Below are 139,867 nucleotides of genomic sequence, written 5' to 3' on the forward strand. Positions count from 1 at the left end.
AGTCGCAATTCGGACAGCTTGTGCGGCAGCCCACGTTCGCACTTAGAAAATATTCCAAAATTCTAACCGACCTCCGTGGTGGAGAGGCCGAATTTTCGACATTCGGGGCTGACCGGGGAACTGTCGGCATTCGGACAGAACGTGCCGCAGCCCACGCTGGCACTTGGAAAATATTCTGACATTATCACCGACTTCCGTAGTGGAGAGGCCAAATTTTCGCGATTCGGATCCGACAGGGGAACTGTCGCAATTCGGACAGCTTGTGCGGCAGCACACGCTGGCAGTTAGAAAATATTCCGAAATTCTCACCGACTTTCGTGGTGGAGAGGCCGAATTTTCGCCATTCGGATCCGACCGGGGAACCGACGCCACTCGGACAGCTTGTGCGGCAGCCCACGCTGGCACTTAGAAAATAATCCGAAATTCACACCGACTTCCGTGGTGGAGAGGCCGAATTTTCGCCATTCGGATCCGACCGGGGAACCGACGCCACTCGGACAGCTTGTGCGGCAGCCCACGCTGGCACTTAGAAAATAATCCGAAATTCACACCGACTTCCGTGGTGGAGAGGCCGAATTTTCGCCATTCGGATCCGACCGGGGAACCGTCGCCACTCGGACAGCTTGTGCGGCAGCCCACGCTCGCACTTAGAAAATATTCTGAAATTATCACCGACTTCTGTGGTGGAGAGGCCGAATTTTCGCCATTCGGATCCGACCGGGGAACCGTCGCCCCTCGGACAGCTTGTGCAGCAGCCCACGTTGGCACTTAGAAAATATTCCGAAATTCTCACCGACCTCCGTGGTGGAGAGGCCGAATTTTCGCCATTCGGATCTGACCGTGGAACCGTCGCCACTCGGACAGCTTGTGCGGCAGCCCACGCTCGCACTTAGAAAATATTCTGAAATTCTCACCGACCTCCGTGGTGGAGAGGCCGAATTTTCGCCATTCGGATCCGACTGGGGAACCGTCGCCACTCGGACAGCTTGTGCGACAGCCCACGCTGGCACTTAGAAAATATTCCGAAATTCTCACCAACTTCCGTGGTGGAGAGGCCGAATTTTCGCCATTCGGATCCGACCGGGGAACCGTCGCCACTCGGACAGCTTGTGCGGCAGCCCACGCTCGCACTTAGAAAATATTCTGAAATTCTCACCGACCTCCGTGGTGGAGAGGCCGGATTTTCGCCATTCGGATCCGACCGGGGAACCGGCGCGCCTCGGACAGATTGCGTGTCAGCCCTCGGTGACACTTAGAAAATATTCGCAAAATTTGATCGGACCTCCAGGACCGCTTTTTCACCGTCGCTGTCCGACCGGGGAACCGTCGTAGTTCGGACAGTTCGTGTGCCAGCATCCGCGGGGGTAAAGTGGATGAGTACAGTAACTAGGGGGACCAACTCATCGTACTCTGGCGCACCAACAGACCAAAGCTGGTACTGCACCTACCCCTGGTACCTAAACGCGTTCCCCTGGCACCTCAGAGCTTCCCCCTGGTACCTCAGCGCTTCCCCCTGGTACCTCAGCACTCTCCCCTGGTACCTCAGCGCTCTCCTCTGGTACCTCAGCGCTTACTCCTGGTACCTAAGCGCGTACCCCTGGTACCTCAGAGCTACCCCGGCTGCCGCGAGCGATGCCCGGCGAGGCTTCCAGAGCCTCGGCTAAGCATTTTCGACGGCCCGCTGGTCTTCCAGCGGAGCTCCGGCCGGTCCTCGGGGGGGGGGGGGGGGGGCGCTTCGCCTCACTTTTTACGCCAGATTAGGCTTCCAGGGCCGCGGCTAAGCATTTTTAACCGATTATGGAGCTTTTTGCGGACCTCCAGCTGGAGCTCCAGGGCCGTTCCGCCTAACTTTTTACGCCCGATTAGGCTTCCAGGGCCACGGCTAAGCATTTTTAACCGATTATGGAGCTTTTTGCGGACCTCCAGCTGGAGCTCCAGGGCCGTTCCGCCTAACTTTTTACGCCCGATTAGGCTTCCAGGGCCACGGCTAAGCATTTTTAACCGATTATGGAGCTTTTTGCGGACCTCCAGCTGGAGCTCCAGGGTCGTTCCGCCAAACTTTTTACGCCCGATTAGGCTTCCAGGGCCGCGGCTAAGCATTTTTAACCGATTATGGAGCTTTTTGCGGACCTCCAGCTGGAGCTCCAGGGCCGATCCGCCTAACATTTTACGCCCGATTAGGCTTCCAGGGACCCGGCTAAGCATTTTTAACAGATTATGGCGTTTTTTGCGGACCTCCAGCTGGAGCTCCAGGGCCGCTCCGCCTCACTTTTTACGCCCGATTAGGCTTCCAGGGACCCGGCTAAGCATTTTTAACAGGTCATGGAGCTTTTTGCGGACCTCCAGCTGGAGCTCCAGGGCTGCTCCGCCTTACTTTTTACGCCCGAGGAGGCTTCCAGCGCCCCGGCTAAGCATTTTTAACAGATTATGGAGTTTTTTGCGGACCTCCAGTTGGAGCTCCAGGGCCGATCCGCCTAACGTTTACGGGGTTGTTGGATGATCTATGACCCCCCAGCCAGCCTCCCCAACTCTACACGGTGTATATGTTGTCAGTTGTTAATGAAAACCAGATGTGTCTGGTGCCAATGAGTCTACGTTCGTGGACCAAGCCCCAAACAATCCCGCACGAACCTGACCCGAACATGACCTGGTCACACTTAGGCTTACTAGTGAGATATACCGTTTTTTTCCATGTGTAATACGCAAAATCTAACTAATTTATTGTCCTAAAATCTGGGGTGCGCATTATGCATGGGTACAACAATTTTTGAAGAAAATCTCCCTCGAAATAATCACCTTTCTTCTTGTTTGTTGTCAATCGCGCATCGCATTCAGCCATCCTGCGCAACACACTTAGTCAGTAAATTTCATAATTGACGACACATCGTTTGATGCGATGGTGCAATCCTTGATGGTGTGTTATTCTCAAATATTGTTTGTTTTTTAATCTCCATCGCAAACTGGACATCATATGGAGGCCGCCATGACGATATGCGCAGAACGGATGGGCAAGACACGTCAGCTACTATATAAAGAGCGAGACTTCAGTTCTCTACCTAAATGCGTATTACAGGTAATATTTTATTTCACAGCATTTTGCCTTGTTCCTTTTGTCTCTGCTGTTCACTTCAAACACACTCCATACGAACACAATTCTCTCGTATCAGACGCTTGCTCGATCACCTGCTCATTTGCTGTCACAATGTACCCTACACAAATGTGAAACATTTGTTGCGGCTCCGAGTCACGACGAGGGGCAAGTTTTGGTTTCCAAGAGTATTCTTATTCCTCTTCAACTTCTTTCCCATACAGAGCCGCCTTTTTCACATGTCCGCACGTCACTTTCCTCTATTTTCATTTTAACCTAACTGATCGCGGTGGTGCCTTTCTGGGCAGTCGGAGAAATCAACGCCAACAAAAAATATACATCCAGCCTAGTTAAGAAATCACCAGAAAGATCACCATGACAATTGTGAATAATAAATAAATAAATATTATATATATTATTATTATAATAATAAATAATTGTGATAAAGAACTGGAACATCACTCAAATATTGGTGATCCCGTTGAGAGTCTCACATATTTCTTCGCTATCGAGTTTGCTACTGCATGCGCAGTGATATTGACCGGCAGAATATCATCCGGTTGTTCCCAAAGATCTTTTTTCCTAGATAATTTTACATTTACGGACTTAAGTAAGAGTCGAAATTTGGGGGCGTATTATACATGGGTACAGGCTTTTTTCCAGCATCGACATGCCATTTTTAGGGTGCGTATTATACATGGGGGCGTATTATACATGGAAAAAAACGGTACATTGCATGATACCAGAATAAAAATTTACCACACCAATAATTCAGTAAAGCAATCAAAACTGAACCACATCTTCCCCCTTGTGTTCTGACCGACACCCGGGGGTGAGAAGAGCATAACCATCCGAGCAAGGCTGCGTGCTCAGTCCGCTGCTCTTCACCCTCCTGACGCATGACTGCACTGCAACCTACAGCGACAACCGTATCGTGAAGTTTGCTGACGACACGTCTCTGGTGGAGCACTCGATTCCGATTCCGCAAAATTCCCAAAATTCCGACAAATTTTCCCCATCCATTCTTAATGGAACATTCGACATTTCACAAAATTTCATTTTTCACCTCTAATTTCTACATTTTTCAACCGATTAAACCCATTCCAACTTTCAACTATTCATCTTTTGCCTACCTATTCCACAACTTCCCAGTTACCAAAAATTCAAAATTTTCAAATTTGAAATTCAACCAAAATTCTCTCAAATTCCCTTTTTCTACTCTAATTTCTACATTTTTCAACCGATTCAACCCATTCCACATTTATTCCCTTTATTCACATTATGCTTACCACATTCACTCCCATTCACCCCCACTTCCACTATGCTTACCACATTCACTCCCATTCACCCCCACTTCCACTATGCTTACACAGTTCAACCCTTGACCCCCAATTCCAGTGTGGCGGCCATCTTGGATGACCCTGAAGTGCCACCAATGAACCCAGAATGAACCGGAAGTGCCCCAAATCAAACCGAAAGTGACCCCAAATAGACCGGAAGTGACCTCAGGTAAACCGGAAGTGACCCCAAATCAAACCGGAAGTGACCCCAAATGTACCAGAAGTGACCTTTTTAGACCGGAAATGACCGCTAATAAACCGGAAGTGACCTCAGACGAACCGGAAGTGACCTAAATAAACCGGAAGTGACCCAAATCAAACCGGAAGTGACCTCAGGTAAACCGGAAGTGACCCCAAATAAACCGGAAGTGACCTTTTTTAACCGGAGATGACCCCGAATAAACCGTAAGTGACCTCAGCTAAACCGGAAGTGACCTATTTTAAACCGGAAGTGACCCAAATAAACCGGAAGTGACCCAAATTAGACCGGAAATGATTCGAATCAAACCGGAAGTGACCTTATTTCAACACTGAGTGGCCCAAATAGCTACATTTGCGCTAACTTTTTCGTTTTTTGTCTGATTTAACCCGTTTCAACATTTTTACCCCAAAAGTGAACCTCCTGAGGCCGTTTTTGTGTTTTGTTCCAAATTTAGAAAGATCTTGGCGCAATTGTTTTTTTTTATTTTCCCATTCATTCTCTATGGGGATTCAACATTTGCTCTAACATTTTTTAACTGATTCAACCCGTTCCAACTTTCAACTGTACATCTTTTGCCTACCTATTCCACAACTTCCCACTTACCAAAAATTCCAAATTTGAAATTCAACCAAATTCTCCAAAATTTCGTTTTTCTACTCTAATTTCTACATTTTTCAACTGATTCAACCCATTCCAACTTTCAACTGTTCATCTTTTGCCTACCTATTCCACAACTTCCCACTTACCAAATATTCCAAACTTTCATTTTGAAATTCACCACAAATTCTCCAAATATTCTACATTTCTCAAGTAATTCAACACGTTTCAACATCGTTCGGCAGCATTCCCCGAAAAAGTTATTCATACATTTCGCCTTCACACGCAATTTCTCCAGAAATTGCAAAATTCTAGTTTATTATGTTATTTGTTTATTTATTATTTATTCATCACTCTTATTTATTCATTGTTTGTGCCTTCTTGTTTTTATTTTTTTGTGTTGTTTACTTGTATGTATATTGTATACTATGTCTTGTCACCGTGGGATAGTGGGAACGTAATTTTGATTTCTTTGTGTGTCTTGGCATGTGAAGAAATTGACAATAAAGTAGACTTTGACTTTTGACTTTGAATAGCATAATGACCCTTAAGGAACAATTTAATGCATGCCTGATTTCTAAATCACGGACACTGCCAAAGTTGTCTAAAAAGTTCAGTACTTGATTATATCTTATGTTTTGATTAATGCTTGATGTGACGTCGTATTTTGCCTAATGCTAGACGCCAGTCTGAAGGTTCTGGACACACGGAAAATGTTTTGACTAATAATGAAAAAACATGGTGGGAAGCGTGATTAAATTTCTTCAAGATTAAATAATGAATATTTTTTATATTCTACTATTTGTCGACGATGACGCTAAAGCGGGGGTGCCCAAACTACAACTGCGGCCCGCGGTCCAGTTTGTATTGGCCCGCGTGTACAGACGGAACACTCATTCACTTCACCAAAACGCAACAATATAATTACGTGAGCTCTTTGCATAAAACTCGATGTAAAGAAACTCCTCTTTTTTGGGTACAGGCTACAAGGAGTATATATTACAAAGGAGACTTTATACTTAATTGTGTAATGTCGTCCTGACATGAAACAGGCCACGCCGTGTGCTGAACAGAAAACTGGTGGTTCTTTATTCTTCAACTCCCGAGTACCGACTCCAGAATCACACTTAAGCTCTCGCGATAGAGTATGGGCCTTTCAAAGACCAGCTAGTGTGGGAAATTACAATATTCGTTCATTCATTACAAATTGTGATCATCATTCATCCATCCATCCATTTTATTTTATTACTCAGGTATTTTCAAACCAAATTAATATTGTTGCATTTATTAATTTGCTTTAACATGACAGAGCAATATAATTAAAAGCTGACACTATAGCAATGTCAAACGTGTTCATTTAAGAAAAAGCCACACACGTTTTGTGATCAAATCTTTCATAACGAGAATGATTTGAGTGAATTGATTTTACAATTTTTATCCCCCCTCCTCACCATCTGTCACTTTGCTTGGGACGAAAGGAGCCTTCAGAACTGAAATTTCTTCTCAATTATTCATTCAAATCAATTCACTCAAATCATTCTCGTTATGAAAGATTTGATCACAAAACGTTTCCGTCTGTACGACTGGTCTTTGAATGCACCCCGCTTCAATGGCAGAACGCGGATGAATTTAAAGACATCAAATGAGAATAATCCTTTATAAAAATTCTAATTGACTGACGCAAACGTGAGTTCATGTTTTTATTGAAAACAACATAGTGCTGACGCCGTACGACATCGGTTTTTCGCTTTCCAAATAAGGCGTGTGCGCTCCCGCGGCAGGGTAGAACCGCAGCTGGTTCTTCCAGTTTGGCTGCGCGCGGGGCATTGTGGGTCTTGTACGTGCACGCACGCAGGCTGGCAGGCGCGGACGCAACAACTAAATTTATCTTCATAACAAGCAAGCAAGGCGGCTCGGTGGCGCACTTGGGTAGCACGTCCGCCTCACAGTTAGGAGGGTGCGGGTTCGATTCCACCTCCGGCCCTCCCTGTGTGGAGTTTGCATGTTCTCCCCGGGCCCGCGTGGGTTTTCTCCGGGCACTCCGGTTTCCTCCCACATCCCAAAAACATGCTTGGTAGGCCGATTGAAGACTCCAAATTGTCCCTAGGTGTGAGTGCGAGTGCAAATGGTTGTTTGTCTCTGTGTGCCCTGCGATTGGCTGGCAACCGGTTCAGGGTGTCCCCCGCCTACTGCCCGATGACGGCTGGGATAGGCTCCAGCACGCCCGCGACCCCAGTGGGGACTAAGCGGTACGGAAAATGGATGGATGGATGAACAAGCAAGCAGGGCTGTGGACAGTATTCCTACGCGCATTCTCAGCAGCATGATGAAAATAAAATGGTGTAGTGGGTTGACATAATTCACCCGGAACCTAAGTTCACGTTGCCGAGTTCCGGTGGGATGGTTTACACGTGTGGGAGTTTCCTGTTTGGTTTAGTTGGTGTTAGGATCTTGAGGGGAAAAGAGTCGGCCCGTGGTTGAATGAAGATAATTATAAAGGTCATTAAAACAACTGCCGTTGGCACCGTCATTTGTCACTCCGCCTCCGACTCCAGTCCTTGCACACCACACTGGTGACCCCGACGTCAGTCCCGCTGAGGATTCCGGGACTGAACAGAATACCGAGCGAGACGGCATGGCGCATTCCGCCGTCCTCAGACTGCCTGAGTTTTGGGAGACTTCTGCGGCAACGTGGTTCGCACAGGCGGAGGCTCAGTTCGCCCTCCGGGGAATTACGGATGACGCCACACGCTACTACCACGTTGTCTCAGCACTCGGAAGCTCCACCGCAGCCAGAGCCGTAGGTTTCATCACTTCCCCTCCGGCCCAGGATAAATATGCATGGCTCAAGGCTTATCTCCTCAGGATTTTTGAACTGTCACGATCCGAACGAGCCCGGCGCCTGCTTGCTATTCAAGGCATAGGGGACAGCAAACCCTCTTTTCATTGAACTGTTTCTGCGTCATATGGCGCCGCACGTCCAAACGGCCCTCGCAAATACGACTATTACGGAGTCACGTGCTCTGGCGGAGGAAGCGGACCGTTTCTACTTGGCCACCCAGCGTTTCGCCCCTGGTGTGCTGGCCCCAACACGCAGCTACACGTCCCCAAGCGCTGGCGTTTCCCCTGGCAGAGGACACGCTGCAACTGACAGCCGCACCAGCACAGGTTTGTGGTACTTCCATGCACGTTTTGGCGCCAAGGCTAAAAGGTGCCGCTCCCCTTGCAACTTCAACACGACGGGAAACGCCAAAGCCTGCGCTCAGTAGTGGCCGTGACCGCAGGCAAAAAGAACCGGCTGCTGTTCATTGAGGACTCCCTCTCTGGTCGCAGATTCCTCTGTGACACCGGTGCCCAGAGGAGCGTCCTGCCGGCTACTGTGGACGACGCCGCTGGAGGGTTGCACGGCCCGCCCTTAACATCCGCCAACGACACCCCCATCAGGACGTATGGCACAAAGACTGTGGACATATGTTTCGGGGGTCAGCGTTTCACATAGGACTTTGTCACTGCCGACATTTCCTTCCCCCTGCTCGGCACAGATTTTTTGTGCGCCCACGGACTGCTCGTGGATGTTAAGAACGGCCGCCTGGTGGACGCGTTAACCTTCTCCTCCTTCGCATGTGTCCGCGATGAGGGGAATTATGTGAGTCTCTCCAGTTCGCTCTCCGAGGGCGACATGTACCAGAAACTCCTCGGAGAGTTCCCCAGCCTTACACAGCCCACTTTTGCCGCCACCACAGCTAAACATGGGGTCGAGCACCACATCGAGACCAAAGGCCCCCCCATCTACGCTAGGGCCCGACGGCTCAACCCGGAGAGACTGACAATTGCTCGGGCCGAGTTCGCCAACATGGAACGCCTTGGCATTATTCGCCGCTCTGACAGCCCGTGGGCCTCCCCACTCCACATGGTGCCTAAGCCAGACGGTGGTTGGCGCCCGTGTGGCGACTACCGCCGCCTCAATGATGCCACCACGCCCGACCGCTACCCGGTCCCCCATGTTCAGGACTTTTCGGTACATCTACCAGGGAAGCACCTGTTCTCCAAAGTGGACCTGGTGCGGGGTTATCACCAAGTCCCAGTGCACCCTGCTGACATCCCTAAAACGGCAGTGGTGACTCCTTTCGGGCTTTTCGAGTTTCTTAGGATGCCCTTCGGCCTGAAAAACGCGGCCCAGTCCTTCCAGCGGTTGATGGACTCTGCGCTTAGGGACATGCCTTTCATCTTCGTCTACTTGGACGATGTCCTCGTCGCCAGCTCCTCGGAGGAGGAGAATGCGGCACACCTGCGGGCCCTTTTCACAAGGCTCGACCAGCATGGCCTGATCATTAACCCGGCAAAGTGCGTCTTCGGAGTGCCGTCGATCCAGTTTCTTGGGGATCTCATCGGCGGTAATGGGGCCACCCTCCTCCCGACAAAGGTGGAAGCAGTCTCCGCTTTTCCCCGCCCACATTTGGCCCGGGGGCTCCGGGAGTTCCTTGGGATGGTTACATTCTACCACCGATTCATACGCCGGGCCACATCATGCACCCACTGTATGAGGCCCTTAAGGGGTAAAACCCCCAACCAGGACATCGACTGGACCCCCGAGAGGATCAAGGCTTTCGAGGATACTAAGGCTGCGCTGTGCCAGGCCACCATGTTGGTCCACCCGTCGCCTGGAGCCCCGGTCGCCCTCACAACCGACGCATCTGACTACGCAGTTGGTGCTGTATTTGAGCAGTGGGTTGGTGGCGCCTGGCAACCGCTCGCCTTTTTCAGCCGCCAGCTGGTCCCTAGGGAGCGCAAATACAGCACATTCGACAGGGAGCTACTCTGCGTCTGGTTGGCGATCCGCCATTTCCGCTGCATCCTGGAAGGCCGTGAGTTTACGGTTTTCGTCGACCACAAACCCCTCACGTTCTCTATGTCCAAGGTGGCTGAGCCGTGGTCTGCCCGCCAGCAGCGTCAGCTGTCTTTTATCTCCGAGTACACCACAGATATCCGACACATCGCCGGCAAGTCCAACGTGGTCGCCGATTGCCTCTCTAGAGCGGTCATCCACACGGTTCAGCTGGGGCTCGACTACTCAAGTATGAGTGCTGACCAAGCCCCAGATCCTGGGATCCAGTCGCTCAAAGACTCGGACACTGGGCTGCGTCTGGAGGAGGTCGTGGTTGGCGACTCAGGAGTCAGGCTGTGGTGCGACTTCTCCACCGTCCAACCTAGACCACTTGTCCCTGCCGGCTGGCAGCGGGCTGTCTTTGAGGCGATACACGGCCTGTCCCATCCTGGCAGAAAAGCGTCCGTGAGGCTGGTGGCTCAGAAGTTCGTCTGGAAAGGGCTGAAGAGAGACGTGCGGGCCTGGGTCGACTCATGTGTGGCTTGTCAGCGTGTGAAGGTGCACCGCCATACCAAGGCCCCGTTGGAGCCGTTTACTGTCCCCGAGAGGAGGTTAGACCACGTCAACATCGACCTTGTGGGCCCGCTCCCCCCTTCCCATGGTTTCACCTACCTCCTCACCATGGTGGACAGGACGACCCGTTGGCCTGAGGCCGTCCCCCTCTCCTCAACCTCAGCTGCTGACGTGGCCCGGGCGTTTATCGGCACATGGGTCGCACGCTTTGGAACACCTTCAGACCTCTCCTCGGACCGGGGTGCACAGTTTACTTCCGAGATCTGGAATGTGGTTGCTAGAGACTTAGGGGTCAAGCTGCACCGCACCACCGCATATCACCCCCAGGCTAACGGGCTGTGCGAGCGGTTCCACCGCTCCATGAAGGTCCGCTCCACCAGTCTGGTGGATGGCAACTGGGTGGATAGACTTCCCTGGGTCATGCTGGGCCTCAGGACGGCCCCTAAGGAGGACCTGCAGTCCTCGTCTGCTGAGCTCGTCTACGGCCAGGTACTACGAGTTCCTGGGGACTTCATTCCGGACACCACAACGCCTTGGTCGGCGGCCGGGCAGCGGTCCTCCCTGCTGGAAGTTGCCAGGACGTTCGCACCTGTCCCCACGTCACAGCACTGCACCCCTGTTTCCCGGGTGCCCACCAACCTACGCTCGGCGGGTTTAGTGTTCATCCGCCACGACGCCCACCGCGGACCGTTGCGTCCGCCTTACGACGGGCCTTTTAAGGTCTTGCAGCACGGGGGTAAGAGCATGGTCGTGGACATCGGCGGTAGGCCTGAGACTATCTCGGTTGATAGGATTAAGCCTGCCCACGTGGATGTTTCCCGGACATTAGAATTGACGCAGGCCCCACGCCGCGGACGCCCCCCAGCGCCTCGCCCCTTCAACCTGACCGAGCTCCTGCCTGCCCGACCGACAACGCGACCGTCCAGCCCAGCGGTCTTTCCGGCGGCGCCCCTTACCCTTGACCCCCTGCCAGCCCCTGCCACCTACACCCGCTGTGGTCGGGCTGTCGTTCCTTTCCGGCGTGGAGATTTTGACTATGGGTGAATTCTGGGGGGGCTTGTGTAGTGGGTTGACATAATTCACCCGGAACCTAAGTTCACGTTGCCGAGTTCCGGTGGGATGGTTTACACGTGTGGGAGTTTCCTGTTTGGTTTAGTTGGTGTTAGGATCTCGAGGGGAAAAGAGTCGGCCCGTGGTTGAATGAAGATAATTATAAAGGTCATTAAAACAACTGCCGTTGGCACCGTCATTTGTCACTCCGCCTCCGACTCCAGTCCTTGCACACCAAAATGGAACGTATTTTTTTTATTGTCCACTCGGTGGACTCAAAATCAGCACCGAGTCCGAGTCCGGCAAAAATGACCGAGTCCGAGTCCACAGCCCTGCTTCTAAGTAACCTCAGACTACAGCTGCCACCTCCATAACAGCCGGTGTAGCAGCCCCTTCCATTCCTACGGCTGCTGCTACCACTCCCAATATAGTAGCAGCTACCTCTGCTCCCACTGTGGTAGTAGCCACCCCTGCCATCATGACTGCAGCAGCCAATTACAAATAGCGGTTTAAGTGACATTGTAAACCTTTTTATGCAGCAACAGCAGTTATCTTTGCTTCCCACTAGGGATATACCTGTTTTTGATGGGGAACCTTTGAACTTTAGGCCTTTTATGCAAGCATTCGTGCATGGAATTGAAAATACGGCTATAAGTAATCAAGACCGCTTGTATTGTACCTGGAGCAATACACTTCTGGCCAATCAAAAGAACTGGTGAGAAGCTGTTTGCATATAAGTGCAGGTGATGGGTATGCAGAGGCTAAACGATTGCTGGAGTACCATTATGGTGACAAGATAAAGCTTACTAATGCATACATGGAGAAAGCCATGAACTGGAGCACCATTAAGGCAGAAGACGGAAAGGCATTGTACAGTTATGCACTCTTCCTTCGAGCATGCTGCAACCTGTCTCGAAGTCTGCAGGATATGGAGGAGCTTAGTCTACCCTCTAACCCAGGGGTCCCCAAACTTTTTCCTGTGAGGGCCACATAACCTTTCCCTTCTCTGATGGGGGGCCGGTGTCAGTTTGTAACAGAAAAAGTGTGACGATCGTAGGGGAGCTTAAAAAATTTATTGTTTTCCAGAAAGCCACACATAACCAAATAACGGTTATTTAATAACCCTTTCCAGGTTCTTTACACAAAAAAAGGCAGGAAACAAATAATAACACTATAAATGAAATAAATAATAACTAAATAACCCTCTCTGAGTTCTTCACAGGAAAAACAGGAAATAAATAATAACTAAATAACTCTCTCTGGGTTCTTCATAGAAAAAAAAACATGGAACATTAATTTTCTGTTGTGCCATGCACAATCTTAACAGATAAAAGTTCAGCTCAGGTGTCAGAGCAGAATCTCTCTGACGTATATGAGCAGTCTCTTAAAGTTCTTGTGTTCCTTCCTTATAATCCTTTTGTAAATTCCAGTAGGCTTGTAGACACCGCTGTCTTTTTTGTTAAAGTTTGCTAGTGCGTCATAGTCTTGAGTAAAATTTGTTGTGGCAATTCTTAGGCGAGATCCGAGGTGTTGGTCCGTTTACCTCGATCTGTGACGGGTTGATGTTGACGTTCATGTGGCTGAACGTCACGTCGCGTACGTCGAGCCAAATTGGCCACTCTCTTTTAAACGCTCGCCACTGTGTCCACCTTGCTTTTCCTTGGGCGACTCATTTTAATGGAAGGATTCCAGGGGAAGGTTTGTGGGTGGCTTTAGCGCAAAACTGCATCTGAAAGCTCAGCGCGCGAATTACAAGAATGCTGTCGTCACAGCCCACGCTCTAAATTCGGGACTGATACAAATAGAGCGCGAGTGCGCCATGTCCATACACGCACTTGTGAGTGTGCACCGAGCTTTCTAACACGGCTTCCGGTAGTAAATGCGCAGGCGAGCGCTTCCCCATCTACTGGGGAAACGCAGTCATTGCAGGCAAAATGACCCAAAAAAAAGTTTAATAATACAATTTGTTCAGGGTTGGCGGGCCGGATTAAACGGTCCCGTGGGCCGTATCCGGCCCGCGGGCCGTAGTTTGGTGACCCCTGCTCTAACCTGAGGCTTCTTGTCTCAAAGCTTCCTATTAAGTTGAGGGAAAGATGGCGGTCAAGAGCATTTGACATCATGGAGCAGAGACAAACCAAGGCTACCTTTTCTGACCTGGTTATCTTTATTGAAAGACACGCCAGGATCATGCAAGATTCAAGAGTTTTTATTCGCCATGTTTGAGCGTGCCAAACAAGGAATTTGACTTCGGTAAATCACACCCTCTGTTCAACATTTAGGTGACTAACAACACTCAGGACATTTGAAAAAATGGCAAACATTCTCAAACATCCCCTGATCTTAAACTCCCAAAAGGGCAAGGAAAAACTCAAATCTCCAGCGAGGGGAAATGAGAAACCTTGAGAAGAGACCACAGATGGGAAGGTCCCTCTTCTAGGATGACCAGGCTGCAATGGATGCAGAGAGGAGACATAGTACAAACAGCCCACGGGACCGTTTAATCCGGCCCGCCAACCCTGAACAAATTGTATTATTAAACTTTTTTTTGTGGTCATTTTGCCTGCAATGACTGCGTTTCCCCAGTAGATGGGGAAGCGCTCGCCTGCGCATTTACTACCGGAAGCCGTGTCAGAAAGCTCGGTGCACACTCACAAGTGCGTGTACGTACTCAGTAGTACGGACATGGCGCACTCGCGCTCTATTTGTATCAGTCCCGAATTTAGAGCGTGGGCTGTGACGACAGCATTCTTGTAATTCGCGCGCTGAGCTTTCAGATGCAGTTTTGCGCTAAAGCCACCCACAAACCTTCCCCTGAAATCCTTCCATTAAAATGAGTCGCCCAAGGAAAAGCAAGGTGGACACAGTGCCGAGCGTTTAAAAGACAGTAGCCAATTTGGCTCGACGTACGCGACGTGACGTTCAGCCACATGAACGTCAACATCAACCCGTCACAGATCGAAGTAAACGGACCAACACCTCGGATCTCGCCTAAGAATTGCCACAACTTTTACTCCAGACTATGATGCACTAGCAAACTTTAACAAAAAAGACAACGGTGTCTACAAGCCTACTGGAACCTACAAAAGGATTATAAGGAAGGAACACAAGAACTTCAAGAGACTGCTCATATGTGTCAGAGAGATTCTGCTCTGACAACTGAGCTGAACTTTTATCTGTTAAGATTGTGCATGGCACAACAGAAAGTTAATGTTCCATGGCTTTTTTTTTCTATGAAGAACCCAGAGAGAGTTATTTAGTTATTTATTTCCTGTTTTTTCTGTGAAGAACTCAGAGAGGGTTATTTAGTTATTATTTATTTCATTAATAGTGTTATTATTTGTTTCCTGACTTTTTTTCTGTAAAGAACCTGGAAAGGGTTATTAAATAACCGTTATTTGGTTATGTGTGGCTTTCTGGAAAACAATAAAAATCTTAAGCTCCCCTACGATCGTCACACTTTTTCTGTTACAAACTGACACCGGCCCCCCATCAGAGAAGGGAAAAGTTATGTGGCCCTCACAGGAAAAGGTTTGGGGACCCCTGGTGTAGACAAATTCAAAAAAGGTGTGGAGAGCAGGATGTTATTGCACAGTAATAACTCTGAGACTCTAAGTGGTGTGAGTTCATCAGAGCAACAGCCTGGGGGAAGAAGCTGTCTCTGTGTCTGCTGGTTTTGGCGTACCGAGCTCTGTAACGCCGTCCGGAGGGGAGTAGTTCAAACAGACTGCAACCTGGGTGAGAAGGGTCTGTAGAGATGTTCCTTGCACGTTTCCTGGTCCTGGATAGGTACAAGTCTTGGATAGATGGGAGGTTGATTCCAATGATCTTTTCTGCAGTCCTGATTGTCCGTTGCAGTCTGTGCTTGTCTTGTTTGGAGGCCGATCCAAACCAGACAGTGATGGAGGTGCAGAGGACAGACTGGATGATGGCAGTGTAGAAGGTCTTCAGAAGCTCTCGCGGCAGGTTGAACTTCTTGAGCTGTCTCAGGAAGTACAGCCTCTGCTGGGCCTTCTTCCGGACAGAGTCTATGTGGCCGGTCCATTTCAGGTCCCGAGAGATTGTGGTTCCCAGGAACTTGAAGGTGTCCGTGGAGAGAATAGTATTACTGCGGATAGTGAGGGGTAAAAGTGGTGAAGGGTCTCGCCTGAAATCCACTGTCATCTCCACGGTCAGTGAGTTCATGCAAGTCTGAAGTTGCAGCTTCGAAAACTCCCCAATCGGTGCAGTCAAAGCAGGCTTGGAGGTCCTGCCTTGACTCCACTGTCCACTTCCTCACAGTCCTCACCACAGGCTTAGAAGTTTTTAGTTTCTGCCTGTAGGCCGGGATCAGATGAACTAGACAGTGGTTCGAGAGTCCTAAAGCTGCACGAGCCGCAGAGTGGTATGCATCCTTGATCACGGTGTAGCAGTGGTCCAGAGTCTGTGCCCCTCTGGTGGGACACGTTACGTGCTGTCTGTATCTGGGGAGTTCGTGTGCGAGGTTCGCCCTGTTGAGATCTGCTACGTTTCTGTCATGGGAATGTAGCCATACTGGCAGATGTAGAGAAGATGTATTATCAGGTAAAGATACCACCAGAGCATGTTGACTTTTTGCGCTTCTTGTGGTGGGAGGATGGCAACACGTCTCAGCCTCTCATGGAATACAGGAAGACAGTGCATATCTTCGGCGCAACATCATCAGCCAGTTGTGCCAGTTATGCCTTAAAGAGGACAGCTGAGGATAACAAAGGCAGCTTTTCCGCTGAAGCAGTGAACACAGTCCTCAACAACTTTTATGTTGATGATTTGCTGAAGTCCGTGGATACAGAGACCGATGCCATTCAACTGTGCAAGGAGTTGAAAGCTCTGTGTGCGGCAGGAGGTTTCAATCTCACCAAGTGGTCCAGTAACAGCCGAAACGTCCTGGTCCAGATTCCTGAATGCGAAAGGGCTAAGGGAGTGAAGGACTTGGACCTAGACCTGGACGACCTGCCACTAGAAAGGGCTCTTGGTGTGCACTGGAGTGTAGAAGATGACGTCTTCAAAATCCACGTGGCTCTCAAAGAGCAACCATGCACCAGGCGAGGCATCCTGTCCACGGTTAGTTCAATCTATGACCCGCTAGGATTTCTTGCCCCAGTGACTTTTCCAGCAAAACATCTGCTGCAGGAACTTTGCAGGCTGAACCTTACCTAGGTCGAAGACATACCGAACACCCATGCACAATCCTGGAAACGTTGGCTGCATAGCCTTCGGACTCCCACAGCCTTCAACATCACCCGCGGTTTCAAACCAAAGAACTTTGGAAAAGTTGAACATGCACAATTGCACCACTTTTGCGATGCAAGTGGAGTAGGATATGGCATGGTGACGTATCTGAGGTTGGTCAGCAGTAAGGAGCAGGTACATGTGAAGTTTGTGATGGGGAAATCAAGAGTGGCACCGTTGAAATTTATGACAATCCCACGTCTGGAGCTGACTGCTGCAGTGCTGGCAGTTCGTGTAGAAGGGATGCTCGTAGATGAATTAAAAATGGACTTGGAAACATCCGTGTTTTGGACAGACAGTACGACAGTGTTGAAATACATAAAGAATGACAATAGACGATTTCACACATTTGTTGCGAATCGTGTAAATGCAATCAGAAGCAGGTCTGATGTATTACAGTGGAAACACATTCCTGGAAAATTGAACCCAGCAGACTATGCATCCCGCGGATTAAACACTGCAGACTTTCTGAAAAGCAACAACTGGATCAATGGTCCCAAATTCCTGAAAGACTTAACCCAGCACTGGCCCAACGTACTTGTCGACCTTGTTATTCCTCTAGATGACTCAGAGTTTCGGTTTCTTTGTGTGTCTTGACATGTGAAGAGATTGACAATAAAGCTGACTTTGACTTTGAGTTGAGAAGAGAAGTTCAAGTACATGCCAGGTTAGCCAGTACCCATGATCCAACTAGTGTCTTGCTGAATTACTAATTAATTACTAATTACTGAATAAACTCAGAAGAGCCGTTGCCTGGTTCCTGAAGCTGAAGAGTTTGCTCACACAATGTGTTCTCAAAAGAAAGGGGGACTTAAAGGCAGACATGGGTGGCCCTAAGACACTCTTTGTTCAAGACCTGGAAAAGGCAGAAGAAGCCATTGTGAAGTTCTGCCAAAATCAAGGATTTCCGCAGGAGATGGCATGCTTGCACAACGGAAGGAATGTTAACCGGAAAAGCTCCATCTTCAGACTGGACCCAGTCCTTGACCATGGCTTATTGAGGGTTGGTGGTCGCCTGAGCAAGATGGCTATGCCAGAGGTACCGAAACATCCAGCTATCTTGCCTAAAAGGCATCACGTTTCAGAGCTTCTGCTTCAACACATTCATCAGTAAGTTGGCCATTGTGGCAGAAATCACACCTTGTCAAGTTTAAGGCAAAAATATTGGATTCCTTGTGCAAATTCTCTTGCAAGGGAAATTGTGAACAATTGTGTCTCCTGCAGGCGGAACTTTGCACGTGCAGGTGAACAAAAGATGGCCGATCTGCCAATTGATTGTTTGACTCCTGACCTCCCTCCATTCTCACATGATGGAGTGGATTACTTTGGACCAATAGAGGTGAGGATGGGGTGTGGCGTGGCAAAACGTTATGGCGTGCTTTTTACTTGCCTGACTACTAGAGCAGTCGATTTGGAAGTAGCACACTCAATGGATACAGACTCTTGCGTGAATGCGTTTAGGCGCTTCATAGCCAGAAGAAGCCAAGTGAAAGAATTAAGGTCGGACAATGGAACTAATTTGATCTCTGCTGAAAAGGAGCTACGGGAAGCACTGAAACGATGGAACATGGATCAAATTGAGCGTAGTCTTATCCAGAAAGGTGTCAAGTGGACGTTCAATCGTCCAGCCGGTGCACACCATGGAGGCATCTGGGAGCGCATAATAAGAATGGTGAAAAGGATATTATCCTCCATCACAAACCAGCAGTCCTTGGATGATGAAGGTTTAGTAACAGTGATGTGCGAGGTTGAATCCATCCTGAACAGCCGTCCTTTGACAACCGTTTCCAGTGACCCTAATGACTTGGAACCACTGACGCCTAATCACCTACTGCAGCTAAAGGTCCAGCCCGTGCTTCCACCAGGAACATTCAAACAGGAAGACTTGTATGCCCGAAGGCGATGGCGGCAAACAGTATATCGCCGATCGTTTTTGGACACGGTGGATACGGGAATATGTTCCACTCATGCAAGAACGATCCAAATGGTCCCGCATCAGGCCCAACTTTGGTGTGGGAGACATTGTTGTGATAGTTGATCCTACAGCACCGCGAGGCTCATGGGTGATCGAAAGAGTAATCGAAGCCATAGCAGATTCCAAGGGCCTTGTTCGTTCTGTGAGATTGCAAACTAGAACCAACCAGCTCTTACTGCCCATCAGCAAGATCTACCTGTTGGTAAAAGCCAACATTGCCAACATTGAACAAAGACTGCGCATGTGCTTACATTTGCATTACATTCATACACTGATACTTGCACACATTTGTAGTATAATTGGAAGTAAAACTCAAAATTAGAATTAAGAAATTAACATCGTTTATTTTTTGAAAATTGCCCCCATTGTGAATTTTTTGTTATAGCCACACGTGGTAGCTATGATGGGCCGGATATGTTGGAGCCAATTTAGTTTCCTTAGCTTAAATTCTTATTTTTGTTTAAGATTCGCTGGCCTTGGGCCATGGACTTTTATTTGACAAAGCCTTTGGTCACCTGATCAGTCACTTGATTAGGGAAATAAATAGGCTGCTCCCACTTAGTAGTCAGCCCCAGTTAAACAAGGAAGGAAGATAGTAGTGACATCGTTTTTTACCGCTAAAAAGCCTGCTTCAAGCTACTTCAAATCTGCTCCAAGCTTGTAGTTTTTGGAACTTGAAACTTGGAATTTAAAAAAACAAACTTTAGTTTACTCCTTTGAACTGTGGTGAATGGTCTTTGTTGTTTCGCTGGTCTCCAAAAAAAACACTCGGTGGATGATGGCTGGCCCGGTAAGGAAGCACTTTGGTGATACACGGCTGATTGGGAAAAGATTTTATTCAACCGATGTCAAAGTGATGTCTCTCCAAAGGTTAGAGTGGCCCCAAGAGCAAAGATGTTTCAGCTCTCGACAGCCAAGATGTTCGCCCCAAAAAAAGCCCTCGCGCTTCTTGGTCTTGTCCCTTGCCCCTCTCTCTATCTGTTCTCCCCCATCATTTGTACCCCGTAAGACAACAGCTGCGGTTCGAGTCTCACTCTACTGGTTACTTACGATGCCCTTAAAAGGGCATGGACATAGGTCTTCCATATTCTAAGTACCTACACATTACTGAAACTAGAGCTTCTCTGTACCGCAAAAATAGCTTAGGGTCTTCTCACTGCTGCAAGGTCGCCATTTAAGGTGACATACAGAATCCAAAATTTACCTCAGAACCCTTTATGTTGAAACCTTAGTTGAATTACAAACAGTTCGGATTTGTACCTGTGTGCCACCTGTTTGCCTGCCTGCCATTCCCTCTCCTCCCTATCCTTGCTTGGCCTACCACCTTTGCATGCCTGCCATTGCCTCTCTCCCTCGGCCTGCATGCCTGCCTGCCTGCCATTGCCTCTCTACCTCGGCCTGCATGCCTGCTTGCCTCCATTTTGGACATTCTACCTCCACCTTCAAAAGGGTATGAGCAACAGCTGTACACAGTGTTTTAAGATAAGCGTGTGACAAGAACTATACAACATCTAACCTTTGAAATTTAAACTGAACTGAAACTGACACTCACACGAACATTTGAAGCAATACTACATTGTCCTAAAGGTTAGACTCATGTGATCATTCATTTCTCTTGTTAGGAGACACACTTGCATCGCCAATGACTTCTGTACCACTGTAACCGACATATGTACAAGAACGTAAAAAAGGAAGTGGTATCGCCTGAAAACGGCCTTCAAAATAAACCACCCTACCTCAAATCAAAGCATGGCTGAATAACATAAATAACATGGAGAATTCTTAACACAAACTGTATATATGTTTTTAGAACAACTTTTATTATTATACATTTTTTTATAACAAGATAGAAGTGTACATACTGTAAATGTTCTTAGAACTCTTATTATAACAATTTTCTATAACAAGGTACAACACTGTAAATATGTTTTAGAACTCTTATTATAATAACCTTTTTTAAACCGTGATGTAGCGAGGGATTACTGTACATCACTGAAAATCAAGGCAATTGTGTTTGTCTAATTTGTAAAGAGACGGTTGCCTTGTTTAAGGATTTCAACTTAAAGAGACACTATCTGACTAAACATGCGAACACAAACAACCAGCTAACAGGGAGTGACCGTGCTGATAAAGTGAAGCAGCTCCAAGCTGAACTGGCATCACAACAGCGATTCTTCACACGGGACTGTGAGTCAAAAATAAATACCGTTTTTTTTCATGTATAATGCGCCCCCATGTATAATAAAAATGGCATGTCGATGCTGGAAAAAAGCCTGTACCCATGTGTAATACGCACCCAAATTATTATTTTTTATTTTTTTTTAAGTCCCAATGATCGTCACACACGCATCTGGGTGTGGTGAAATTTGTCCTCTGCATTTGACCCATCCCCGTGTGAGTTTGATCCATCCCCTGGGGGAGAGGGGAGCAGTGAGCAGCAGCGGCGCCGCGCTCGGGAATCATTTGGTGATCTAACCCCCCAATTCCAACCCTTAATGCTGAGTGCCAAGCAGGGAGGAAAGTGACGTGCGGACATGTGAAAAAGGCGGCTCTGTATGGGAGAGAAGTTGAAGAGGAATAAAAACACCCTTGGAAACCAAAACTTGCCCCTCGTCGTGACTCGGAGCCGCAACAAATGTTTCAGATTTGTGTAGGGTACATTGTGACAGCAAACGAGCAGGTGATCGAGCAACCGTCTGATACAAGAGCATTGCGTTCGTATGGAGCGTGTTTGAAGTGAACAGCAGAGACAAAAGGAACAAGGCAAAGTGTTGCGAAATAAAATATTACCTGTAATACGCATTTTGTTATTTGCTGATTGTATTAAACTATCACATTCATTGTCAGTCAAGAAGAGAAGAGGACTATTCGCATCAGATCCATAGTGCGCATGCGCAGTGATACTGCCTCCGTATGACGTCCGGTCCGCGATGGAGATTAAAAAACAAACAATATTTGACAATAACAGGTTTCTGTTTCTGTCTTTGTTAATGTCACCCTGTCTTTTTGTTCCACGTCTTTGTCGGTCAGTCCCGTTGTTGGTTTTGTTAAAGAGTTATGTTAGTTTACCAAGTCTGTGTTTTGAGTTCCTCCAATGAACTCTGGTCCAACCTGCATTTGGTCGCCCTGCTCCTTTCCACACTCCATCCGTGACAAGATTTTCTTAAAAAATTGTTGTACCATGATTTTCTTACAAAAAAAAACAAACATTTTTTTAAAATAATTGTACCCATTTATAATGCGCACCCCAGATTTTAGGACAATAAATTAGTTAAATTTTGTGCATTATAGATGGAAAAGAAAAACGGTATTACTAAAGCAAGCTATGAAGTGGCCATGTTAAGACTGTTGATGTTATAGACCTGTAGACCTGACACAAACTATTATTTTCTGAAAGATAATGTAAATGACAAGTGCAAAATTCACTAGTTTTAATAAAAGACAACTTTGCATTACTTATAACTCCCGTTTAAAATGTTCACGAGGCAAAAGTAATTTTAAACTCATGTAAATTTAAGGTATTTCATACAGTTTGTTCAATGTTATCTGACTCTTTAGATATGAATGAAAGGCAGAATTTGTCTTTTTAGAGTTGTTCACATCTGCCTGAGTGACTCATATTTGGTTATTTTGTCATTTGAAAAATAAAGACAATTGCGACAATGAAATTTGTTTTATAACAGTGTGTATTTGCATGACATTTTTGTAGTTGAAATGTCCGAAAAAACTATTAGCCCCTGGGCCCCTTTGCTTTATCAAATCTGGCCCTCCTTGCAAAAAGTTTGGACACCCCTGCACTAGAGGGAGCCCGAGACTCACACACTTGGAGCAGCACAAGCGACTTTTGACATTTTGGCTTTTGTTTTTTAATACACATGGAGGAGCTGGCAACTTGCGCTTCAGAATTCCATGTCCCTCTGCGCCTCCATGGCCCTCTGCATCTTCTCCACCATCCAGAGAGGAACAGAGAAGGGCTTCATCTCCTCCAACTTCACATCCGGGCAGTCCCTGCGCGCCCGCACACGTGCTCAACATGGCTAGTTGCTGAGGCAAAAGAGCACGGCAGTGGCCCACTTACTTGTAATCGTCACCGCGCGCCAGATCCTGGATGTCCTCTTCGATAAGCAGGTAGGCCTGAGAGATCAAGCAGACGCACGCATTCCGTTAATCAGTGTTGGTGGGGCCCGCGGTAGGAGCAGCCGCCAACGCAGCCGCCGGCGCCCGGCCTCACCATCTTGCCGCCCGTCGCCCTCATGTGATGACGCTCGGCCAGCCACTGCTTATCCCTGGTGTCCGCCGCGTACTGACGAGCGCACACGCAACACGTTCCGTGACTTGTCGCACGCCAAGTGGGTGTTGTGTGTGTGTGCGCACCTTGAAAAGGTCAGCATGTTTGATGTAGATTCGTCCTCTGGTCCCGCCCATTCCCAATGCCCTGTGCCAGAAAAGTAAGCCTTTTTTAAAATACGTATGGCCATTTGGCTTTGAAAACTTATTTTTGTCAATCAATCTGTCAATCAATTTTCCATTAATTGTTGAGTTAAAAATTCTACCCAAATTCTCATCCCTTTATTATACAGTATAAGAAGAGGATGTTATTGAAAATTGACAGTGCGGGAAATGCAGCAGCAACATCTATGATGGTCCAGTTTCTAGTTTGGTCTGTGACATATGTTAGCAAAGTCCTCTTGCTGGATTCCGTCAATTGCTGCAGCAACTGCCGGAAGAATCGCCGCCCCTCTAACTGGGTAGCGGGACAAATACATCCCACAAAGGCGAAAAAAGTAAGATAAACTCATTTTAGAAAATTTACTTTCTATAAGCAAGAAATGCTTATAACTTGAAAACAACAACTAAAACAAGTGCCGACTTACTTGTTAGCTCTGGACCCCAAAACAAAAGTGCTGCTTTCATTCAGTCTGGACGGCTCCCACTAAAGAAAACAAATAAAAGACATTGTCTTGAGTTACAGTTTGACGCTAATCCCAAAACTGCAGTCAGTTTTGTTTTCCCTCCAGATAAGCCAAATTGCAATTCCGCTGAGCTAGGGTAACCTCACGACTTCGCTGCCTCTGGTCTCCTCTTCAGCTACGTGGCGACCCTTTTTGCCATTTGTCAAAGTCAAAGTCAAAAAAGTCAGTCAAAGTCAGCTTTATTGTCAATCTCTCCACATGTCACAACACACAAAGAGACCGAAATTACGTTTTTCTCTATCCCACGGTGACGAGACACATAACACGATAGACATACATGTACGCGACACAATATAAAAACAAGAAGGCAAAAATTCAAACATTCAATAGTAAGAGTGACGAATAAATAATAAATAAACAGATAACACAATAAATAACGGAGCCAGATTGAGAGAGTCGGCCACCAAGAGTTGTGCCCAAGAGCTGCCGGAGGAGCAACTCATCACGTTTGGTTCCTCTTAGCTTGCTTTTGCACCTCCCAAAGCTTGTACCTGTTCAACCGTTTTGGTTCGATACATACACATTTGATATTCTTGAAGAAAACGGAAGTAGCTCAAAAGCCAAACAGAGACCGGCATTGCATTCCGCTGCCAAAGATTAATTCAAGTCAGCTGCCAGACAACCTAAGCGCAAAAAAACACTCCCCTCTGCAGGTGAAAAAGTGTGTTGTGTTGTCACCTTTGGTCCTTCTTTCTTGATGGCTTCACACTTTGCCTTCACGCTGAAAAATAAACACACGCACACACACATACACACACGTTTTAATCGCCCCATTTGGAGGTCACCCGCCGCATGTGTCGTTATACTCACTGAGCGGAGATGTTCAATGATCGGTCAGACGCTACGGCGCCGCTTGCGCGGTTCTTCCTCTAAGGCCGGCGACAATGTGCACACACAAAAAGCCAACATCAGTTTTGGCATGACTTACGCCGGCGGCCGAAAAACTCCACTGACCTGACCGGATGAGAACATGATGGCCGGGTTGCAAAAAACAAAACAAGAAGACAAACGCATCTGAAAGATTGCCCAAACTTGTGGGAGACACCCACAAGTCAACTTGGGAATGGATTCGGACAAGAAAATCAAAGTATGGTAGCGCCAGAGTCAAAAAGCATGGGGACACGAATGTGATTAGGACGCTGGGCTGGAGCAGCGCAAGAAGCAAAACAGGGCTCGGAAAGGACGGACGGTGAAGGACAGGGACGCACCTTTTTGTGAACCGGACTGCTCTTCTGGCTGCTGCTTTCTTCGCAACCTCGAGGACGCTGCCAACACACACAAGCAAAATTCTGACTCTGAAACCACTCGCCCAAGGAAGGCAGTCGCTGCTGCTTCATCCGTCCTACCTTGACGCTGACCTCGCAACTCGGCTTCTTTGACTCACTTTCGGCAAACAAAACTTTGGCCTGTGGTGATAACCGTGGCCACGTGCACAGGAAAAAAGTAATTGTTGTCATTGCCGCACACAAGAAACTCAGTCACAAATGCAAAGAAACACACCGACTGAGTCTCTTTCACACCAAATCACAAACACAGTCAAACTGCAACATCGTCAGACACGCGCAAACATGGACAGGCTTACATGTTCCAGAACATTCCTGCATGCTTCCTTGATGAGCTGATCTGCGTGCATCTCATCACCAATATTCTCCTTCACGTTATGCGCCGCCTTCTCAAAGAACTGCAATAACAACAACACAAGCCCGTCTCACATACGTGCGCACAGACGCGCACACACACGTGCGGCATACCTTGTGGTATTTTCGGAACACGGCCATGATGTCATCGTTGAAGCTGGGTTGAAGGACCGCTCTCAGGAGGTCCATGGACACCTGTGGGTCTGTATAACTATACATACCCATACATACCCACAAATCCATAATTCTGTTAGTTGTCTGCGATAACCATTAAAGAAAATGTCAATAGAAATACTTGCTTTTTGAGTGTCGAAATAAATATAAGAAATAACAGTTACCGTTTTTTTCCGTGTATAGTGCGCCCCCATGTATAGTACGCACCCCTAAAAATGGCATGCTGATGCTGGAAAAAAGCTTGTACCCATGTATAATACGCACCCAATTTTTATGAATTTTTTTTTTAAAAAATTTTAATTTTTTTTTTTTTTTTTAAGTCCCAATGATCGTCACACACGCAGGGAGGCAATGGGTCCCATTTTTATAGTCTTTGGTATGGTCTTAACTAGGCTGGATGTAATTTTTTTTGTTGGCGTTGATTTCTCCGACTGCCCGTAAACGCACCACCGCGCTCCGTGCGCATGGAGCGTGTTTGAAGTGAACAGCAGAGAAGAAAGGAACAAGGCAAAGTGTTGTGAAATAAAATATTACCTGTAATACGGATTTAGGTAGAGAACTGAACTCTCGCTCTTTATATAGCTGACGTGTCTTGCTCATCCGTTCTGCGCATCTGTAATGGCGGCCTCCGTATGATATCCGGTTTGCGTGTGTGCGAGAGCGAGAGAGAGCGAGAGAGAAAGCGTGTGAGAGAACGCTCAACCGTAGCGCGCCGCCGACCGCCCAACTGCACCGGGCTGGTCGATTAGTGTGACAGAGCCGTCGCTGAAATTTAGAAGATATTTTTAAAGTCCTGATGTACTTTCTAAAATTTAAGAGGACCTCAGTGCGCACTGCGCAGGGAGCTTAATTTGGTGCGGTCGCGCAACCGCAGCGCGCCGGGCGCTCACTGTCGCATTGCTTAAAGAGCGCCTTTGTGTTCTAGGATGAACAGCAGAGACCAAAGGAACAAGGCAAAGTGTTGTGAAATAAAATATTACCTGTAATACGCATTTTGTTATTTGCTGATTGAAACTGCTAATTAAACTGTGAATTGAAACTAATAGGAAGAAAACAACTCTCGCTCTTTATATAGCTGACGTGTCTTGCGCATCCGTTCTGTGCATTTTATTTCACAACACTTTGCCTTTCTTCTCTGCTGTTCACTTCAAACACGCTCCATGCGACCGCAATGCTCTCGTATCAGACGCTTGCTCGATCACCTGCTCGTTTGCTGTCCCGTGCGCGCACGAAGCGCGGTGGTGCGTTTACGGGCAGTCGGAGAAATCAACGCCAACAAAAAAAATTACATCCAGCCTAGTTAAGACCATACCAAAGACTATAAAAATGGGACCCATTGCCTCCCTGCGTGTGTGACGATCATTGGGACTTAAAAAAAAAAAAAAAAAAAAAAATTAAAAAAAAAATTTTTTTTTTTTTTTGTACCCATGTATAATGCGCACCCCAGATTTTAGGACAATAAATTAGTAAAATTTTGCGCACTATACACGGAAAAAAACGCTACTCCACATTTTGTCTGTAACAATTTGTCGGGGAGCATGTTCCTGTTTTGGGAGTATTATTTTTTTTCAATTCTTTCCATGGCCTAGCATGGAAGTGCAGCTTGGCACATCATTGGCGAGATGCAATGCTTTTTACAGCCATTGCTTTTCGCGCCACTTGATCACACTCAAATTTCAAAGTTGAATACATTTTATTTGGCATTTGGTAACACCTCTGATCAGACCTCCATGGCAGAAATATGTCAAGGGGCCCCCCCTAACTAAAGTACCGTTTTTTTCCGTGTATAGTGCGCCCCCATGTATAGTACGCACCCCTAACAATGGCATGCTGATGCTGGAAAAAAGCTTGTACCCATGTATAATACGCACCCAATTTTTATGAATTTTTTAAAAAAAAAATTTAATTTTTTTTTTTTTTTTTTAAGTCCCAAAGATCGTCACACACGCAGGGAGGCAATGGGTCCCATTTTTAAAGTCTTTGGTATGGTCTTAACTAGGCTGGATGTCATTTTTTTTGTTGGCGTTGATTTCTCCGACTGCCCCTAAACGCACCACCGCGCTCCGTGCGCGCATGGGCTGCGGACGTGAAAAAGGCGGCTCTGTATGGGAGAGACGTTGAAGAGGAATAAAAACAACCGTGGAAACCAAAACTTGCCCCTCGTCGTGACTCGGAGCCGCAACAAATGTTTCGGATTTGTGTAGGGTACATTGTGAGACAGCAAACGAGCAGGTGATCGAGCAAGCCTTGTCTGATACGAGAGCATTGCGGTCGCATGGAGCGTGTTTGAAGTGAACAGCAGAGAAGAAAGGAACAAGGCAAAGTGTTGTGAAATAAAATATTACCTGTAATACGCATTTTGTTATTTGCTGATTGAAACTGCTAATTAAACTGTGAATTGAAACTAATAGGTGGAGAACTGAACTCTCGCTCTTTATATAGCTGACGTGTCTTGCGCAACCGTTCTGCGCATCTGTAATGGCGGCCTCCGTATGACGTCCGGTCCGCGATGGAGATTAAAAAACAAACAATATTTGACAATAACACACCATCGAGGATTGCACCATCGCATCAAACGATGTGTCGTCAATTATGAATTTTACTAAGTGTGTTGGGCAGGATGGCTGAATGCGATGCGCGATTGACAACAAACAAGAAGAAAGGTGAGTTTTATTTCGGGGGAGATTTGTCATGTCTCGTCCCCAGTTTTGCTATGTGTCTAGGTTGCCATAGTTTCTGTTCATGTCACCCCGCTCTTCCTGTGTCACCTCAATCGATGTAACGTGTTTTGTATTTAAGTCCTGTCTGCCCCTCGCTCACCGTTGGATCATTGCATGTGTTACTGTCATTCTGTTCCTGTCTTTGGTAATGTCACCCTGTCTTTTTGTTCCACGACTTTGTCGGTCAGTCCTGTTGTTGGTTTTGTTGTACCATGACTTTATTTAAAAAAAAAAAAAAAAAAATTAAAAAAAAAAAATTAAATTTTTTTTTCTTTGTACCCATGTATAATACGCACCCCAGATTTTAGGACAATAAATTAGTAAAATATTGCGCACTATACACGGAAAAAAACGGTAGTCCTGAACACTCCCCCCCCCCCCGAGAAAAAGTTTGACTTACCGTATAAGGCGCACCTAAAAACCTAAATTTTTATCAAAAGTCGACAGTGCGCCTTATAGTCCTTATATATGGATCAATTGATGAATTTGTTGATCCATACTGGTTGTACACAGTGCTCTGCCAAAATGTTTTAGTACGTTTTAGTACGACTAGTAAATTACAAGGTCGCATCGCTTCCCAACATTACGGTAACTGTAGTCAGGGGGCGTCACCGAATAGCTGTTGTACCCGCGAGGTTATTTCATTTCAAAATAGGCTGCTCCGTTAATGTTTCGAGTAAATCTACGGATTGATATGGAAGGGAAACATAGGTAAGTAGTACCAATGCGTTAGATTGAACTTTAGTCAGTTCTGATCATTTTATAGGAGATCGTTTGAGAAACGCGATTGTTTACACTTTGCTGAGGCTCATGGGAGATTCCGAGCTGAGGTTCATGGGAAATTGCGGATGGCTAATGCTATAACGATAGCTGCTATACGCGCGAGGCTATTTCATGTCAAAATAGGCTGCTCTGTTAATGTTTCGAGTAAATCTACGGATCGATATGGAAGGGAAACATAGGTAAGTAGTACCGATGCGTTAGATCGAACTTTAGTCAGTTCCAATCATTTTATAGGAGTTCGTTTGAGAAACGAGATTGTTTACAGAGGGCTCGTTGGTTATTGGCTAGTGGGTGCATACCGCAACCCTAGTCAACCTCAGTTTGTTGCAGTAAAGCTTCTATTTTATGCGCCTTATAGTCCGGTGCGCCTTATATATGGACAAAGTTTTAAAATGGGCCGTTCATTGAAGGTGCGCCTTATAACCCGGTGCGCCTAATAGGGCGCAAAATACGGTAAATTAAGTTTACAGTGATCCCTCGCTACTTCGCATTTCGTTTATCGCGGTTTCACTACATCGCGGATTTTTAAAAAACATTTAAAAGTCAAAATAAAACTTCTTCTCTGCTGTTCACTTCAAACACGCTCCATGCGACCGCAATGCTCTTGTATCAGACGCTTGCTCGATCACCTGCTCGTTTGCTGTCCCGTGCGCGCACGGAGCGCGGTGGTGCGTTTACGGGCAGTCGGAGAAATCAACGCCAACAAAAAAAATTACATCCAGCCTAGTTAAGACCATACCAAAGACTATAAAAATGGGACCCATTGCCTCCCTGCGTGTGTGACGATCATTGGGACTTAAAAAAAAAAAAAATTAAATAAATAAAAAATAAAAAATAAAAAATTTTTTTGTACCCATGTATAATGCGCACCCCAGATTTTAGGACAATAAATTAGTTAAATTTTGCGCACTATACACGGAAAAAAACGGTAGTCATTCTTATCAAAGTGTCTTGAATAGGAATCAATTCAAAAACGTATTTTTATTATCTTTTATATTTCAAATAAAAAGTGCACTTAAAGTGCAATATTTGGGAAATATTTCACTGCTACAGTATGAAAAGTTGCATAACTATATTGTAGCGTTAACAAAGTACCAGGGAAGACGTGGGTTTGGTAAACGGCTCTTTAACAAACCAAGAGTTCAACTAGCCAACAACTACTGAACTGTAACGATAAAAACATATACAAGTTGCTACATGAAAAAATATATACCGTTTTTTTCCGTGTATAGTGCGCAATATTTTACTAATTTATTGTCCTAAAATCTGGGGTGCGTATTATACATGGGTACAAAGAAAAAAAAAAAAATTTTTTTTTTTTTAATTTTTTTTTTTTTTTTTTTTTTTTTTTTAAATAAAGTCATGGTACAACAAAACCAACAACAGGACTGACCGACAAAGTCGTGGAACAAAAAGACAGGGTGACATTACCAAAGACAGGAACAGAATGACAGTAACACATGCAATGATCCAACGGTGAGCGAGGGGCAGACAGGACTTAAATACAAAACACGTTACATCGATTGAGGTGACACAGGAAGAGCGGGGTGACACGAACAGAAACTATGGCAACCTAGACACATAGCAAAACTGGGGACGAGACATGACAAATCTCCCCCGAAATAAAACTCACCTTTCTTCTTGTTTGTTGTCAATCGCGCATCGCATTCAGCCATCCTGCCCAACACACTTAGTAAAATTCATAATTGACGACACATCGTTTGATGCGATGGTGCGTGCAATCCTCGATGGTGTGTTATTGTCAAATATTGTTTGTTTTTTAATCTCCATCGCGGACCGGACGTCATACGGAGGCCGCCATTACAGATGCGCAGAACGGTTGCGCAAGACACGTCAGCTATATAAAGAGCGAGAGTTCAGTTCTCCACCTATTAGTTCCAATTCACAGTTTAATTAGCAGTTTCAATCAGCAAATAACAAAATGCGTATTACAGGTAATATTTTATTTCACAACACTTTGCCTTGTTCCTTTCGTCTCTGCTGTTCATTTCAAACACGCTCCATACGACCGCAATGCTCTTGTATCAGACGCTCGCTCGATCACCTGCTAGTTTGCCGTCTGTCACAATGTACCCTACACAAATCCGAAACATTTGTTGTGGCTCCGAGTCACGACGAGGGGCAAGTTTTGGTTTCCAAGGGTGTTTTTATTCCTCTTCAACGTCTCTCCCATACAGAGCCGCCGTGTGCGCACGGAGCGCGGTGGTGCGTTTAGGGGCAGTCGGAGAAATCAACGCCAACAAAAAAAATGACATCCAGCCTAGTTAAGACCATACCAAAGACTTTAAAAATGGGACCCATTGCCTCCCTGCGTGTGTGACGATCTTTGGGACTTAAAAAAAAAAAAAAAAAAAAAAAAAATTTAAAAATCTTTTTTAAAAAAATCATAAAAATTGGGTGCGTATTATACATGGGTACAAGCTTTTTTCCAGCATCAGCATGCCATTGTTAGGGGTGCGTACTATACATGGGGGCGCACTATACACGGAAAAAAACGGTAACAAAAAACTAGAAAATACAATTTCTGGAGAAATTGCATGTGAAGGCGAAGACCATGAAGGGGAATTGCGCCATATTATTTTAAATTTGTAGCAAAACGAAAACTACAGGTTCATGAGGTTCAATTTGGAGTTCAAAAGTTGAAACAGGTAAAATGAGACAAAAATTGTAAAAGTTAGAGTAAACGTTATATTTAGGTCACTTCAGGTTCCATTTAAGGCACTTATTGTTGAAATAAGGTCAATTCCGGTTTATTTTGGGCACTTCCGGTTTAATTTAAGTCACTTCCGGTTTATCAGAGGTCACTTCCGGTTTATTTGGAGTCACTTTTGGTTTTAAAAGGTCACTTTCGGTTTATTTGTGTCACTTCCGGTTTGATTCGGGGCACTTCCAGTTTACATGAGGTCACTTCCGGTTTTATTTGGGGTCACTTCCGGTTTACCTGAGGTCACTTCCGGTCTATTTGGGGTCACTTCCAGTTTTATTTGGGGCACTTGGGTTCATCATTTCACATCCGGTTGAATTGGTTGGAAAATGTAGAAATTAGAGTGGAAAAACGAAATTTTGGAGGATTTGGTTGAATTTCAAATTTGAAAATTTGGAATTTTTTTGTAAGTGGGAAGTCGTGGAATAGGTAGGCAAAAGATGAACAGTTGAAAGTTGGAATGAGTTGAATCGGTTGAAAAATGTAGAAATTAGAGTAGAAAAATGAAATTTTGGAGAATTTGGTTGAATTTCAAATTTAGAATTTTTGGTAAGTGGGAAGTTGTGGAATAGGTAGGCAAAAGATGAACAGTTGAAAGTTGGAATGAGTTGAATTGGTTGAAAAATGTAGAAATTAGAGTAGAAAAACGAAATTTTGGAGAATTTGGTTGAATTTCGAATTTGGAATTTTTGGTAAGTGGGAAGTTGTGGAATAGGTAAGCAAAAGATGAACAGTTGAAAGTTGGAATGGGTTGAATTGGTTGAAAAATGTAGAAATTAGAGTAGAAACAACATTTTGGAGAATTTGGTTGAATTTCAAATTTGGAATTTTCTGTAAGTGGGAAGCTGTGGAATAGGTAGGCAAAAGATGAACAGTTGAAAGTTGGAATGGGTTGAATTGGTTGGAAAATGTAGGAATTAGAGTAGAAAAACGAAATTTTGGGGAATTTGGTTGAATTTCAAATTTGAAAATTTGGAATTTTTTGTAAGTGGGAAGTCGTGGAATAGGTAGAAAAAAGATGAACAGTTGAAAGTTGGAATGGGTTGAATGGGTTGAAAAACAGAAGTTAGAGTAGAAAAACGAAATTTGGGAGAATTTGGTTGAATTTCAAATTTGAAAATTTGACATTTTTGGTAGGTGAGAAGTTGTGGAATAGGTAGGCAAAAGATGAACAGTTCAAAGTTGGAATGGGTTGAATCGGTTGAAAAATGTAGAAATTAGAGATGAAAAACGAAACTTTGTGAAATTTTGTCGAAATTTTAAACGTGAAAACGTGAATTTTCTTAATTTGGCAATTTTGGGAATGTCGAGAATCTTTCCGAACGTGATTCAAATGTGCTGAATGATGTGAATTTCCAATTGGAACGACGTAAATGTGAAATGTCGAATGTGCCATTAAGAATGAATGGGGAAAATTTTGTCGGAATTTTGCTAAAACGGAAAATTTTCGGAACGAGAAAAATACAAGCGCTCATCTTGTGAATATTTGGAATACATCAAAAGTGGAATCGGATGAATTATGTGGAAGAAGAAGCGGGACAAATAAGTGACGGGAATAAAATATAAAGTGAATGGAGTAGAATAACATGTGTGAAGGCCATCGCCTTCACACAACTATAACATAAATAGTTCACCGCCACACGGCCCCAAGCACCGGCGTGGTCTTCCAGGCGTGTGGCGGTGTGGACGTCCATCCCCGGAGGTGGCACTTCCAGCCACGGAGGTGGCTGGGACCTACGTAGAGTAGGACCGGGCGTGCGTAGGAGCAGTGTCCGAGCCACCCGGCCGAGCGCCGGCCCCCGACTTTCATCCACGGAGGTGAAAGAGAGCTCTGTAGAGTAGGACTGGGCGTGCGTAAAAGCCATAATAGTTTTTCAAACATTCTGTCGCACTCCAAATCATTAAATCCTTCAAACTCTTCATCCTCCGTGCCACTTACAAAGCCGCTAATGATGCCCGTAGTAGGTGCGGCTCTTCGTCATCCCGTGATCAAATCTTTGTCCTTTATGTAAACAACCGCCGCGCCACTGATGTCACTTGAAGTTCAAATTACAGTAATCCCTTGCTACATCGCGGTTTCATTTGTTTTCTTTAGAATTTTGAAAATTTGTGAAAAAATTCACGTATAAGTCACTTCTCAGTATAAGTCGCCCCGCCACCCAAACTTTGGAAAAAAAACACGACTTATAGTCCAAAAAATACAGTATGCCAGCCTTGCACACCACTTATCACTTGCAAGCAGCTTTGCGTAATCGGACCCCTCGTTTCAGAAACACTGAGTTCCTCCCGCAGCTCGTACACACGGGCCAGCACCTTGCCGCGCAACAACCATCGGGCGTTCCGTATGAAACAGAAAGATCTTATGCTCCGCTCCCATTTCCTCACACAAAGATGCAAAGATGCGGCTTTTCACAGTTCGTGTTTTCACAAAGTTTACTATGTGCACAACATCATTCAACACAGAGGCTAGGTCTGCTGGTAAAGTCTTGGCCACGAGTGCCTCACGGTGTAAGAAACAGTGCGTAACAATCACATCTGAGTTTCTTTCCTTCACTCTGCTTACAAAGCCTTTGTTGCGCCCGACCATGGCTGCAGCTCCATCAGTGCAAACACTCGTGCAGTTTTCCCACTTAAGAACCTCCTTGTTCAAGATATTGTTGGGGAGCCTGAAGACTGTATAGGGGGTTGGCTCGGATGGTTATGCTCTTTTCGCCCCCGGGTGTCGGTCAGAACACAGGAGGGAAGACGTGATTCAGTTTTGATTGCTTTACTGAATTATTGGCTAAAAAGTATCAGGCACTGTGGCTCATTGGGGCATACAGGCAAATTGGCAAAAGGGTATAGGCACACGTTTGGTTGTAAGGATGCGAGAGCAGGTGTGTGTAGTGTACATGGGTGAGTCTTTGGTTGTGTGAATGTGATTCTTGTGTGTGTGATTATTGTATGAAACGTGTGAAGGGTGTTTGGGGGGGGGGTGCATGTGTGTGTGTGTGTGGTTCTGCAACAGACAGAAATACACCACGTAAGTCAACGCTCAACGTCTGACGTCACACAACACTAGTAGACGGCACACATTACATAACTAACTGCACATAACGGTTCCGCCAGAGATGGGGACTCGAGTCACTGTGACTTGGACTCGAGTCGACTCGAGTCGCTGTTTTGATGACTTGTGACTTGACAAAAAATGAAAAAACTTGAGACTTGACTTGGACTTGGAACTTAGACTCGGGACTTGACTTGAGACACGATGACTTGAATGACTTCAGTGTTATATAGTTTATGTTTTCAGTTTGAATATAAAATTAATAATACATTTATTATTAACGCGCGCGCGCGTGTACTAAAACCACAGACCAAAGACCACATTTTCGACAATGAACATTGTGTGCATTGTCTCACACAGACAAACTCTCAGTTCAACAAATTCCACAACCAAAAACATAAGTTTTTTCCGTTACTATGTGTGGCGGGACAGACCATTCGTTTTAGTTTGTCGTTTTCAGGAGACAAGATTTCAATAACGTCACTGAGGCATATTTTAACGAATTTCACTTCATTGTATGGCTTTTTAGCCCGTGCAATGTTCCAAGCCAGTTGAAACAATGCAAGTGTGACAGTCTGAGTGCTTCGTAATTTTTTTGAAAAACTGTACCTATTTTTCTGCCTGACTTTTCAAAGTGTCCAAACTTGTGCTTGCGAAATTCAGTCCCTTTTGCAAAGTCCTTATCGATATTGGCATGAAGTGAGCTGAAGTGGCGCTGAAGATTTGAAGCTTTTAAATGCGCTAATGACGTCCGACATATCAGGCAGATACGTTCAACAAAAAACAACTTTAACTCTGTTAAAAACGTCCAGTGGTCATCGTCATATATTCGTTTAGCTGTGCATTTTTTCCTTGCCATTTTGGCCGGGTTGGCCACCCCTGGTCCATAGCGTCTTGTCAGCTTTTCTGGACCTAATGGGTCCCCGTAGTCACAGTCGCCATTCATTAAAAAGCCAGCAAAACCAATCGCTCTGCCCTTTCTTCATCGTCATATATTCGTTTAGCTGTGCATTTTTTTCTTGCCATTTTGAGAGCGAAATTGACACTCCTCAAATGGGTTTGTCGCTCCTCCTTTGCGGGATTTCACTTCACGCGCATGCGCGTTTGACCAAAATACCATATTGAACTGACGCGAAGCAAATACACACGAAAAATAAACACAAATGTTGATATGAACGTAAAAGAGAATAGAATAGAATAGATCTTTGTCATTGTCTCATGTACAACGAAATTTAAAAAGTGCCAACCGATCCGCGCATGAGATAGAAAATAAATAGAATAAAAAGATTAAAAAACAAATACAAGCTAAAACCCACAGAAGAACATACACAGACATAATCATTTATGTTTAGCTGCATTCAATGCGACTACCGCTGTAGGGTAAAAAGTGTTGGCAAATATGCTAGTCCTTGACCTAGTTGCTCTGTAGCGTCTGCCTGATGGCAACAGTTCAAAAAGGGAGTGGCCAGGGTGGGAAGTGTCCTTCAGAATGTTCTGTGTTTTTTTGAGACAGCGGGTTCTGTGTAGGTCTTCCAGTGTGGGGAGAGTGCAGCCAATGATCTTCTGTGCTGTGTTGATGACCCCTTGGAGTTTTTTCCTCTGAGCAGCAGTGCAGCTGGAGTACCAAACACATATACAGTACGTTAAAGTGCTTTCTATGGAGCAGCGATATAAGGACACCAGCAGTCTTTGTGTAATGCTGTGCCTCCTCAGCACCCTTAAGAAGTAGAGTCTCTGCTGGGCCTTTTTAGGCAGCTCAGAGGTGTTCACGCCACAGGTGAAGTCCTCCTCGATGTGGACACCCAGGTAGCGGAAGGAGGACACCCTCTCCACACTGACCCCGTTGATGATAAGTGGTGGAATGTCCGTTTTATTTTTCCTCCTAAAATCAATGACCAGTTCTTGGGTTTTAGCAGTGTTTAGGAGCAGATTGTTCTCTCCGCACCACTCCGATAGCAGGACCACTTCGTGCAGACTCATCTCCCTTTGAGATGAGCCCCACCACGGTTGTATCATCCGCAAATTTCACGATGGTGTTGCTGCGGTGGGCGGGGGTGCATGCATGTGTGTAGAGCGTGTAAAGCAGTGGGCTCAGTACGCAGCCCTGTGGGGAGCCGGTACCAAGACTGAGAGGTGTGGATGTATGACGGCCCACTCTCACCCTCTGACTGAGACCCGTCAGGAAGCTCTTAATCCACCTGCAAGTATTATGTGGAAGTCCCAGGCCCTCCAGTATGTCCACCAGTCTGTGGGGGAGGATGGTGTAGCGTGGAGGGCTGTAGCTACTGCGTCCTCTGTGGATCTATTTGCCCTGTAGGCAAACTAGTGGGGGTCAAAACCTCTGAACAGGAGTGCTGTGAAGTGACCCCGTACCAGCTTTTCAAAGCACTTCATGACCACCGGGGTGAGTGCGACTGGCCGGTAGTCATTAAGGCTGGTGATGTGGCGTTTCTTGGGCAGGGGGACTATAGTGGAGGATTTTAAACAGGATGGGACGGTGGATTCAGTAAGGGACTGGTTGAAAATCTTTGTGAAGACTCCAGCCAGCTGATCTGCGCAGTCTTTCAGAACACGCCCAGTGACGCCGTCAGGACCCGCAGCCTTTCTCGAGTTGATAGTCCGCAGCGTGCGCCTCACCTCGTGCTCCTTCACTGCGAAGGTGAAGCTGCTGCGGTCTGTGGGATGTGATGTGGCCGCTTCAGGTGGCTCGGACTCGAACCGGGCAAAGAAGGTATTGAGGACCTCTGCCAGTGAGGCGTCCCCTTCAGCAGCTCCGATGGTGGTTCTGTAGTTGGTGAGATGCTGGACTCCCTGCCACACCTGCTTGCTGTTGTTGCTGTCCAGGTGATCCTCAATCCTCTTTTTGTAGGCAAGCTGGGCCTCTGATGCCTCTCCTCAGGTTGGCTCTGGCTGTGGTGTAGAGAGCCCCGTCCTCAGACCTGAGGGACAGAGCGATGTCCCTCTCCTCCAGCAGCCGAAGGACCTCCCGGGTCATCCAGGGCTTCTGGTTGGGGTATATCCGTATAGGTTTGTCCACTGTGACAGTGTCTATGCAGTGTTTGATATAACACAGAACACTGTCTGTGAACACATTCAAGTCCCGGTGTTCGAAGATGTCCCAGTTAGTCCTGTCGAAGCAGCCCTGCAACTGCTGAGAGGCATCATCAGGCCAGGTTTTAACAGTTTTAGTGATGACAGGAGCTGATCTCCTGATGGTGGTATATGCCGGGATTAATAGCAGTGACATATGGTCAGACTGGCCCAGGTGAGGTAGCTGTTTTGCCCTGTAGCCTAGCTTAATGTTGGAGTAGACCTTGTCCAGAGTGTTAACTCCTCTAGTGGCACATTTTAACATGCTGGTGGAAACTAGGGAGTGCTGCTTTCAAATCTACATGATTAAAGTCCCCTGCCATGATGTGGACTGCGTCAGGATAACTGCTCAGCTGGCTGCTTATACTGCCATGTAATAGTCCAATAGCTAGCTTAGCATTAGCATCCGGAGGTATGTAAACAACAGTCGTCATGACTACGGTAAATTCACGAGGGAGGTAAAAGGGCCTGCATTTTATAGTCACATACTCCAGGTCAGCAGGGACTGTCTACAGTCACCATATCAGTACACCAGTTGTTATTGACGTACATACAGAGACCCCCCCCCCCCCCTTGCTCTTGCCGGAGTTCTCAGTCCTGTCATGACGCTGTGTGGTGTAGCCTGCTAGCTCGACAGCAGAGTCCGGTATGAGTGGATGAAGCCAGGTTTCGGTGATCAGTACCATGCAGCAGTCCTTCACGGTCTGGTTCGCAGACATCTGTAGCCTTAGTTCATCCATCTTGTTAGCAAGAGACCTGGCGTTGGTAAGAAACCTGGTTAGCGCGCCGGCCCTGCAGCCTCGTTTCTGCCTCCTCTCTCTACGCTGCCTTCGCTTCCTCCCAGCGGGGATGGTGATCCAAGGGGAGCCGGGGCGCCTGATGATATCCTCCGGTATGTTTTGCGAGCGGTGAAACTCCGCTGCGAGACTCAACTCGCAGCAAACACCTATCCTGAGAAGCTCCTGCCGGTTGTAGGTTGTGTATGATCGACATACAGTGGGTACAAACACTAACAAAAAACAAACAATGCGTAGATCGGGAGAGCACTGAGCCGCTGCAACTGCGTGCGCCGCCATCTTGTCCGCAAAGAGCTGCATAAAATCAGCCAAAGAGCCGCATGCGGCTCGCGAGCCGCGGGTTGGCCACCGCTGTACTAGGGCCTTCATCTGGATCTGAATTTTGTCCAGGGCCCAGATCGGAGTTAGCATTTTTTCTTTTCAAAAACTTCTCCATCAGCACACAGTCTTGCTAGCCACAATGCTCTCACTGGTATCTGTCACATTCATGCATCTCTTGTCTTAACGTACAATGCAATTTGTTCCCTGCTGCCATCTATTGATAAGACATCATTACATGATTACGCTGCCAGTCACTTCTACAGCACAGACACTCGACAATGGCATATTATCTGCAGATAATAATTTGTTTTCAAAAAATATTTTTAGACCAATTACCGTAATTTTCTGACTATAAGTCGCTCCGGAGTATAAGTCGCACCAGCCATAAAATGCCCAAAAGAGTGAAAAAAAAACATATACAAGTCGCTCCGGAGTATAAGTCGCATTTTGGGGGGCAATTTATTCGACAAAATCCAACACCAAGAACAGACATGAACGAGCAACATCAGGCTAAACGATACGGTATGCTAATGTGACAAACACAAACGAGGAGCTGAGAACGGGCCTGACGTAACATTCAGTTATTTAAAAAAAACTATTACATAAATAACACGTTTATAAAACCATCTGTGTCACTCCAACTCATTAAATCCATCGATCGTCCTTTGTCAACAATGCCGTGTGCCGTGCCGCAGTTCAGATTATTCCACAGGCCCATACAACGATATATAAACTATATTTTAAATAACTATCACATAAACAACAATATTATCAAACCATTTGTGTCACTCCAAATCATTAAATCCATCGATCAAATTTCTCGTCCTTTATGTCATCCTGATGACAGAGGACATGTCCAGAGGATATGGGGCTTTAAAGTGTTAATTACTTTATTTGATTTTTTCTCTCTATTTTTCATGTTTCTAGTTTTTTCACTTTTTCATGTGAAGTGATCAACTATACTAAAAATAACATGTGAAGTGGTCAACTAACTATACTTGTAAGTAAGTGATGTGTTCATGATCAAGTAAATATTTGTGAAAAAAACCATACACCCAACACCTGCCGCTGACCATCGACGGTGCTGTGGTGGAGCGAGTGAGCAGCGCCAAGTTCCTGGGGGTGCACATCAGTGAGGATCTCTCCTGGTCCACCAACACCGCATCACTGGCAAAGAAAGCCCAGCGCCGCCTGTACTTCCTGCGGAAACTTAGGCGAGCGAGCGCTCCTCCGGCCGTCATGACTGCATTTTACCGCGGCACCATTGAGAGCGTCCTCTCCAGCTGTATTGCTGTTTGGGGTGGCGGCTGCACTGACTACAACTTGAAGGCCCTGCAGCGCATAGTGAACACTGCTGGTAAGATTGCTGGTGCTTCGCTCCCCTCCTTGAAGGACATTTACACCTCCCATCTCACCCGCAAGGCGACCACGATTGTGAGTGATGCGAGTCACCCCGCTCACTCTTTGTTCGAGCTTCTGCCCTCTGGGAAGAGGTACAGAAGCCTGCGCTCCCGCACCTCCAGACTCTCAAACAGCTTCATACTCCAGGCTGTTAGGATCCTGAACTCGCTCCCCCGTTCTGCGTAGCGTCCTGTACTTTTACTGTCTGGACTGTCTGACTGCACACTGGCTCTTATTATTTATTATTTGTTATTACTCTTATTTATTGTTTGTGCCTTTTTGTTTATGATGTTTTTTTACTTTTGCGCTATGCTTGCTGGCTCCGTTATTTATTGTGTTATCTGTTTATTTATTATTTATTCATCACTCTTCCTATTGATTGTTAGAATTTTTGCCTTCTTGTTTTTATATTGTGTCGCGTACATGTATGTCTATCGTGTTATGTGTCTCGTCACCGTGGGATAGAGAAAAACGTAATTTCGGTCTCTTTGTGTGTTGTGACATGTGGAGAGATTGACAATAAAGCTGACTTTGACTTTGACTTTGATACATAAGTCGCCCCCCCCACCCAAACTATGAAAAAAAACGCGACTTATAGTCCGAAAATTACGGTAGGTGAAATTGGATAATTTTCCACGGTACACGCCGCAGCACAGTGGTTGGCAAACACTGGGCTAAACCACAGGTGTCAAACTCAAGGCCCGGGGACCAGATACAGCCCGCCACATCATTTTATGTGGCCCGTAAAGACAAATTGTGCATCAAATTCGTGTGTCATTACTAGGGTGTTTCGTAAAGTACACAGTTTTTAAAAATGCAATAAATCAGCCAAAATTTATGCAAAATTCAAAATTTTTATTTAATTTCATTCAACATACCGTTTTTTTCCATGTATAATGCGCCCCCATGTATAATACGCACCCTAAAAATGGCATGTCGATGCTGGAAAAAAGCCTGTACCCATGTATAATACGTACCCAAATTTATTATTATTATTTTTTAAGTCCCAATGATCGTCACACACGCATCTGGGTGCGGTGAAATTTGTCCTCTGCATTTGACCCATCCCTGTGTGATTTTGATCCATCCCCTGGGGGAGAGGGGAGCAGTGAGCAGCAGCGGTGCCGCGCTCGGGAATCATTTGGTGATCTAACCCCCCAATTCCAACCCTTAATGCTGAGTGCCAAGCAGGGAGGCAATGGGTCCCATTTTTATAGTATTTGGTATGGTCTTAACTAGGCTGGATGTATTTTTTTTGTTGCCGTTGATTTCTCCGACTGCCCGTAAAGGCACCACCGCGATCAGTTAGGTTGAAATGAAAAGAGGAAAGTGACGTGCGGACATGTGAAAAAGGCGGCTCTGTATGGGAGAGAAGTTGAAGAGGAATAAAAACACCCTTGGAAACCAAAACTTGCCCCTCGTCGTGACTCGGAGCCGCAACAAATGTTTCAGATTTGTGTAGGGTACATTGTGACAGCAAACGAGCAGGTGATCGAGCAAGCGTCTGATACGAAAGCATTGCGTTCGTATGGAGCGTGTTTGAAGTGAACAGCAGAGACGAAAGGGACAAGGCAAAGTGTTGTGAAATAAAATATTACCTGTAATACGCATTTTGTTATTTGCTGATTGTATTAAACTATCACATTCATTGTCAGTCAAAAAGAGAAGAGGACTATTCGCATCGGATCCATAGTGCGCATGCGCAGTGATACTGCCTCCGTATGACGGCCAGTCCACGATGGAGATTAAAAAACAAACAATATTTGACAATAACACAGGTTTCTGTTCCTGTCTTTGGTAATGTCACCCTGTCATTTTGTTCCACGTCTTTGTCGGTCAGTCCTGTTGTTGGTTTTGTTAGAGCGTTGTTAGTTTACCAAGTCTGTGTTTTGAGTTCCTCCAATGAACCCTGGTCCAAGCTGCACTTGGTCGCCCCCCTTCACTTTTAATAATATCTGTTTTTTAAATATTTGACTAGTTTTTACTCGTCTGATTTGAAAAAGAGTTATTTGTTAGAATGTTTTGTAGTTTTTACTGTATATAATATGAGGTTTTAATGCATTTATTTGGGTTGACAGTCATAATGGCCCTCTGAAAGAAGCTGTGACTACAATGTGGCCCACGTAAAAAATGAGTTTGACAGCCCTGGGCTAAACGAATGGCTAGTCAGCTGATGGTGAACTACTACAACTTTCGTAACAACAGCAAAACATTGACAACAAAACACCCTGTTCTCTCCCACACTCTCTCCCCTGTTGATTTGATTGCAGACTCAAGTTGCACAGGCTAAACGAAAATGAAATGCTAGTCAGCTGGTGGTGCTCAACTACATACTACCTTTCAAAACAACAGTAAAACATTAATCAATAAACTCTAGTTTACAACGCATTTGCGAACTGACTGTATCGAAGACCTGGCCACGTTTTAACTCGGCATTGTGCAAGATTTTCATTCCATACGAAATTAACCACAGAAGAAGGGCAATGGGTAGCCTAACCATAAAAAGGGAGGGGTTAAGTTGCCTTGCTTACCTGACTGCTGTTGTCTTTACTCATTGTCATAAAGACGCCTCTTTCTTTTTTCATTCCCCGATTTAAAATGGAGCAACATGTTTGCGGCTACATTCCCCGATTTAAAATGGAGCAACATGTTTGCGGCTACATTCCCCGATTTAAAATGGAGCAACATGTTTGCGGCTACAAGTCCAGGACACGCTGCTGCAAGCCATGCAGCGCTCCGAGTCTACAACACACGTGACATAATAATGATGTCACGCACGTTGCGCAAGGCCTGATACCTGCGCTACCCTGATAGGCCTGAAACCTGTCCTGATACCTGCGCGTATTGGGGACGCCGCTACTGCCTTTTCTCCAAGTCATTGTGGTTTTCATGTACGATTTGAAAGCAGAGAGCACATTACATCACTCTATGGCAGTCCTTCACAAATAGTGGGGCGCGCCCCCCGTGTGACACCAGAAAACATGCTTTTCTTTTGGCTGTACCATAATAAAGGACAGGGCCGGACCGGGAGATTTTTTTAGCGCAGGAGTCAGTTATGTAACCAGGCCAGCCTGGCCTTGCCCACACGTGCATATTCACACCCACACTTAAATGCATGGGCACAACCAAAACGCATTTGCGCACAAACACATGCACACAATCATTCTTTGGGTTTTGTTGTGGGTGTTACGGAAAAAACAAATCAAAATCTCTAGAATGAGGGTGAGCAAAATAATCAAAAAGTCTCTCTGAGTCTGACTGTGTCCTGAGTTGGCCTTTCCCTTGCACTGCTACCTGGACTTGTCTTGCCAGTATACTCTGCATCTGCTGGGAGTATCAGAAAAACCAGCATAATAATTATATTATCAACAAGAACACATTTAATCAATATCAGGGGTGTTGCTTTTTTTTTTCAAAATGATCACGCATAGTCATAGCCTATTCAATTCCATGCATTGATAGATGACTGTCTGTTCTTACTTAACCTGTCAGCTGCCCTGATCTAGTACAGGGTCTACTTCTTGAAGCACCAAAATTGGCAATACTTCCACTTTTGCATAGGAAACAGAGACTTATGTTTTTTTCCCATGTATAATGCGCCCCCATGTATAAAACGCACCCTAAAAATGGCATGTCGATGCTGGAAAAAAGCCTGTACCCATGTATAATACGCACCCAAATTTTGATTTATTATTATTATTTTTTTAAGTCCCAATGATCGTCACACACGCATCTGGGTGTGGTGAAATCTGTCCTCTGCATTTGACCCATCCCCTGGGTGAGACGGAAGCAGTGAGCAGCAGCGGCGCCGCGCTCGGGAATCATTTGGTGATCTAACCCCCCAATTCCAACCCTTAATGCTGAGTGCCAAGCAGGGAGGCAATGGGTCCCATTTTTATAATCTTTGGTATGACCCGGCCAGGTTACTTAAGTCCGTAAACGTAAAATTATTTCAGAAAAAAGATCATCTTTGGGAACAACCGGATGTTATTCTGCCGGTCAGTATCACTGCGCATGCAGTAGCAAACTCGATAGTGAAGAAATATGTGAGAGACTCAACGGGATCACCAATATTTGAGTGATGTTCCAGTTTCTTATCACAATTAGTTTACCAAGTCTGTGTTTTGAGTTCCTCCAATAAACCCCGGTCCAAGCTGCACTTGGTCGCCCCGCTCCTTTCCACACTCCATCCGTGACAAGATTTTCTTCAAAAATTGTTGTACCATGATTTTCTTCAAAAAAAAAAGAAGAAATAAAATTTGTACCCATGTATAACGCACACCCCAGATTTTAGGACAATAAATTAGTTAAATTTTGCGTATTATACATGGGAAATAAAACGTATATTTTAATATTAATTTAGCCGGGGCCAGTTACAAAGTTTAGAGGAATGTGCAAGTATGAAAGAATAACAAATGACTCAACTTACAAAATCAACTAAATCTAACAATAAATCAGCAGAGGGACAGCCTTATTACATGGCAGCGGCACATATGCACACAACACATCCAAACTGGCATGCATACACGTGCGGGCACAGTTTTGAATGGCACCGCATGTTTTTGCGTGTGTGTGTGTGTGTGTGTGTGTAGGGCAGAACAAATCCGTAACTTTTCTGCATTTGGCCACGTCCACCCCCAGCCAGCGCCTTTCTTTTTTTGTCCCTCTCCGCACCGCCTTTCCTCTTCTTTTTACCACGTTCAAAGTCCATTAACCTCACTTGCCCCGCTCGCTAGCTACAGCAGCCAGCACCTGACATAGTAACACACCCCTTCCTCCACACGCGCTGTGTGGTTGATACGGACTGTGGGGGCGGGTGTTAATTGATACAAACCAATCGTCTTTCCCTCCTCACATGCTCCTGGCCTGAGTGACCTGGCCTGTCACTTTGATAGGCGCACTTAATAAAAAAACAAAGAGAGACGCAGGCCAGCAGGCCTATCCTAGGCCGGCGCTTCGGGAATACTCCCGGTTCTCCCGATGATCAGTCCGGGTGTGTTAAAGGATAATTAGACATCCACTGCATTAGGTGGGAGTGGAGGTATCGCTGTAGGAGTGTGCAAGAGAATATTTAACAGGGTTGACGTGCGGTGAGGTTCATGAGTGGGGAGGCACTGATGTCGAATGATACAAAATTATTGAAATTAAAAGGAAAATTACTTTATAATAAAAACAATTGAATTTGTTTTTCCCTTTTTCATGATAGCAGGGGAGGTGTAGCCTCCCTTGCCTCTGACCGCACGTCCCTGGGTTGAAAAGAACGGCAGAGAGAGACGGAGATAAGAGAATTGAGAGTCACACGAAAGCTAAGACAAGAAAATATGACGAAGCGTACGTAGCGCTCGGCTTCAGTGTGACTACGATGGGAGACGAGGAAAGACCAGTGTGTTTACAATGTTTGCAATGTTGGCAGTCGACAGTATGAAACCAAATAAATTAAGGCGGCACTTTAAGTCATTGCACCCCAATCATGCTGATATGATGCTCGAGGTTTTTCAGTGTAAACGGTCTAAATATTGCCAACAATCATCCCACTTTGTGAATGCTACTTCAGTCAATCACCAAGCACTGTAAGCATCATATAAAGGAGCATACCAAATTGCTCAGTGCAAAAAAAAACCCCACAACATTGCAGAAGAGCTGATACTACCTGTCCGTGGATAATGGTCTCCGTCATGCTGCCTCATTTTGATTAAAAAAACCAGCACATTTTTGTTTTGTAGGTTAAAATGTTTTATATATTGTGCTGAGTTAATGTTGCTGATTACTTTGAATTTAATATTTATTGCTGTTATTTAATTCAATATTAAGTAAGTTAATTTTATTTTATTAGCATAAAATGGCAGTTGGTCAAGAATGTTTATAGTTTAAATAATTATAATCGATTTTCTAATTTCAGGCAGCGATGCACATTGAATCTGTTCTGTTACAGACTAAAAAACAATGTTATTAATAAAGTTATTCTTTATTGTAAGTTGATCTTTTTTATTTATTTTTGTTTTCTTTTATGTTAATACCAGGGGGGGCGAAATGTTTTCTTCTCCCTAGGGGGGGCATCACAGAACATGATTGAGAAGCACTGCTCTACGGCAACACCAATCGACAACCTAAATGATATTATCCCTATGAAACAAGCGGCAATAATATTAATTTCCCCTTCACCGTCCGACCCTTTGCTCTTCTTTGCAGACTACGCGTGTGTTACCTGACGGCCATGTGCGAGCGTCGTCCTCTCCTGTGAACGTGTCTGTGTTTAATCATCAAGTTCCACGGCTTCTGACCCAAACAAAGAGGAAGACGCCACTCAGTAGTCACCAATTCAGTAGTCAGTAGCGCGCACGGGCGTCTTCGTTTCGCCCATTTGTCCCTCTTACCGACGGCTGCTGGCTTTCGTCCGCCTGCGATCGCTTTGCTTGTTTGCCGTCCATCGCAAAGGCCCTCCAGCTAGCACGCGAACGAGCGGCTAGGCTAACAGCAGCTATAAGCTCTGAAAACAGCGCCAAATAAACCGTTAGAGGCAGCTAGGAACAAGTGTCGTTAAACGTCTAATAAAACGACTTCGAGTGACTGCAAACGGAGGCAAAACGTTATTCGGATCGAGTTCTCCGTGCGAGGGATGGGTCACCTATGACTTCTCGAATACGCTGGGAAATTTGCACTCAGATTAAAAAGGCACCGCGCGGTCTACTTCCTGCTCATTTCGGAAAGCAGCCAGCACTAGCGCACTTTGTGCCAAGCCGAGGCGCCGAGTGCGCACACTGGCACTCCGTTTAGGTGGACTCTTGAGTTTCCGAACAGCAAACTCGAGACAAACACTCTTGAACTCGTGCGGAGTATTTTCCAAACGCGTCCTTGGTTCCCGGATTGAACGCAAATTTGCGCAAGAAACTTCTGGTGGCTACGTGGCAAGCGACTGCTTGCGATCGCAATTCAGACCTGCTACTTGGGATGGCTGATGGTGTAGTGCACTGGTGTCAAACTCAAGGCCCGGGGGCCAGATACAGCCCGCCACATCACTTTATGTGGCCGCGAAAACAATTTGTGCATCAAATACATGTCATTACTAGAATTGCAAATTGTCTTCACTTTCAATAATATCATTTTTTTTAATATTTGACCAGTTTTACTCGTATGATTTGTCAGTTTGTTTTGTTGCTTTTACTGTATATGAGGTGCTCATACATTTATTTGGGTTGACAGTCATAATAGCCCTCCGAAAGAATCTATGACTACAATGCGGCACGTGAAAAAAACGAGTTTGACACCCCTGGTGCAGTGATACCCCTGTCTTGTGTGCAGGCTCTAGGAATTAGATTCCTGCATTTGACGGTGTGTGTGTGTGAGTGATTTATATAATAAATAAAACAAATCAGACATGGTGTGAAAGAATTCTCATATTGTTCGTGGATAACTTCAACTTTGCACTACACGCTGTATCTTACATTCATCAACCATTTTTATTTATTATAACGAGTGTCAATTTTCGCCGGATTTTGGTTATTCATTGTACCGACTAAAAGCAACCATCGTATACACACAAGGATAGTTCATTTATTTCTATTAATAACATTTTGATTCAAAAGTGACAATTTGCTGTCTAAAAAGAGGACAAGTGCCCAAGGATGGAATATAACTTTACTGAAACTCAAACTGCATTTTGTTCGTAGCGCATTCTGCAGTCCCACGTTTTACTATGTACAAGCACGTACTTGTTGCGCTTAGCCAAGCAGGCCCAATTTAAAAAAGAACAAAGAGCTGATTGGCATCATTTGGATTAAAAAAAAAATCACAAGATGACAAACGCTCACAACACAAAACTGTCACATACGACTTTCTCTTTGTTACTTGTGAAAACTCTTGTAAAAAATCTAGACTTCATTGGATAAATTGTTGTTTTTACAAGGGGACAAAAGTCATTTTTGCATCTCGTTCAGCTTGTCCTTGCGAAAAGAAAACCTTTCATGTAAGCACAGGTGCTGCGTTCGAGTTCACCACATAAAAGAAAAAACTTGCTGGGTTGACTATCAAACACTTCTTTCAGTACGTTTACAATATATAGACTTGTCTTTTCTTCTCAACACTTTGGTTTAGTTTGGAACAAACTATGGTAAACATTGTGATACAGAAACGATGACAAGCCCCCACTGAGCATGACCTTTGCTGTACAGCATTTACAGGGCAGGCAGGCGGGCGACCAATCGGTTGGTGCGCATCCTCATTCCCGTTCGGGGCTACGTTCATTTTCGGCAATGATCTCTTTTGAAGTGAGCATAGTTACTTGTTGCCACACCGACCTTGGCCTGTCAGTCGTTGGAAAATGACTAAATTGGTCAGATCTGCAGGCATGGCAGTGCGTGCGTGGCCCGTTTGATGCAGACTGCAGAGACATTTAATGGCCCAAGCGCAGCCGCTACGGTTTCTTGTGTTCGGATGTTGGCGACAATTGCTTTAAAACGCAGGCCAGCACTTCCGTGAAGGTGGTTTTCTTTTTCTGGGCTCGAGAAAGGCGTGTGTGCAACAGCACACGTGCAAAAGGGGGGCCGGGCTGCTTGTTGATGCCGGCCGAGACGTCCGTTTCAAACTTAAACTGGCCATCCGAGAAATAAAGAATGCGATAGCTGCCTTGCCAACCAATGCCCAGACGTTACATGACTAGCCTGTATCGCAGAGCGCTCTGGCATGTGCCTGCCTTTAGACGGCGGCCATTTTGTCCTGCGGACTGCCACCGTTGTTGTTCTTGTCATGGCCACCTGGCGATGCGTGCGCATCGCTCACCCTGTCGCCAGCCTTGTTGAGGGCGGACGAGTCTCGGTCGGCTGGGAGATGGTGGGCGGGGCCTGCGGAGGCTAACGGAGGCGGACCGGCGGCAGGGGTGGAGCGCGAGGGCCGGTAGGACGCCGTCAGCTCGGCCAGCCGCTCCGGCGTGGGAGGCCACTTGGCAAAGCCCGCCGCATTCTGAAGGAAAAGCACCGCTGTGCCGTGGACTGCCCGGTAGTACATCTCCTCCCTGTACACACACACGCATGTACTTAAACTTAATTCAGCCAGCCTCCCCCACGGGAAAGTTGGGTCCAGTGTTGATTTGAACGATTTCTTTCATAGGGTTCTTAGCTAAGCGCTTGTCCAAAACGGTGGCTTTGTCCCCGTCAGAACCCCCATTAAGAGTCTACAGCATTTGACTGCACGTTTGAAATAGCCTTCCCTCAGGCCTGCTTGTATGAGTCAAGCTTTGCTTTAGCCAGTGAGGGAAACCACAGAGCCCCATTGGGCCACCACCGTGTGCGGACCTTCCGAAATAGACAGATTGTTGCTTTTAGCGAGGGCGGCTTGAGCGATGCCAATTTTGGAGTAACTGACACAATTCTGATCATCGGGAGCACAACATTGCGCTGACAGGTTCATTTATCAAACATATGTAGCAACTTATTTTTTGGTGCCTTGATGCTTAGAAAACCACCATAATGAATTAAGGTGACGTTCTTTCCGTATGTCGCTGCCAAACGGCAAGTTCTCTCTGAGCAACGTGTGCAATATGAGCGGTCCTGGTGATCAAGGCGGGGCATTTTCAGGTTCATTCCCCCACGGAGGAAGCACTACCCTAACCGCGTGTTTGGATTTCTTTTCTTTTTCTCAGTCAAATTTTAGCGTGCTTCCAGGTAATCGGTTGGCTCAGACAGTGCTGGCCTTTCTCAGCAGTCAGCCCAGCCGGAGCGCTCGAGGCCTTTGCTCGCGCCATCGTAGCATTCCGCTTGGGCCGAAAACCAAAAAAGCCCTTTCGTGGGGAAATTTCTGGATTTCCAACGACGGGTTAGGCGGCAGCATGCAAAGTTGTTTGGAAGAATGGTGAGCAATGGCTTGCGTTTGGCACCTTTTGCAGATGTGCTGCGTTCCGGAGCGGTACTCGTGTTCGTAGGCAGGCACGCTCATTTGGTGGCGCAGGAACCGGCTGGCCTCCATGCGGCCCAGAGCCGGTGTCACAGGGTCTCGCCACTCGGGGACGAAGACGATGAAAGACAGCGGCTCGCCGGACTGCTCCAGAAGGTCCTGGGTGGGTGACACGCACACAGCCGGCCACGTCAGCGAGGTTTTCATGCCCCCCAACCCCCTTGATTGAGCGTGCCATCAAATGGTATGCTAATGCTCATTTCTCAAACATAACGAGGCTACATTTCCAACACTGGCCGGCCTGACGTCGACTGTAACCAACTGGTTGCGAAATAGTGTCTTTTCATCTCAAGTATGACATTTCATGTATAATGTTACAAATTCACAGCGACGGGCTCGTCAGTCGGTTCGTACGTCATCATGCCATCGCCTGGGTCAATGAGAACCGACTTAGCGCTACGTCACCCGTAGGTGCAACGCAAGTAATACGTTGCAAAATGAACAAAACAGGCCTCAAAAGACATGGTCCCAGAGAGTTTTTATTCCACCAACACGGCGACGTGCACATTTGCATGTGCTTACGCCCCCCTGGGCTCAGCCAGACAGAAATGATGATGGCACCATGACTGATATGCCCCATTGCAAATGTATATCTGAAAACCTCCTCTCAAAACTGAGAATCATGTGGGCTTTGCAAGTGGATACATCCCAAAAGAAGAATCAAGGAAATGGCTGAAAATAGAGCAAGGGGCTAAAAATTTTTTTTTTTTTAAATCATACCCAATGTCGGTTGCTGCATTTAAAAGAAATTGTGTCTTCTGCAGACAGTATTTTGCAGGACAGATGTGTTAGAATAATTAGTTTTGCTGAAGCGCTGGTCGGCCTGAAACCGGAGGTCACATATCTTCGCTCAAGCCAACATATCTGCCACTTAGCCTTAGGGAGTTCCTATACTCCCTTCCTTTTCTTATCTGTGAGAGGCCCTCACTAGTTATGAACAGAGTTCAAGAGAAGTTCTTTCTCTTTTAATTGTTGTCCGAGACAGGTTTTTAGTTATCCCATATTTACTCAATGTTTGTTTAAATAGACTTCATGCAAGTTATCTCACATCTACTTAACGTTTGTTGGAGTGTATGCATGAGAGGTATCTGATTATTTACTCATTATTATTATTGTGTGAAATGTAGCAAGAAAGTCTAGAGCAATGTTTTACAGGGACACGGCATCCAGGTTTGGAGATTGCAGCCGGGAACGAGGCTGCCATCCACCTAAGAACAGACTCTGCATCCCTGGGGTCACGGATCGGCTAACTCGCACCACACAACATTATTAGCTAGCTGAACAGCGTTGCTACAGTCACACTCTCCCCTCCCTTTAGTGTAGCAACGCCTCTTGTAACCAGGGCAACCCAAAATAAAAAGAGGAGAGAGCGGTGGGGGAAGTCCAGAATTGGTGGAGGACTGTGAACTGGGCCTTCTACCTAATTCTCCTCGTGAGCAAAAGGAATACTGGTTGTCTTCTCCTCTTTGTTTCCAGCGTGTAAATAAATCTCTGATGGTATTTAGACCTGACAAGATGTTTCTCAGCGCAACAGCATTTGGCAACGTTCTTGCCACTGTCGACACAGACGCCCTTCTGCCATTTGTGCTTTTTCTGAGCTGCAGGCTCACCTACATTTTTTCTTAGCTGCTGGCTCAAATAAGTTGTCTTTACACCCACACACAATCCCCCCCCCCACACACACACACAACCCCAGAAAAGGAAAAAAAATCCATCATGAATTTAACTACAAATGGAAGGGAGTGCAAGTTTCATCAGGAGAAGAACTTTCAAAATTGGAAGGGCAGGCAATTTTCAGGGCACATCTAAGATAGGAGTCCATGCCAGTCTCCATAAAATGGTCTATCTGGCAGAATTTGGACGCCTCGGGCCTATTCTGGCGTTTCGGGTGCCCACACAGCCGCTTGCTGGCTTCAATGTTTGCGACTCCAAATCACCTCAAAGTGTGCCACCATGGCATCCATCAGCTCTTCGCAGAATGGCGGGTTGGCTTCAAACGAGCCGCTGACGGGACGGAAGGACAGGAACGGCCTGCGAAGGCACACGCAATTACTAAACACATGAGCACACATGAGCGGCCACAAGCGCCTCACCCTCGGGATCCAAAGTAGCCATCGGTGTCGGGGAAGGCGGAGCAGAACTGCTTGTAGTAGCAGTTAAGCGGCGAGGCAAAACACTCAAAAGAAACAGCAAAGTGGCGATTCAAAGCCTCAAACACAGACACTGGCAGCGCCCCCTGCAGGCCGGCGCCATCATTGGCGCTGCTGCCAAACATCACCTGCACACGCGGACACGCGGCAAGCGGGCGTCGTCATCCTTGCGAACGTTGGATTGGAAACGCCGGCAAGTTTGATTGGCGCGCGGCTGACCTGGTATCGCTTGAGCAGGCACCAAACCCTGGACAGGAACTTCTCGAAGCGAGAGTCGTCGATGCAGCTGTACCTGTACAGCAGCTCCTACGCACACACGCACACCAGCGGCGTATTAAGGCTGAGAGTAGCCTCGATCGATTTATCTGTCAATTAACCAATGAAACAGAGGGTGAAAAAACAACAACCAGGTGATTTCATTTCCATCCCTTCATTGCAAAACACAACACGATTGCAAATGCACAGACAGATGAGCATTGAGTGACCGAGTTAGCACCGAGTTAGTTTCTATGTGTCCTATAATAAGGTGGGCGCTCTAGTAGAAAACCTTCATTGCTGAGAGGCACTCAGCCAAGGTGAAGTCCAACAATCGACGGCACAAGAAGAGCGCTCGACAAATTTGCTCTTCGATTAGTTGCCGAGTAAGGGCGTGACTTTAGGGTGAGTGGTTTTGGTCACTTTTCCTAAACTACTCTTGCCAAGGGTGCCCGCAGCTTTGAGTACCGACCAGCTTGCTGAAGTGTCCCCTGTTGACTTTGACCATCTCCCCTCGGAATCGCAGGCAGGCCACGTCATTCTCAAAATGAAGCTCCACACGCGGGAGTGACGGCGACGGCTGCGCCAAACGCAACGGGTAACAGTACACCAGACGGGACGATGCTGGCAGCGTAGGGGGAGACGAGGAGGAGGCGGACGCATCTGAACACGCAACACAAAGGTTTTTGCAGCAGACATTAGCCCTTGGCCACTTTACACCATTCCCAACAATTGGACTTGTGTACCGAGTACCTGCGGGCGGGTCTTGCAGCAGGCTGAGGTGCGTGTGTCGAAGGCGCCTGCAGTAGTCAGACGACAACTGATAGATCTTGGCGCAGATCCCCTCCACAGAGTCTTTGGCCACAGCCGTTACGTGAGGACCGCACTGCTGTCGGAGGTGCTCCAGACGGTCCTGCGCCAACGAGGCCAGGGCACTCTTCAGCAAGCGCGCGCGTGCAATGGCATTGAAGCCACATTTGCGACATGCAGAGTAGTTCCCTTTGCTCTCCCTCGCGCCCATTCAGACCTCAAACGCCTGGAGGTCTCGAGCATGATAGCCCCAACGTTTTACTAGTGCCAAGCTCGGCTACTGTCATCGCTTGGTTTGTCCAAAGGCAAAGCGAGAGGAAGGAAGAAAGAAAATGGGCGGCTGTCACTTTCAGCAGAGCCCCAAAAGGCGCAAAGCGTTCTGAAGCCACACATGGCCACTGACCAATAGTGGCGAAAGGTACATTTTCGTATTGCAGTTTCTGCTTGATGCCGGCAAATGCAGAAGAAGACAGAGCGAGGATGAGAGCAGAAAAGGAGAGAGGGTGCTTCAGAAAGAGAGAGAAGGACAAAAGCACACACACACAATCACACGCACACGTGGGCAGCCGTACCATGTAGTCCTCCTTGCTGGCTGAGTGGTCCCTGCGCAACCAGCTCATGGTGTCTTCGGCGTTCCACTTGACCACCTTCCTGCTCTCCGGGCTGGCATTCCTACAACAGAAAGTGTCAGCGGCAAGGCGGCCAAAGGGTGGAAGTCGGAAACGTCACGCGCCTGGAGTCGATCATCTTCTTGGCCGCTTCGGCGTACTTGAAGAGAAGCTTGCGGGCCTCCTCCTTGTATTTGATCCGAGACAGCCTGCCGGACACCACAAAAGGTCATTTCGGGACGTCGGTCATTTCGGGACATTGGTCACCAACGGCGGCGCTCGCAACCTGATGGGGATGTCGTTCATGACCTCTCGGAACATGGACGGCGAGATGACAGGCTCGCAGTCGCTGGGCAACATAGGGTCCCAACCTTTGTCCAGCACTTTCCTCTCCAACAGCCAGCGGTTGAATGACTCCCGAGGTGGGTCGATGCCTGGCGCCGGCGCACGCGCCAAGTCAAAGGCCAGAGCCACGCCGGACGACCGAGTCGGCGTCCTTGGCCTAAGTCACTCGGCGCTCCGTTCGAGACGCGCAAGACTTAACGTCCCGCGCCACAGCAAGCTTGAATTTCATATGCACTTTTTGCATTGCAAAGGAAAACGAGCAAGACGGACTTTGGCTAAAACTTTGCATTTCTTTTAGTACAAGTTTTTTTTGTTAAGGCTGCCACCAATCATGATTTTCATCATCACTTTATCTTTCCAAGACTTTGATACCACTGGCTCCTCCTTTGCCCAATGGCAGAACTTTTCTCCGCGGGCATTTGCTGAAGAGGGCCATTCACTTCTCCTTTACAATGTTCTTACATGGAAGGACACAAAATAAAAGCAAGCCGAGCTAGGAAGAGGAATTCGCGAGGCTTCCCTTTCCAAATTGGTCTGGAGCATATGTGGGAAAATTGTTAGCCCTTCCCAAAAAATAATAGATACGACTTTCAGCCTTGCTTTCATGGCAAAACGGAAAAATGGCAAGTTTTTCCACGAGGTCTGGAAATGAAGCAGTGCCGATTCGTCCGACAATCAACAAGTTGCGACTTTGACGTCTATATCGCTTTGTGGAGCGGGATGCCGTGTTTGTGTGTGCGTGCGCACCTTCTCTCTGGTGACAGAGCTCATGGTAGTGTTGTCTGAGTTTGGTGACCAGCTGAGCTCTCTGCAGCTCGATCTCGGGATGGGGGGGCAGGTGCTGGGCGGGTTGTTGCTCTCTGATGACGGCGTTGGTCTGGATGTCCAGATCCCAGTAGATGCTGGGGCAGCACACACACATGCACGACATAACCAAGTGAAGCCCTACGTTGCTTGCACTGCAAAAAACGACAAGGCAATGATGCACGTGATACTCGTGCCAGTAAATTTTCCTCCGTCAATTAAAGCGGCTAAATGCGTTGTACGCGTGAAACGGCGTCGTGGAGAAAGCGGCCAGCATGCCGGCCAAAGTCGGTTAATGTTGGTGGCTGCACACAAGCGGTGCATACAAATCGGGTCCAGCCACTCAAAGAAGAGGATGGCTATCGGCACGCCAAAATCTGCCGGCCATCCCCAGTGTAAAACGCACGAGGGGGTGCGACGTACTATCTGGGTGTCCGGAAACGTCGGCGGTGGTATGTTGAGGTCGACAGTAACGCACAAAGCGGTTGTGATCCCCGGCGCCACATGTCAGGAGGAAACCCAAATGCCCCACAAACCTCCGCTTGACTGAGCGCTCGCCCGCGCTTTGCACACTGTTTTGGCTTCAACTTGGTGAGGGCCCGTTTGAATTGAGCCTTTGCGCAATACGGCGGAATTGAGGACGGACGGCTCTCAACCTCCGAGAATATTTGCCTGACTTTTGACGAGTCAAACCTGCGCCACATTTTAATTGATTCTACTTTGAGAGCTAAGTATTTTATTTATTGCTCTAAGTGCAATGCTTATTTTTATCCTCTGCAATGTTGTTTAGAAACACCTTTGTTATAGTATCATTCTTTGCGTTTTTTAATATATTTTGGCGTAATACAAATAAAAGGTTTTCGGAAACTGATACGAGATTAGTATTTCTTCTCTGTTTTATCCCCATTCTCAGGCCACTTGATCGTGCGACGGTGTTCGCTCATTGGAGCGGTGCTCGGAGTACAAACCATGTAGTTTTGGGGTTCCGCTCGCCGTGCAAAGATTGAGGAGCGCTGCCCGACAGTACCCGCGGGTTGCCGCCCAACATTATGACTTACGCAGTCGGCTTGTAGATCGCAGGGGTGGGGCTCGGCGTGCCGGGCGCCACAGCCGCCGTGCCTCGTTTGTCATCAGGTGCAGCGCACCAGGGCTTTGCACCAGGCACGCTGGGCGAGATGGGCGTGGTGGGCTCGGCCTGAATGGGACGGGACACGCGGATCATGAGAGAGGACATGTTTCCAACAAAAGTCCCCGCTGAGTTTACCTTGGCCCGTTTCAGGCTGTTGGGCCCGGCCGCCTGCTCCTCAGAGCTGCGCCTCTTCCTCTGGCCGTTGCCAAGGTTACCGTCTGCGCCCTCTGCCGGAGCGGCGTTCAGGCCTAAAGGATCAGACTGCACGCAGACACACACATGCACACATACAGTGCCTTGCGAAAGAATTTGGCCCCCTTGAACCTTTCAACATTTTGCCACATTTCAGGCTTCAAACATAAAGATAATTTTTTGTCAAGAATTAACAACAAGTGGGACACAATCGTGAAGTGGAACGGAATTTATTGGATAATTTAAACTTTTTTAACAAATAAAAAACTGAAAAGTGGGGCGCGCAATATTACCGTTTTTTTACCGTGTATAATGCGCCCCCATGTATAATACGTACCCTAAAAATGGGATGTTGATGCTGGAAAAAAGCCTGTACCCATGTATAATACGCACCCAATTTGTTTTAGGTTTTTTAAGTCCCAATGATCGTCACACACGCAGGGAGGTAATGGGTCCCATTTTTATAGTCTTTGGTATGGTCTTAACTAGGCTGGATGTAATTTTTTTTGTTGGCGTTGATTTCTCCGACTGCCCGTAAAGGCACCACCGCGATCAGTGCGGACATGTGAAAAAGGCGTGCGAACGTGAAAAAGGCAGCTCTGTATGGGAGAGACGTTGAAGAGGAATAAAAACACCCTTGGAAACCAAAACTTGCCCCTCGTCGTGACTCGGACCCGCAACAAATGTTTCGGATTTGTGTGTACATTGTGACAGCAAACGAGCAGGTGATCGAGCAAGCGTCTGATACGAGAGCATTGCGGTCGTATGGAGCGTGTTTGAAGTGAACAGCAGAGACGAAAGGAACAAGGCAAAGTGTTGTGAAATAAATTATTACCTGTAATACGCATTTTGTTATTTGCTGATTGTATTAAACTATCACATTCATCGCTCATTAGTAAATAGCTGACGTGTCTTGCGCATCCGTTCTGCGCAGCTGACCCATAGTGCGCATGCGCAGTTATACTGCCTCGGTATGACGTCTGGTCCGCGATGGAGATTAAAAAACGAACAATATTTGACAATAACACACCATCAAGGATTGCACCATCGCATCAAACGATGTGTCGTCAATTATGAATTTTACTGACTAAGTTGGGGAGGATGGCTGAATGCGATGCGCGATTGACAACAAACAAGAAGAAAGGTGATTTCAAATTTTATTTCAAGGGAGATTTGTCATGTCTCGTCCCCAGTTTTGCTATGTGTCTAGGTTGCCATAGTTTCTGTCCGCGTCGCCTCTCCCTTCCTGTGTCACCTCAATCAATGTAACGTGTTTTGTATTTTAGTCCTGTCTGCCCCTCGCTCACCGTCGGATCATTGCATGTGTTACTGTCATGATGTCTGTTTGGTTTCTGTTCCTGTCTTTGGTAATGTCACCCTGCCTTTTTGTTCCACGTCTTTGTCGGTCAATAAATTGTACCCATGTATAATGCGCACCCCAGATTTTAGGACAATAAATTTGTTAAATTTCACACATTATACACGGAAAAAACGGTATTCGGCCCCTTTACTTTCAGTGCAGCAAACTCACTCCAGAAGTTCAGTGAGGATCTTTGAATGATCCAATGTTGTCCTAAATGACTGATGACGATAAATAGAATGCACCTGTGTGTAATCAAGTCTCCGTATAAATGCACCTGCTCTTTGAAAGTCTCATGGTTCTGTTTAAAGCGCAGAGAGAACCATGAAGACAAAGGAACACACCAGGCAGGTCCGAGATACTGTTGTGGAGAAGTTTAAAGCAGAATTTGGATACAAAGAGATTTCCCAAGCTTTAAACATCTCAAGGAGCACTGTGCAAGCAATTATATTGAAATGGAAGGAGTATCAGACCACTGCAAATCTACCAAGACCCGGCCGTCCCTCCAAACTTTCATCTCAAACAAGGAGAAGACTGATCAGAGATGCAGCCAAGAGGCCCATGATCACTCTGGATGAACTGCAGAGAACTACAGCTGAGGTGGGAGAGTCTGTCCATAGGACAACAATCAGCCGTGCACTGCACAAATCTGGCCTTTATTGAACAGTGGCAAGAAGAAAGTAATTTCTCAAAGATATCCATAAAAAGTCTCTTTTGAAATTTGCCACAAGCCACCTGAGAGACACACCAAATGTGGAAGAAGGTGCTCTGGTCAGATTAAACCAAAATCGAACTTTTTGGCCACAATGCAAAACGATATGTTTGCCGTAAAACCAACACAGCTAATCACCCTGAACACGCCATCCCCACTTGCAAACATGGTGGTGGCAGCATCATGGTTTGGGCCTGCTTTTCTTCAGCAGGGACAGGGAAGATGGCTAAAATTGATGGAAAGATGGATGGAACCAAATACAGGACCATTCTGGAAGAAAACCTGTTGGAGTCTGCAAAAGACCTGAGACTGGGACGGAGATTTATCTTTCAACAGGGCAATCATCCAAAACATAAAGCCAAATCTACAATGGAATGGTTCACAAATAGACGTATCCAGGTGTTAGAATGGCCAAGTCAAAGTCCAGACCTGAATCCAATCGAGAATCTGTGGAAAGAGCTGAAGACTGCTGTTCACAAACGCTCTCCATCCAACCTCACTGAGCTTGAGCTGTTTTGCAAGTAAGAATGGGCAAGAATTCCAGTCTCTCGATGTGCAAAACTGAGACATACCCCAAGCGACTTGCAGCTGTAATTGCAGGAAAAGGTGGCGCTACAAAGTATTAGCGCAAGGGGGCCGAATAATATTGCACGCCCCACTTTTCAGTTTTTTATTTGTTAAAAAAAGTTTAAATTATCCAATAAATTTTGTTCCACTTCACGCTTGTGTCCCACTTGTTGTTCTTGACAAAAAATTAAACTTTTACCGTTTTTTTCCGTGTATAGTGCGCAAAATTTTACTAATTTATTGTCCTAAAATCCGGGGTGCGCATTATACATGGGTACAAAAAAAAAAAAAAATTTTTTTTTTTTAATTTTTTTTTTTTTTTCTTTTTTTAAGTCCCAATGATCGTCACACACGCAGGGAGGCAATGGGTCCCATTTTTATAGTCTTTGGTATGGTCTTAACTAGGCTGGATGTAATTTTTTTTGTTGGCGTTGATTTCTCCGACTGCCCATAAACGCACCACCGCGCTTCGTGCGCGCACGGGACAGCAAACGAGCAGGTGATCGAGCAAGCGTCTGATACGAGAGCATTGCGGTCGCATGGAGCGTGTTTGAAGTGAACAGCAGAGAAGAAAGGCAAAGTGTTGTGAAATAAAATGCACAGAACGGATGCGCAAGACACGTCAGCTATATAAAGAGCGAGAGTTGTTTTCTTCCTATTAGTTTCAATTCACAGTTTAATTAGCAGTTTCAATCAGCAAATAACAAAATGCGTATTACAGGTAATATTTTATTTCACAACACTTTGCCTTGTTCCTTTGGTCTCTGCTGTTCATCCTAAAACACAAAGGCGCTCTTTAAGCAATGCGACAGTGAGCGCCCGGCGCGCTGCGGTTGCGCGACCGCACCAAATTAAGCTCCCTGCGCAGTGCGCACTGAGGTCCACTTAAATTTTAGAAAGTACATCAGGACTTTAAAAATATCTTCTAAATTTCAGCGACGGCTCTGTCACAATCGACCAGCCCGGTGCAGTTGGGCGGTCGGCGGCGCGCTACGGTTGAGCGTTCTCTCGCGCGCTCTCTCTCTCTCTCTCGCTCTCTCTCGCTCTCGCACACACGCAAACCGGATATCATACGGAGGCCGCCATTACAGATGCGCAGAACGGATGAGCAAGACACGTCAGCTATATAAAGAGCGAGAGTTCAGTTCTCTACCTAAATCCGTATTACAGGTAATATTTTATTTCACAACACTTTGACTTGTTCCTTTCTTCTCTGCTGTTCACTTCAAACACGCTCCATGCGCACGGAGCGCGGTGGTGCGTTTACGGGCAGTCGGAGAAATCAACGCCAACAAAAAAAATTACATCCAGCCTAGTTAAGACCATACCAAAGACTATAAAAATGGGACCCATTGCCTCCCTGCGTGTGTGACGATCTTTGGGACTTAAAAAAAAAAAAAAAAAAATTTTTTTAAAAATTAAAAAAAATTCATAAAAATTGGGTGCGTATTATACATGGGTACAAGCTTTTTTCCAGCATCAGCATGCCATTGTTAGGGGTGCGTACTATACATGGGGGCGCACTATACACGGAAAAAAACGGTATATCTTTATGTTTGAAGCCTAAAATGTCGCGAAATGTTGAAAGGTTCCAGGGGGCCGAATACTTTCGCAAGGCACTGTATATAGCAGCGAACAACAGGTTGATTATCAAGGAATACAAAATGATGGGGGACTGACACCTTTCTGTGTCAAACAAGCGACGACCATACTAGCCCTTTGCAAAAGAATCGTCAACGTCATCTGGACTTTGGCAGATTAAAGGCCAAAATAAGACGCTTTTTCGAGACACGGTAATGGGATATTGCGGCGCCAAATCCACCCATTTTCAGCCGCACTTGACCCAAACCACCTTTGACTCCCATCATATGACTCGTTACATGTCACAGATGAAACGCGGAAGTTGACTAGAAGAGAGACACTGACGCGCAAGCGTTACCCGTTTCCTATCTTGTCAGTGGATTAAAGACTAGAATATTAGGGTTATAAAGGCGGAATGAGTCAACGTCATCCAATTTGGGTTTATAATTTTTGGACTCTCCTAACCTGGGTGGCAGTTCAGTACGGACCCTGGTGTCGATGACTCTTGGCGGGTCGAAGGATTTTCAGGTAGGGGTGTGCACTATTTGCCACGGCCACTCATTATTGGCCACTCACAATGACGTCATGCTGGCCCAACACCGGCACCTCCCACAGGCTTTGGTTGGTGAATCTGTTGAAGTAGTACGGACGGTTCTCCCGCCGAGACCAGCACTTGGACCAGCCCGCCTGGATCAGCTCATCTGCAGGGAGAGGCCCGGCAGACGCGCAAGACACTCAGGACAGGGGCATGAAACGGACAGAGGTACAGACAAGCGAGACAGACACAGAGACAGCAGCGAGAGTGATCCGCGTGAGGGTGAGAGAGATGGCGTGCACCTGGCAATTCGGGTGGCTTGGCGGCGGTCGAAGGCGAGAGAGGCCGGACGTGCGAGGCACCCGAGGCACCGGGAGAATGCACCATGGCCCCCTCCCCCTTCAGCGATGCCCGGCTCTCGTTGGACATCACGGCTGTTCGTCCGTCACAAGCGCATCGGTTGACCTGACGCCGCACCAAAGACAACACCGTCAAACCGATCCCAAAAACAAAACACAATGAGGGTGGGCGATATAGCAAAAATATCATAGCAGCATTTTTTCTAAATAAAATTCCAATCACGATTTTATGGCAATTCTTCTTCCTTACATGTGTTTTTTTTAAGACGAATTTGTACATTTGTGACAATTTCCCCCATGTGGAACACATCAAACACATCTTTAGTAAGAGAAGAAGTCAGTGCCTCCCCCCGGTCGGCTTGCCTTTCAATGACAGTATTACGACGGGTTGTTTTAGCGTGGAGCTAGCGTCCACCAGGACTCTGGCTGACTTGCTTGGGTTCTTTTGGATACTGTCTCCGCAAGTATGTAAACAGATCGGTAGTGCAAGCACCTGGCGCCTAGTTGTAGTCTCTGCTTACAACATTGGTTTGCACCTCGTCCGCTGGGTAAAAGCCAAATCAAACTCACACCTATGGGCAATTTGGAGTGCTCAATCACCCTTCCAAGCATGTTTTTGGGATGTGAGAAGAAACCAGAAAACCTGGAGAAAACCCACCCAGGCACAGGGAGAACATGCAAACTCCACATAGGGAGGTGGAATTGAACCCACAATCTCTGAACTGTGAGGTGGACATGCAGTGCTCCACTGTGCCGCCTACGGAAGGACTCACATCAGCCAAAAACAGATTTCAACTTGGCGTGCAGCTCTCATAATCATAAAAGCAGTGCAATACAATTCAAGGGTGGTACATTAAAATGTAACGTTCCGTTCAATTGAAACCCATTTTCTGCTTATTATCACTTCCCCCTTGCATACATTTTGCACATACAAGTACCAGCATGTATAATTTGTGGTATTTTGTGTTACCAATTTACAGCTGTGGTTTGACTTCAAGTGTTTTTCCTTAAAGCTCGTTTGGGTGACCTGGGTAAACAATGATTGGCCTTTTTCTGACAAACCAGAAATTGAATCAAACTATGGGTTTGCACTGCCAATTTCAAATGTCTGACTTTTGAATGAAGTTATGGACATGCAATACTTAGAGAGGCTCATGATTTTAACCTAGTTGTGGGAGTCTACTTGTGTCCACGAGATGCGACCGTCCGCTGGAGTACTCAGACTGTGCATACGTCAAAGAGGTCCAACTAACACTGTTGCATCAGCGTGAGTATTTTCTTTGCTTCCCTTTTTTTTTTTAACGTGTGTAGTATATAAAGGCATTTTGCAGACTCGCGTTCATAGCAAAAGGACGTCTTGAATGTCAGGGCTATTCAAGGCGAAAGAAAAAAGCGCTATAACCCGCCAGCCGAGCGTCAGGCAACAGCAACGCCGTCCTTTGATCACCTCAGTTCCGAACCATCGCAACACAACCGCACCGCTGTGGAGACCCCGGAATTCGGTTAAAAGGCCAAGTGAAAAGGTTTGCTCAATTGTTGTTTTGCTTGCACAGAAATGAGCGCCATTGTCACACGCATGCGCAGAGCAGTTTTCATCGCCAAAAAAGGAGAACGACGAGGAGGAAACTAGCCAGAAGTGAACGGCGAAAGGCAGGGAAGGGGGAGGACAAAACGCGCAGGAAACCGTCCTGATCTTTGATTCGCCGCCCGCCCGGTTGACGCGCGCGGCTCGGACTCAGCAATAGTATCGGGCCGGTTGGCTGCCATCTTGTCCGTCGGGAGACGCTGGCGTTTGGGCGCCGCTTGTGCTCAGACAAGATGGCGGACACGCCCCTGCCACAGCGTCTCGCGTCCCGCGCACCCTTTTGAGGCTTTCGTGGTGACAGGGCCCCCGTGCGAGGATTTTCTGGGGTTCAATTCAAAGCCGGAAGGTTCTAACGCGTTCGGGTAGCGTCGGGGCAGCTCTAGCGAGCCATCTTGCCTTACCTGGAATCTTTGAACGGCTACGAGTCGCGGGCTCTGTCTGTCGATTTGTGCTCCTCCGCTCCCTCCCTGGCTGCTCAGACATCTTTACAGGGGAGAGAAAAGCGCGACTACGCATGCGCGCTCACCGACACGCTTCCCGTTCTGGTCTGTCACGCCCCGGACGCCATGTCGAAGAGGTCGACGCCCCCCCCCCCCACCTTAGATCGCGCAGGAGGTCACAGTTGCACATAGAGAAATACAATCAGACACAAATTAAATTAAATATCGTGGGTATTACGGGAGGTCTTTCTATCGAATTTTTTCTACGAAAACTGCAAGAGCAAAAAATCACAGAACAAGTGTTTCAATAAATGAAACCTATCGTAGCATTCTTGGTGTTATGTTTGTATGTTAAATAAAACTGAAGAACCGCAAGAGCAAAAAAATAATTCATAGACCAAGTCTTTCAATAAATGACCTCTTTTATAGCATTCTTGGTGTTAATACATATTAAAAAATTGTTATAACATTCTAACTTATTCTTCCAATGAACAATGTTTTGTTTAAAAAAGATGGGATAAAACATTTAACATTAGTGATAGACTCACACCAAAAGGAAATATGGTTCAAATCTAAAGTTTTACCTGAAGAAAGTGACATCCAATATAAATTTCTTCTTCAGATCCTTTAGTTTTTGTTTAAAAAAAATGTTTTATTCTCCAAATGAACAAAAATCAAATTTCATGGCGATTATATTTGTCAATCATTTGCAGGTTTTTTTTCTGTTACCGTTTGCACAACCCTCTTCTTATGTTGTCGATTTGTTTTTTAATACTTTGAATCAATTTGTGTTGTGAGTTCCCATCCAGACTGCAGCAATGCTGTGTAGACTTTTAGTTGTTACCGGCGTTAAGAGAACAAACCTGCGCCGCGCCGTTGGTCCACGGGGACTGGGATTGTCTTTTGGCGTAATGGTGTGTCAAGCGATTGCGGACGGCGTCAGAGGTGCCTGCAGAGCACGAGGTCAACGGCGGCCTCAACGTCTTCCAGCACGTAGGCGGGCTCCAGCAAGCCGGCCTCTGCACTCATGTCCCGGTGGCCGTGCAAGAAGATGTTCTCCCGGGCGGGCGCCGGTTTGTAGACGCCCGTGCACACCTGTTCACAGCATAGACGCAAAGCGTCAAAGCAGGGTTTTTTCTCGCTTGGAAACGATTGCCAAACGCACTTCAAAGCGGGCCATGTTCACACTGCAGCTTAGTTGTTTGTTTTTCTGATTCTTTCAGTTCAGTGCGAAAAGGACAATTAGAAATGTTTCCTCTTTGGTACATGGATTGATCGAAAGGTGACAAATAAAGCACACGAGACATCGGGAATGTAAAAAGACAACAGTAACCAAGTGAATGTTGTATGGCCTTACACAAAAGCCTTCAGATGGCCGTCAGGACGCATGAGGGAGAGGCTTCACCTTCGCCACTGTTAGCTTTGGAAATTGTTCCCGACTTTCAGATTGCTCCCATGACTGGCACGTTTACATTTGGAGCAAGAATGGGGACATCGCTACGACGAGGACCTTATTCCACTCGCGCCACTTGACATCCAATTGTGGATGCTGAACTCTTGCTCAGGAATGGGGGCTGGCAAAACAACTGTCGTTGAGAGCGCCAATGCTGGAGGGGCCTGAGCACGGTGTGTCTCGTTGTTGAGGCTGACAGCATTACATCAGCAACTGTTTGGGGTCATCACTGCAACGATAGCCGCCGGATAGTCGAGCGGGCTCGGGGGACGGGATCCTTGGATTCCGAGCGGGTCATGTCGTCACCACCTACCAGGACAGATCGACAGCGCGCGGCGAACGCCAGCTCCCCCTCGCCGGGCTCCCGGGCTGCCGTCTCAGCGGCGGCGCTATGTTGCTCAGACAGGTAGCGATTGTACAGGTTGGCACCATAAACATCCGTCATGGGGTTATCGCTGTAAAGAGCAGAAGAAATCCACTGGACGTCACTTAACATTTGTACAACTACCACCCAGTCAGATTTTGGCACCTAGGTCCTAACTGCGCAACATAACAGGATCATACAATATTAACATTCCGCTGACTTCATTCTAACAATTTGACAACACTGTCATCAGTGAACACCTGCCGACGCAGAGCTAAAATAGCGTTTTGATGAGTTACTTGTCTGTTGACAATGTTCCGAGCGCCACAGGCACCCACATTTCTCCAGAGCTCAAGCTACAGAATGAACAAAGGATGCTTCAATTGGACATAGGTTTACGCTAGTGCTCACCCGACGGCGTAGATGGTTTGGACCTTGTGGTGGCAGTTTCGGCGCATGAGCGCATGCTCGGCGAAGCGGTAGGTAAGCAGGCTGGGCTTCCCCAGCAGCGCCCGGTAGCTCAGCTCTCGTCCAGTCAACTTCTTGTACGCCGACTCCAAGCACAGCAGGAACATGCCGTGGCCAAAACTGCCACATGGACGCCACACGCACTCTTGTCATCACAGGGACTCTCATTTGCCAAACAGCACAGCTTCTGGACATACAAGCGAGAGCAAAGCAGCTTCTCCCTGGTCTCTGCCGTGCCCTGCTGAAGTTAAGCCTAAAAAAAACAGGTCATTCATCCTCACACATGTCAAACAACGCACCGGCCGTTGTGGACAGCGTGAGTGAGGTCGATTGTCGGAGCAGTTTCAACTCATATCTCAAAGCAGGCACCATTGTAGTCGTTCAGAGTTTCTGTGGGGCTCTTGCAACAATGCCATCGTGCACAACACTTTCGGTCTCATTGGTGACCGCGTGTGCAGGAGCAGCGCGCTCAATACGCGCACTATGCTGTAAGCCAGGGGTGGGCAATTCCGGTCCTCGAGGGGCGGTGTTCTGCATGTTTCCTATTTCATCCTGTTGCAACACACCTGATTCAAATGGTCAGATAATAAGCAAGGTCTGCAGAAGCTGGATAACAATCCTGATCATTTGAATCAGGTGTGTTGCAGCAGGGAGACCTATAAAACATGCAGGACATGAGCCCTCGAGGACCGGAATTGGCCACCCCTGCTGTAAGCGTTAGGCCTCGCACAACGTCATTACTGATTAGGTCAGGGGTCTCAAACTCCGACATGTTTTCCAAGTTTCCCTCGTTAAACACACCTGATTCAATTATCAGGCTCCTGCAGAACGTGAGGATGAACTGATCATTAGAATCAGCTGTGTTTAACGAGGGAAACTTGGAAAACATGTAGGAATGCGGCCCCCGAGGACTGGAGTTTGAGACCCCTGGATTATGTCATGCGTGTTGTAAACTAGTAGCGCTGCATGGCTTGCAGCAGCGTGTCCTGAACTCGTAGCGGCAAACATGTTGCTGCATTTTAAATCGGGGAATGAATAAAGAAAGACTCATATTCAAGAGTTTATGACAATGAGGAAAGACAACAGCAGTCAGGTAAGCAAGGCAACTTAACCCCTCCCTTTTTATGGTTAGGCTACCCATTGCCCTTCTTCTGTGGTTAATTTTGTATGGAATGAAAATCTCGCACAATGCCGAATTAAAACGTGCACAGGTCTTCGATACAGTCAGTACGCAAATGCGTGGTAAACTAGGGTTTATTATTAACATTTTACTGTTGTTTTGAAATGTACTAGTTGAAAACCACCAGCTGACTAGCGTTTCGTTTTTGTTTAGCCTGTGCAACTTAAGTCTGTTCAATTGAATCAACGGGGGAGAGAGTGTGAGAGCGGAAAGGGTGTTTTGTTGTCAATGTTTTGCTGTTGTTTCAAAAGTTGTAGTAGTTGAGAACCATCAGCTGACTAGCCTATTCGTTTAGCCCAGGGGTGGCCAACCCGCAGCTCGCGAGCCGCATGCGCCTCTTTGCCTGGTTTCATGCGGCTCTTTTACGTTTATCAACGTTTGTGTTTGTGGTTTGCTTCGCTTGAGTTCAATATGCTATTTTATGTCTATACGGCAGTGCTTCTCAAATAGTGGGGCGCGCCCCCCTTGGGGGGCGCGGTGCTATTCCTGGGGGGGCGCGTGTGACCCTGGGGAACAGGCTTTTTTTTTGGCAGTACTAGAATAAAGTGTAATTGCGCGTTTACTACAGCAGGGGGCAGTGGCGCTCTCATTGTTACTTCTGTCACGTTTGCGACAGTGCAACATTTTACGACTTACAAGACAAGTTAGGATAGTCACGGTAGGGAGGGGGGGCGCAAATAGTTTTCTTCTTGCTAGGGGGGGGCGTAACAGAAAATAATTGAGAAGCACTGCTATACGGCAACCTTGAGTGCCCTGAAAGGCGCCTTATAAATAAAATGTATTATTATTATTATTATTACTATTATTATTAATATAGTATTTCCGTCAAACGCATATGCGCATGAGGTGAAACCCATTTGAGGAACCAAATAGTGTCAATTTCACTCTCAAAATGGCAGGGAGAAAATACACAGCTAAACGAAAACAGAGTGGGAAAGTTTATATTTTTTTGTTGAACGCAATGGCAAGCTATTCTGCCTGACATGTCAGACCTCATAAGCGCATTTCAAAGCTTCAAATCTTCAGCGCCACTTCAGCTCACTTCATGCTTATATCGATAAGGGCTTTCCAAAAGGGACAGAATTTCGCAAGCGCAAGTTGGACACTTTGAAAAATCAGGAAGAAAAACAGGTAGAGTTTTTCCCAAAAATTACGAAGCACTCAGACTGCCACGCTTGCATCGCATCAATTGGCTTGGAACATTGCACGGGCTAAAATGCCATTCGTTAAAAAATGCCTCAGTGACAATGTTGAAATCTTGTCTCCTGAAAACAACAAACTAAAACAAATGGTATCAGACATCCTACAAAAATAATTGCTTCGAGTAGCAACAACGAAATACAAGCCAGATTTGAAGACGATTGTTCAAGGCAAGGAATGCACTAAGCAAAATGCATAGTAAGTGAAAAAACGCTATTGTAAATTATTATGTTTTTGTTCGTGGACTTTGTTGAACTGAGAGTTTGTGTGTGAGACAGTGCACACAATGTTCATTGTTGAAAACAGGGCTGTGGACTCGGTCGGATTTTTGCACCGAGTCCGGCTGTCCATTTTTTCTGTTAATTCATGTGACTGCTTAGTCTTTATTCAAGGCTAATTTAGATCAAATCTAAATAATTACAACAGTTTTGTGATGGCTTTGTCTTTATTAAACATATAAACGAATACAATAAACAGATACTTTCAAGTTTTAATCATTAATTACACCATTATAGCTCAGACATTTATCTAAACACAAATAATTAGTGACGACCCCTTATTTGGAAAGCGAAAAACCCATGTCGTACGGCGTCAGCACTATGTTGTTTTCAATAAAAACATGAACTCACGTTTGCGTCAGTCAATTTTAAGTTTTATAAAGGATTATTCTCATTTGATGCCATCCGCGTTCTGCCATTGAAGCGGGGTGCATTCAAAGACCAGTCGTACAGACGGAACACTCATTCACTTCACCAAAACGCAACAATATAATTACGTGAGCTCTTTGCAAAAACATCGATGCAAAGAAACTCCTCTTTTTGGGTACAGGCTACAAGGAGACTTTCTACTTAATTGTGATCATCATTCATTCATCCATCCATCCATTTTATTTTATTACTCAGGTATTTTCAAAGCAAATTAATATTGTTGCATTTATTAATTTGCTTTAACATAACAGCGCAATATAATTAAAAGCTGACACGATAGCAATGTCAAACGTGTTCATTTAAGAAAAAGCCACACACGTTTTGTGATCAAATCTTTCATAACGAGAATGATGTGTGAATTGATTTTACAATTTTTATCCCCCCTCCCCACCATCTGTCACTTTGCTTGGGACAAAAGGAGCCTTCAGAACTGAAATTTTGTCTCAATTATTCATTCAAATCAATTCACTCAAATCATTCTCGTTATGAAAGATTTGATCACAAAACGTTTCCGTCTGTACGACTGGTTTTTGAATGCACCCCGCTTCAACGGCAGAACGCGGATGAATTTAAAGACATCAAATGAGAATAATCCTTTATAAGAATTAAAATTGACTGACGCAAACGTGAGTTCTTCATGTTTTTATTGAAAACAACATAGTGCTGACGCCGTACGATGCCGTACGACATCGGTTTTTTCGCTATAATTCGGTATAATTTGACGTAGTCCAAACGCACCCAAAGTTGAGGTTTCATGGGAATATTATTGTCATAATTGTCTGCACCATATATGATATTTGTTTAATGGTAGTTATTGATAGATCTTGAAGATGTCAAGTTATAGGTGCATATAGCATGTTCATTGTAAGAGGGGAAGAGATGTTGTGTATTTTGGGCTAACTCAAATTCCGTAGTAGAAAAAACCCGGAAGTGGGATGGGCGCATTCTGTGTTGTTGTGATATGCCCTGTGAACGCACTGTGAGTAAGGAATAGGGATGGGCGATACCAATGATTTTGGAATCGATTCGATACCAAGTATTTCCTACCCAAAACACCCGATATTCGATCCGATATCGTACCCGAAGTGTAATTTCCCGCCAAAAAAACAATTTAAATGCAGTGGCATTCTTGCTCTTGGAGAGTCATCTATTGAATTTTGTAGAAAAAAGTATTACGTCATGTACATGAATTATTAACCTTTTTAGACATTAGTGCAGGGGTGGGCAAACTACGGCCCGCGGGCCACATCCGGCCCACGGGACCGTTTAATCCGGCCCGCCAACCCTGAACAAATTGTATTATTAAACTTTTTTTTTTTGGTCATTTTGCCTGCAATGACTGCGTCTTCCCAGTAGATGGCGAAGCGCTCGCCTGCGCATTTACTACCGGAAGCCGTGTCAGAAAGCTCGGTGCACACTCACAAGTGCGTGTACGTACTCAGTAGTACGGACTTGGCGCACTCTCACTCTATTCGTATCAGTCCCGAATTTAGAGCGTGGGCTTTGACGACAGCATTCTTATAATTCGTGCGCTGAGCTTTCAGATGCAGTTTTGCGCTAAAGCCACCCACAAACCTTCCCCTGGAATCCTTCCATTAAAATGAGTGGCCCGAAAAAAATAAGTGAGTGCCGAATGTTAAAAAAGAGTGGCCAATTTGGCTCGACGTACGCGACGTGACGTTCAGCCACATCAACATCAACCCGTCACAGATCAAGGTAAACGGACCAACACCTCGGATCTCGCCTAAGAATTGCCACAACAAATTTTACTGCAGACTATGACGCACTAGCAAAAAAGGGAGACCAACAACACTGTTCCCACTGAAAATGAACGGGAGGCTCTCAAGTTTATTGTAAAAAAATGCATTTTGAATATGATTTGTACACATAGCAGGGATTGAAACTAGCGACCATTCTCATTTTCAAACAATGCAGGATGCTCAAGGACATTGATGCACCACCTATTTGCGACTAATCTTAACCTGTAAAGTTCTTAAGGCTTACTTTAAGGAAGTGTTTCCCGTTTCCTCACCTCTGTTACCAGGTGTTTGCGAGTTAAAACTCTGCTCTGATTTTCAGATACCCCTCACCGTGTTGCTGTTTTGATTACTTTATTTGGATGTATGCTTTCACCGATTCTTCAAGATGATGTATTTGGTCAGAATGTTTGCCGTTTGATGTGATCTCATAAGATAAACATCTTTCATTAATCTGACCTGCAGGCACTGAAGTGATGGAGATTGTTATTCATAATAACAGTGTCGTATTTTACGAGAATCACTGATAGCAGTTTTTTAGTGAATTATTATTTTTTTAATGCTGTTAATAAATGCATTTGTTTTCAAAAAACTTGTTTGGAATATCCATGCTTTACTACCTACTAAAGGCCAAGATCTTTTATGCAATGACCTTTACAGGTCGCTTATATGACTTCACACAACGCCTACGTCCATCTGCTCCTGGTCCGGCCCTCCGGTCCAAATTTAGAACCCAGTTCGGCCCGCGAGTCAAAAAGTTTGCCCACCCCTGCATTAGTGCATTAGTGGAAGATGCATATTAATAGTACAACTTTAATAAAAATGAGCTATTCTTTACTTTTTTCTCTCTCTCTCTCTGTTGTTGGGAAAAAGTTTTCTTTTAGTATAATCTAAAAAGAGACATGGTACCAACAGAGATGCAGGGCTTAATCGTCATGAGCAGCAAAACTATCAATTTGTAAAGCCACTGGATACTTACATTTAATATTGTAATACTTTAGTGTTGTTTATAGGAAGTGGAGTTACAAATAAAACGTATGGCGTTCGACCACAAATTGAAAAGGGGAAAACTTTATTTATAAATGACTGACTAAAGCGTAGTAATTATTGCTTCAAATAGCACATCAACCACAAATGCTTACGATTTTTGGTTAGCACCTGATACCTGGATATGTCTTGCCTTTCTGAAACGCTGCTTCTAAGGCACTTTGGTACCTTAGCCTCGGTGTGGCTGCAGGGTTTTCCGTCGCTGCCTTAGTGTCTGCGGCACGTTTCAACTGCAGCTCTTCATGAACCGTGGGGTGAATTTTGCTTAAATGTTTTGTCAAGTTTGTGGTGTTGCCACAATATTTAATTGTTTTGTGACATATTTCACATTTTGCCTCGTTGTTATTAAGTAAAATATAATATCCCCAAACCAGACTTCTCTTGCGTTCGGACTGGGCCGCCGCCGTGGCCATGCTTGTTTGTGTTTGTTTGGATTGGAACGGGGGGCGGAGGAGGAGGGCTTGGCTTGTGAGAAAAGGGGGCGGGAGCAGAGCAGAGCAGGACACGCCGGTGCAGCAGGCGGAAGGAAAAGTAGTGCTAGCATGAGTGCAAGTCGTCAAATTGGAGCAGAAAAAAATGAGGAAAAATATAATTAAATAATTGTAAGTATCGATATTTTAGCTAGGGAGATCGATACTCAAAAATGAGCAGCCTGGATCGATATATCGATATTTTGGTATCGATCCGCCCATCCCTAGTAAGGAATAAAGCAGTTATCATTCACGTCGTTGTCCGACCTATTCTTGCTATCTAAGAACCTGGAAAATAGTAAGGATATAACATATCACGGGTCATTACGGCGAGTTTGGTGGAGTTTTTACTGCTTCTTACAACTCCTACCGCGCTGACTGTAACGTGACACTCTCTGGCTGCGTCTTGCCTCTTTTTTTTTTATTGTCGGACTCGGTGGACTCGGTCAAAATCAGCACTGAGTCCGAGTCCGGCAAAAATGACCGAGTCCGACCGAGTCCGAGTCCCCGAGTCCGAACCGAGTCCACAGCCCTGGTTGAAAATGACTGGCCTGTGGTCTTAGTACTGTAGGCGTCAATTTCTGTCATTATCATGTTGGTGCGTGACATGAAAATGTCACAATAAATTTGGCTGAGCAGAGGTGTGTGTGTGTGTGAGGGTGGGGGGTATGATGTGGCTCTTTGCGGTAACAGTAAAAAATGTGGCTCTTAGTCTCTGACTGGTTGGCCACTGGGGGGGGGGGGTGAGAGGGAGGAAGGGGTGCCGTGCGTGTGAGACTGAGTGACAGACTGCGTGACTGGACGCTGCAATGAGGAGCAATCCATCTGTCTCCCGATGTTTTGTTGAATAAAGTTGTATTTGTTCATTCGTGTAGATGCAGTTACTGAGTAGGAGGTGGAGCAACTGATTATTAAAAACTAGCGCATTGGCCCGAATATAAGACGGTGTTTTTTGCATTCAAATAAGACTGAAGAAGTGAGGGTCGTCTTACATTTGGGGGCTATACATTATACCCATTTACAACGCTAGATGGCGCCAGATATCTTTAAAGCGAATGCTGAACTTAACTCCCCAGGCCAAAGCGAACCCCTGTCACGAAGAATAAAAATAAAAATACCGGTAGCAGTTTGCATTATTTTATTGCAATGTTTTTCCTTTTTCAGGTTTGTTTCAAGACTTCAGTTACAGTTAGACTTCACATTGATGGTTAATGCAGTTATTGCAATGTTGTTGTTTTATCACAGTAGATTGATTTATTTACATTTCAAAAGCAAGAAGCCATTCATTTACAAATGTGATTGCACTTCACCCGGGGGTGAAAAGAGCATAACCATCTGAGCCAACCCCCTATACAGTCCTCAAGCTCCCCAACAATAGCGGCAGCAGTTTTCATTATTTTATTGCAATGTTTTTCCTTATTTAGATTTGTTCCCAGACTACAGTTAGACTTCCCTTTGATGGTTAACGCGGTTATTGCAATTTTGTTGTTTTATCACAGTAGATTGGTTTATCTACATTTCAAAAACCAGAAGCCATTCATTTACAAATGTGATTGCACTTTAGTTTACATATTTAAATGTTCAGATATTAAGATGTGATAGACAGTTTTTGCATGCTTTGAGGCAAAATAACATGCTTTTTCTCTCGAATATATATTATAATCATTTGTTTCAGATGTACTGTAATTTTTTTCTGTATAAAAATTAAATTTTGTGTTCAAAAAGTCTCTTTTCAAACTTGAGTCTTGAAAAAGAGGGAGTCGTCTTATAATCAGGGTGGTCTTATATTCGTGCCAATATGGTAATTGTTCATTCTAGTCTTCGGGGAGGGGGCTTGACATATTTTTGCCTAAGGCCTCATGAAGGTCTAAACCAGTTCTGCGCATGTGGATTCAGTCAATGGAACAGTTGCATTTGTTGTTTTTTTTCTTACCGCGGCGAGGGTGCCTCGGCCATCCACAGCAGGTCCATGTTGCAGGCCAGCACGGGCAGCTGGGCCGGCGACCAATCGTAAGCAGCCGACGGACGTCCGTTGGTCAGCAGCACGTCCACCAGCAGCTGAAGATTGGTCTCCCAGCGCACTGGCTCGCCAAACAGCAGCACGGCTGTCGAAAACCACGAGGCATCAACAATAAAGCGCTAGAAGGGATCCAAAACATAAGGCGCACGTGTAGTGCTCTTACCTTCAATTTGGGGGAACTTGTGAGCAACCTCGGACTGCAACACAAAAGAAACCACTTAGCACTTCAAACCGAGAGCATTCATCAATGGGGTTGGAACCAGAAACGATTCATATCAACTTTTACCTCACGGAGAGCTCGATCGATTACCACCGACGACCGCTATCGTTGCGCACACTGCCATCGATGGCGCATTCCGTTAAAGTCTCAGAAATGTCCACAAATAGTTTTTTACTATTGGAAACGTTCCTTTTGACATACTATGGGCATTTAATTTCCTGACTGCGGAGCGAATGCTTCCGTCAACCAATATTTCTCAGCCACGTTGTTGGCTTGCTATGATGCGAAAGAAAACATTCTGATTGACGTTGACTGTAACAATCCATATTTGTGGCAGCGGCTTAAGAGCTCTCTGAGAACAACCTGCAACCACGCAAAACGGCGTAATCCATCGCTGAAGCTTCGCTGAAGCCCCTCACACAAGTCAGCGACCTTGTGTCTTTTATAGGCTATGTGTTTGGAGGTTTTGTTTTGGTTACTTTACATATGTTGTACTCTTGTTGACCTACGCACTGTACATTATATCTACATTTTATACTTGACATACTTTTTCGTTTGTGGTTTTGCTCACGATGGTGACGTTTGACTAATTGAATGCAGTGAGGCATGTACTTCAGTGGCGGACGTACGTCTGCTCTGGGCATCCTGCTGTGGTCGACCATGTCCAGCAGAGGATACTGTTCTCGGAGCTGATCCATGCTCACCACCTTCTTGAAACCCAGACTGACTCGCGGGGGTCAAGGGCTCGGCTACAAAGTGGTGGGCGGTGCCCGGTTCGACTGCCAGTCAAGCCGAAGAAAGGATACGAGTGCGCGATATCCGTGATCGGTCCTTGTCCGGACACCAGCACGCACTTGTCGTGGAAATTCGTCAATGTTTGCAGAGGACTGTAGGACAAAACCACTTGGTCGGGACTAATCTGCGCACACAGGTCACAACTGTGATCCGATCGCAACACAGAAAACAGAACCCGTTCAACGCACGCACGGGCATACAAACGTCTCGTCACCCACCTGCACGCCGAGCAGTGACGACAGCTGTTGCGCTTTGCGTTCGGGCCGACAATTTGAGGCGTTGGTGACGAACACAACGGGTAGCAGGAAGTCGCCGCTGCAGTTGAGCAGCTTCCGGAAGGCTCGCCGTGCCGCCGGGAGGACTGAGCCGCCGCGCACAAGCACGCCATCCACGTCCAGCAGGATGCCAGCCTCGCACCGAGGGGATGGCGGCAGGTGGTGCTGCTGCTGGCACAACACAGGGCGACACCTCCGACTGTGCTACTCTTGTCTTTCAACCCTTTTCATCTCCCCTCACCGGCTGACAGAAATATCGGTAGGCAACAATTTACACTTAATAGGACTCTCAAAGCTGAAACGCAATCAAGTTACAACAGACCCATCGTGTCAGGTAGCCTTTCAAATCCTACAACTTCCTGATTACAGCAAATTAAAGAAGCACGAGGTGAAACGAGACAACAGCAAGAGCCGGCGACTCGCCTGGATCTGTCCACCATTACCGCTTAAATTACCACCATTCATTTTCTACTATTTTCTACTTCCTCCATCATGCAGGCGCACTGACCTGCAGAGCGTCGGTGCAGCGCGCCACTGTCCTGAGCGCGTGCTGCAGGCGCGCGCACCACATGACGACAAAGACGTTAATGCTGCCCATCGTGCAGCCGCCAAACGTCTTAACGAAGTGCTGCCATGTGACATGTTCGTGTGCCATGTGGGGGCGGGGCTACCGCACAACAGTCAGAGTGCTGAGGAAATAATTAATGTCTTAAGATGCTAGATGGGGATTTCACAGCATAGCACGTGACGCCCATTCACCACCCTTGGCCCGAGTTGCCAGTGCTGACAAAAGGTTGCTTGTGTCTGATTGACTGCTGCTGACTTGGCTTAGATCGCCGCCTCACATGCGACCCGTCACATGCGCAACCCGTCACATGCCCCGTTGCTCATGCCGCAATCAAGCGACCTGCACGCTAGCCCAGTTGTCGGTTCCCGTTGGAAATCCCGTTAGCACGTCGGCTACTCGGGAGAGCCCCAACGTTGCCATTTTTTGTCAGCTGTGGGCATGAGAAGCCCTTTGAGATGTTTATGTGATTAAGGGCAAAAAAAGCAACTTGACTTCACTGACTGCTCAACTGTCTACTTGAGGCCCGACCACAAAAGCGAGGTAAAGTTCAACGATGCATTCTGCACGTCGCGGTCGTCTGACCATGGCTGCCATTTTGATTCATCTTGCCTTTGGGGAATCGCAATGAAGCGGCAAAGTCCAGCCGTACCGTTTGCGCTCACCGTGGATGACCAAAAATGACCTCGCCGCGGTCCACTGCTGGCACTCTGATGATGCAATTTTCACTCCACGGCAAGTGGCGACAAGACGCTCGTCTGCACTTAATCGCTTTCTGAAGAACAAATTTTATTGTGGGGAAAAATAAAAAAACATTCAAATTGAGAAAGTTCTGCAAATAAAGACCACCGCTATGAGACAGGCGAGTGTGGGGGAGGTCCGCATGTCACAGTCCCAGCAGCGTTCTGGCTTCCTGATTTTGCTGCTGCAAAGTTTCACTGGCATACCGCTGCAGCAGCTCCATCTTCTTCCGGCGGACCAGAGCCTCCTCCACCTGTTGCACAGGCATACAATCAAGGTGAGCGCAGGCACCATTTGCGCGTTTTGCTACGTGTTGCATGCGTGCACGTGCGTTACCTCTTTTTGCGAGGGAACGGGGACGTGTGCGAAGAAGGCCACGCCCCCCTCGCCTTCCTCCAGAGTCTCCTGGTCGTGCTCGTCGTCCTCGGGCTGGCGCACAAAGGCCCACAAAACAAACAGGCACGCGCCTGGTTATGCTTGACATAACCAGCAGGGGGCGTCATGTGACAAGTTTATGTTTGAGCTGCTGCGTGCGTGAAGACCTGGCGGTTGTTGACGCAATAGATGCTGGGCTCGTAGTCCTCGTTGTCTTCCGGCACTTTGTTGTCCCCTGAAGGGAGACATTGGCAATCCGCCCTCCACTTGTGTATCGCCTCGGCCATGGCTACAACCACACAAGTACACACATTCTAAGTGGAGCCGAATACATGCGTTTGGAAAAAAACTGCCAAGTGACAGCCACCTCGCTTCTTGTGTAGGATTTCCATCGGAACCAGGACGCCGTCGTCTTCGTCTCGGTAGCCATAGTACTCAGCGTCCACGTCCTTCATCAGCTCACCGCGAGTCTTGCGTAGCTCGGGAGCGGCTGGCCGCACACGCGACACACACACCACACCCAACACATGCGCACACACATACGCACGTAAGCAAACACGCACGCGCCCACACACACCTAAATGAGCATTTGCATTTGAGCATGTGAGCTGTACATCACATCGGGCTAGCATGGAAGCGCGAGGGCATGTACTTACGTTCTTTCTCAAAGAGTTCTCGTACTCCGGGCAGATCTCTGGCTGCCCCAAAGTATTTGTAGCCACGATTGCCAGGAACTGCCCGGCCCTCGTGATCCAGCATCCTGGGCCCAAAGCGCTGCAACACACACAGACAGAGAGACACTGGCCGTGAGATACGCTGGACAGGGCCATTCAAGGGCACATGCGGCATAGGTGCCGACCTTATAGTCCGAGCCTCCCAGCTCTCGAATGCGATATTCCCAGTGCCGTTTTTCCCTTAGCAGCTTGTTGATCTCGTCGTTCAGATCTCGAATCTTGAACTCGCCCAGACCCGCTGTGTACGCACAAAAAGACAAAGACATGTCAGACAGACAGCTGGGCCGGTCCCGCTGGTGCTCGGACTGACCGTTTTGAATCTGAGCCACTTTTTTGGCAACCTCACTGATGATCTGAAAGACGCACGCAAACAGACACGTTGGAAGCGGATGCCGTGGAGCCGGCGTTCAGTCGTGCACCAACAGGCGAGCGGGTGCACCTACCTGTCTTCTCCACTTCTCCGCTTTGGGAAGATCGTTGCACTCGGACGCCAGGAAAGGTCGACGCTCCTGCGCGCACCCACACACACACACAAAATTATTCTTAAGGGTAAAGCCAGGTAAAGGCGCATGGAGGTCCAGCGTATGAGATGCAACCAACCTTGACTTTTCCTCCCTCCAGCTGAGCTTGTCGGAAGCGAGCCAAGGCCGTCCTGAAACAAAACAGGAATATAAAATATCAAGGCCGCGGTGACACCGGCAGCAGGTTGAGCATTTGACGACGTTGCAGCGCATTTTGAAAAAGGGCACATTGACGCCTGCGGTCGTCAGCATAACCACCGACGACCTCCACCTACCTGCCTTTGACCAACTAAAGAGCATCCCGGACGGACGGCCATGGTAATAAAACAACAAAAACTGCGGTATTTGCAGAACGATTCTTGATGAGCATTAGCGCACACTTGAACCTTCCCGAGACTTCTCGACATTGCACAATTGACATGATCACATTTCTCACCGACTCTCGCTTTACTTTTACATTTTGTTCTAAAGTCTTGGTTGCCGTAGAACTCGAGCGGCTCCAACAACTGGACTCATTTGTGTGTGTGCGTGCGTGCGTGCATGCATGCCTACTCACATGGCCTTCTCAGCATTTCGAGCCTGTGTAGAGACATACAGGTTTCAAATGTGTCATTAAACAACATTACAACTCCACCGTCACAGATAACCAACAATGATCATATTTGCTCAATTTACACCAAACGCTCAATTGTGGTCAAAGACTACAAATGATCGACACCAACATAATCTTTGGCCGGTTGTGCATGCAAATAGAGCTCCACTCCTCTCGCTAAAGTAAATTTGAGCAGGTTCGAACAAATGGGTGCACTACATTTGCCAACCCACGCGTCCATCATTTTGTGACGTTTGCGACATGCATTTATGTCCCTTGTAATGTCCGGGTCTCCGTAGTTAATCGTGCAAAAGAGATAAAACGACAATTATGCAGGTCAGGTGTGACCCGCACAAGAACAACTCGTCGACAAATACGATGAGATAACATTGGCCGTGTGACCGAGTTGTGGCAAAGCCTAGGACAAAGTGGACGACCACGCTCGACTCATCACAATGCAAATGAATGAACAAATCAGCTACGATCAGGCTAGAAATTCAAAATCACCACTCGGACAGTCACTAGACGCTGGCAAGTTCGCTTCATTTAAACGTTTATAAGTGTAAGTTGTAAGTGTTGATGCGGTTCTTACCATAGCCCCTGTCGAATGTTCGGGGGACCTCGATGTGCTAAATCGGTAATTGTCTTCTGGGACAAAAGCCTTAGAATAACGCCACTAACACGCCGAGTTAAACAGGAAGTGGCGAGCGCTCAACTTCCGTATTCAGGGGCCGAGAGGCTGGCGCCCAAAAGACTGCCCTCTATAGGAAGTAACGAAATGGAAAGCCTCAAAACCAGGAATGAGTAAACGTGTGTGTGTGTGTGTGTGTGTGTGTGTGTGTGTGTGTGTGTGTGTGTGTGTGTGTGTGTGTGTGTGTGTGTGTGTGTGTGTGTGTGTGTGTGTGTGTGTGTGTGTGTGTGTGTGTGTGTGTGCGTGCGTGTGTGTGTTGGGTGGGGTTTGGCTCGGTGGGGGCTGTTGATTTTCCATCCACCTGCTTCCAGTCTTTCGGCCGTGGCCTCAACCTTTGGCCGAGTTCTTGGCTGCTTCTCGTGCCGCTCTCCCTCTGGAACCTCTGCTGGTTTTAGTGTACTTCCTGTGTTATGTATTGACTTGGAAGTGTTGTTTCTCGTTTGCATATTGCATTGTTTGGTATGCTCTACTTTTTGTTGCCCTTCTCCGTGCGGTGTGGAGGTGTGATTGGTCAGCGGATGAATATCATTGTGATGAGGCTTGTTCAGGAAATAAAAACACGCTAACAAAAGTAACGTGAATCTGTGCTCTTTACAAAGGTTATGTAAGAGAATAAACATAACATCCTGTAAACATTTTTCTCCATTCTTGCACAACCGACCTTCTGCATTCATCCACTTCACCCTCTGTCGCACAATTTGCCATTTTGTACGGAATTACGTGAAGTTTTGGGTGTGACATAAACTGTTAGCCGAGATGTGAACTTGTGATCATGCTGCATTTATCAATCTCATTAATATTTAATTAGCTTAATGTTACATTTACTCGCCACATACCATGCATTTGTTTATTCTTTCTACGTTCCATGCACTTACTTACTTCCGTCACATTCTCATGCTTCTAACCCAGGGGTCGGCAACCCAAAATGATCAAAGAGCCATATTGACCCCCCCCCCAAAAAGAAACATACCTGTCTGGAGCTGCGAAAATCTAAAAGCTTTTTATAAGGCAACATAGACTGTCAATACATGAGCTGTATGCCTACTATAAAAATAATTAAGTAGGCTACAAATACAAAGCAACAAAGCGATGCAAAACATCGCCCCTGGATAGCCAGCGGACTTTGTTGTGCAGCAAGAGATCGGCATATTCGCTGTCAACTTCATCTCGCAATTCACGGAACTGACGGCGGTTTAATGCTTTTGCGATTATTTTGTTCAGAATATGGATGACAAGGTTCATTACCTTCATATAGGGGTGTAACGATACATCGATCCACATCGATTACCGTTTTTTTCCGTGTATAGTGCGCCCCCATGTATAATACGCACCCTAGAAATGGCATGCTGATGCTGGAAAAAAGCCTGTACCCATGTATAATACGCACTCAATTTTTATGAATTTCTTTTAATTTATTTTTTTTTTTTTTTAAGTCCCAATGATCGTCACACACGCAGGGAGGCAATTGGTCCCATTTTTATAGTCTTTGGTATGGTCTTAACTAGGCTGGATGTATATTTTTTTGTTGGCGTTGATCTCTCCGACTGCCCGTAAAGGCCCCACCGCGCTCAGTGCGCACATTTGAAAAAGGCGTGCGGACGTGAAAAAGGCAGCTCTGTATGGGAGAGACGTTGAAGAGGAATAAAAACACCCTTGGAAACCAAAACTTCCCCCTCGTCGTGACTCGGAGCCGCAACAAATGTTTCGGATTTGTGTAGGGTACATTGTGACAGACAGCAAACGAGCAGGTGATCGAGCAAGCGTCTGATACGAGAGCATTGCGGTCGCATGGAGCGTGTTTGAAGTGAACAGCAGAGAAGAAAGGAACAAGGCAAAGTGTATTACCTGTAATACGGATTTAGGTAGAGAACTGAACTCTCGCTCTTTATATAGCTGACGTGTCTTGTGCATCCGTTCTGCGCATCTGTAATGGCGGCCTCCGTATGATATCCGGTTTGCGTGTGTGCGCGTGTGCGTGTGTGCGCGTGTGTGCGAGAGAGAGCGAGAGAGAGAGTGCGAGAGAGAACGCTCAACCGTAGCGCGCCGCCGACCGCCCAACTGCACCGCGCTGGTCGCATTATTGTGACAGAGCCGTCGCTGAAATTTAGAAGATATTTTTAAAGTCCTGATGTACTTTCTAAAATGTAAGTGGACCTCAGTGCGCACTGCGCAGGGAGCTTAATTTGGTGCGGTCGCGCAACCGCAGCGCGCCGGGCGCTCACTGTCGCATTGCTTAAAGAGCGCCTTTGTGTTTTAGGATGAACAGCAGAGACGAAAGGAACAAGGCAAAGTGTTGTGAAATAAAATATGACCGACCTGTAATACGCATTTTGTTATTTGCTGATTGAAACTGCTAATTAAACTGTGAATTGAAACTAATAGGTGGAGAACTGAACTCTCGCTCTTTATATAGCTGACGTGTCTTGCGCAACCGTTCTGCGCATCTGTAATGGCGGCCTCCGTATGACGTCCGGTCCGCGATGGAGATTAAAAAACAAACAATATTTGACAATAACACACCATCAAGGATTGCACCATCGCATCAAACGATGTGTCGTCAATTATGAATTTTACTGACTAAGTGTGTTGGGCAGGATGGCTGAATGCGATGCGCGATTGACAACAAACAAGAAGAAAGGTGATTTCAAGTTTTATTTCGAGGGAGATTTGTCATGTCTCGTCCCCAGTTTTGCTATGTGTCTAGGTTGCCATAGTTTCTGTTCGCGTCGCCCTCTCTTCCTGTGTCACCTCAATTGATGTAACGTGTTTTGTATTTAAGTCCTGTCTGCCCCTCGCTCACCTTCGGATCATTGCATGTCTTACTGTCATGATGTGGTTTCTGTTCCTGTCTTTGGTAATGTCACCCTGTCTTTTTGTTCCACGACTTTGTCGGTCAGTCCTGTTGTTGGTTTTGTTGTACTATGACTTTCTTTAAAAAATTAAAAAATAAAATAAAAATCTGAATTTTTTTTGTACCCATGTATAATGCACACCCCAGATTTTAGGACAATAAATTAGTTAAATTTTGCGCACTATACACGGAAAAAAACGGTAATCGATATAATGCTCTACGATTTATTGGCATCGATGCTAAACGTAAACATCGATTTATATCGCCGTGTTTGACCTCGGACATTAGACGCGACTTTATTTTGAAATCCAGTTCATTGTTGCTTGCTTCCTCTTTCCGGGAGCAGTGCGCGCAGCGTTGTTGTGTTGTGAGCAGAGCAGGCACGTGAAAGGGGAGTCGACAACTAGTACACGGCTCCTGGGCTGGTGCTATGGCTAGTGTCCAAAAAGACGAGGAAATTTGCTCCCCTTTAGGCTTCAAGTCATTCGTTTGGAAGCACTTTGGATTCCAAAGAAAAGATGGCTCAACGGACAAGACACGTGCAGTTTGTAAATCCTGCCATGCGGTGATCAAATATTCAGGGAGCACAAATCTCGCCGCACATTTAAAGAAAAAACACGACATCAAAGTTCAGTGTTAAAATAAGCACTTTGTATACTACAATACTCTTGTAATTTCCTAAATAAAGAGTTTGCTTGTTGATTTTGCGTATGAATTGTTATAAATCAGATTATTGTTCTATATTTTTTATTTAAAAAAAAAATTGATCGTAGAGCACTATATCGCGATATATCGTGAATGAATCGCAGCAGGCTTTAAGATATCGGCAAATATCGTATCGTAGTTCTTTGTATCGATATTATATCGTATCGTGACAAAACCCGCGATTTACACCCCTACCTTCATACTGGGAATGTTTACGCACACAGCGCCTCTTGGTGCAATATGCAATGGAATGCAAGCAAATTTTGATCCAATGCTTTCTGTCGTAAAGTCACAAACCTTTGCGACCCTCTCATACTCGGTGCGTCGTCTGCAACGACTGAAATCAGATGACCAGTGTATCTGTTAGGGTTTGCAGAATATCTTCATCGTATGATTATGTTGGAATGTAACCTGTAATAATTTAACTAGCTTGTCCTGTCTAGACAAAAGTAGTTGACCAAAGTGCTAAGATCTTTTCAACTGATTGACTAGACGCAGAGGAAGCAATCAAATTTGCTTTGTTTACAGAAAGTCGTAAAAGGCCCCCTGCTATTTCTTTGATCAGCAGGGGAGCGGCTTCACCCCATCCTGTGTGTTCCCACACCCCCACTTTCAACCCCACTCTGTTTCTCTCAATAAATATGCACCTGAAAAGGCCTGGGTCAGACTTCATTCGACCATCGCTGTAAGCACAGCGACGAGTTGCAGGTGTCTAAAACGACTGACTTGTCTCCAGTGTGGTTCTTGCAAAATAAGTTAGAGTGAGCACCACCCTAACATTTTGGTGCCGAAACCCGGGACCCTCATACCCGCCATCTGGCTGACGGAGGACGATGCGCTGTACACCGTCGACGGGCCAGCGTCCATTAGGAGGACCTGGTAAAGAAAGACCTGGGATGGAAATTCTTCGCTGGGCCAGCATCTTAGGTCTGCCTTCGTCTGTCAGAGGTGGATTGACGGGGTCCGGCAGTGCAGCTGACCAAGGGGACAAGTAAGTCATAGAAAAAAGCGCTGATACGGCTTTGGTTTGTCCTAGCTATGAGATACGGCTTTGGTTTGTCCAAGCTATGAGATACGGCTTTGGTTTGTCCTAGCTATGAGATACGGCTTTGGTTTGTCCAAGCTATGAGACACGCCTTTGGTTTGTCCTGGCTATGAGATACGGCTTTGGTTTGTCCTGGCTATGAGATACGGCTTTGGTTTGTCCTAGCTATGAGATACGGCTTTGGTTTGTCCAAGCTATGAGATACGGCTTTGGTTTGTCCTAGCTATGAGATACGGCTTTGGTTTTTCCAAGCTATGAAACAGCTGGGGTTCTAGTCCCAGTGGAAGGAACGGGCTAAGAAGAAAAAAAAAAACATAATTTCTTTCTCCTAATTGAGGAAGGGCGTAGATTCTTTTTTTTGTCCGTTTTTCCAAGCTGTTTGCATGAAAGTTGTGTGGTTGAGAGTGCGACTGGTAGGATAGATTGACTGCAAAGAGAATTTGGTGGAAGGTCAATTTAAACCTGCATTGAGGATCCTCAAAGAAAAGAAAAAAGAAATTAAAAATCGTATAAATTTAAAATACCAAATTAAGATGGGAAACAAAACCGGTAAATCCCTAGCTCTTGAAGGAGATGAGAAGTTCATGGCGAGTAAATGTCTTAATTGTATGCAATACATGCCGAAGTGGAAGAAAAAGTATGGAGTAGAAGGAAAGTCGAAAGCGGAAGTCTGGAAGATAGTGGTTGATGTTTTGGAGGAGAGTGTAGATAGGACGACAAAGGGACTGAAAAAGAAAAGGAAAGAGAGAGAGTTGAATTGTGCTAGAATGTGGTTGAAAGCTTCACAAAAGAGAAGAGAACAAATTCGAGAGAAAAAAAATGGAAAGATAAAAAGTGATGAGACCGCCATTCAATTAAGATTTGGAAAAGAATTCTGGGTACACGGTGGCATCCCATTCGATGATGCAGCTGAGAGTGCTTATCAGCAACATCTTAAAAATGCGCTCCTCACTGTATCACTCCCCGACTTAGGCATCTGGGTGAGGAAACACTTGGTGGAAGGAGACATTGCTTGCGTTGTAACGATTGAGAAAGGCAAATGTTCTGATGTATTTCATCTAGATGACGATAAAGCTCTAAATGAAGATGCAACGATCATCTTCCAAAGTTCCCGAAGGGGGAGAGGAAAAGTCACATTTACAGCATGACAAGCTTCCTCCACTTTGACCCCTCATGCTCATACAGAGAAATGTATATGACAGCAGAACATGTCATTGACAGATTATTAGAACATTTTTTAGATTATTAGAGCTCCTGTCCATACAAGAAGTATGAAAATGCTGTTGTATGCCCATTGACAAATGACCAGAGATCAAATTGTGTGCACACTAAAGTTAAAATTTGCAAATCAAGCTGTAAATAAATGCAACTTGCTCCTAGAACAGGGGTGGGAAAACTTTTTGACTCGCGGGCCGAACTGGGTTCTATATTTGGACCGGAGGGCCGAACCAGGAGCAGATGGACGTAGTAGTTGTACTAGGTTCATCTTGTTTTTTCTTTTTCAATTACTTCTCTGGTTCTTCTATATCAAACAAATTTGTTTTAGGTTCATTTACCTGACATGTTTCGGCGGAATCTTCCGCCGAAACATGTCAGGTAAATGAACCTAAAACAAATTTGTTTGATATAGAAGAACCAGAGAAGTAGATGGACGTAGTGTTTGTGTGAAGTAATATAAGCGACCTGTAAAGGTCATTGCATAAAATATTTTGGCCTTTAGTAGGTAGTAAAGCATGGATATTCCAAACAAGTTTTTTGAAAACAAATGCATTTATTAACAGCAGTAAAAAAAAAAAAACACTAAAAAAACACTATCAGTGATTCTCATAAAATACGACACTGTTATTATGAATAACGCCCTTGGGGGGCGCGGTGCTATTCCTGGGGGGGCGCGTGTGACCCTGGGGAACAGGCTTTTTTTTTGGCAGTACTAGAATAAAGTGTAATTGCGCGTTTACTACAGCAGGGGGCAGTGGCGCTCTCATTGTTACTTCTGTCACGTTTGCGACAGTGCAACATTTTACGACTTACAAGACAAGTTAGGATAGTCACGGTGGGGAGGGGGGGCGCGAATAGTTTTCTTCTTGCTAGGGGGGGGCGTAACAGAAAATAATTGAGAAGCACTGGACTAATGAAAGATGTTTATCTTATGAGATCACATCAAACGGCAAACATTCTGACCAAATATATCATCTTGAAGAATCGGTGAAAGCATACATCCAAATAAAGTAATCAAAACGGCAACACGGTGAGAGATATGTGAAAATCAGAGCAGAGTTTTAACTCGCAAACACCTGGTAACAGAGGTGAGGAAACGGGAAACACTTCCTTAAAATAAGCCTTTACAGGTTAAGATTAGTCGCAAACAGGTGGTGCATCAATGTCCTTGAGCATCCTGCATTGTTTTAAAATGAGAATGGTCGCTACTTTCAATGTGTACAAATCATATTCAAAATGCATTTTTTTACAACAAACTTGAGAGCCTCCCCTTCATTTTCAGTGGGAACAATGTTGTTGGTCTCCCTTTTTTGCTAGTGCGTCATAGTCTGGAGTAAAATCTGTTGTGGCAATTCTTAGGAGAGATCCGAGGTGTTGGTCCGTTTACCTTGATCTGTGACGGGTTGATATTGATGTGGCTGAACGTCAACTCGCGTACGTCGAGCCAAATTGGCCACTCTTTTTTAAACACTCGGCACTGTGTCCACCTTGCTTTTCCTTGGGCGACTCATTTTAATAGAAGGATTCCAGGGGAAGGTTTGTGGGTGGCTTTAGCGTAAAACTGTATCTGAAAGCTCAGCGCGCGAATTACAAGAATGCTGTCGTCACAGCCCACGCTCTAAATTCGGGACTGATACAAATAGAGCGCGAGTGCGCCATGTCCGTACTACTGAGCACGTACACGCACTTGTGAGTGTGCACCAAGCTTTCTGACACAGCTTCCGATAGTAAATGCGCAGGCGAGCGGTTCCCCATCTACTGGGGAAACGCAGTCATTGCAGGCAAAATGACCAAAAAAATGTTTAATAATACAATTTATTCAGGGTTGGCGGGCCGGATTAAACGGTCCCGTGGGACGGATGTGGCCCGCGGGCCGTAGTTTGCCTACCCCTGCCTTAACCGCTTCTTTGCTCGCTTCGATGCTCAGAACAACACTTGCCCGCTGAAGGCCACTCCCCCTTCACACAAGCTGCCCCTGTGCCTCTCTGCCGACAGCGTGAGGACGGCGCTTGCCGCTATCAACATCCGTAAGGCGGCGGGCCCTGACAACATCCCGGGTCGAGTGCTGAAGGACTGCGCTGGTGAGCTGACGGATATCTTCACGGACATCTTTAACACTTCCCTGCAGCAGGCCATCACCCCGTCGTGTTTCAAAGCTGCCACCATCGTACCTGTGCCGAAGAAACCTGCTCCGTCCTGCTTCAATGACTACCGCCCCGTGGCACTTACGCCCATCGTCATGAAGTGCTTTGAGCGGCTTGTCATGGAGCACATCCGTTCCGTTCTCCCCCCCACCATTGACCCCTTCCAGTTTGCGTACCGAGCCAAGCGGTCCTCTGAGGATGCCATCTGCTCTGACCTCCACTCGGCCCTCACCCACCTGGAGAAAAGGGACTCGTATGTGAGATTGCTGTTTGTGGACTTCAGTTCTGCCTTCAACACCATTGTGCCACAACGTCTCATCAGCAAACTTGACAAGCTGGGCCTCAGTACCTACCTCTGCAACTGGCTACTGGACTTCCTCTGTCAGAGGCCACAGGTGGTACGTGTTGGCGACAAGATCTCCGCTAGCATCACGCTGAGCACAGGGGCCCCCCAAGGCTGTGTGCTCAGTCCGCTACTCTTCACCCTCCTGACGCATGACTGCATTGCAACCCACAGCAACAACCGCATAGTGAAGTTTGCTGACGACACGACTCTGGTGGGTCTCATCACCAAGGGAGACGAGACTCAGTACAGGCTGGAGGTTGACCTTCTGACCACGTGGTGCAGGGACAACCATCTCCTGCTGAACGTCGACAAGACCAAGGAGGTTGTTATTGACTTCCGGAAGGGTCACACCCAACACCTGCCGCTGACCATCGACGGTGCTGTGGTGGAAAGAGTGAGCAGCGCCAGGTTCCTGGGGGTGCACATCAGTGAGGATCTCTCCTGGTCCACCAACACCGCATCACTGGCGAAGAAGGCCCAGCGCCGCCTGTACTTCCTGCGGAAACTCAGGCGAGCGAGCGCTCCTCCGGCTGTCATGACTACATTTTACCGTGGCACCATTGAGAGCATCCTCTCCAGCTGTATTGCTGTTTGGGGTTGCGGCTGCACTGACTACAACTTGAAGGCCCTGCAGCGCATAGTGAACACGGCTGGTAAGATTATTGGTTCTTCCCTCCCCTCCTTGAAAGACATTTACATCTCCCATCTCACCCGCAAGGCGACCACGATTGTGAGTGATGTGAGTCACCCCGCTCACTCTTTGTTTTATCTTCTGCCCTCTGGGAAGAGGTATAGGTGCCTGCGCTCCCGCACCACCAGACTCAACAACAGCTTCAGACTCCAGGCTGTTAGGATCCTGAACTCGCTTCCCCTTTCTGCGTAGCGTCCTGTACTTTTGCGCTATGCTTACTGTCTGCTGTATGCACACTGGCTCCGTTTTGCTCCTCTTATTTATTGTGTTATCTGTTTATTTATTATTTATTCATCACTCTTATTATTTATTGTTTGTGCCTTCTTGTTTTTATATTGTGTCGTTTACTTGTATGTCTGTCGTGTAATATGTCTCGTCACCGTGGGATAGAGAAAACGTCATTTCGGTTTCTTTGTGTCTTGACATGTGAAGAGATTGACAATAAAGCTGACTTTGACTTTGATAGCTAATACAATTTGTTGAGGGATATGTCAGAGAAAGAGATTGTCTTGATGACAAATCCACGAGTTTTGAGGTATGGAGAATGTCTTCATATTGATTCTGGTTAATACATACAATGCGTTACCTTTCTGTAAAGTTGCGGCGTGGCCTATTGCTACGGCTGGTGAGACTGTTACTTTTTTCACAAACAGTGATGGCCCTAGTATCTTGAGACACGAATCGCTGTCTGGAGCGCTCATGAGACAAAAATCATCAGGAGCTCTAGTTAACTTCAGGCGCAGATCCACATTATTCAATGGATGGCGTTTAGAAAAGAAAATATCTCCATGAAGCGGACCGGTTAGGTGGAATTCACGTGACCCTGCTATCAGCTGCGCGCGTCTAACTAAACCCTCATTGGCCCCCGCCCCTTCGAATGCGATCGAATCCATACGACCTCTTGTATCCTTTGCGAACTATCCTGCTGTGAATTGTGACTCCAAAGAATTGTTTGAAAAGTTTAACAATAACTCAATGATGGACCGATAGGCATGTGTGGCGCTAGATTGTGAGATTAGCCGCCCGCCCAGCGAAACATCTAATTGACTAAAAATTGTGTTTATCGGGAAATTAACAATGCCGACTTGCTCTTGCGGCGGTGGATTTGTCCCATCTCTACGTGTTACTTTTAAACGCAGGTATAGTAATATGTCGGATAAATCTAAATATTTTGAGCCGTCCCCGGGTATAAAAGATTCGATTGGCCCCTGGTCCACAATGGCGGTTAAAGGGAGAAATTCCACATAAGAACTGTCTTCGATGGAGAGTTGTGTCATGGGAGAACAAAACAAATCCAAACTTGATAGCATCCCTTCTTGACTTTTAAAATGTAGAAGGGCCATTTTAAGAGAAAATATCAGTGCTCCGTCTCCTCCGCCTTTTCTTGACAACTGATCTGAGATCGTCCGAGCGCCTTTTTCTTTTAACGCTCCTTTTCCTCCACCCACCAGGGTGCAGCCCTCGGCGTGATAAAGCTGCAAGTCCGGAACCTTGTTGAGTGGTTTCGGCTTTCCGGTGAATCCTCTCTATGACCCGCTCTCCTACATCCATTGCTATGTTTTTAGCAGCGGCTTGAAGGTGTGGCTTCGCCAAGTTAAAGCTGTTTTTGAACATCGGCAGAGTTTCGCAAAAATAGAGCCCAGACCGCGCCCATATTGAACGGGGCTTCCTTGGAACCCCGGAAATGACCCCCCTACTTGTGTTTCGTAATAATCGACAAACCGATACAGGTCGGGATGCGTGGTTGATGTCACCATTATTTTTATTATTTCGATCTAAAATGCAGAATGAGAATAACTTTCCCGTATTCAAATTCCACAGGGGTGTTCTGGTCTGTTCGTAGACTACCGTTTTTTTCCATGTATAATGCGCAAAATTTAACTAATTTATTGTCCTAAAATCTGGGGTGCGCATTATACATGGATACAAAAAAATATATATATATATTATTTTATTTTTTTAAATCCGGATATGATACGGAGGCCGCCATTACAGATGCGCTTTCTTCTCTGCTGTTCACTTCAAACGCGCTCCATACGAACACACGAACGCTTGCTCGATCACCTGCTCGTTTGCTGTCACAATGTACCCTACACAAATCCAAAACATTTCTTCGCTATCGAGTTTGCTAGCGCATGCGCAGTGATACTGACCGGCAGAATAACATCCGGTTGTTCCCAAAGATGATCTTTTTTCTGAAATAATATTACGTTTACGGACTTAAGTAAGAGTCAAAATTTGGGTGCGTATTATACATGGGTACAGGCTTTTTTCCAGCATCAACATGCCATTTTTAGGATGCGTATTATACATGGGGGCGCATTATACATGGGAAAAAAACGATAATTGTAATGGTCTCGATTTGGCTTCTGCACACGGTTAAATAGTAAATAGGGTTAAAAGTCTTGTTTATAACATCACCGTATTACCCCTCAATGGGGAGAGTTCGGAGCATTGGAGCGTAGGCATCGCCTACTGTCTGATGCTGTATAAAATCTGCGTAAATAAAAATGTAATATGATCCGGCTCGTCTGTCAACCGGGTGATGTCCATTCACGCCTTCCGGTCTGAGCGAGAGCCAATTTTCAGGGTTCATTCCAACAATGTACGCTAGAGGGCTCTTGAACATAATTCTCAAACCTTCTTCGCCCAAAAACAAGAACCTGCGCTTATGTTGATCAAATTGCACATCAATCTTTTTCTTACTCGCTTTAGTTAATAGAGTTTGAATTTCCGAACCCAATGACTCATTATCGTTGTAAACGCCTCCTCGAACTTTCAGCATATGTTGAATTTCCGAATCATCTTGGAGTATGTCGCCTCTGTGAGCAGAAAGCTTCAGCTGTTTGAGAAAGAAATTCAGTTTTTTCTCAGGAACGTCAGAAACTGAGTTGATGTATGAAATTTCGCATAATCCGACCTCCTATTTCCAATTCCACCTTAAATTCTGAAAGGATATTTTCACTGAAAATGTGCATACTTGGAGAAGGCGTTCAACCGTGTTCCTCGGGAGGTTCTGTGGGGGGTGCTTCGGGAACACGGGGTACCGAGCCAACTGATAAGGGCGGTTCGGTCCCTGTATCACCGATGCCAGAGTTTGGTCCGCATTTCCGACAGTAAGTCGGATTCGTTCCCAGTGAGGGTTAGACTCCGCCAAGGCTGCCCTTTGTCACCGATTCTGTTCATAATTTTTATAGACAGAATTTCTAGGCGCAGCCGAGGCGTTGAGGGTGTCCGGTTTGGGGACCTCAGCATCGCGTCTCTGCTTTTTGCAGGCGACGTGGTGCTGTTGGCTTCTTCAGGCCGTGATCTCTAGCTCTCACTGGAGCGGTTCGCAGCCGAGTGTGAAGCGGTCGGGATGAGGGTCAGCACCTCCAAATCCGAGTCCATGGTCCTCGATCGGAAAAGGGTGGAATGCCCTCTCCGGATCGGGGATGAGATCCTGCCCCAAGTGGAGGAGTTTAAGTATCTTGGGGTCTTGTTCACGAGTGAGGGGAGGATGGAGCGTGAGATCGACAGGCGGTTTTCTCCGCAGGATGTCCGGGCTCTCCCTTAGAGATAGGGTGAGAAGTTCGGTCATCCGGGAGAGACTCGGGGTAGAGTCGCTACTCCTCCACGTTGAGAGGAGCCATGCCTCCTGGACGCCTCCCTGGGGAGGTGTCCCGGGCATGTCCCACCGGCAGGAGACCCCGGGGACGACCCAGGACGCGCTGGAGACACTATGTCTCTCAGCTGGCCTGGGAACGGCTTGGGATCCCCCGGAATGACCTAGATGAAGTGGCTGGGGAGAGGGAAGTCTGGGAGTTCCTCCTGAAGCTGCTGCCCCCGCGACCCGACCCCGGATAAGCGGAAGAAGATGGATGGATGGATGGATGGATGGATGGATGGATGGATGGATGGATGGATGGATGGATGGATGGATGGATGGATGGATGGATGGATGGATGGACATTCCAGTGACAGCATGGAACTATCAAGAAGAGATGGCAGGAGAGACTCCTTAAAAAGTGAGAAGATGCCTGAGGAAAGGTACTGGTTCCTATTTTTTATTTCAGACCACGGCAATGCACAGAACTGCATTAGCTACAGAGGTGTTTTGTTGATCAAGCAAAGCATGAAGTTTTGGGAAAGAATGTTAGAAGTGAGGCTTGGAAATCTTTACTGGCCAAAATAATGGAGAGTGTGGCAGAGATGAAGATGTTGCAGGACATGCAGATGGTTGGTGTGACAGGACAGAAAGATATGGAAACGAAGAAGAGGAAGATGAGAAAGAAAATGTGAGAGAAAAATACATGAACAAATAACGAAATACATCCATACATATATATGTACATATAGACAGACAGACATCGAACGATCGCCCATTCGGTCATTCAGTCATTCAGTCATTCAGTCATTCAGTCATTCAGTCATCCAGTCATCCAGTCATTCACTCACCCACTCACCCACTCACCCACTCACCCACTCACCCACTCACCCACTCACCCACTCACTCACTCACTCACTCACTCACTCAATCAATCAATCAATCAATCAATCAATCAATCTCTCACAAGTGTAACTAATTTGTAATAGTATTGCAAGCAGTTTAAACTCTAATGGAATATGTGAATGTCCATATTCAAGAGTCAAGAGTCAAGATTCAAGAGTTTTTATTCGCCATGTTTGAGCGTGCCAAACAAGGAATTTGACTTCGGTAAAAACACACCCTCTGTTCAACATTTAGTTGACTAACAACATTCAGGACATGTGAATAATGGCAAAAACAGTGTAGACAAATTCAAAAAGGTGTGAAGAGCAGGATGTTATTGCACAGTAATGTCTCTGAGACTCTATATGAGTTGTGTGAGTTCATCAGAGCAACAGCCTGGGGGAAGAAGCTGTCTCTGTGTCTGCTGGTTTTGGCGTACCGAGCTCTATAACGCCGTCCGGAGGGGAGTAGTTCAAACAGACTGCAACCTGGGTGAGAAGGGTCTGTAGAGATGTCCCTTGCACGATTCCTGGTCCTGGACAGGTACAAGTCTTGGATAGATGGGAGGTTGATTCCAATGATCTTTTCTGCAGTTCTGATTGTCCGTTATAGCCTGTGCTTGTCTTGTTTGGAGGCCGATCCAAACCAGACAGTGATGGAGGTGCAGAGGACAGACTGGATGATGGCAGTGTGGAAGGTCTTCAGAAGCTCTCGCGGCAGGTTGAACTTCTTGAGCTGTTTCAGGAAGTACAGCCTCTGCTGGGCCTTCTTCCGGACAGAGTCTATGTGGCCGGTCCATTTCAAGTCCTGAGAGATTGTGGTTCCCAGGAACTTGAAGGTGTCTGTGGAGAGAATAGTATTACTGCGGATAGTGAGGGGTAAAAGGGTCTCGCCTGAAATCCACTGTCATCTCCACGGTCTTGAGCGGGTTCAGCTTCAGATGGTTTTGACTGCACCAGTGGACCAGCCGCTCCACCTCCTGTCTGTACGCAGTCTCATCACCGTCCTGGATCAGTCCGATGAGATTGGTGTCGTCTGCATCAGGAGCTTCACAGGAGAGCCACCTGAGGAGAAATCATTGGGGTAGAGAGAGAAGAGCAGTGGGGAGAGGACGCACCCCTGAGGGGCTCCAGTGTTGGTGGTCCGGGTGTCAGATGTGATGCCCCCAGCTCTCCTGTTGGTCAGGAAGCTGGTGATCCACTGACAGGTGGAGGCAGGCACCGCAAGCTGGATGAGCTTCTGTTGGAGGATGTCAGGAGCGATGGTGTTGAACGCCGAGCTGAAGTCCACGAACAGGATCCTGGCGTACGTTCCTGGGGTGTCCAGGTGGTGCAGGATGTAGTGCAGTCCCATGTTGACCGCATCATCCACTGACCTGTTTGCCCGGTAGGCAAACTGGAGGGGGTCAAGCAGGGGGCCCGTGACCTCCTTCAGGTGGTTCAGCACTAACCTCTCGAACGATTTCATGACCACAGATGTCAGTGCGACGGGTTTATAGTCATTCAAACCTGTGATGGCGGGCTTCTTGGCCACTGGAACGATGGTGGAGCTCTTGAAGCACGAGGGCACCTCACACAGCTCCAGAGAACGGTTGAAGATCCAAAGTCAAAGTCAAAAGTCAAAGTCAGCTTTATTGTCAATCTCTCCATATGTCACAACACACAAAGAGACCGAAATTACGTTTTTCTCTATCCCACGGTGACGAGACACATAACACGATAGACATACAAGTACGCGACACAATATCAAAACAAGAAGGCAAAAATTCAAACAATCAATTGTAAGCGTGATGAATAAATAATAAATAAACAGATAACACAATAAATAAGAGGAGCAAAACGGAGCCAGCAAGCATAGCGCAAAAGTAAAAAACATCATAAACAAAAAGGCACAAACAATAAATAATAAGAGTAATAATATATAATAAATAAACAGATAACACAACAAATAAGAGCCAGTGTGCATACAGACAGTACAGACAGTAAAAGTACAGGACGCTACGCAGAACGGGGGAGCGAGTTCAGGATCCTAACAGCCTGGAGTATGAAGCTGTTTGAGAGTCTGGTGGTGCGGGAGCGCAGGCTTCTGTACCTCTTCCCAGAGGGCAGAAGCTCGAACAAAGAGTGAGCGGGGTGACTCACATCACAATCGTGGTCGCCTTGCGGGTGAGATGGGAGGTGTAAATGTCCGTGCAAAGATGGGCGCCAGCTGCTCAGCGCAGACTTTCAAGCAGGAAGGTGACACGCCGACTGGGCCCGGTGCCTTCCTGGTCTTTTGTCTCCGGAACATCTGGCGCACTTCCTCCTCAGTTTTATCAAATTCTAATCCTACTTTACCTTTGTATAAGGCACTGGTGTCAAACTCAAGGCCTGGGGGCCAGATGCAGCCCGCCACATCATTTTATGTGGCCCGCGAAGGCAAATTGTCCTTCAAATTCATGTGTCATTACTCAAATTGCAAATTGCCTTCAATTTTAATAATATTTTATTTTTAAATATTTGACCAGTTTTTACTCGTCTGATTTGAAAACGAGTTACTTTTCAGTTTGTTTTGTAGCTTGTATATAATATGAGGTGCTCATACATATATTTGGGGTTCCGAAAGAAGCTATGACTACACTGCGGCCCGCGAAAAAATGAATTTGACACCCCTGGTATAAGGGATAGCCCTCTCAAAGCATACCGTTTTTTTCCGTGTATAGTGCGCCCCCATGTATAGTACGCACCCCTAAAAATGGCATGCTGATGCTGGAAAAAAGCTTGTACCCATGTATAATACGCACCCAATTTTTATGAATTTTTTTAAAAAAAATTTCAAATTTTATTTATTTATTTTTTTAAGTCCCAATGATCGTCACACACGCAGGGAGGCAATGGGTCCCATTTTTATAGTCTTTGGTATGGTCTTAACTAGGCTGGATGTATTTTTTTTTGTTGGCGTTGATTTCTCCGACTGCCCGTAAACGCACCACCGCGCTCCGTGCGCGCACGGGACAGCAAACGAGCAGGTGATCGAGCAAGCCTTGTCTGATACGAGAGCATTGCGGTCGCATGGAGCGTGTTTGAAGTGAACAGCAGAGAAGAAAGGAACAAGGCAAAGTGTTGTGAAATAAAATATTACCTGTAATACGGATTTAGGTAGAGAAAACAACTCTCGCTCTTTATATAGCTGACGTGTCTTGCGCATCCGTTCTGTGCATTTTATTTCACAACACTTTGCCTTGTTCCTTTCTTCTCTGCTGTTCACTTCAAACACGCTCTATGCGACCGCAATGCTCTCGTATCAGACGCTTGCTCAATCACCTGCTCGTTTGCTGTCCCGTGCGCGCACGGAGCGCGGTGGTGCGTTTACGGGCAGTCGGAGAAATCAACGCCAACAAAAAAAATTACATCCAGCCTAGTTAAGACTAGGGATGCACCGAAATAAAAATTCTTGGCCGAAACCGAAAACCAAAAATGAGGAAACCAAGGCCGAAAACCGAAAACCGAAACACCGAAAGAAATGTCAGTTATTAGAACCACAGCATTTATGGCTACATGTGTACTAACCTCACTAAAATCAAGGCATTGCAATAAACCAGTTACGAAAGTATGAAAATATTTATTTAGCACTGACAACAATGCACAATATAAATTAAAATTCAAAAATAAAATAAAATGTTTAACTTGACCCAACTCATGTGTACATTAAATAATAATTTACAGGCTTATAACTGACTGTAAAATTAAATATGTTCTCTTATAAAAACACAGAGAACTTTCTTGCCTTTTCAAAAACGTCCCCCACAGACGGAGTGGGCGTGCTCGGTGTCAGTTTCCTTTTCTGTGTCGCCTTCTTCTCATATTCAGAATGGCGATCGGGATGTTTGGATTTCAGGTGATGAATTAAACCCGACATGGAGAAACTTTTTGCAGATGCACCCCTTTCAGCATTGCATGTTTTGCAAATCGCTATCCGTGGGTCTTTCTCTGAGATAGTGAAATCAGTCCACACCGCAGACTTATCCCGTTTTCCCGCGTGCTGGCTGCGCTGTTTGCTCACGTCATCACAAGTTTCGGCCGTGTTGTTTCGGTGATTTAGGTCTTTCGGCCAAAAACCGAAAATGCACTTTTGGGTCATTTTCGGCCGAAAATTTTCGGTGGCCGAATTTTCGGTGCATCCCTAGTTAAGACCATACCAAAGACTATAAAAATGGGACCCATTGCCTCCCTACGTGTGTGACGATCATTGGGACTTAAAAAAAAAGAAAAAAAAAATTAAAAAAAAAAAAAATTAAAATTTTTTTTGTACCCATGTATAATGCGCACCCCAGATTTTAGGACAATAAATTAGTTAAATTTTGCGCACTATACACGGAAAAAAACGGTAGTCATCGTAACTAACATTTAATCATTGATCAATCACGTATCTTAAATCATGCTTTTCCTCCTTCGAAGCGACTATGTACTTCAAACCCAAACGCCACCATTTTATAGGGAAAGAAAAATTTATTGAATCTATTTGTTTTCGACATAATACTCCTGCAGTCACTTTAAATTTGTTCAATTTATCAATCCCTTCCATTGTTTATCCTGCAAATGAATCACGTGAATAATGTGTTATTCAAACTTTAACGTTCATAAGTTATTCACCTGTTCCCAATTCGTTTTTAGTCTGTATGTTATTGTTCCAATATTTTACCTTTAATGCTCTCCCACCTATTTGATCCTATGTTGTAAAGGTCTACAATTTATTATAAGCTATTTTAAAACTCTCCACACTTGTTACCAGGCTTTGGCTCCATTTCACGATGTTGTCTCCCATTCACTTCATTTCTGCCGAGCTGCTGCTTCTCCTCCGTCTAGCATGTTGAAGACTTAAAAAACATCAAATCTGAAAACACTGAAAATCTCACAATTCCCCCCTTTATTTTAATTTTATTTTTTCCCCCTCCCCCTTTTGACACATTTTAAAAATGTATCACTATGGTTAAAAAGTAAAAATAACAATGTCTATGGTAACATACCCATCGCCAGCTGGACTTTGGGGTACCTCCCGATGCCATCCTGGCCTGGAATCACCAATTATCAGTCTCTGGAACTCAACTAGCAGCCTCTCACATGGCTGTATGAACAAAAGCCATCACCCTCTTGTAGCTGTGCATGCAGCTCTCCTCACAATAAACATCCATAATACCAAAAAGTAAAATTCACAATGATACAAAAACGCCAACAAAAAAAAATACATCCAGCCTGGTTAAGACCATACCAAAGACTATAAAAATGGGACCCATTGCCTCCCTGCGTGTGTGACGATCATTGGGACTTGGGAAAATTGGGTGCGTACAGGCTTTTTTCTAGCATCACCATGTCATTTTTAGGGTGCGTATTATACATGGGGGCGCATTGTACACGGAAAAAAACGGTAATTTTTTTGCGGCACAAACAATCGGTACCATTTTGGGTCCATTTGGAGTTAATGGGGGCTGAGTGACGTCATCGCTATAAATTAAATGTGTAATATCTACGAAACCGTAGCAGCACAAACGAAACTTTTTGCAGCACAAACCAGCACAAACAAAGCACGAACGAACGGCACTATTTTGGGTCCATTTGGAAGTAAATAGGGGGGCGGGACTACGTGACGTCATCACTATAAAATGAATGTGGAATATCTACGAAACCGTAGCAGTACAACACAAACGAACATTTTTGCTGCACAAACGAAGCATAAACGAACGGTACCATTTTGGGTCCATTTGGATTAAAATTGGGGGCTGGGTGACGTCATCGCTATAAAATAAATGTGCAATATCTACGAAACGGAAGCAGCACAAACGACTTTTTTTGCATCACAAACAAAGCACAAACGAACGGTACCATTTTGGGTCCATTTGGAGTAAAATGGGGGGCTGGGTGACGTCATCGCTATAAAATAAACGTGTAATATCTACGAAACGGAAGCAGCACAAACGAATTTTTTGCAGCACAAACCAGCACAAACGAAGCACAAACGAATGGTACAATTTTGGGTTCATTTGGAGCAGATGGGGGGCTGGGTGAACTCTGGGTGACCTATAAAATAATGTTTCATAACTAAAAAACCATAGAAGTACAAACAAAAATGTTTGCTGCACAAACAAAGCACAAACGAACGGTACCATTTTGGGTCCATTTGGAGTAAAATGGGGGGCTGGGTGACGTCATCGCTGTAAAATAAGTGTGTAATATCTACGAAACCGAAGCAGCACAAACGAAGGTTTTTGCGTCAGAAACCAGCACTAACGAAACACAAACTAACGGTACCATTTTGGGTTCATTTTGAGCAGCTGGAGGGCTGGGTGAACTCTGGATGACCTATAAAATAATCTTTCATAACTAAAAAACCATAGCAGCATAAACAAAACTTTTTGCTGCACAAACCAGCACAAACGAAGCACAAACGAAACAGACTATTTTCCTTAAATTTTGCGTGGGGTGGGGGGGCCTGCTTCACGCAGGTAAAGAAATGTGTGAATTACCCGAGCCAATTATTATCATTATACCGTAACTTTCGGACTATAAGTCGCGTTTTTTTTTCATAGTTTGGATGGGGGGGGGGGCGACTTATACTCAGGAGCAACTTACCGTTTTTTTCCGTGTATAGTGCGCAAAATTTAACTAATTTATTGTCCTAAAATCTGGGGTGCGCATTATACATGGGTACAAGAGACATGCAATGATCCGACGGTGAGCGAGGGGCAGACAGGACTTAAATACAAAACACGTTACATCGATTGAGGTGACACAGGAAGAGAGGGGCGACGCGAACAGAAACTATGGCAACCTAGACACATAGCAAAACTGGGGACGAGACATGACAAATCTCCCTCGAAATAAAACTTGAAATCACCTTTCTTCTTGTTTGTTGTCAATCGCGCATCGCATTCAGCCATCCTGCCCAACACACTTAGTCAGTAAAATTCATAATTGACGACACATCGTTTGATGCGATGGTGCAATCCTTGATGGTGTGTTATTGTCAAATATTGTTTGTTTTTTAATCTCCATCGCGGACCGGACGTCATACGGAGGCCGCCATTACAGATGCGCAGAACGGTTGCGCAAGACACGTCAGCTATATAAAGAGCGAGAGTTCAGTTCTCCACCTATTAGTTTCAATTCACAGTTTAATTAGCAGTTTCAATCAGCAAATAACAAAATGCGTATTACAGGTCGGTCATATTTTATTTCACAACACTTTGCCTTGTTCCTTTCGTCTCTGCTGTTCATCCTAAAACACAAAGGCGCTCTTTAAGCAATGCAACAGTGAGCGCCCGGCGCGCTGCGGTTGCGCGACCGCACCAAATTAAGCTCCCTGCGCAGTGCGCACTGAGGTCCACTTAAATTTTAGAAAGTACATCAGGACTTTAAAAATATCTTCTAAATTTCAGCGACGGCTCTGTCACAATAATGCGACCAGCGCGGTGCAGTTGGGCGGTCGGCGGCGTGCTACGGTTGAGCGTTCTTTCTCGCACTCTCTCTCTCACTCTCTCTCGCACACACGCGCACACACGCACACGCACACGCACACACACGCAAACCGGATATCATACGGAGGCCGCCATTCCAGATGCGCAGAACGGATGCGCAAGACACGTCAGCTATATAAAGAGCGAGAGTTCAGTTCTCTACCTAAATCCGTATTACAGGTAATATTTTATTTCACAACACTTTGCCTTGTTCCTTTCTTCTCTGCTGTTCACTTCAAACACGCTCCATGCGACCGCAATGCTCTCGTATCAGACGCTTGCTCGATCACCTGCTCGTTTGCTGTCTGTCACAATGTACCCTACACAAATCCAAAACATTTGCTGCGGCTCCGAGTCACGACGAGGGGCAAGTTTTGGTTTCCAAGGGTGTTTTTATTCCTCTTCAACGTCTCTCCCATACAGAGCCGCCTCTTTCCCGTGCGCGCACGGAGCGCGGTGGTGCGTTTAGGGGCAGTCGGAGAAATCAACGCCAACAAAAAAAATTACATCCAGCCTAGTTAAGACCATACCAAAGACTATAAAAATGGGACCCATTGCCTCCCTGCGTGTGTGACGATCATTGGGACTTAAAAAAAAAAAATTAAATTAAATTTTTTTTTTTTTTAAATTCATAAAAATTGGGTGCGTATTATACATGGGTACAAGCTTTTTTCCAGCATCAGCATGCCATTCTTAGGGTGCGTACTATACATGGGGGCGCACTATACACGGAAAAAAACGGTATATCTTTATGTTTGAAGCCTGAAATGTTGCGAAATGTTGAAATGTTCAAGGGGGCCCAATACTTTCGCAAGGCACTGTATAAATGTTTATGTTTTTGGGGGGGGGGGGGGGGGGGGTGTAGTTGTTTGATGTATATGGGTTGTTTCCACGAGATGTAATATAGAGAAAAATGTGTGCGTTGCCGTTGTCGACATTACCGCGTGTTTGCGTGATTGTTTTTAGTCTGGTGTACTGAAGTGTATTGCTTAGATGTGTATTATTGAAGTAAAAAAAATAAAATTAAATAAAAAAAACGGATCAGTGTGTGTGTGTGTGGGGGGGGATTCGTTTAAACGAATATTTTGAGTGAACTAAAGATTCAGTTCACTTAAAACACATGTCAAACACAAGGCCCGGGGGCCAGAACGGCCGCCACATCGTTTTATGTGGCTCGCGAAGAAAAACTGTGCATGGAATTCGTCTCTCATAACTAGAATTGCAAATTGTCTTCACTTTTAATATTTTTTTAAATATCTGACGAATTTTTACTCGTCTAATTTGAAAACGAGTTTGTTTTGTAGCATATACTGTATATAATATGAGGTGCTCATACATTTATTTGGATTGATGCTCATAATGGCCCTCCGAAAGAAGCTACTACAATGTGGCCCGCGAAAGAAATGAGTTTGACACCCCTGAAGAACTGGAATGCACATCACTATGTCCCACCCATCTGGCCCCCAGCGTCTCTGGAGGTCTAAGGGGCAATGGACGGGCAATCTTCTGCACGATGATTGGATGATCTGTCTGAAAATGAACCTCTTTTTGATTGACAGCAAAATGAGCGAATCAGTGATCTGTTTGCATCAACATCTGTGGGAGCATTTTGTAGAAAAGGAACAAAGGGTAGAATCTACTTATAAACCAACACATTTTATGATGTAGGCTGAAATTCAGTTTCCCCTCCTTGTATCCGCCACTGATTTCAACAAAGCCCGCCGAAATTCAGTTTCCCCTCCTTGTATCCGCCACTGATTTCAACAAAGCCCGCCTGTGACTCGCAACACAAACGAAGGACCACGTACACACCTATGTGTGCATGTTCATTAGTTTGTAGCTCACATGTAAACAGCTCGAACCCACGTCACGTTGTCTTGAGAAAAAAATCCACTCGTTTACGACTTGAAAATAAAGTTTCATAAAGGATTTTATTAGAAAACCAAGACAAATGTTTGATGTCGGCGGTCGGGCCTCCTCGCAGCTCACAGAGCTCATTCATTGGACAGCACGGGCCCCCGATGGACGGAGGCCACACCCTTGACATTTTCAACACGACAGGAAGTCAATAGTGTGAAGCTCACTGAACGATACGAAAAGAACTCATCAAAACATTTCGCGGCGCGGCTAAGTCATCGGCGCGGGGGCGGCACCAGCTGCTGCGTGGCGGTGGCGGCATCCGGGAACAGGTTGTGGTAGGCGGGAAGCGGCACGTATGCCGCCTTGATCATCTTGCCTGCAAGCACACGGACGACCAAGCTCAGCAACACTGATGGACAAAGCCGTAGCAGCGGACGCGCTCATTGCTCTTGTGCTCCCACTTTTTCATTGCTGGGTTTGCTGCGCTCATAGGCCCCCGTCCAATCAACATGCCTCAAAATCGCTCCAACGATAAACTTGAAATCGACATTGTGGGATCTGCTTGTTATGGACGCATTCTGTTTTTGCCTCAGCTTATGTCGAGACTCGAGCGTTCACTTTGGACATTGCTTTGTTACCCTGTAGCCCTTTGTTATCATCAGCACATAAGTGTTCAAATTAATAGATTCATTGACAACTATTTTTTGAATTTAGAGATCTTTTGGACTTAACATTATCAACATCTGATTTCAGATAACGACTTTGCAAACATCTGCTTTTAATTTGGAAAACACTGACCACTAATCCTTTGTGTGATATTGCTTAGCTGGTGGTTTTTAATCACTCAATAACAAAAAAGGTTCATCATCAGGGAGAAAAAACTTAAAAAAAATATATATATATATATATTTAATGCAATGGAATCAGCAATTCCTAAAATATTTGAGTGACCGGCCTACATCGGCGAGCGTGCATGTGACTGTCAACGTCAGTCCTATCACTTGCACTAGTCTGCAGACCAAAGCTGCCACATCCACCTGCACATCCCAGCAACAAGGCAACCCACGAGGCGAGGTCAATCCAGCTGGTTCAGAGATTCTCCTTACAACGAATGGGAACAGAACGACGTCCATCGTCTCGGCATGGACGTCAGGTCAAGACAGCAGGAAAATAGCACGCCATATCACCCACCTGCGACAAATCTCACCTGCAAAGTATCGTCCGTGAAGCGCGCCGACGGCCGCCATGGCAGCGGGGATGGACGGACACTTGACGTACACGTTGCCCTGGAAACCACGAGCGTAATTGAACCTGGGCGGGATCAGGACTTTGAGCGTGGATTTTACCTCTGTTGAGTTCTTGTCCACGTAGATGTGAACGACACCGCCGTGCTTGTTGCACTCTTCAATGACATCGTGCTGGATGTCTACCTCCCAGCCGGGATGATCCTCACTGACACAGGCAAACACACACACGCAAACATAAGCGGTGATGCCGGGGTTGAACACGTTGGCCAGTAGCAAGGCACACCTGCTGGGGTTGAACATGTTGGAGAGCTGGAAGCAGTGCGTGGCCAAAGGCTGAGAGGGAAGGTTGAGCGCCGGGGGGTTCATGTTGAGGTTCATGGACGGATTCATGGCCGCTGTCACGCAATCAAGTACGCGACGGATCAGCGAGGCCGGAGCTCAGGTCGAGTTCTGCCAGCCTTACCTGAGACGGCGGCCATGGCGCCGATGGCGATGGCACCGCTCATCTGCAGCGCTTGCTGGGCAGCGGGAGGGATCTGCAGGCCCGTACCTGAATGCCAAGCACATTACTTGTCTCTTTTCAGCTGTTACACCGCTGTCATTGAGAAAATTGCGAGCAGAGGAGCGGGACACCAAGCTGGGTGTCATTTTTTATTTCCATTATGATATCAGACTGGTGGCGGCTCGGTGGGGCACTGGCTAGCACGTCCGCCTCACAGTAAGGAGGGTGCGGGTTCGATTCCACCTCCGGCCCTCCCTGTGTGGAGTTTGCATGTTCTCCCCGTGTCCGCGTGGGTTTTCTCCGGGCACTCCGGTTTCCTCCCACATCCCCAAAAACATGCTTGGTAGCCCGATTGAGCGCTCCAAATTGCCCCTAGGTGTGAGTGCGTGTGCAGATGGTTGTTCGTCTCTGTGTGCCCTGTGATTGGCTGGCAACCGGTTCAGGGTGTCCCCCGCCTACTGCCCGATGACAGCTGGGATAGGCTCCAGCAAGCCCGCGACCCCCGTGGGGATACAGCGGTACAGAAAATGGATAGATATCAGACTGTGGCTTCTGTGGTATATCAAAAACAGTTTGAAGCAGCTCAAAGAGCCAGAGGCCATGCGGGGTCAGTTAAAAAGTGTGATCATATCTAGAAAAGGGGACTTCAATGCAAGCTAGCGGTATGGGATATAGGGAAGAGGATTAGGGCCAGGTAAGAAAAAAAAATAAGAGGGGGACAGGATTCTGACTTTTTTCTCAGAATTCTGACTTTAAAGTGAGAATTCCAACTTTAAAGTGAGAATTTCCACTTCAATGTCAGAATTCCTATTTTAAGGTCAGAATTCTTAGAATAAAGTCAGAATTCCGACTTTAAAGTTGTCAGCGAGACATTTTCTCCGGGACATTTTCTCCGGTTCATGGAGCTTAAACTGGACTTCCAGCTGGAGGTCAGGGTGACTTCCAGGGCCACGGGCGTCAACCAGCCGTCCCAAGGGAGGGTTCCAGGAGGCTGGCTAGACATTTTTAACGGTTCATGGAGCTTCCACTGGACCTCCAGCTGGAGGTGGTGGGCACTTCCAGCGCCACTCGCCATGCCCAGGGAGGGTTCCAGGAGGTCGGCTAGACATTTTCTCCGGTTCGTGGAGCTTCCACCGGACCTCCAGCTGGAGGTCCGGTGGGCACTTCCAGCGCCACCAATTATCACTTTATTCTCCGAATTCTGACTTTAAAGTCAGAATTATAACTTTAATGTGGGAATTCTGACTTTAAAGTGAAAATTCTAACTTTAAGGGTATATTCAGACCTTACTGTTTGGTCTGCTTTAAACAGACCAGGGTTCAATTGTAATGCTGGTCCGGACCTTTTGTGCAAGTGTGAATACACGCAAACGAACCCTGGTGCGGATTAAAGAAACAGACCAAGACCCACTTCTTCAAGTGGTCTCAGTTCGCTTCTAAACGAACTCTGGTGCGGTTCGCTTCACGTGTTAATTCAAACAGCGTAGATCCGAACCAACTGGATAAATATGCAGAGCAGGAACGCAGCGCATAGGACTCGCATGTTTTCCTCCATTTATAGGTCTGTGCTTTGTGTGCCGCCCTGGTCATTGCTGTCCAATGGGAGCACAGATCATCACAAGCGTGGATGTGTATACTTCACTTGCAAAATGTACAGTCTGAATAGGAACGAAAAACATTAAGGGTGTATTCAGACCAGAAAAGTTCTTTAGTCCACTTGTTTGGTCCAGACCAAAAGCGGACTTAATTTTTTTAGTTTGGTGCGGTTCCTATTTAGACTGTACATGTACATGCTTGTGCTCCCCATTGGACAGCAATGACCAGGGCAGCACACAGACCCAGAAATGGAGGAAAATATGCGGAGAGGCGGTGTACGAAACCTCTAGGTAACACGAGAGCCTCTCAAAAGAAGCCATCGGCCTCCCACCTCACTCACCTTCGGCGAGGCGGGCCATAAGCTGCAGCCTCCCGGTGGTACCCAGGTCGATACCGGTGCGCTCCAGCTCATCGCTGTCCAGCAGGGAGGCAGCGGCCGAGCCGTCGCTCCGCTCGGTCACGTGACCCACCTTCATGGGCCGACCTGCCAGCTCAAAACCGTTGAGCTGCTCCAGAGCTTTCTTGGCGCACTCTGCGTCTGCAAACTTTTGGAGAAATGCTTGGGAAAGGGCACGGCAGAAATTTGCACAGAAAACTACAACTACGCGGGGGTAACTGGATTCTAAAAAGTGTCTTTCCTGTTATATTTGGAATGATAAAAAAAAAGGGAGCCTTTTGTTGTTCATGGGTCGACTCACTGTGATGAAGCCGTAGCCTTTGGAACGGCCTGTCTCGCTGTCCATCATCAGCTGGATGCCTTCGATCTGACAAGCAAATATGAACACGTCAGCCACACTGACCCACTGCTTTGTTGTCCGATCCCAAAGCGTCTCACCCTTCCAAAGGGCTCAAAGATTCCTCTCAGCATCTCCTCCGTAATGTTAAAGTGCAGCGAGCCAATGTAGAGCCTCATGGGCCCCGACGAACCTTTCTGAAGGTTGTTGGCAGCGGCGGCGGCGGCGGCTGCCCGGTTCTTCTCGGCCTGGACATGGAAATCTTAATTCAGTTAACACCCGTCGCGTAAATCTATCTTGCTTGTCACACTTGTGGATTTTATTCCCTGAACGACTAGTCAAGAAAAAAATAAAAAAGTTCGCCAAAGATGCACGGTCCTGGAAACCACGGCTGCACAGTAAGCCGAAGCCCAATAGGACATGACCGGCTTTTCACCTGTGAACAGATTGTGGATGGCCGGGCAAAGGTTTGGGCTTTAACTGTTGCCCGAGTTTCCCGGAGAGAAGAGCAATGAGCAAAAGTAGACTTTATCATTTGGATACAGAAGATGAGGACTGATTGATTTGTGGCTGGATGGAAGCGAAGTCACTCTCTTGCTCCCGCTTACAGAAAAGACCCGTAATTGAGTCGGCACCCGAAGTGCCATACATACTTAGCAGTAGAAATTGCTCCAATTTATTATAATGCGCTGCTCAGTGAGCCCCCCCCCCCACCCCCGCCCAAAAAAACATGGCGGCTGCAAACTGACTTTACAAGCTCATCGCTTGCACATTACCTGCGAAGCCTGCACAATTATGGGAACTCCCAGTAGCCTTTGACCCGTCAGCCCGATGGCGAGAGGAACAGAGCTGGCCTCCACAAACTCAATGTAAGCGATGCCCTTAGACCGACGCGAGTTCCTGTCCGAGATCATCCTCACGTCTCGAACCTGAGCGGGGAAAATAGGCGGCAGAGGTTGGCGGCCACTAAAGTGAGCCCCTCATGTGCGGTGACGTTACCTTCCCCACAGCAGAGAAGAAGTCCTCGAGGTCTCGAGGGCGAATGCGGGCAGCCAGTTGCATGCAGAAGACGGTTCTGGCATCTCGCTCTTCTGGAGTCAAGTTGTCCACCAGAGGTCTTCGTGGGGAAAAAGGTACAGATAAAGCCCAGTGATCAGTTTGCTTAGCTCCAACATGCCTTCGAGACCTACTTGTTGGGACTCTTCTCCCTCCGGATGGGACTCTTGTCTCTTCTGATTGGACTTTTCTCCCTCCTAATGGGACTCCTGCTCCTTGACCGCTTCCGTCTGCACACACAGGACGCAAAATGTTCCTCTTGATGCTGGCTTTTGCTGCATGTCGAATTCGGAAGCGGGCGCTCGTGCCTCCCTTTGCAGGTCTACAGTCAAATCAACGCTTTGAGAGCAACAGTTGGGACGCCACTCTTGGAATTAGGATTTGGCTTTATGACCAATGGGTCGAATTTCAAATCGGTATAGTGCTGGCCTGAGATACGCAAAAGCGCCTCACGGTGGCAGTGAATTCAACACTCTTTACAAACTGGACATTTCAAATTGTTAAAGTCACTCCCAGGCAAAGTTTATCTCAAACTGAATGTAAAAAAAAAAATGAAAGTACAGCAGCCCAAGCTGTGAGAAAAAGGTCCAGATAGTTGTTCGATCTTCTGCCCTCTGGGAAGAGGTCCAGACTCACCAACAGCTTCATACTCCAGGCTGTTAGGGTCCTGAACTCTCTCCCCCTTTATGCATAGCGTCCTGTACTTTTGCGCTATATTCTGACTGTCTGCTGTATGCACACTTGCTCCGTTTTGCTCCTCTTATTTATTGTGTTATTGTTTATTTATTATTTATTCATCACTCTTATTATTCATTGTTTGTGCCTTCTATGTCTACTATGTCTTGTCACCGTGGGATAGTGGAAACGTAATTTCGATAGCTTTGTGTCTTGGCCTGTGAAGAGATTGACAATAAAGCAGACTTTGAGATAGCTGTATGCTCACGCTAAACGCATGTTGCGATTTAAACAGCTAGAAGACAGCAACAAATAGGCAGATTATATCATGGTATTCTGTGTATGTTGACTAATATTAGCGCCGTACTGGTGAAATCAGAGCAGTTTGACTGTGACAAACAAAAATTTCTTTTTAAGTCTACCTAATGTCATCACCGCTGGAGGGTCTCATTATGAGTTTCACTCTACAGTAACTTGACAGCAAGGTTACATTTGAGGAAGGCTGGACCAGACTGACAGGTGGAACTCACGCCTTGTGATAGTCTCTGTAGCGGCCACCCCTCTCACGGCTGCGCCGGCGCTCTCGGCTGCGCCGCTTCTCCCGGCTGCGCTTGCGCTCGCGGCTCCTCTTCCTCTCTCGACTTTTACTGCGCTTCCTGTCGCGACTGCGGCTGCGCTTCTTCCTGCCGGAGCGGCAGTCAATCACAACGCGGCATCGAGCACCGCCGTTACGGGGGAGACCGCAAGGACGTGCCGCGTGCCAGACAGAAGGGGCGGCATGCCAGACGGACAAGGAAGGAATGCAGACAAACAGACAAAAAAAAGATGTCGGACCAGACAGACGAAACACAAGTGAAAGGACAGGAAGCAGGCCAGCAGTAAGCTAGTTGACCGACAAATTGCAGACAGGCGCACGGATACGACAGAAGACTGACAGGATTGGAAATCCACAAATACAAGATGATGTTCCGACTGACACTGGCCCAAACAACTTATTATTGCTGGAGGTATATGTGATAGTTGCAGTCAGTCATGTCTTTGTCAGGCACGCGAGATGCTCTTGTTGACTTCGAAAGCGTTTTGCCGCTCACCCGTGAGGTTTTTGACTGTTCATGCAAAACTTTCTTTTGTCCCCAAGCAGTTGTCACTATGCAATACTGTTAAAAGCGCTTCTCCTTTTGCACATTTGTTCAAATAGAGTCATTGAGTAATACGGTGGACTTCAAAGGCTCCAAAGGATGCTTTTACGACACTGCTGGAGTGTGTGTGGACGCTCCACATGGTGCGGACAAAGCCTGGGGCAATGAAATTTTGTTTCCACCTATTTTTGTGGTAGCCTTATCACAGACAGGATGACAGGTGAGCCAAGACAGCACAAGACAGGACAGGACAAGGCAGAAGAGTGTGACGGCGGCAGGTACCTCTTGGCCTGTTCATCCCCGGCATTGGGGCTGGCCGTCTTGTCGTCCTAGCGGGGTCGACAGAGAAGAGCGTGAGGAGGCGGACGCGACATTGGGGAGTTGGCGGGATGGGGGCAAAAGAGAATATGGAGAATGCGTGAGTGACATTCAAACAGACTTTTTGCGCGCTGGGGGAGGGGGTCAGAGCTGAAGCGGGCGGCCGACTCGGGCGGCAGGGACTCTTCTTCCTCTGTGGGTGCTGCACTGGGACGCCTCTCAAGGGCCCTGCAGCAGACAGGAGTCTTGCGTCAAGTCAACTCGCAAGTGGGCGACGCCTGCCTGGCTTGCTCACGCTCGCCGGCTCCGCCACACTTGGGCTACCTTCTTCCACTCGTTGCTACGTCAGGACTCGACATGCGCCTCATGCGTTAGCATGGCAATCAGTCACCATGCTGTCCAGGCCCTTCATTTCGTGATGATGCATGTGAATGGCATCTTTGAAGGGCCAACCAAAATACCAGGTTGTGTCAGGTGACCCTTTCCAAGACAATGACATTAGCCAATAGCAAGTGAGATCCCGCCTCCCGCTGTGGCCGAGCCATTCGAATATGGAGCCTTGCCCTGCCTATTTGTTTTTAGTTTTTTTAGGGGTGGGGCTTTTCTGTTACTCATTGTAACCCTAAGCGTCTTTGGGTTCTTGAAAAGCGCTATACAAATATAATGAATTATTGTAGTTGAAGATGGCAACAAGCAGAAGTCCGGTGATTGTTCACCCATGATTTGGCCAACATCTGGGTTGGCCACGCCATGGTGCGAACGCAACGGTCTCCAAGAGGAGTTCAATGTCCTTTTAAAACATGGCAAATTGCATTGGCTTAATAGACCGTCTTTGGTGCAGCTATGGTCATCGACAGTGTGATCAACAAGATATGAAACAAGTGATCGATCAGTCACATTCAAAATACATTAACATTTCATCACATTTCATCAACATTCAAACAAATTAATGAGCAAAGCACCACCTTGAGAACACGGCAAAGTTATTCTGTGCAAGCCTGTTCATATTTGGCACGTTAAAAAGACAAATTCATCAGTTAGTGCTTTTCTGTGCATGTTTTTTTGTGCTTTCTCCCTGTTGTAAAGCCAAACAACTATTCAAGCACCAACATATCGTTGTTGCTGTAAGCCTAACAGAAATTCATTTATTCATATCCAGTTAATTAATCAATCGGCCAATTAATGGCTCATGGTAATTTTTGATGCCAAATGCCAGATGTGGCATCCATAATGATAATGGTATGGGCCCAGCAAAAATGAATTCCGTTTCTCTTCTAACGCTTGCCCTCTTCACGGTTAAGAATATGCTTCACTTGCAGGAAACAGTACTTGGTTAATTAAGAGCAGGGGTGGGCAATTCAGGTCCCCGAGGGCCAGTGTCCTGCATGTTTTCTATGTCTGTCACTGTTGTAACACACCTGATTCAAATGGTCAGATAATTAGCAAGGTCTGCAGAAGCTGGATAACAATCCTGATCATTTGAATCAGGTGTGTTGCAGCAGGGAGACCTATAAAACATGCAGGACACCGGCCCTCGAGGACCGGAATTGCCCACCCCTGGTTAAGAGTATCTTGGGACGAAGGATTTGGATGTGGCACAAAAATAAAAATACAAACAAAAGTCGAGGAGAGCAGAAAAGATGCAATGAGCAGTTGTGACGTGGCGAGTCAAGGGCAACGTCGCGAGTCTTTGCGAATGACTACAGAAAAGGATGCTCACCTTCCTGTAGGGAGCCTCCAGCATTGCCTCGATGTCCAGGTCGTCCGCCATCTTGCTGCATTACGCACACGTGCGTGCACGCACACACACACACACACACACACACACACACACACACACACACGCAGAGTTATTTGGCATTTGGTTTTTGCGTAGACACAAGACAGGAGCGGCTCATCGCAACACAGTGAGTTCCTCCTCTGCTCTCGTCTTCTGCCGTCTGTGCTTATTTTGCGGTGAGTTGCCGACGAGTCTCCTTTGAGCTACATGATGGAGCCAACAAATCCAATTGGTCAATGGTTGGAGTGAGGAATTCCAGTCCTACCGTCAACTGGCAATTTTAGATTGCTTACAGCGAGTTGAGAGTGAACAGATTTGTAGGAATGCAGCGGCATCTTGGCAGCGATCGCTCTAACCACAATGCAACAAGGTAGCACACTGTCACTGAATTGATGAAGTCACCCATCCAGGGCATTATTGACACCAATTGCAACGCCATGAGAAGAAAGCCCCGCGCTTGCTGTTATCGTTGAGCCTTGAACCTCTAACCTGCTCAACTTCTATTTGCTATTATTGACTTCACTTATTTTTCTATTCACTTGTTCAAAAAATAAAACACTTAGAACTTAAGGGTTAACCAACTAAGGTGGCTTCATCTAGTGTGGCTGTTCCCAAATTTTGTGGGCCATTCTTATGGATTGTTCCTCCAACGTTCCCACTGAGTTTGTGTGAGAACATGTCAAGCTAATGTGTGCCAATTTGGGACGATATTGGCATTTCAGCAGCGTCTCTTGGAAACACATCCATGATCTCGGATTTGTGAAGACGTTTACACGATGTTTGCCCTTTTCATTTTTGCCTGCGCCTTGTTCGCGAGATCACGTGATCGTAACGTCCTATCGTCTTCAATTCGTATTTGTAGTTCTCACGCCAAAATAACGCTAGGTGGCAAGTTAATCACTACCTGGACAGAAAGAATACAGACGCATGGACAGTAAGTGGGAGAGATCGTCGGCCTAAACACAAGCAGAACACAGGTGACCAGGTTCGGTATTTCAATGAGGAAAGCTTTGCGAATGGGCGACCTTGCGATTAGCGGGGATTCACTGTAACGAAATTTCGATTTATCTCAATGGGGAAAATGTATTGGATAGCCAAGTGAGTGCATCAACTTCAATGCTTCATCTGAGCCTATTCAGGCCTTAAGTGAAGGTAGCCCACCCGGTATCGTTATAGCGGCCACTCGCCTGGCATCGTGTCCTCTGCTGCCGCGTGAGCGCTTCGACATTAGCGAGGCCTTCACGCAGGGCCCAGCCGGCTAGCTGTTTGCTCGCGATGCGAATTTGACGCTAACTAGCAACGCGTATGCCCGACCCGGGGCGAACCAAATTACCAAACGAGACGACTTTTACCTCGCTCCTCAGCCCCTGGTCTGCTGCAATAGCAACAATAAGTGTCAAACGTCCCCGAGGTTGACTTTGACCGCTCTTCCGTCGTCGGCGCGACGTTAAGTTCTTGCGCTTGAAATGGCGCGAGATGCTCTCGCGAGAGGAGATTATGGACGCGAGATCACGGGGTCGTTTTGATTGACAGCTTGATTTTCCATGAGTCCATAAGTTCAAAAGTTTATTCTTAAATCAACTAAATAATAGATGCAAAATATTTTAAATGGACGCCATTCAATAATTGTCGCATAGACAATTATTGAATGCCGATACCCGATAGTCAGCGTCTCCTCTGTGCCGGTGTTACGGTTCAACTTGCTCCCGTTTTATCTTGCTCCCCGTCTCCAGTTGCGCTCGTTAGGATAAAGCAGTGCTTCTCAAATAGTGGGGCGCGCCCCCCCTTGGGGGGCGCGGTGCTATTCCTGGGGGGGCGCGTGTGACCCTGGGGAACAGGCTTTTTTTTTTGCAGTACTAGAATAAAGTGTAATTGCGCGTTTACTACAGCAGGGGGCAGTGGCGCTCTCATTGTTACTTCTGTCACGTTTGCGACAGTGCAACATTTTACGACTTACAAGACAAGTTAGGATAGTCACGGTGGGGAGGGGGGGCGCGAATAGTTTTCTTCTTGCTAGGGGGGGGCGTAACAGAAAATAATTGAGAAGCACTGGGATAAAGCAAGTTGCGCAATCTTGTGTTTCGTGACTGCAGATTCGTCATAAGCGACATGGAACTTGTCTGACTGCAAAACTAATCAAATTCTCAATAAAAACGTGGAACGAAACGTCTCGTTTACATTTCCGACTGGCTGGCTGCAAGAAATAGCAAACACTAAAAAAAAAAAAAAAACAGAACAGTCATAAAGGGGATTTGAACTCGTGACGAAAAGTAATAAAGAATAGCTCACTGGCCATCAGCTTAACCGCTATGCTATCATATACACATTGAAATCAGGGCAAATTATTTTCAATATAGCCAAAACCAAATTACAAGGCGCCGTTACCAGTTGATCTAATGCCTGGTGTATACACGTCCATGTTAACTGGCTCCTCGAAACCAACTTAACATGGTCGCGTTCCCAGGCTTCACGCCAACCTCGCAGTAGGGCATTATGCATTTATGACATGATCAACTTTCTAGACACATAAGCAATGGATCCAAGCACTAAAGCTCTGGGAAGAGGTACAGAAGCCTGCGCTCAAGCAATGGATCCAAGCACTAAAGCTCTGGGAAGAGGTACAGAAGCCTGCGCTCCCGCACCTCCAGACTCTCAAACAGCTTCATACTCCAGGCTGTTAGGATCCTGAACTCGCTCCCCCGTTCTGCGTAGCGTCCTGTACTTTTACTGTCTGAACTGTCTGAATGCACACTGGCTCTTATTATTTATTATTTGTTATTACTCTTATTTATTGTTTGTGCCTTTTTGTTTGTTTTTTACTTTTGCGCTATGCTTGCTGGCTCCGTAATTTATTGTGTTATCGGTTTATTTATTATTTATTCATCACTCTTACTATTGATTGTTTGAATTTTTGCCTTCTTGTTTTTATATTGTGTCGCGTACATGTATGTCTATCGTGTTATGTGTCTCGTCACCGTGGGATAGAGAAAAACGTAATTTCGGTCTCTTTGTGTGTTGTGACATGTGGAGAGATTGACAATAAAGCTGACTTTGACTTTTGAAAAGTGTCGCCAATGTTATATTGATTGCCTTTCCGTATTAATAAGAGTGTGGAGAGAACAGAATGTTGCACTTTGTGTATTTGACCTTTTGTTTGTTTTGTTCTTTGTATTGAAAGTTACATATTGCCTTCCTCACCAACCTACTTAAATAAATATGTATACCTAATCTGTTAAATTGTATTCCATTCTGAGTTTTTATTGTTTGCTATTTCTTGCAGCCAGTCGGAAATGTAAACGAGACGTTTCGTTCCACGTTTTTATTGAGAATATCACGGGAGCAAATTGAACCGTAACACCGGTCCCAAGCCCGGGTAAATGCAGAGGGTTGCGTCAGGAAGGTCATGCGGCGTAAAAACTGTGCCAAAAACTTCTTATGCAAACCATCTGGAAAAAATGGATGGTTCGCTGTGGCAACCCCTGAGGGGAAAGAATAGCCAAAAGGAGCCACCACTAGACAATACAAACGATGAGCAGATTGCAGTCCATTACTACGGTCTTTGTTGCCTTACAGACGCAAAGCAAACCAAATGAATAATGTGTGTTATGTGCAAAGGGAGTCATCGATAAGAGGATGCTCAAGTCTTGTTTGGAAGAGGTCGAATCAAACGACACAACATTTCTTTAAGAAAAGTATGCATTTGTTCTTTGCACTTTGTTTTCTTCTTTTGAGGTGAAGGAGTGTCTAAATTTTCACGATCGGTTCAAGAAAGTAAGACATTGATCTTGGGGAATAAATTTACAGCTTTTCAGTTTGACCAATAATCTCACAACATGATTTATTTACTGTACAAAATAAAGCAACTGCACAGCACGAAGAAAGCAACATTCAGACCTGGAACGCACAATGTGACATTTTCCTCAAATGTGGTGGCGTCTGCTTACTAAAATGCACCGTATGACTATCCTAACTTCATGTCCAGGTTGTGCTACTTTCCGGACCTCGCCCCCTCTGCTGTCAGCCAATCAGAAATCTTGCTCAGCAAATTCTTTGGAGAAAACCCACCCCCTCTGCTGCCAGCCAATCAGACGTCTTCTTGCTCAGCACGTTCTTTGGAGGAAACCCACCTGGTGACCATGATGTTCTGCACACAGACAGCAACCATGACACTTTGCAAAAGAAAAAAAGCTCAGACGTGACAATGAGTAGATGCTCGCCTCCCGAAAATGTTTCAATTAGATCAAACTTGAATGGCCAAAGCGGGAGAGCGATACGTTTGACAATTCCCTCGGAATCAAAGCCTACATGTCTGGAAAGGGGCAGTGGCAAGCTCCTCTCACGCTATCGGTTTGCCCCCCCACTGAGCGTGAGAAAAAGGACCACGGCATCACCTGAACCTTCAGCTTGCTCAGACAGGCGGGCGAGTCCAGCTCAGATTCTGACAGGTCAGCTGGATGGATCACATAACACAGTAGCAGCTCCTGTAGGCAGAGCAACAAACGCTTTGCTTTGGCTCACGTGGGACAAAGGCAGTTGATGAATTGTGCGGTGGCGCCGCCAGCATTACCTTGGAGACATTTGCGGTGATCCTGCTCAAAGTCGCCAGAGAACGCCAGGAATAGGCACGCAGCGCTGAACCCTGAAAACGTTCGTCCACTTTTTCCACCATCACCGAATAGCTGCAAGACAAAGAAGGGCGTGTTTTCACATGAGCAAAAGGACCAAATGGATTATTTTCTCAAAATGTTTGGGCCAAGGGAGAGTTTATAAAGAAATAATTCCCTCCAAGGACCCTTCGGCATCCCAATGCCAACTCCAATTCAACTAAAGTCTCTGGTTGCCATTGACGTCTACTATTGCCGTTAGTGTTAATGCAGTGGCTTCAAACCTTAGTTCCACAGGGGAATTCTGTATGCGAACACCACAGTATAATATAATAATAAATGTGAATCCACTGTGTATTCTATGCAACTTTACTTGCACCATCCTCATAACATTGTGCCAACAACATAACATGAGTAATGGTATGTTATGTACACGTCACCGAGGTGTAAAATAACGCAAGTAATAAGTTATTTATTCTATCTTGTGCGGCCCAGTGCCAAATAATTCACGCACCGGTCCGCGGCCCGGAGACCACTATATTAACGGATTATGAAATGAGTTGCGATTATCAATTTGCTGTTGATTTAGTCACGATTTGTTGCACCTGTAGTTCCCTGAAGATTTTGAAAGGCCACCTTACTTTGAGAACCATAATTTGACTTGGATCTTGTGATGGACTCTATGAATAAACTTGATTTGGTGTGCTGTGTGTACCTGGCATGGTAGAAGGAAGGACCTTTCCTGTACAAGACTGGGGGAGAGAGACATGTCACGTTAAACATCAGACTAACAATTCCCCCCATTGCGCTGCCGCTTTTCTTACGCATGTCCACGCCGTACTTGGCGCCGCTTCCTCCTTTGGGGACCCAGCCCCTGCTGCGAAAGTGATGGTAGGCCGCGTAGGAGCTGACAAAGTCTGGGCGCAAAGCCACCAAGTGCCTCCACAGCTTGGTGATTGACAGCGGCGCCTGTGCAATTACAGAGGACACACTCACTTCAGTCAGGTGACAATTTGTTGTTGATCTTTGGATCGTCAGTGGCTCAGGAGGGCAAGGTGCAGTAGTGGTTTTTGGCATGGGCAACATGGGCAGGCTGCCCAGGGAGGCATGTTTTTATGACTCGTGGGGGGTGGTTTTCACACTGTTTATCACTGTGTGGGTAATGGCAATTTAGTGCCTCCTTCGGGGGAATTGGCAACTTAGCGCCCACTTCAGTTGCAGACCGGGTGCACATGGTTGCTAAGAAGTTGTGCATGCACAGAACCTCATAAACAAGGGAAAATGCCAGGGGAGGGGGCCCGTGGGGAACAATTTACCTGTGAGGGTGATGAATAGGGGGAATCCACTGTATAGTGCAACATTATTTGTGGCCTAAAGTATATAACATCTCAATTTCTTCCCCAAAACGCACGTCATGTATAATATTTTAAATACAGGCCTAAAATCCCTGCGGATTTTCTGAATTGTGTCAAAAAGCTATAACGTCACCCCTAGGTTACGTAAAATTGGTTTGGTCTACTCTTCACCTCTGAGTGAGTGGGAGTGTTGGGGGATGGGAAACCCTATCAATTGTTGTTCTTGTCGAGTGCCAAATAAATGAGCTGACAGAAAAAGGTCAAAGCCATCATTCTTACTTTTTCTAAATTATTGCTGTTCTCTGCCAATATTTCTTATATACTATATACTTATATCCTATACACACTGATAACGGTAATGTTCAAAATGGTCCCACTGTCTTTGTTCACTCTAAAAAGTATTTCCTGTTGCGATTGCAATAATGAAACTTGTGCAATTGAGAAATGCAATTTTCATTTACTCGCGTTTGATTATAAAACAGAGTTTGTGCGCTTGGAAGTAGTCTGCCACTGGCAAGAGGAGCTCAACTTTACTTTCTTTGTTTACCCCAAGAATATGTTGCAGATGCCAGGGGTAGACCGTCAAAACAACAGTACTCTGCGATAAGAATTAAAGCCACCAATTCATCCAGCTCCATCTGGGGGGGCGCCTTGTCAGGCATCTCCGCCATCTGCTGGTGACAGAAATTACAATTGGAACCACCTTGGCTCTCGTCAAATCCAGATAGCAGTTAAGTATGCCGCGGCGTGACGTGATGGTTTGAACCCAAACGGGTTTGAAAATGGGGGAAAAAAGCTAAACCCAGCACCTCATCAAATCATAGTTTTTCTAGTTATTGCGGCATATGCGGGTGGATAGGCGAAATTCGTGAGGGTGCTTGTGTGTAAATGATGCTACGTGGAAGTGCAAGTCAAGTGGAAGTAGGGCAGACTGTAAAAAGCCATTTCTCATGTCACACACAGCGAGCTGAAATTCGAAATTTTCCCTTAGCTGTTAGCGACTGGAACCTAGAGAGAAAAGAAGTAATTGAGTACAGTAAAAGAAATCAAGTATTTGTACTTTCGTACTTTCACCGCTAGGAAAGCGACAATTACCTGCTGCTCGTGGACAGACAGGCAGCCCAGGCCGTAGACCAGGAAAAAAGCCTGCAGGCACAAACAGGTGGACCAACAAACAGGAAGACGGACAGAAGACAGACAGGCAGGCAGACAGACACATAGACAGACAGAAGACAGACAATACCAGAAGATGCTACTACAGCATTGTGACCAAGTCAATCAATTGACATCAATGAAAAAAAAAAAAAACTCCAAAGTTTCAAGAGCGGACCTCCTCCGGGCCGAGTTCCAGGAATTCTGTCATCCGTAACGGATTTCGTCTGAGCTGCGCGGCAACCTGAATCAACATGGACAGCAAGAGACTCAACTTGAACACCGCAAGCGTGACACGGAAGGTCGAAAAAACATTCAAGTGTGACACAAGACTCACGTGCCCGGCATCAATGATAACAAAACCGGGCCCCGGAACTAAAGGAGCATCATCTGGCTCAGAGTTAGCTCCCCGGTCAGGTCTGAGGTCTGGGCTCGAGGCAAGGCCAAGCTCACGCAACATGCTCCCACCCGTTTCGGAACGGAGGTTGGCCAGCGTGTCCGATCGGGGCGCCTCCCCGTCCTCCGCCTCCCGCCTCAGCACGTCCGCTTGGATGGGCTGACGCAGCCATAGCAGCGTTTGATTGACGACCACTTGAGCCAAGCCCTGAGCCAGGAGCGAGAACTCGGCCCGCCCGAGCAGCTCCTCGTACCTGGAGCGGACGGCAAATGTGGAAAGGCGTTTCAGAACTGGTGCGGTGTGATGGAAGCGCTCGCAGTGGTAAAAGCGCAAGGGGCCTTTGGTGTGCTTCTCCACCTCAAGCGGAGAATTGCAACAGCGCCTGGTTTTGGATCTTGTCATATTGAAAAAGACATTACTCGTGTGGTCCGTTTCTTTGTAGGGATTCACAAGTCGGTCATCATGTTTTGGCAACATGCTCGCTAGAGGGCAGGTGGCAAAGTGTGTATTTCCCGCACTGTACGGTGCACGGTGCGCTTTTGTTAACTCGGCCCACTTTGTCGCCAACACGAACAAATATTCCACTAAACGTGTCTGGGTGCTTGTCGTGTGTTCGGGTCAAAGCTTTAGAAAATCAAAGCCTTCCCACAGCAATTGTGGCTCACCTGGCCTGCGTGACCACCGGAAGTAGGAAGCCCTCATGTTCTGCCAGGGAGGTAAAAATAGCATTAGTACGAGTCCGACGCCGATTCCCGACCCGTCTTCAAACGTCAACTCACGCTGCCACCGGTCGGAGACGCCGTGGTCCGGTCTGGCTCTGGACAGGACGCCTTTCCCAAAATAGCCCTGAAAAACCACAAACCGTCCAAAGGTTCACTTGAAAGACCACAAAGTGTCAGAAGGCTCACTACGTCAACAAGGATGGAGACACACATTTTTCTTAACGTCTAAGAATTCATGCCTCCCTTCATTTCACAAAGGCCTTATTGTCACCCGCTCGGGCTGCGCGTGTGCTGAGGACTATCCCAGGATGTTCCTGTCCGGACACAGTTTGCAAAATGAGGGCGTACGCCGGACGGAACCTTTTTCAGAAATTACGTTTACTTGAATTTAATTTTCATTTCATGGGTGGCAAGCCTCTTAAGACACACCACCACCACAAGTCAATGTTACATACACGTCCTCGTAGTTGCTTCATCCTGCGAGTCAATTGAAGGTCAAAGTAAAAGCTACAAACGTGATGCTGCGGTTGCGAGCGAGGGAGCTGGCCGGTACTTTTGAGTAGATGTGGTACCTCTCCTTACGAACGCCTATACTTACGAACTTTTCGAGTTACGAAAGTTGTGTCTATTCAAACCAATTGTCGACTTCCGAACCGAAGCACCTGGCTCACCTACGCCCTCCCGCCTTGTCTCCTTTGCGCTGGTCATTTTGGTCTTTAATAGTTAACAGTGGCGCGTTAACAGTCTCAAAACACTGTCTTCTAATAAAATCAATATGAAACTTGAAATCATAAAAGGAGCATGGTAAAGGCATGCGTATCATTGAGTTTGCGATGGAGTATAGCTAGTGTTGTACCAAAGTAGGTATCCACTGCTGCTGGAGCGCGCACGCATTGAATGAAAGACGGAAGCTGTTGCCATGTAACAGACAGCAACAGCTTGTTTTCAATAAAAACATGAAGAACACACTTTTATGTTTGTCAATTTCCAAGCTAGTTTCCTTTTCTTTCATTTCCTTTTTTTAAGTTCTCAGTCGTTCTGCGCAAGGTGTGTTCAATGACCATATTCACACAGTCGAAAAACTCATTAATTGCACCAAAACGTAACGACAAGTATGTGAGCACATTGCAATAACTTATTAGTCTGACTTTTTGTGTGTCTTCTCGGGGGTATTTTTTAGCAAGCGTAGAAAATTAGAACAGCCGGCCCCCCCAAGAAATGTTAGGTCAAGAATAAAGTCAGTTCTTTTTTGTTATAAAGGTTTGAAAAAGCAAAAATTAAACTGTTGTTTCGGTTTTCTGTGCGTTTTACACAGAGCAATAGGGCAAAAAGTGTGACTTTTGGGATAGTCCAGCATGCATTACCGTAAATTCCGGACTATACGCCGCACCGGACTATAAGCCGCACCAGCTAAAATTGGGGGATATTTTAGTTTTTTTCTTATATAAGCCACACCGAACTATAAGCCGCATGTGCACACACGTTTTTTACAAAGAAAGACCGTTCACAGAAAGCCTTTTTAAAGTTTTAATAACATACTTTAACATGTCTTTCTAAACATTGCCTGTGACGCGGCAGTAGTACCGCAGCAACACGAAAGTGTGCACGCGAGTTATTAACAAAGAAAGACTGGACACAGAAAGCTTTTTTAAAGTTTTATTAACATACCTTAACATTTCTTTCCAAACACCGCCCGTGACGCGGCAGTAATACCGCAGCAACACGGAAGTAACACAGCACTAATAGGGTTTGATTAAATAAAACATACCGGTAAAAATCACTGAGACGCGGCGAAAACACAACAGCAACACGGTAGCACAGCACTAACAGGGCTGATTAAAAAAGCATACAAGTAAAAGTAAAAAAAAAGAGCTTCACCGTCTGCATCTTCCTCCTGTGCACTGAAACCATCTAAGTCTTCCTCCTCAGCGTCCGATTGGAATAGCGTTAGATATCCTTCGCCTCACACTTTCTCCGTCTCTTTCGTCGTCGCTTTTATGCATTTATTTGAGTGTGATGAGGGTCTATTCATGCTAATTTTATTCATGCACGAAGCGCTAAATTACATTAAACTAGCAAGCGACACATATAGCTCCAGAGTAGACGGGACCACGAAATAAAGAAAAGGGTGACGCAACACAATGTCATCAACATCGACTGCCTTTAGCTTAAAAGCGGCATCATAAGCGGCGCCCCGGTTAGGGCTCCCTGCGCCCCGGTTGAAAAAATTCAAGCTTTTTCGATTCTTCATTTTCATGCCGTTTTTATCTTTCGCTCTTGCGCGAATGTGCTTGCGCTATTCTATGTGCGCGATGTTATCCATTCACCGTTCGCCTCCCGGACCGGGATGTTGTTTTAGCGATCAGCGAACGGCGTGGGTGATGTTCGATTTTTTTTCCTGTGGGCGCGCGCCCCTACTGGAAAATTTCCTGGCTACACCACTGCAATCGCCACTTGTGCAGTCACTGGCTTCATGGTGATCGTGATCGAATGCAAAGAGCGGCGGTGGCGGGCGACATTGGAGGCACCTGATTGTGAAGGTCGCGGATATGCTCGGGCTCGGTGACCAGTACGTGTCGGTTGACGAGGTCCGCCCGGAAGCGGCTCGTCGTCGTCGGGCTTGTCACTCCTGTCGTCTGCGACGAACTTCGGCTCACGGGGAGCGGCGCCACGTACTCTTCGTCTACCCGGCAGCGCCCCCGGGGCGGCCGAAAATCAGCCTGAAACATGCCGCCGGCCAATCGGACGCAGTTCAGTTTAGCGACCAAACGTTAGCTCCCGTGCTAGCAAAATGGCCGCTAGCTTTGGGGGAGAGGGAAAAAAACAGTGTCACCAAAATAAAAGCTCGGCTAAAACCGAAGGAATCATCGGGCGGGATATAGAGCTTGTGCACGATCGCAAAAGCGACTTCCGGTTGAAAAACTCCGTAGTAGGAAGTAGTCTCTGGTGTCGATGACCTTATATCATGTGAATTGCACAATAATTAAGCCTTTGATTTAATAATAGGGCAGCCAAGCACCTCCAAATAGAATCCCAGTCATTGAAAGATTTGTTACTTTTTTAAAATATGTGTCTTTTTTTAAAAGAGCTATAAAAGTACATTGTTGAAATGTAACATTTGAACAAAATTAGAGCCATAAATATGCTTTGTTCCACCCATGGTATGCAGAAAACCAAGTCATGCTGTTAACAAGTCTAAATACTTAAGTACTTCATTTATTATCTTAGTACTTAGTATTATACCCGCACTTTTTATTCTTGCCAGTCCTGATTATTGCTCAATGTAATTGCAGCTCACAGTTTGTAATACTAGTTGGGAAGCAGTGAGTTTTTTGGTTTAGTGCCTCTTTTGAAACGTTTCAAGTACCGTATTGGCCCGAATATAAGACGACCCCGATTATAAGACGACCTCCTCTTTTTCAAGACTCAAGTTTGACTTGAGACTGAAAAGATTTTTTGAACACCAAAGTTAATTTTTATACAGAAAATAATTATATCTGAAACAAATGATTATAACAATATATTCGAGAGAAAAAGCATGTTATTTTGCCTCATTCAAATCATGCAAAACCTGTTTATCACATCTTAATATCTGAACATTTAAATATGTAAACTAAAGTGCAATCACATTTGTAAATGAATGGCTTCTGGTTTCTGAAATGTAGATAAACCAATCTACTGTGACAAAACAACAAAATTGCAATAACCGCATTAACCATGAAAGTGAAATCTATCTGTAGTCTTGAAACAAATCTAAATAAGCAAAAACATTGCAATAAAATAATGCAAACTGCTACCGCTATTGTTGGGGAGCTTGAGGACTGTATAGGGGGTTGGCTCGGATGGTTATGCTCTTTTCACCCCCGGGTTATTGGATAGTTTAAACTTTTTTAACAAATAAAAAACTGAAAAGTGGGGCGTGCAATATTATTCGGCCCCTTTACTTTCAGTGCAGTCAACTCACTCTAGAAGTTCAGTGAGGATCTTTGAACGATCCAATGTTGTCCTAAATGACAGATGATGATAAATAAAATGCACCTGTGTGTAATCAAGTCTCCGTATAAATGCACCTGCTCTTGCAGGGAGAACCATGAAGACAAAGGAACACACCAGGCAGGTTCGAGATACTGGTGTGGAGAAGTTTAAAGCCGGATTTGGATACAAAAAGATTTCCCAAGCTTTAAACATCTGAAGGAGGACTGTGCAAGCAATTGTATCAGACCACTGCAAATCTACCAAGACCCGGCCGTCCCTCCAAACTTTCATCTCAAACAAGGAGAGATGAGATGCAGCCAAGAGGTCCATGATCACTCTGGATGAACTGCAGATAACTACAGCTGAGGTGGGAGAGTCTGTCCATAGGACAACAATCAGTCGTGCACTGCACAAATCTGGCCTTTATGGAAGAGTGGCAAGAAGAAAGCCATTTCTCAAAGATATCCATAAAAAGTCTCGTTTAAAGTTTGCCACAAGCCACCTGGGAGACACACCAAACGTGGAAGAAAGTGCTCTGGTCAGATAAAACCAAAATCAAACTTATTGGCCACAATGCAAAACGATATTTTTGGCGTAAAAGCAACACAGCTCATAACCCTGAACACACCATCCCCACTGTCAAATATGGTGGTGGCAGCATCATGGTTTGGGCCTGCTTTTCTTCAGGAGGGACAGGGAAGATGGCTAAAATTGATGGGAAGATGGATGGAGCCAAATACAGGACCATTCTGGAAGAAAACCTGTAGGAGTCTGCAAAAGACCTGAGACTGGGACGGAGATTTATCTTCAAACAGGACAATGATCCAAAACATAAAGCCAAATCTACAATGGAATGGTTCACAAATAGACGTATCCAGGTGTTAAAATGGCCAAGTCAAAGAACAGACCTGAATCCAATCGAGAATCTGTGGAAAGAGCTGAAGACTGCTGTTCACAAACGCTCTCCATCCAACCTCACTGAGCTCAAGCTGTTTTGCGATACATTTCATACAAGGGGCCGAATAATATTGCACGCCCCACTTTTCAGTTTTTTATTTGTTAAAAATGTTTAAATTATCCAATAAATTTTGTTCCACTTCACGATTGTGTCCCACTTGTTGATTCTTGACCAGAAATTAAAATTGTATATCTTTATGTTTGAAGCCTGAAATGTGCCAAAATGTTGAAAGGTTCAAGGGGGCCGAATACTTTCGCAAGGCACTGTATATGCAATCATCCTGCCTGATCACATCACCATAGTGCACCCCTCCCTCAATTATGAGCGCACACACACCCACTCAAGTCAACAACTGTCCTCTTTGAACTGGAATGGGAGATGCTACTGCAAGCTGGCTGTGACTCCGTCCTCTGTGTGTGAGGACAAACAAAAACAAGCACTGTCGAAAAAGCAACTGCTGATTTCTTTACTCATTTCACATTTGTGCGTCCAGACCAATGTCGAGAAAGTGCGAGTAGAAAGACAAGGAAGCAGTCAAGTAGCCGGCGAAGACCACCTCTGGGCCACGTGGAATTGTTGCTGTCAAATGCGTCGGCGCAGTGCCGCGTACTCACACACTCGGCTGACGGCGGGAGCCATCAGGGTGCGCATGACAACCGCTCCAGATGCTGGTCCCACTGGGCCAGGAGGCGGAAGGTGTCGGGTCTGACAAGTGGGACGCTCATACAAGCGCGCCAGCCGCTGCGGTCTCGGCGCATGCCTGCCCCCGTGTAGTTGTACACCACGCCTGCATGTGCACACCGAGACCTTCAGTGGCGCTCACTCCATTCTCACAGCAACCTTGATTGTGAGCCCACCTGAAGTGTTGGCGATTCCTGCGTGAAGTTCCGATGTGCCTTCAAAGCCTCTGAAAGACAACTGTATCATTACCTTGGCCAAGATTTGCCTTTTCCACGCTGAGGGATTTTGTCAAGAACAAAATACTTTTTGTGCCGATTGCTTGTTTGTGGAAGCCACCCGTTCATTTTTACCTCCCCAATCGCCCGCAGATATTTTGAAAAAGAAATTCATGGCTATTGCAATGAAATTAGATTTGTGGATGCCTATCTTAGAAGAAAAGGTTTCTTCAGGTTAACAATTGGCACATTTTTGCTCAAGGCGGCGGCTCTGGCTCGATCCCTTGTTGTCTGTGTGTTCCCATCGGTGTGGCGGTCAGTGGGCGCAACCAGGAGGCAGCAGGCCATCTTGTGTCCGTCAAGTAGCGGGTTTGAGATGCTGAGCGGTGCCTCCCGCAGGAATCTTCCTGCCAGGGGCCGGCCGCAAGCCGGACAAGCGGGAGGCACAGAGAAGCAGCAGACGTCCTTGAGGCACTCGTGCCGTACGCAGATCACGTCGGGCTCCTCCATGGATGCGGGCAGGAAGGCGAACGTGCGCCAGCAGCACCTCGCCGTCAACGCTTTTGTCTGAGCCGCGCCAGCGTCCTATCCGGTTCCGGCCCACCTTCAGGTGTTTAGTTACGCCCAGCTTTGCTGGCCGGCTTAAATGATGTGACGCCTGACATCAGGGATCTTTATTGTGGTGTACAACACTGACTGATGACATCACTTCCGGCTCATTTGGATGGAATGATTGTACAAATGTTACCGTTTTTTTCCGTGAATAGTGCGCAAAATTTAACGAATTTATTGTCCTAAAATCTGGGGTGCGCATTATACATGGGTACAAAAAAAAAATTATTTTTATTTTTTTAATTTTTTTTTAGAAAACAAAACCAACAACAGGACTGACCGACAAAGTCGTGGAACAAACAGACAGGGTGACATTACCAAAGACAGGAACAGAAAGCAAACAGACATCATGACAGTAACACATGCAATGATCCGACGGTGAGCGAGGGGCAGACAGGACTTAAATACAAAACACGTTACATCGATTGAGCTGACACAGGAAGAGAGGGGCGACACAAACAGAAACTATGGCAAACTAGACACATAGCAAAACTGGGGACGAGACGTGACAAATGTCCCTCGAAATGAAACTTGAAATCACCAAGTTTTGGTTTCCAAGGGTGTTTTTATTCCTCTTCAACGTCTCTCCCATACAGAGCCGCCTTTTTCACGTCCGCACGCCTCTTTCCCGTGCGCGCACGGAGCGCGGTGGTGCGTTTATGGTCAGTCGGAGAAATCAACCCCAACAAAAAAAATTACATCCAGCCTAGTTAAGACCATACCAAAGACTATAAAAATGGGACCCATTGCCTCCCTGCGTGTGTGACGATCATTGGGACTTAAAAAATAAATAAAATAAAAAATAAATTTCATAAAAGAAAATTCATAAAAATTGGGTGCGTATTATACATGGGTACAGGCTTTTTTCCAGCATCAGCATGCCATTTTTAGGGTGTGTATTATACATGGGGGCGCACTATACACGGAAAAAAACGGTATATCCAAAGCATGGCAACAATCTTGCTAATCAGAAACTAGAGTAGCATGGAAAAGTACCGAGACACTTGTGACACGAGTGTCATGTGCACTCGAGCGTCAAGTTTCCACGGAGGTGTCTTGCCGGCCGGCTCAAATGATTCGACGCATGACAGAGACATAGCCCATCTTTATTGTGCTGTACAACACTGACTGATGACATCCCTTTCTGCTCATTTGGATGGGATTATTGTACGAATGTTATCATATCCAAAGCAAGGCAACATTTTTGCTAATCAGAAACTAGGGTCGGATGGAAAAGTACTGAGACACCTGTGACATGAGCACTCCAGTGTCAAGTTTCCACACAGGTGTATTCCGTCGCCACGGCAACACACTTGCGACGGGTGAGTTCAGGGTCCCTGGGAGAAATGAGTACTTGGCCAGCTCAGGCGGTCCAATATCCGTGACGAGAGATGTAACGGAATACCCCCAGATAGTCGGAGGCTGCTTTCACTCGGGGGAGCACCAGGTCGGAGGTGAAATGCTCCTTCGTGATCGGTCGCCTACCCTGCGACGTCATCAGCTGGTTGATGAACCCCAAGGCGAAACCGTAGCAACAGGAGCCAAACTCCCTCTGCTCCTCAAACCTGCACGCATACGGACACAGACGGACATCAGCCACCCGAGCAGAAAGAGCGGCACCGGGCAAGGGAGCGACGGCTGTCGCGACCTCTCTTGCGTCCACTCGTCCAGAGTGGCAAAGTGCTCCAGCCGCATGTCCCAGTCGGGGATGCAATCGCCAGGGGCCACCAGAGGGACGGCGATGCTCTGCTCCCAGCCGTGGCGCTGGCGCCGAACACCCGACTCGCTATAACTCCACACCGCACCTGCACAATCACGGGTTGGTTGAGCTCAGGTTGGAAGGTAACATCAGAGGCCAACGGTGCGGTGGCCTTCCCAGCCTTCTCTGCTGGCCTCGAAACCATCAAACGCTCCGGTGACTATTCAAGGGAGCTTAAAAGGTTGCATCCCGATGTTGACAGCCCACATCGTCCTAGTTAGAAAGCTTTTCACAACAGCAGGAAGCTGGACAGACGCCTCCACTACTAGATCAAGTTGGAAGCCAACGTTAAAGGCATGACTACAGTGATCCCTCGTAGTGTCACCCTTTTTTTTAACATAAGTACATTGTTTGTGCATCAATAAGTGTATATTAAACCATATAAGTGCATATGTTATCATTAGAACATTGAAATAGTTCAACCATGTAAATACTATATTAATACGTAGTATAAATGACATACAGAAAATAATGTATAAATAATATAAATACCCCTCCGTGAGTCGTCACCTTATCGTGGTGGAGGGGTTTGCTCCTATGATCCTAGGAGCCATGTTGTCTGGGGCTTCATGCCCCTGGTAGGGTCACCCATGGCAAACGGGTCCTAGGTGAGGGGCCAGACAAAGCACGGCTCAAAAAGCCCCTTATGATGAAAAATATATATGGACACAGATTTCCCTCGCCCGGACGCGGGTCACCGGGGCCCCCCTCTGGAGGCGGGGTCCCCCTCTGGAGGCGGGGCTCGAAGGCGAGCGTCTGGTGGCCGGGCCTTCGCCCATGGGGCCCGGCCGGGCCTTCGCCCATGGGGCCCGGCCGGGCACAGCCCGAAAAGGAAACGTGGGTCCCCCTTCCCATGGGCTCACCCCCTGTGGGAGGGGCCAAAGGGGTCGGGTGCAGTGCGAGCTGGGCGCCGGCCAAAGGCAGGGACCTTGGCGGTCTGATCCCCGGCTGCAGAAGCTGGCTCTTGGGACATGGAATGTCACCTCTCTGGCTGGAAAGGAGCCCGAGCTGGTGTGCGAGGCAGAAAAGTTCAGACTAGATATAGTCGGACTTGCCTCCACGCACAGTTTGGGTTCCGGTTCAAGCCCTCTCGAGAGGGGCTGGACTCTCTTCCACTCTGGAGTTGCCCAGGGTGAGAGGCGTCGAGCAGGTGTGGGTATACTTATTGTCCCCCGGCTGGGCGCCTGCCCATTGGGGTTCACCCCGGTGAACGAGAGTGTAGCCTCCCTCCGCCTTCGGGTGGGGGGACGGGTCCTGACTGTTGTTTGTGTCTATGCACCAAACGGCAGCTCAGAGTACCCACCCTTCTTGGAGTCCCTGGAGGAAGTGCTGGAGAGCGCTCCTTCTGGGGACTCCATCGTTCTACTGGGTGACTTCAATGCTCACGTGGGCAATGACAGTGAGACCTGGAAGGGCGTGATTGGGAAGAACGGCCCCTCCCGATCTGAACCCGAGCGGTGTTCTATTGTTGGACTTCTGTGCTCGACACGGATTTTCTATAATGAACACCATGTTCAAACATAAGGGTGTCCATGTGTGCACTTGGCACCAGGACACCCTAGGCCGCAGTTTGATGATCGACTTTGTAGTCGTGTCATCGGATTTGCAGCCGCATGTTTTGGACACCCGGGCGAAGAGAGGGGCGGAGCTGTCAACTGATCACCACCTGGTGGTGGGTTGGCTCAGATGGTGGGGGAAGATGCCGGTCCGACCTGGCAGACCCAAACGCTCTGTGAGGGTCTGCTGGGAACGTCTGGCGGAATCCCCTGTCAGGAAGAGCTTCAACTCCCACCTCCGGCAGAGCTTTTCCCACGCCCTGGGGGAGGCGGGGGACATTGAGTCCGAGTGGACCTTGTTCCGCGCGTCCATTGTTGAGGCGGCCGACCGGAGCTGTGGCCGTAAGATCATTGGTGCCTGTCGTGGCAGCAATCCCCGAACCCGCTGGTGGACACCGGCGGTAGGGGATGCCGTCAAGCTGAAGAAGGAGTCCTATCGGGCCGTTTTGGCCTGCGGGACTCCGGAGGCAGCTGACAGGTACCGGGTGGCCAAGCGGAACGCGGCTTCGGCGGTTGCTGAGGCAAAAACCCGGGCGTGGGAGGAGTTTGGCGAGGCCATGGAGAATTACTTCCGGACGGCTTCGAGGAAATTCTGGTCCACCATCCAGCGTCTAAGGAGGGGGAAGCAGTGCAACTTCAACACTGTTTACAGTGGAGATGGCGTGCTGCTGACCTCGACTCAGGACGTCGTGTGTCGGTGGGGAGAATACTTTGAAGACCTCCTCAATTCCACCTACACGCCTTCCATGGCGGAAGCAGGGCCTGGGGACTCTGAGGCGGACTCTCCAATCTCTGGGGTCGAAGTCGCTGAGGTAGTTAAAAAGCTCCTCGGTGGCAAGTCCCCGGGGGTGGATGAGATCCGCCCGGATTTCTTAAGGGCTCTGGATGTTGTGGGGCTGTCTCTACAACGTCGCGTGGACATCGGGGACAGTGCCTCTGGATTGGCAGACTGGGGTGGTGGTTCCCCTCTTTAAGAAGGGGGACCGGAAGGTGTGTTCCAATTAGAGGGGAATTACACTCCTCAGCCTCCCTGGTAAGGTCTATTCAGGGGTGCTGGAGAGGAGGGTCCATCAGGAGGTCAAACCTCGGATTCAGCAGGAACAGTGTGGCTTTCGTCCTGGCCGTGGACCAGCTCTTCACTCTCAGCAGGATCCTCGAGGGTGCATGGGAGTTCCCCCAACCAGTCCACGTGTGTTTTGTGGACTTGGAGAAGGCGTTCGACCGTGTCCCTCGGGAGGTTCTGTGGGGGGTGCTTCGGGAGTACGGGGTACTGAGCCAACTGATAAGGGCGGTTCGGTCCCTGTATCACCGATGCCAGAGTTTGGTCCGCATTTCCGGCAGTAAGTCGGATTCGTTCCCAGTGAGGGTTGGACTCCGCCAAGGCAGCCCTTTGTCACCGATTCTGTTTATAATTTTTATGGACAGAATTTCTAGGCGCAGGTGTCCGGTTTGGGGACCTCAGCATCGCGTCTCTGCTTTTTTCAGACGACGTGGTGCTGTTGGCTTCTTCAGGCCGTGATCTCCAGCTCTCACTGGAGCGGTTCGCAGCAGAGTGTGAAGCGGTCGGGATGAGGGTCAGCACCTCCAAATCTGAGTCCATGGTCCTCGATCGGAAAAGGGTGGAATGCCCTCTCCGGATCGGGGATGAGATCCTGCCCCAAGTGGAGGAGTTTAAGTATCTTGGGGTCTTGTTCACGAGTGAGGGGAGGATGGAGCGCGGGATCGACAGGCGGATCGGTGCAGCGTCGGCAGTAATGCGGACTCTGTACCGGTCTGTCGTGGTAAAGCGAGTGCTGAGCCAAAAGGTAAAGCTCTCAATTTACCGGTCGATTTACGCTCCTACTCTCACGAGCTATGGGTCGTGACCGAAAGAACGAGATCCCGGATACAAGCGGCCGAAATGAGTTTTCTCCGCAGGATGTCCGGGCTCTCCCTTAGAGATAGGGTGAGAAGTTCGGTCATCCAGGAGAGACTCGGAGTAGAGTCGCTGCTCCTCCACGTTGAGAGGAGCCAGATGAGGTGGCTCGGGCATCTCATCAGGATGCCTCCTGGACGCCTCCCTGGGGAGGTGTTCCGGGCATGTCCCACCGGTAGGAGACCCCGGGGACGATCCAGGACGCGCTGAAGAGACTATGTCTCTCAGCTGGCCTGGGAACACCTTGGGATCCCCCGGGATGAGCTCGATGAAGTGGCTGGGGAGAGGGAAGTCTGGGAGTCCCTCCTGAAGCTGCTGCCCCCGCGACCTGACCCCGGAAAAGCGGAAGAAGATGCATGGATGGATGGATGGATGGATAATATAAATAAGATACGTGTGTGTGTGTGTGTGTGTGTGTGCGCGCGCGTGCGGGAGAAATATGTATAATAGCTAAAGTATACATACTGTAAATATGTTTTTAGAACTCTTATTATAAAAAAAATTTTATAACAAGGTACAAGTAAACATACTGTAAATATTAGGGGTGTAACGATTCATCGATACACATCGATTAATCGATATAATGCTCTATGATTTATTGGCATCGATGCTAAACGTAAACATCGATTTATATCGCCGTGTTTGACCTCGGACATTAGACGCGACTTTATCTTGAAATCCAATTCATTGTTGCTTGCTTCCTCTTTCCGGGAGCGGTGAGCGGCGTGTTGTGTTGTGAGCAGAGCAGGCACGTGAAAGGGGAGTCGACAACTAGTACGCGGCTCCTGGGCTGGTGCTATGGCTAGTGTTCAAAAAGACGAGGAAATTAGCTCCCCTTTAGGCTTCAAGTCATTCGTTTGGAAGCACTTTGGATTCCAAAGAAAAGATGGCTCAACGGGTAAGACACGTGCAGTTTGTAAATCCTGCCATGCCGTAATCAAATATTCAGGGACCACAAATCTCTATATTTATATTTAAAGAAAAAACACATCAAAGTTCAGTGTTAAAATAAGCACTTTGTATACTACAATATACTTGTTTCCTAAATAAAGAGTTTGTAGTACCTTGTTGATTTTGCGTATGAACTGTTATAGATCAGGATATTGTTCTAAATTTTTTATTTAAAAAAAAAATATATATATTGATCGTAGAGCACTATATTCGCGATGTATCGTGAATGAATCACAGCAGGCTTTAAGATATCGGCAAATATCGTATTGTGTATCTTTGTATCGATATGATATCGTATCGTGACAAAACCCGCGATTTACATCCCTAGTAAATATGTTTTTAGAACTCTATTATCATAACGTTTTTTATAACAAGGTACAATACTGTAAATATGTTTTTAGAACTCTTATTACTATAACAACTTTTTTTTTTGTGTACGTACTGAAATTGTGTGGACACTCCCTGCCTTCTGCTGGCATGTAGGCAACTTTTGTGCCATAATTTAGAAGGTTTATTTTGAATTTGTGATTTTTTCTGGGGGGGAATCTGCGATGTACTGAAGCCGCGATAATCGAGCTGCGATATAGCGAGGGATAACTATATACTCCGATTGAAAGCTAACCTTGGAAGCCACTTTTGGGTTGACTGTCATTCACTATGATAAATAAACTGACAGGTGCGAATTGACCCTGCACACTTTCTGCTTTCACTCACGCCAAACAAGTGTTGCGTATTACCTTCAGAGTCGGAGATGCCCACATGAAGCTCACAGTCACTTTCTTCACTGAACACACACACAAAAGCGCAAGAAATGGACATGCTTGCAGGGGGAACACTTTCGTGTACAGAGTCAAATTTGGTCGTCGTCGCTACTGCTTTTACCTGAGGCCGACCGCGCCGTACCGTGACGTGACCAGGAAGCAGCAGCCGGTGCGATGTCCGTTCACAACGGGCGCGCGCAGGCGAACTGGGGCCTCCGCCAGGGATAAACTCGGCGCCAGGCCGCACTCGGGGCAGCGCAGGAGCAGGCCCGCGTCGGCATCCGTGAACACCGTCCGCCCGCAGTGGGAGAACCGCAGCAGGTCTCCCAGCTCCATGAAGACGCGTCCAGACTTCGGACCAGGAAGTGGCGCAGGTGCCCACTAGGGGCGGGGCCAAAGCGGCAGGACGCTTCCTGGAAACACTGCGCCGTCTCATCTGTTTTTATGTATTTAAATTTTGCACTAAGAATAATCGTCATGACTCCGTTCATGAATAAATGCACCCCACTGCGAATCGTGTCCATCCACTGCTAAGTTCTCCCTGAAATTGGTTAGTAAAAATTTGTTTCGATTTCTTTATTTACCTAAAAAAATGCATTGTAGATTTAGTACGTTTTAGTCAAATGTAATAACGAAGTACAGTCAAACCTCGGTTTTCGAACGTCCCGGTTCTCGACTAAATCGGAATTCGAACAAAAAATTCGAGATTTTTTTGCTTCGGTTGTAGAACAAAATTCGGAGGTCGAACCTCGCGAGATGAGCCGAAAGGACCCGAGAAAACCCGACCGCGCGGCCCGGATGCCGACTGACTCTGTTCATTATTGTATTTTCGTTATTTTGAGGATTATATTAACCTAGGGGTGTCCAAACTACGGCCCGCGGGCCAACTGCGGCACGCGGTCCAGTTTTTATTGGCTCGCAGCAAATTCTGAAAACATAATTGAATGTGGCCCGCACAACAGCTTGAGCACTTCTCAGTTTCCACACTAGATGGAGCCCGCCACACAAAGCGCTTGACGCCCCCCGGAAAAGAGGGGAACGCGCAGCGTTGGACGTCCCACACTGTACTGAACGCGTGCAAACGGCGCGTGCTTGCTTGCAGTCAGCGGGTGAAAGTACGAGCCTCGAGGCAGCCAGTACCTTTGCCGCGAAGATGGGGCGATAGTGAGCCTGGGGCTAATAGTTCCCGACACGAGTAAATGCGAGAGTAAATTAAGAAGAAAAAAAAGAAAGGAAAAACAACCAACAACATTGGGTGCTAACGCGTTGCTATTTGGCTTTATTTTCCCTGAAAATGGAGGATATAATCTCGAAAATAAGAAATTTTTCAAAATTTGACTTTCCGTCAAAGCAAGAAATCATAAGTAAGGGAAGACCAACGCCAGATTTGCGAGGATTACCGTTTTTTTTCCATTTATAATGCGCCCCCATGTATAATACGCACCCTAAAAATGGCATGTTGATGCTGGAAAAAAGCCTGTACCCATGCATAATACGCACCCAATTTTTTTTTTTGTCTTTTTTTTCTTTAAAAAAAAATAAAAAATAAATAAAAATAAAAATTTGTACCCATGTATAATGCGCAGCCCAGATTTTAGGACAATAAATTTGTTAAATTTTGCGCATTATACAGGGAAAAAAACGGTAATTCAAACTACGGGCCTCCCGGGACGAACTACAACACGTTCGCTTCAAAAGGATCGGTACTCTAAAAAAGACTGGCTTGGTGGTTGTGCTGCCAAAAATCGACTTTATTGCTTTCCCTGTCATCGAGATCTTCGTCCGGAAGGACAGGAGAATGGACTTCATTTACAAGTAAAGGTAAGAATACTGCAGTGGTGTGTTTAAAATGTTATTAAATTTAATCAAGAATGGCATAACAACCATGTATGCATGCCTTAGCGCAGGGGTGGGCAAACTACGCCCCGCGGGCCACATCCGGCCCGCGGGACCGTTTAATCCGGCCCGCCAACCCTGAATAAATTGTATTATTAATTTTTTTTTGGGTCATATTGCCTGCAATGACTGCGTTTCCCCAGTAGATGGGGAAGCGCTCGCCTGCGCATTTACTACCGGAAGCCGTGTCAGAAAGCTCGGTGCACACTCACAAGTGCGTGTACGTACTCAGTAGTACGGACATGGGGCACTGGCGCTCTATTTGTATCAGTCCCGAATTTAGAGCGTGGGCTGTGACGACAGCATTCTTGTAATTCGCGCGCTGAGCTTTCAGATACAGTTTTACGCTAAAGCCACCCACAAACCTTCCCCTGGAATCCTTCCATTAAAATGAGTCGCCCAAGGAAAAGCAAGGTGGACACTGTGCCGAGTGTTTAAAAAAGAGTGGCCAATTTGGCTCGACGTACGGGACGTGACGTTCAGCCACATCAACATCAACCCGTCACAGATCGAGGTAAACGGACCAACACCTCGGATCTCTCCGAAGAATTGCCACAACAAATTTTACTCCAGACTATGACGCACTAGCAAAAAAGGAGACCAACAACAATGTTCCCACTGAAAATGAAGGGGAGGCTCTCAAGTTTGTTGTAAAAATATGCATTTTGAATATGATTTGTACACATAGCAGGGATTGAAACTAGCGACCATTCTCATTTTCAAACAATGCAATCTAAGCAAGACTAATCTTGACCTGTCAAGTTCTTAAGGCTTAATTTAAGGAAGTGTTTCCTGTTTCCTCACCTCTGTTACCAGGTGTTTGTGAGTCAAAACTCTGCTCTGATTTTCAGATACCCCTCACCGTGTTGCAGTTTTGATTACTTTATTTGGATGTATGCTTTCACCGATTCTTCAAGATGATATATTTGGTCAGAATGTTTGCCGTTTGATGTGATCTCATAAGATAAACATCTTTCATTAATCTGACCTGCAGGCTGTGTGCTCAGTCCGCTGCTCTTCACCCACCTGACGCATGACTGCACTGCAACCTACAGCGACAACCGTATAGTGAAGTTTGCTGACGACACGACTCTGGTGGGTTTCATCACCAAGGGAGACGAGACTCAATACAGGCTGGAGGTTGACCTTCTGACCACGTGGTGCAGGGACAACAACCTCCTGCTGAACGTCGACAAGACCAAGGAGATTGTTGTGGACTTCCGGAAGGGTCACACCCAACACCTGCCGCTGACCATCGACGGTGCTGTGGTGGAGAGAGTGAGCAGTGCCAAGTTCCTGGGGGTGCACATCAGTGAGGATCTCTCCTGGTCCACCAACACCGCATCACTGACAAAGAAAGCCCAGCGCCGCCTGTACTTCCTGCGGAAACTCAGGCGAGCGAGCGCCCCTCCGGCCGTTATGACTACATTTTACCGCGGCACCATTGAGAGCGTCCTCTCCAGCTGTATTGCTGTTTGGGGTGGCGGCTGCACTGACTACAACTTGAAGGCCCTGCAGCGCATAGTGAACACGGCTGGTAAGATTATTGGTGCTTCGCTCCCCTCCTTGAAGGACATTTACCGCACGTCACTGTTTTCAACTGATGTCAGAGTGATGTCTCTCCAAAAGTTTGAGTGGCCCCAAAAGCAAAGCTGTTTCACTGAAACATTCGCCCCAAAAAGCCCCTCGCTCCTCTCGCTATCTGTTCTCCCTCATCATTTGTACCTCGTAAGACAACAGCTGCGGTCCGAGTCTCACTCTACTGGTTACTTCCGATGAGGGCATGGACAAGGGTCTTCCTGGTCACGGACGAATGGCCCTTTCATATTCTAAGTACCTACTGAAACTAAAGCTTCTCTGTACCGCAAAAATAGCTTTGGGTCTTCTCACTGCTGCTAGGTCGCCATTTAAGGTGACATACAGAGACGCATAGAATCAAAAATTTACCTCACCATCCTAAAACACAAAGACGCTCTTAAAGCAATGCGACAGAGAGCGCCCGGCGGGCTGCGGTTGTGCGATCGGACCAAATTAAGCTCCCTGCGCACTGAGGTCCACTTAAATTTTGGAAAGTACATCAGGACTTTAAAAATATTTACTAAATTTCAGCTTGCTATTTCAGTTGATTTGTAATGAATCCGGAATGTATGACATTTTTGTTTTTTTTAATTGTATTACAGAAAATAAAGAACTTTATTACAATATTCTAGTTTTCTGAGACAGTCCTGTATGTATTGCGCAGCAAGCACATGCATGGACATCTCAAGCCTGCATCCTCCAACACACACATCCATGCACTTGCTGGTCTCTACTTTCCTCTGAAAGGTCAGCTTCACACGAACCACAAACACAACACACGTGCGCAAACGCACACACACACACACGCACACGGTTTGGAGTTCCTCTCCCTTCCTGCGTGGATTATACTTTCTGTGTTTTGATGATGTCACCATGAGAACAACACTTTTGTTCTTTGCAATGAATAATTTAATTCCATGACAGGATAGTGAGTGTCACACACGTAACGTGTATCAATGGCTCCATGGACAAAGGAAACGATCCTCACATATGTTCCTGAACGCGAGCGGGCATCAAAATGCGCACGTGACGTGAAAGGAGGTGCGTGCTATGAGCCGGAGGCGGGGGGCTTGCAGTAGTCGTCCACTGCCGTGATGGTGGCTTTACAGAAGAAACAATCCTTGTTGTTCATCAGATGCTGATTGATGCAGGCCCTAAAAGCAACAAAAAAGAAGGAGGGGGAGGGCTCACAACTCCCAGCCTGCATTGTGCCAAGTGCCGCAGTCCTGCTCCTGAGCGCGCGCTTGTCTTAGCTAATTACTATCTATGAACTGACTTGCAGGACTTGTGCGAGCAGGGCTGAAAGATGGCCGAAATGGAGTGCGCGTAGCAGATGGGGCAAAGGTCATCCTCGCTGGCAGGCTAGAAGAGATCAAAAGAGAAAAGGCGCACGTTTGCCATGTGCAGCTCTCCAGACACTCCGTGTAGGCCCGGCAAGTCCGGAAACAAGGCAAAATCAAACAGGCTGAAGTGGAAAACTCAATCGGACAGAGGATTGGATAGGCTCACATTGGCAAAAGCAAAGCAATTGAGTGCTCAACATGAAGCTAGTGGCCTGAGCTTTTGACGGGTAACCTGGGCCGGTGGTGTCAAAGGAACGGACCTGGATAGCTCTTCCTCAAAGTGCCGCGTTCGTGACGAGTGAAACGCCTGAAAGAATGGCCCAAGTGGCCTTTGCGACAGAGTGCCGCCTTCAGATGTGATTTGAATATGTTCCGTTGACACGCTTGTCACTCAAAAGGCACTCTGGCAAATCGTTTGCCCGTTGAGATGAAGGCAGGTGACCTTTATCTTTTGACGACCTCGTCCTATGGTGGAATCCAACCAAATATGCCATTTAGCCAAAGGCAGGTGGACGGGCAAATGAACGGAGGCGCGAACGGACAGACGCGCTGCCATGAGTGGCTTTAGAGGTGGCGGAGGACAACCTGCGTGCTGGTCGCTGCCTTCTGCGATTCCCTGGTGAGGAAGGCCAGCATGCTTTCCACCTTCAGCTTCTCGTCTTCGCTGACGTAGTCGCTGTCTGCAAAACAAAAGCGAAACAAAGCAAGCAGGTACACTAGCAGAGGCGTGGCGGCGCACGCAACTCACAAGCGTTGAGGGAGAAATGCTTGAGCTCCGAGGGGCCGGCGAGAGGGGGTGGAGCGACCGAGGGCACCGCGACGGAGAAGGAAGAGGCTAGCACGGGCGCGGTCATCAGGCTCGCCTGGTCGCCGGCCTCGCTGAGAAGGTGCCGGATGGAGTGAAGCTGGAAACACGGGTCCGACAGCAGCACGCAGGCCGCGCGACATGTCCTAGCACAGGGCAACTCGTCAGCGCCTGCCCCTCCGTCAAGGGCCCGGACCACGAGCTCACCGCCAACACACACATGGGAGCTCCAGGCGCAGCAAACGGACACGGTCCTCGTCGCGCCCTAGCGATCCCATTACACAGCCCCTTGCACCCCACCGCCATTACCGCTACCGCCATGTCCTGGCGCGCATTTGGCACCTTTGCTTTGCCTTCCAAATCTTCAGCCAAGAACAAATCTGCGAGGCACAACTCCAAAGACGAACAAACAACTCAGCTGGCGTTTTCGGCTGCGGTTGTAGCGGTCACCAATTCATCCCTAAAAAGCCGCGTATCCCTTTCACAACGTTTGCAGCCCATGTGGCGGTTTCTTAATTCATGAGCAGCGGACGGCAGGACCATCATTAGCAAGCATCCAGCAAGAATGCTCAGGCGGTCGGAAGACGTCGGAAGGGCTCACGCACACGATGCTAATACCACGTGGGTACGTGGTCTGTGGCGCGGTATGG

General features: G+C 46.6%; 9 protein-coding genes across 31 annotated transcripts in view; all 9 read right to left on the reverse strand.

Annotated features, from left to right (window-relative positions):
* Positions 1–22,565: 22,565 nt before the first annotated feature.
* Positions 22,566–47,494, reverse strand: LOC133162231 (deoxynucleotidyltransferase terminal-interacting protein 1). 4 transcript variants are annotated; one of them, XM_061291276.1, is made up of 13 exons: positions 46,939–47,494; positions 46,770–46,837; positions 25,622–25,718; positions 25,453–25,551; positions 25,217–25,276; positions 25,079–25,135; positions 24,681–24,739; positions 24,549–24,591; positions 23,772–23,830; positions 23,272–23,332; positions 23,129–23,200; positions 22,976–23,031; positions 22,566–22,905 (listed from the first exon to the last, which is right to left on the reverse strand). In XM_061291276.1, the coding sequence occupies exons 1-13, from the start codon at positions 46,990–46,992 to the stop codon at positions 22,797–22,799; spliced, it is 894 nt and encodes a 297-aa protein (XP_061147260.1). In that variant the 5' UTR covers positions 46,993–47,494; the 3' UTR covers positions 22,566–22,796. The 4 variants fall into 4 exon arrangements, with proteins under 4 accessions (XP_061147260.1, XP_061147259.1, XP_061147261.1 ...); XM_061291275.1 differs by having other exon boundaries at positions 46,770–46,840; XM_061291277.1 differs by having other exon boundaries at positions 46,770–46,799; positions 46,880–47,494.
* A 446-nt stretch (positions 47,495–47,940) lies between these two features.
* Positions 47,941–64,060, reverse strand: pcif1 (phosphorylated CTD interacting factor 1). 4 transcript variants are annotated; one of them, XM_061291265.1, is made up of 16 exons: positions 63,903–64,060; positions 61,860–62,022; positions 61,599–61,723; positions 56,746–56,871; positions 56,540–56,676; positions 55,425–55,579; positions 54,619–54,766; positions 54,458–54,541; positions 54,297–54,396; positions 53,668–53,827; positions 53,387–53,577; positions 52,879–52,965; positions 52,603–52,787; positions 52,447–52,540; positions 50,433–50,608; positions 47,941–49,571 (listed from the first exon to the last, which is right to left on the reverse strand). In XM_061291265.1, exons 2-16 carry the CDS (start codon positions 61,984–61,986, stop codon positions 49,256–49,258), a joined length of 2,211 nt encoding a protein of 736 aa, XP_061147249.1. In that variant the 5' UTR covers positions 61,987–62,022; positions 63,903–64,060; the 3' UTR covers positions 47,941–49,255. The 4 variants fall into 4 exon arrangements, with proteins under 4 accessions (XP_061147249.1, XP_061147248.1, XP_061147246.1 ...); XM_061291264.1 differs by having other exon boundaries at positions 55,425–55,636; XM_061291262.1 differs by having other exon boundaries at positions 56,540–56,871.
* A 285-nt stretch (positions 64,061–64,345) lies between these two features.
* LOC133162227 (haloacid dehalogenase-like hydrolase domain-containing 5) lies at positions 64,346–77,237 on the reverse strand. 7 transcript variants are annotated; one of them, XM_061291272.1, is made up of 9 exons: positions 77,115–77,237; positions 75,841–76,065; positions 75,634–75,765; positions 75,457–75,550; positions 74,771–74,804; positions 74,521–74,692; positions 66,170–66,346; positions 65,708–65,849; positions 64,346–65,036 (listed from the first exon to the last, which is right to left on the reverse strand). In XM_061291272.1, exons 2-9 carry the CDS (start codon positions 76,008–76,010, stop codon positions 64,881–64,883), a joined length of 1,077 nt encoding a protein of 358 aa, XP_061147256.1. In that variant the 5' UTR covers positions 76,011–76,065; positions 77,115–77,237; the 3' UTR covers positions 64,346–64,880. The 7 variants fall into 7 exon arrangements, with proteins under 7 accessions (XP_061147256.1, XP_061147254.1, XP_061147251.1 ...); XM_061291270.1 differs by lacking the exon at positions 77,115–77,237 and adding an exon at positions 76,406–77,077 and having other exon boundaries at positions 75,634–75,714; positions 75,841–76,068; XM_061291267.1 differs by lacking the exon at positions 77,115–77,237 and adding an exon at positions 76,406–77,071.
* Positions 77,231–80,247, reverse strand: isy1 (ISY1 splicing factor homolog). Of its 2 annotated transcripts, none has more exons than XM_061291273.1 (11): positions 80,018–80,247; positions 79,390–79,412; positions 78,913–78,964; positions 78,756–78,821; positions 78,623–78,665; positions 78,438–78,550; positions 78,235–78,352; positions 77,946–78,155; positions 77,746–77,867; positions 77,540–77,632; positions 77,231–77,456 (listed from the first exon to the last, which is right to left on the reverse strand). In XM_061291273.1, the coding sequence occupies exons 1-11, from the start codon at positions 80,018–80,020 to the stop codon at positions 77,349–77,351; spliced, it is 951 nt and encodes a 316-aa protein (XP_061147257.1). In that variant the 5' UTR covers positions 80,021–80,247; the 3' UTR covers positions 77,231–77,348. The 2 variants fall into 2 exon arrangements, with proteins under 2 accessions (XP_061147257.1, XP_061147258.1); XM_061291274.1 differs by having other exon boundaries at positions 77,946–78,068; positions 80,018–80,226.
* Positions 80,248–102,988: 22,741 nt separating this feature from the next.
* Positions 102,989–113,495, reverse strand: LOC133161987 (RNA-binding protein 39-like). 4 transcript variants are annotated; one of them, XM_061290761.1, is made up of 16 exons: positions 113,335–113,495; positions 111,923–111,977; positions 110,324–110,430; positions 110,167–110,213; positions 109,276–109,428; positions 108,205–108,300; positions 108,014–108,131; positions 107,791–107,943; positions 107,116–107,262; positions 106,979–107,044; positions 106,621–106,825; positions 104,647–104,733; positions 104,467–104,578; positions 104,283–104,388; positions 104,144–104,222; positions 102,989–103,312 (listed from the first exon to the last, which is right to left on the reverse strand). In XM_061290761.1, the coding sequence occupies exons 7-16, from the start codon at positions 108,074–108,076 to the stop codon at positions 103,209–103,211; spliced, it is 1,122 nt and encodes a 373-aa protein (XP_061146745.1). In that variant the 5' UTR covers positions 108,077–108,131; positions 108,205–108,300; positions 109,276–109,428; positions 110,167–110,213; positions 110,324–110,430; positions 111,923–111,977; positions 113,335–113,495; the 3' UTR covers positions 102,989–103,208. The 4 variants fall into 4 exon arrangements, with proteins under 4 accessions (XP_061146745.1, XP_061146747.1, XP_061146743.1 ...); XM_061290763.1 differs by lacking the exon at positions 109,276–109,428; XM_061290759.1 differs by lacking the exon at positions 110,324–110,430 and having other exon boundaries at positions 113,335–113,476.
* Positions 113,496–115,286: 1,791 nt separating this feature from the next.
* On the reverse strand, positions 115,287–123,091 carry tsen2 (TSEN2 tRNA splicing endonuclease subunit). 7 transcript variants are annotated; one of them, XR_009716152.1, is made up of 12 exons: positions 122,741–123,091; positions 120,270–120,336; positions 120,156–120,195; positions 119,431–119,743; positions 119,272–119,337; positions 119,037–119,087; positions 118,489–118,612; positions 117,411–117,555; positions 117,302–117,338; positions 116,550–116,661; positions 116,374–116,463; positions 115,287–116,126 (listed from the first exon to the last, which is right to left on the reverse strand). XR_009716152.1 is itself a non-coding variant. In XM_061290767.1 (11 exons), the coding sequence occupies exons 1-11, from the start codon at positions 122,939–122,941 to the stop codon at positions 116,067–116,069; spliced, it is 1,182 nt and encodes a 393-aa protein (XP_061146751.1). In that variant the 5' UTR covers positions 122,942–123,090; the 3' UTR covers positions 115,287–116,066. The 7 variants fall into 7 exon arrangements, 2 of the variants coding, with proteins under 2 accessions (XP_061146751.1, XP_061146752.1); XR_009716151.1 differs by having other exon boundaries at positions 118,489–118,615; XR_009716155.1 differs by lacking the exon at positions 122,741–123,091 and adding an exon at positions 122,091–122,716 and having other exon boundaries at positions 118,489–118,615.
* A 141-nt stretch (positions 123,092–123,232) lies between these two features.
* On the reverse strand, positions 123,233–127,597 carry LOC133161992 (MKRN2 opposite strand protein-like). Its single transcript, XM_061290771.1, is given in 4 exon segments — positions 123,233–125,795; positions 125,798–125,932; positions 126,003–126,053; positions 126,344–127,597. Coding segments are annotated over 4 exon segments (510 nt in total). The 5' UTR covers positions 126,552–127,597; the 3' UTR covers positions 123,233–125,679.
* A 141-nt stretch (positions 127,598–127,738) lies between these two features.
* Positions 127,739–133,987, reverse strand: LOC133161990 (MKRN2 opposite strand protein-like). The gene is made up of 4 exons (XM_061290769.1): positions 133,717–133,987; positions 133,572–133,618; positions 128,302–128,458; positions 127,739–128,218 (listed from the first exon to the last, which is right to left on the reverse strand). The coding sequence occupies exons 1-4, from the start codon at positions 133,929–133,931 to the stop codon at positions 128,017–128,019; spliced, it is 621 nt and encodes a 206-aa protein (XP_061146753.1). The 5' UTR covers positions 133,932–133,987; the 3' UTR covers positions 127,739–128,016.
* A 3,968-nt stretch (positions 133,988–137,955) lies between these two features.
* LOC133161991 (E3 ubiquitin-protein ligase RNF123) overlaps positions 137,956–139,867 on the reverse strand; it is a 14,703-nt gene continuing 12,791 nt past the window's right edge. Inside the window, exons 37-40 of the mRNA XM_061290770.1 lie at positions 139,161–139,363; positions 138,998–139,092; positions 138,346–138,431; positions 137,956–138,223 (exon numbers count right to left, since the gene is read on the reverse strand). Coding sequence (XP_061146754.1) covers positions 138,118–138,223; positions 138,346–138,431; positions 138,998–139,092; positions 139,161–139,363 — 490 coding nt within the window. The 3' untranslated portion in view covers positions 137,956–138,117. The remainder of the gene's footprint in view (positions 138,224–138,345; positions 138,432–138,997; positions 139,093–139,160; positions 139,364–139,867) is intronic.

This window comes from Syngnathus typhle, linkage group LG11 (assembly GCF_033458585.1).
Source record: "Syngnathus typhle isolate RoL2023-S1 ecotype Sweden linkage group LG11, RoL_Styp_1.0, whole genome shotgun sequence".
NCBI lineage: Eukaryota > Metazoa > Chordata > Actinopteri > Syngnathiformes > Syngnathidae > Syngnathus > Syngnathus typhle.

Coding starts and splice junctions, on each gene's coding strand:
- LOC133161987 (XM_061290759.1), bottom strand. CDS start 111,973: ATGGCGGACGACCTGGACATCGAGGCAATGCTGGAGGCTCCCTACAGG. Junction 104,389..104,466: donor AACATGTTCAACCCCAGCAG/GTGTGCCTTGCT, acceptor TGCCTGTGTCAG/TGAGGATCATCCCGGCTGGG. Junction 103,313..104,143: donor TCACGGACGATACTTTGCAG/GTGAGATTTGTC, acceptor GTGTGCTTGCAG/GCAAGATGATCAAGGCGGCA.
- LOC133161990 (XM_061290769.1), bottom strand. CDS start 133,931: ATGGAGCTGGGAGACCTGCTGCGGTTCTCCCACTGCGGGCGGACGGTG. Junction 133,619..133,716: donor TACGGCGCGGTCGGCCTCAG/GTAAAAGCAGTA, acceptor GTGTGTGTTCAG/TGAAGAAAGTGACTGTGAGC. Junction 128,459..133,571: donor GGGCATCTCCGACTCTGAAG/GTAATACGCAAC, acceptor GTGATTGTGCAG/GTGCGGTGTGGAGTTATAGC.
- LOC133162231 (XM_061291275.1), bottom strand. CDS start 46,992: ATGGACGGCAAACAAGCAAAGCGATCGCAGGCGGACGAAAGCCAGCAG. Junction 25,719..46,769: donor CGCTCGCACATGGCCGTCAG/GTAACACACGCG, acceptor GGGTATGTATAG/TTATACAGACCCACAGGTGT. Junction 24,740..25,078: donor GCAGTCCGGTTCACAAAAAG/GTGCGTCCCTGT, acceptor CGCCGGCCTTAG/AGGAAGAACCGCGCAAGCGG.
- isy1 (XM_061291273.1), bottom strand. Junction 78,551..78,622: donor AGTGGCTCAGATTCAAAACG/GTCAGTCCGAGC, acceptor GTGCGTACACAG/CGGGTCTGGGCGAGTTCAAG. Junction 77,633..77,745: donor ATTGCGTCAACAACCGCCAG/GTCTTCACGCAC, acceptor TTTGTGCGCCAG/CCCGAGGACGACGAGCACGA.
- pcif1 (XM_061291262.1), bottom strand. CDS start 61,986: ATGTCCAACGAGAGCCGGGCATCGCTGAAGGGGGAGGGGGCCATGGTG. Junction 52,966..53,386: donor GGGGACACTTCAGCAAGCTG/GTCGGTACTCAA, acceptor GTGTGTGCGTAG/GAGCTGCTGTACAGGTACAG. Junction 49,572..50,432: donor ACGCAGCACATCTGCAAAAG/GTGCCAAACGCA, acceptor GTGTGTGTACAG/GGAGGAGATGTACTACCGGG.
- tsen2 (XM_061290767.1), bottom strand. CDS start 122,941: ATGTTTCAGGCTGATTTTCGGCCGCCCCGGGGGCGCTGCCGGGTAGAC. Junction 119,088..119,271: donor TGGAACTCGGCCCGGAGGAG/GTCCGCTCTTGA, acceptor TTGTGCCTGCAG/GCTTTTTTCCTGGTCTACGG. Junction 117,339..117,410: donor CAAGTACGGCGTGGACATGC/GTAAGAAAAGCG, acceptor TCTCTCCCCCAG/TCTTGTACAGGAAAGGTCCT.
- LOC133162227 (XM_061291266.1), bottom strand. CDS start 76,539: ATGTCACATGGCAGCACTTCGTTAAGACGTTTGGCGGCTGCACGATGG. Junction 65,850..66,169: donor CAAACCATCTACGCCGTCGG/GTGAGCACTAGC, acceptor TGCTCTTTACAG/CGATAACCCCATGACGGATG. Junction 65,037..65,707: donor CGCGCTGTCGATCTGTCCTG/GTAGGTGGTGAC, acceptor TGCTGTGAACAG/GTGTGCACGGGCGTCTACAA.